This window comes from Bufo gargarizans, chromosome 3, assembly GCF_014858855.1.
Source record: "Bufo gargarizans isolate SCDJY-AF-19 chromosome 3, ASM1485885v1, whole genome shotgun sequence".
Lineage (NCBI taxonomy): Eukaryota > Metazoa > Chordata > Amphibia > Anura > Bufonidae > Bufo > Bufo gargarizans.
In genome coordinates this window covers 333,596,840-333,741,018 of record NC_058082.1, presented here as the reverse complement: position 1 = coordinate 333,741,018, position 144,179 = coordinate 333,596,840, and the positions used below count along the sequence as shown (strand labels likewise).

The 144,179-nt window shown below is 43.7% G+C and overlaps 1 protein-coding gene and 1 long non-coding RNA gene across 7 annotated transcripts; one reads left to right on the top strand and one right to left on the bottom strand.

Annotated features, from left to right (window-relative positions):
- Window positions 1-41,956: 41,956 nt before the first annotated feature.
- LOC122933280 lies at window positions 41,957-44,231 on the bottom strand. The gene is made up of 5 exons (XR_006388409.1): window positions 43,933-44,231; window positions 43,621-43,698; window positions 43,189-43,537; window positions 42,806-42,965; window positions 41,957-42,474 (listed from the first exon to the last, which is right to left on the bottom strand). It is a non-coding gene; the product is annotated as an uncharacterized LOC122933280 (long non-coding RNA).
- Window positions 44,232-46,626: 2,395 nt separating this feature from the next.
- On the top strand, window positions 46,627-132,317 carry KLHL12 (kelch like family member 12). Of its 6 annotated transcripts, none has more exons than XM_044287663.1 (13): window positions 46,627-46,724; window positions 50,572-50,685; window positions 54,041-54,246; window positions 76,926-77,079; window positions 78,555-78,772; window positions 78,873-79,022; window positions 79,125-79,239; window positions 88,560-88,666; window positions 113,189-113,384; window positions 113,545-113,703; window positions 117,226-117,324; window positions 117,409-117,595; window positions 130,644-132,317. In XM_044287663.1, the coding sequence occupies exons 3-13, from the start codon at window positions 54,049-54,051 to the stop codon at window positions 130,768-130,770; spliced, it is 1,710 nt and encodes a 569-aa protein (XP_044143598.1). In that variant the 5' UTR covers window positions 46,627-46,724; window positions 50,572-50,685; window positions 54,041-54,048; the 3' UTR covers window positions 130,771-132,317. The 6 variants fall into 6 exon arrangements, with proteins under 6 accessions (XP_044143598.1, XP_044143600.1, XP_044143602.1 ...); XM_044287665.1 differs by having other exon boundaries at window positions 53,998-54,246; XM_044287664.1 differs by having other exon boundaries at window positions 46,648-46,728.
- Window positions 132,318-144,179: the final 11,862 nt, after the last annotated feature.

The window sequence follows — 144,179 nt, the reverse complement described above, 5'->3', positions numbered from 1 at the left end:
TCCAGTTTCATACAGAATAAGGCTACTTTCACACTAGCGTTCAGAGCGGATCCGTTCTGAACGGATCCGCTCATATAATGCAGACGGTGGCTCCGTTCAGAACGGATCCGTCTGCATTATATTGTATAAAATTTTCTAAGTGTGAAAGTAGCCTGAGCGGATCCGTCCAGACTTTTACATTGAAAGTCAATGGTGGACGGATCCGTTTGAAGATTGAGCCACAGTGTGTCATCTTCAAACGGATCCGTCCCCATTGACTTACATTGTAAGTCTGGACGGATCCGCACGGCCAGGCGGACACCCGAACGCTGCAAGCAGCGTTCAGGTGTCCGCCTGCTGAACGGAGCGGAGGCTGAACGGCGCCAGACTGATGCATTCTGAGCAGATCCGCGTCCACTCAGAATGCATTAGGGCTGGACGGAAGCGTTCGGGTCCGCTTGTGAGCCCCTTCAAACGGAGCTCACAAGCGGACAGCCGAACGCTAGTGTGAAAGTAGCCTAACGGATCCCGTGTTTAAATTGTTAAACATCAAAAGAACCAATTTCACATGCAAATTGTACAGTGGCTATAAAAGACAAACGAAGGTCACATACCCCTCAGATGCTGCCTCAGAAGATAAAGATGATGCCGGCCCTCATTCGGTTTGGATTTCAGGGTCTAATTCTTGTTTCCCGCTGGAGAAGACGTCTTCGAGCCAGACGGCGCTGTCACTATTGGGTGCACCCGATTACTTCTGCCAGAATGAGAAGGAGAGCATTTGAAGTTCTGTTTCCCGAACTGCGGAATTATCCGGACAAGTTTCATAACTACTTATGGATGAGCGTCAACAGTTTTGATGATCTGCTACAAAGGGTGTCTCATCGCATCGTAAGACAGGACACCACTTTACGCCGAAATGTTTCTGTCACCGCCAGTTCTGTGAGAAGGTCTGACAGACGTTCTTCTCTACCTCTTGTATGACGTTCTTTGTTTTTGTTTCACTTTGTCATCTCCTTTCCTTCTGCCAGGTGTCACTTATTTAGACTAATTGTCTTCCTTAATATTCCCTCCCATACTGCCTCACTTTAAGGTTTATACTACTTCCTGGATGAAGTGTTTAGTGCTGGAGGCTGCTGCTGCTGTTGCTCAGATAAGTATTTTCCTTTATTGTGTTTCCTTGCTGGCTTGATTCTAGGTGACCCTGACTCCGTCCGTATTAAGTGCAGGGAGCCGGTGGTCGTGTCCCCTCACTATTATAGGGTTTTCAGGTGTCACACAGTCTTAGGTACGTGGGCATGCAATCGTCTACCATTGAGACCCTTGCATGTGCTTAGCAGTCAGGGAGAGCTCTTAGGGTTTTAAAGGGCTCACCTATATGCTCCTTAGTTTGGGATCAAGACAGTCGGTCGTTTATTTATAAGTTCCAGTTATCTGCAATTTCACCCGTAACAGTTTCACCTGCAGAACGCTTAATGCATACCATAAGGTAATTTATTTTTTATTTTTATATTTTGCTAATAACTGTTATTTTTGTAAAATTTTTAAACAAGCTGAAACCTGACATATTTCCCTACCCCATGGTACGAAAAATTTCTTTATTTGATACTGTACTCTACCTAGCGCAGCTCTTGATTGCGCAGGCCAAGGGCTTTGGAGGATCTGCATTAGTATTGTTCATTGTGACTTCACCAGCTCCTATGGTCAGGATTTACCCCTATCTCCACCATTAGAGACGTTGATAGCACTGTGAGCAATGCTAGCCAGAACCATACGGCTATCGCTGTCCATGGAGAGCCCGTTCCATCACTGGATTTACAAAAAATGTCCTTTGCCCTGTGAAAATGACCACAGAGCAAAGGAAAGCATGTGAGCATTTACCAGTGGTATGTCCAGTTTAAAGTCCCAAACAAGGGCATCCAAATAATATAGCTTTGTATTTTTTTTTGCATTGTTTTACATAATTGCTCATCTTTATTTCCACTCTTTTTTTTTTTTCTTCAGATAGAATTCTGGCAACAGGAGAAAGTTTGACGTCCCTCCATTATCAGTTTCGTCTTGGAATATCCACAGTTTCCTTGATTGTTAAGGATCCGTGCTGTGCTTTGTGGGAGCAGTTGCATGCAGAATTTATCTTACATCCAAATATTCAACAGTAAATAGAAATTTCAGAAAAATTTTGGGAGGTGTGCCAGTTTCCAAACTGTCTTAGGGCAGTCGACGGGAAACATATATACGTATTATCAAGCACCAAGGCACTGGTTCTGAGTACTTTAACTACAAAAAATATTTTTCAATTATATTAATGGCCATAGCTTATGCTGTGAGGGATGAGAATCCATTTTGTATAAAAATGTCCTCCATCTTGTGTATATGGGAAATTTAGGTCAGGTCCTAAAAGGAGCTTACAGGGTTAAATAGACAGATAATAAGAAAGCTAAAAATAAGGTAAAAAAGTCTAGTTTATGTGTGTTGGTCGCACCCACACACCCCTCCCCACAGTTTCCACTCTAGCAGATATTATAGTCTGAGCCTCAGGAAGTGCGGGGGGGGGGGGGGGGGAGGAGAGAGGGGAGAGAGGAATGAAAAGCTGCGTATGTTCTTATGATTTATATCTTGTAACCGCAAATGTCATGTGTTTCAAGCCTATATTATTGTGAACTTGTAGTGTTCACAATAATATAGTGCCGCATGTGCTCAAGCGCCATGCTCGAGTCTTCTACCCGCATGTTTCGCGGCTGCTAAGCAGCCAATAAACGTACAGGTAAGTACTGCCATCATTGTAAGGCCAGTAGCCATGTTGGCTACTGGCATTACAGTGATTGGTTGGCCGGAACGCGATCCTGATAATTTATCCATATTTTTCCTATAAATGGTTACTGCAGTGAATTGTCACATCTGTGCTGCAATAGAGTGTGTGTGTCAGGGCCAGATATTGGGAAAAATATTAGCGAAAACAATTATATTTTTTCCAAAATTTATCCTCATTTTTCCGATAAACAATCCCTGCAGTGAATTGTCACATCTGTGCTACAATAGCGTGTGTGAATCAGGGCCAGATATTGGGAAAAATATTAGCCAACCATGGCCAACCGAGAAGGGGAGACAAGGGTAACACACAGCAGTTCCAACAGAGGCAGGGCAACACTCTCCAAAGCCTGGGACAGTTTCATGACACCCTGCCAGCACCCTCACCCTAATGTGTGGCCTACTACCACAAGGAGAATTTTATTTTAGAAAATGATGGAGTACATAGCAGACCATGTCAGCGTCCTCAATGATCCCTCAGTGCCTTACAACTACTGGGTGTCCAAGCTGGACACGTGGCACGAACTGGCGCTTTACGCTTTGGAGGTGCTGGCCTGCCCTGTTGCCAGCGTTTTGTCTGAGCGTGTATTTAGTGCTGCTGGTGGCATTATAACAGACAAGCGTATCTGCATGTCAACTAAAAATGCTGACAGGTTGACTCATATAAAAATAAGGCCTGGATTGACCATGACATCTCGCCTCCACCAGAGGAATGCTGATGAACATAAAGGCACTTTACATGTGTTGTTTTTAAAGTTCAATATTTTTATTATTTTCATAAAAATAAAGCATGACAACTTACAGCACAACAAGAATCTTGTGGTGGACGCAGCCACCGAAGACAGATAATAATCATGATAAGACATTATCAATCATAATGTATACCGTTGGAACAAACACTTGTAGAGTAAGAGATAGAACACATAGGTAAAAACCTAAGACAATCATCCAAGATTTCTAGGAAGGAACTAAGGTTACGGACCTCATATATGTCACAAGACTACCATTTTCACTTGTGTGTAGTAATTTTTCCACAGGCAGGAACCCTTGGACCTGCTAGCCTATCAAGTGGGAGATTGAGAGTAAGCCATCCAGGGGCCCCACGTGCCCTTATATTTTACAAAGGAAATCATATAGGGAGTGATCAGTCTTTCGTAACTATGAGTGGTATTCAAGTTCGAAACCACTTCTGAGATGTCAGGGGGTAGTGGACTTTTCCAGTGTCGGGTTAGAATCAGCTTAGCATTCAGCAAGACATGTCCTACTATGGGTCTATAAGTTGGATGTATATAATGAATGCCCAAAAATAAGAGGGCGAGTTCAGGGGACGGAGGTATCGCAGACCCAGATAGATCTCTTAATGCAAACACCTGTCTCCAGAAATCAGTAATAATCGGGCATGACCAAAGGACATGGAGCAATGAACCTACTGTCCCACACCCCCTCCAACAAAGTGGAGAAGTAGAGGGGTACAGTATGTGAAGTCGTTGGGGGGTTAAATACCAATTCAAGAGTGTTTTTACACCCGCTTCATAATGGGTAACACACCTGAATGTAGAGGACAAGAATCTGATAGCCCTTGACCAGGAATCGTGTCAGGGAATGAACTACCCAGTTCCCGCTCCCATTTTGTGAGAGATTTAGTTTTAGCAAACTTGTTTTTATCTCCCATGAAATCATAAATGCAGCCAGTCGCTCCTTTCCTCATTAAGTCTGGGGAGAAGTACAGTTGTAGGATCCCCTTATGAGTGGCAGGGGGCGCCTTTAGGATTGTCATCAACAAATGCTTGATCCTGAGGTAATTGAATATCTCTCCTGTTGGGATTTGGTATTTTTGTTGTATAACATTAAACGGGAGAATCTCATCAGCAGAAATAAGCTTAGAAATTCTTTCAATCCCTTTCTCCCGCCATCCGGACAAAGAGATGTCTCGGATCGCTGATTCCAAGGTATATGTGTCAGAATGAAAAAATAATAGGTCATTGGAATCCGGAGATGTGGTGTGAATTTGCAACCAGAGATTTCCTACATGTCTCATAGTCATAAGGGAGAGGTTAGGGACCTTCCTATTCCAGATAACCCTTATTAATACATCTCTCAAGGATCCTCCAGAAAGTGAGTGGGATTCAATTTGATGCCAAGCCTTGGCGCTATCCTTTTTCCACCATTCCCTAGCTAATGACAATCCAATGGCTCTATGGTAGTCCCTGATAGAGGGAAGGCCTATTCCTCCTGCTTTTTTCCTTAGGAAAAGTTGCGTTTGGGCTATTCTAGGTTTGGATGATTTCCATATATATTTAGATACTATTGCCTGTGCCTTCTTAAAGAACATATCTGGGACTGGTATCGGAAGAGCTCTGAAAACATAGATCAGTTTGGGTAATGTCATCATCTGGAATGCCGCCACTCGTCCCACCCATGAAATCTCCTTCATGGAGAATTGAGAAAAATCCGAGGACAGGGTCGATAGAAGGGGTTCATAGTTGTGTCTATACAAGAGGGAGCAAGGGTAGGTGAGCTTAATTCCCAAATATGGAAGGTCAGAATCTTGCCAATCTAAGGGGTAAAGGGATTTTAGCTCCATAACATCCTTTTGAGGAATGTTGAGAGGCAAGTCCTGGGATTTTAAGTTATTAATTTTATAGTAAGATAGTAAACTAAATTGTTCTATGATGTCAAAGGTCGAACGTACTGATATCTTAGGGTTTGACAGTGTAAGAATGATGTCGTCCGCATATAACGAAATCCTGTGATCACGCCCACCAATTTTCACACCTTGAACATGAGGAGCATTCCTAATGTGTTGTGCCAGAGGTTCCAAAGCCAATATGAACAAGAGTGGTGACAATGGACAACCTTGGCGCGAACCATTGGAGATCTCGAAAGGATCAGATAGCACCCCATTCACCCATATCCTGGCCTTGGGGAAAGTGTATAAGCTGGAAAAGGCATTCACTATATCGCCTGTAAACCCCATCTTATTAAGAACCGAGAATGCGAACGACCAGTGTAGGTGGTCGAACGCCTTCTCGGCATCCAGGGTCACTGCCAACATAGGAAGGCCCTTTTGTTCAGCATAATTGAACAAGTCCACCAATCTTCTGGTATTGTCTGAAGATACGTGGCCTTTCACAAACCCAGTCTGATCATCTTTAATCAGGGAAGGAAGTATGGGAGCTAATCTACAGGCTATTAACTTGGCGAAAAGTTTTATATCCGAATTAAGTAGGGAAATAGGTCTGAAATTTTGAGGTACGTCAGGGGTTTTGCCTGGTTTAGGCAGCGTAACAATCAAGGCAGTGAGCATTTCAGAAGGAAACAGGGTCCCAGCAAGGGCTTAGGCAAAAACATCTAAAATATAAGGGGACAGAATTGGGAGCAAGTGTTTAAAATATTCATTAGACAGACCGTCTGGTCCCGGGGACTTGCCCATAGGGAGTATCTTTACAATCTTTTGAAGTTCTGTGAGTGTGAGTGGGGCATTTAAGGACTGCAACTGTGAAGTGGAAAGGGTGGGGAGATTGGCTTGTTTTAGAAAATCCTCCACTAGCCCCGCATAATTATTTGGTAAAGTTACAGTATCCCTAAGGTTATACAGGGTGTGATAATAGGCGCGAAACTGTTCTGCAATGTCCCTAGGATCCAGTAGTTTAGCCTTAGACATTGGGTGGGTGAGAAACGGAATTCTTGTTTTAGCTTGCTGCATTTTAACTTGATTGGCTAAAAGCTTACCAGCTCTATTTCCTTGAGCATAATATCTCGACTTCAATCTTAATAGGGATTTGGAGAATTGTGGGACAAAAGGCCTCTCAATTTATCTCTCTCCAGTCTTATCAAGGCAGAAGTACTGGATGTTGGGGTAGCCTTATTAATACACTCAAGATCTGCTATGGTCTTAAGTACCCGAGAAATTTCCTTTTATCTAACTTTCTTCAACTTGTGTTCCATTTTAATTAGAGACCCTCTAATAAAAGCTTTATGGGTCTGCCACAGAATAAACTTGTCTGATACCGAACCATCATTAAAAGTGAAAAACTCCCGCAATTCATTAGAGAGCTCTTTGACCAATTCAGGAATGGAAAATAAGGATACATCATTACGCCAGATGGGAGCTTTAGGGGATTGGTATAGATTTTCTAAGGTCAACGTTATTGGGGCGTGATCAGACCATTGTATAAGCCCAATTTCTGTGGATATCGTGTGTAATAGAGTGGCTTGATCAACCAGAAACATATCGATACGAGAGTATGATAAGTGGGGGGATGAGAAAAAAGTATAGTCTCTCTCCATGCTATGTTGGGCTCTCCAAACATCTACTAGGCCTTCGGAATGTATCATAGATGCCATTCCCTCTCCCAAGCGTCTTGTTGGGCAAGTGGAATCCAATGACCGATCCATCACTGTGTTAAAGTCCCCGCACAAAATGATTTTCCCTTGCTTTAAAGAATTTATTTGTTTCAATAGTTTGCGTACAAATATGACTTGGTGGTCATTGGGTGCGTAGACGTTAACTAAGGTATAGATAATATTATCAATAGAACATACCAGGATGATGTATCGGCCATTGGGATCCGTTCTGGACGAAATGATGCTGAAGGCAACTGTGTTCTTGACAGCTATAAACACCCCCCTAGACTTTTTGCTGAAATGAGAATGCAAGATATGAGGAAAGGAGCGATTATGAATACGTTTAGCGTCTTCCTGCAACAAGTGAGTTTCTTGAATACAGATGAGGTCCGCACCAGCTTTGGCTGCCTCCCGCCAAACATAAGATCTTTTTTTTTTGTCAACTATGTTTTTATTGACAACTAAAACAACAGTTACATCTTACAATTGACCGGCCAGTAAGAGGCCTGTAAAGGTACAATAAAGGAGTTCGCAGACTCCCCGTAAAAAGAAACATCAGTGTCAGGCATTTGCATAATATAACGTTTGCAAAAGGACAATCTCTTGTCACTCTGTCAACTGATACTCAAATTGATCAATGCGAGTAACAAATTACATGTGTAACAGCATAGTCAGTGGGGACCAAAAACTCTATGGGTCGTTATTGTGCAGTGTAGATGCTATAATGGTGAGATTTGGTATTGAAGAGCTTCCTAGTGTGGTAAGTAAACTAAGATTAAGATTAAAATGGAAAGCGTGATGACGTGAACACGTCACGTTTCGCTCTCCCCCTGCATGCCTCCTCCCCTCCAAGCTCCCGGCTCCGTCTGATCCAGGGCGCTGACTGAGCGCCGACTGCCCCCAGCGTGCTGCCATGCTCCAGTGCCGTTAGCGGTTCTGAGTGCAGGGGGCCCTGCGATCTACTTACCGATTCGGCTGCTGGTTGCTGGCTCCTGTTGCTCCTCTCTGGCCTCTGGTTCCGGTTCCTGACGCTGGTCTCCTCTTCTGTGTTCCTGCTGCTGGGTCTTCCCTTGTCCGGATCGTCCGTCTCCCTTCTCTGCTGCCTTCTCTCCTCCTGCGGTGTGGGTGTGTTCGGATCGGCGTTCTCTGCTCAGCTGTTCACCAGCCCCCTGGTTCGCTTGCTGCTGGCTCCCCCTGCTGGTGATCGGTGGGATTTTTTCATTTTTTCACCTGAAAACCGTTTGCCTGCAGTTTCCTCCTCCCTGAAGTGGCCATTTGTCATCTGGATCTTTTTTCATCCTGAGGATCCTCGTCTCCCTCGTCGGGCCACGTGAGAAACTAACTATCGTGGCTTTACTGCTACTTGATTAAGTTTTCCGGCTGCACAGAGCCGAAATCTGGTGTTCCCCTTCCCTGTGTGGTGGTGGAGAGGGAGGGTTAAAGGGGTGAATAGAGGGACAAGAGTATAAAGGAAAGGGCCAATAAAGAGAAGTAAAAAGGGAGGAATAGGAGCAGAGGGGAAAGAAGTAAAGGGGACATAAAGAAGAGTGTAAATTAAAGCAAAGGGGGAAAAAAAGAGTAAAAAGAGGCTAAAAAGGAGAGTCGGGAAGGGAAAGGAAAAAAAAAAAAAAAAAAGAGAAGGAAAAAAGAATGGCCCCAAAACGACGGTCGATTGACTCTACTGTAACAAAGCTGGGCTCCAAGACCCCAGAGAATAAAATTGATAAGTTCTTGAAGTCGCCCTTCCTAAATGAAAAGAACTTAGCCAAAACAAAGTCCTCTGCTAATCTGAAAAAATCTGCAAAAATTCCCCAAACTGACGAATTTTCTGAGGATGGTTTAGCGGAGGTAGATCAGGAAGCAGGGGGGGAGGACCTATCCGCTCAGATGCGAACTGAACATGACCCTTCTGTTCTGGATAAAATTCTCTTGGCCGTAGAGCACAATGGCACTCTAGTGCAGGAGATGTCTATCCAATTAGGGTCTGTACAGAGTGACATTTCTGTAATAAGAGAGAACCTGGTAAAGATCCGCGAGCGAGTCCTTAATGTGGAAAAAACAGTGGACTCTTTGCAAACCGATATTAACATGCTAAAATCCAAAACTCTGTCCCTTGCTTCAGAAAACCAAGCACTACATAATAAGCTAGAGGACTTTGAAAATAGGTCAAGGCGAAACAACGTCCGTATAATTGGTTTCCCAGAGGGAGCGGAAGGCCGACACTTAGAGGAACAACTTAAAGATGTGGTCTTGCATAACTTAGGCAGTGACTATTTTTCTTCCATGTTTCAGATAGAAAGAGTCCATCGTATCCCAGGAGGGAAACCTATTCCAGGGAGGCCGCCGCGAGCAATCTTAATGAAATTATTATCATCCATGGATAGAGATATGATATTGAAAAGAGCAAGAGAATGCACCCCTGTTGAGTACCAGGGCACTAGGTTGCTCTTTTTTCCTGATTTTGCCCGGCAGACTCAGGATAAAAGAAGAAATTTCATGGAGATAAAGAAACGCCTGGCATCAAAGGGGATTAAATATTCCCTACAGTATCCAGCGAAATTAAGAGTGATCCATAATGGGACTTCTCTTTTTTTTGAAACACCACAGCAAGCGCTGGACTGGATGGAGCAAAGGGATATTTGAAATCGTGCATTATTATGATTGAAATGTTGGAGGGGGGATGGAGCGGGGGGGGGGGGAGATTGGCTAGAGGTTAGAGGTTCGCTGATTGGGCGGATCAATAGAGAGGGGGGATGGGGGGGAAAGGGGAGGGGGGAAAGGGAACCCACCTTGCAGGTAGGGGCGTTTGTTTTTTTTTCTTTTTTCTTTGGTTTGTCCCGTGTCTGTTTCCGTAGTACTGAAGGATGGCCACTAGAATTGTAACTTGGAATGTTAGAGGGCTTGGGGAAAGGGTCAAAAGGCAAGCTATTATGGATGCATTAAAAAGATACCTTCCAGCAATTATTTGTTTAGTAGAAACTCATCTCACTAAAGAAACTGTGTCCCGCTTGACAACGGGATGGTATTCTCAATCTTACCATTCCACTTTTAGCAGCTCCTCTAGGGGCGTTTCAGTGCTGATTCATAATTCTGTGGACTTTATCCTTATAGAATCTTACATAGATGATCAGGGCAGATTTATCTTTCTGTATGGTAAGCTGCATGGGCATAGTTATATTCTTGCCTTTTTCTATATACCTCCGCCTTTTTCAATGTACCCACTGACCCAGTTGATGCTTTTTTCTGAAAGGAGGCCAGAATGCCGGCTAGTCCTGATGGGGGACTTCAATGCGGTTATGGACCCGAACAGAGACAGATTCACATTAGACGTAGATCGAGGGAGGAATTTATGTAATTCACCGTTGCCACAGTTTTGCTCGGAGGTTGGAGTGGTGGATATATGGGAACATCTTGGCGGAGGAAAGAGAGTATACTCTTGTGTTAGCCGGGGTGGTAGAGCAATGTCTAGGATTGATTTAGCATTTACTAATGAGAGCAACTTGTGTAATATCCGGAAGATACGATATGGGGTAAGAACAGTCTCGGACCACTCGCCCGTACTGATTGAGGTCTGCATTGGGGAGAATAAGGATAATAGGGGGCTAGGATTTAAGCTGAATCCATACTGGCTTACTATTATGGATAACCCTCAGCCTATTAAACTATTGATATCCTCCTTTTGGGAGATGAACTTCCCCTCTGCTGACATCAATATAGTATGGGACGCCCTGAAAGCATATCTGAGGGGGGTGTTTATAAGTGAGATTGCTGCAGCAAAGAGAACATTTAAGAAAAAAGAGGAGGAACTGGTCAAGGTTGCTGCAGACACAAGTGAACGATTTACCAGCCAACCTTCCGAGTATAACAGGGAAGAGATGCAGAAGGCCAGTTGTTCTTTGGAGAAATATATAATAGAGAAAGCAAACCATAGAGTATTCTTTAAGGGTTTAAAATATTTTTCGGAGTCCGGACGCCCTGGTAAGCTTCTAGCCAGGATAATTACACAACAAGATAAGAAAAATCAATCTATTGTCTCGATTCGTAACACAGTGGGGGAAATTATAACAGACCCAGAAGGAATTAGAGATGCCTTTTTAAAATATTTCTCTCATATATATAGCTCCTCTCCTGGCTTGTCATCTGATCTGGCGACGCAGTTCTTGAGGAAGATTCCACTTCCTACTTTAAGTGAAGCCCAAATAGAGTATCTGGAAGAGGAGTTGTCTCTTTCGGAGCTCCAGGAGGCCTTGGGGTCTATCTCGGGGAACTCGTCGCCAGGGATGGATGGCCTTCCATACGAGGTTTACCGCAAATACAGCGATGTGATTCTCCCTCAGCTACTAGAGGTTTTTTCCCAAGCAATACAGGGAGGGGGTTTACCCTGCTCTATGATGGAAGCTCTTATTGTTCTAATTCCCAAAAAGGATAAAGACCCTATAGAAATGAGTTCCTATAGACCAATTTCTTTACTAAATACTGACGCTAAGCTACTATCAAAAGTTTTGGCTAGGAGGCTTTCGCGGGTTATGTCCACTATTATCCACCCAGATCAAAACGGCTTTATGCCAAAGAGAGGCACCCATCATAATTTGCATAGGTTATTTATGAATATTCAATCACCGGGGTGCGGTTCCCGCTCCATCCTGTCGCTGGATGCTACTAAAGCCTTCGACAGGGTGGAGTGGATTTTTCTCTGGGAGGTGATGAAAAAAATGGGATTTGGTCCGAGATTTATGTCAATGGTGCAGTTACTATATGGCTCTCCAGTTGCCAGGATTAGGATCAATGATACGATCTCTGAGAGTTTTTCCCTAGGAAGAGGTACCCGTCAAGGATGTCCTCTTTCCCCCCTCTTGTTTAACATTTATATTGAACCCTTAGCAGTTAGCATTAGGCAAGACTTGCAGGTGTCCGGCTTTGGTGTAATGGGAAAGCATGATCGTGTATCCCTCTACGCAGATGACATCTTGGTTTTTGTCCATCAAACAGAAACCACTCTCCCTCGAATAATGGATTTGGTGGGTTCTTTTTCTGCTCCGTCTGGTTTGCAGATTAATTGGGAGAAGACTGTTCTCCTCCCTATAGATGAGCTGCGAGGCGACTGGGACAACCAGCTAACAATTTCCGATTCAATAAAATACCTGGGGATTTCAGTCTCTGCCGAACCTCAGGAATTCTTACAACTCAATTTGATTCCCCTTTTGAAAAAGCTGAGGCTAAAAATTAAGATATGGCAAAAAATTCTGCCCGCAAGAGCGGATAGAATCTCTCTAATAAAAATGGTAGTGCTGCCCCAGGTTCTTTATGTCCTGCGCAACTCGCCTGTATGGATCACGGACAAGTATTTTAGATTGATAGAGCGGATGATTAATGATCTATTATGGGGGAGGAAGCGCGTGAGACTGAAGGCACTCTATTTTTCTATGCCCTATAATCAGGGAGGTCTTAACCTCCCTTATTTTAAGGGCTATTTTGTGGCCTCTCAACTTTGTTTTTTTAATGATTGGGAAAGTAGCCATTTCTGCAACAGAGTGGTGAAAGACTCAGGATTTTCGGATTTTTTTACTGTATTGGAGTCCGATTATTTAGCAAACCCACAGACTGGGTATACACTTTTTTGCAGAATGGCTATAAAGACGTGGTTAGTTATAAGGAGCTGGTGTGGAGTCAAGGCATCACTTATTTGTACTCCACTGTGGCATAACTCAAAGCTCTTGGAGTTAGGGGACTTGCGTTGTTGCCAGTATTGGAGGACTAAGAATGTTCAGTACTTATATCAGGTGGTCAGCGGCGGACAAATCCTGTCTCTGACGGAGCTAAGGCAAAGATCAAACCTGGGCGAGGTGGCTTGGTATGCATACTTTCAATTGAGGTCAGCACTTTCTACTACTTTGAATAGCCACCTTCTTTCTATAGATACTCCGCAATTCTTACATGATTTATTCTGTAAAAAAACTGTCACGAGAATTAAAATATCACATTGTTATAGACACTTAATGAAAGAATTTTTTTTGGGTGTTCTTTCTCCAGGACAAAGATCCTGGTCTTCTGTACTTTTAGATATGGGTCCCCCAGATTGGGAGAATATAGGGGAAAGTTTAAAATCCGTTTCACACAACTTTAATCACACTGTTGTACAATTTAATATTTTGCACAAAATATATGTGACACCTAGGTGGTTATATAGGAGAGGACTTAGAGCCTCCTCTGACTGCCCACGCTGTGGCAATTCCGAGGCAGATCATTTACATTTGTTTTGGGATTGCCCAATGGTGAGCAGCTATTGGAGATCGGTCCAAATTAATTTGGCTCGTAAACTCAATATTGATGTCCCTTTGTCCCCCAGGATATGGGTCCTGGGAGATTTATCAGAGGTTAATTACCAGCCTATAAAACGCCAACTATTGATCAAGGTAATGTTTTTGGCCAGGCTTCTCATTTCCAGATTATGGTTTTGCTCTTCTGCTCCAGACTGCAACCACTGGTTAAGCTTGGTCGAGAAAGTGAAAAGTTACGAGAGGATTTTGTATAAACAAAGAGGATCCTATCTAAAGTGGGGCAAATTGTGGGCAGACTGGGACAAGCCTAAATAATTATTTTTTTTTTTTTTTTTTTTTTTTTTACCTGCAAGGTGGGGGGGGGGGGGGGTTTGGCGGGGTGGGCTGGGGATGATCCTATTAGTCCGGCCCCTTCTATATGAATCATAAATAGTTAAGGAGGTGAAGCTGCATTTGGGTACTGGAGTATCTCTAGGAATGCTGGGGGATGGCGGTACCTTCCGGCATTAAACTATGATTTTTAATCGAACCACACTACCGTGCCGGTTATGGGTGGGGACCCGGAGCCCGGGATATTGGGCAGCCCGGCGACTGGGTGTGCCCTGGGACGCGGCTCTCTCTGTCAGACATGCGGCTCGACTTCAGGCAGGGATATGACACACGTTGTATGGGCACCAAGAGGTGTTTTCTCAGCGGGACAGAGCCGGTTTTAGGTAGTGCTCATGTTTACATCTTCCCTAAATGCCGGTGATCACCGAGTGATACTCAAGTTGAGTCCCTTTATATGTGAGACACTAAGGTGGATATATGTGTGGTACGGTTAAGGCGGGCATTAAACTCCTAAACTAACTATATGGGGATGAGGCAGCAAAATATGTAAGAGTTTTCTTTTCCACTGCGAAAGAAGACTGCTGGACCCCCAAACTTGTTTCATGAAATGCTTGCGATCAAAGATTGCAGTAGGCCCGCTACGTACGGTTAATGTGAGTATCGGATGAATGGTGATATGGCTGTCAATCCTGTCAATTTCTTGCCCATGATCGGGGGAGAGAGCGCGGGGCACATGCTCGCTCCCCGGAGGCCGCCCGGGCTGCGGGCCCCTTACCTTTTTTTTTTTTTCCCCTGTATAGACAACAACATGTCAAGTGGGATGTTTTGTGTGTTTGTTTTGCCGTATTAGGCTGTGGATGACGGACGTATCCCGCATTTCCCCCAGCAAGTGAGATCTCCATTTGTATTCTTGATGTCTCCATAAGCATGGATACTTGTATGAAATTGTTCTTAATCATGTTGCAAATTACAAATTTCACGGACTGTAGGATTTTATAATATTATAATTGTAATATGGATATGAATTTTTGTATTATAAACTAATAAAATATATAAAAAAAAAAAAAAAAAAGATTAAAATGGAAAGTTATAGTGGAGAGTAAAAAAAGAAAAGAAAAGAGATAAAGAAAAAAAAATACGTGAGGGGGGGGGGGAGAAAGGGGGGGGGGGGAATGAGCACATCACTTATTTCTCATACCATGGTGGGATGATAGCCATGGAGCCCAGACTAAGAGAAATTTGTGGTGCGATCTGGATGCTCTGCTACACATCTCCTCAAATTTACATATTTGACCTATTTTCTCCAACCATTGGTCCAACGTGGGGGGTGAAGTATCTAGCCATCTCAGGGGGATCAAGGACCTGGCTGCCATCAACATATGAGTTATCAAGTTTGAGACAGAAGGTCTATAGTTTTCCGAGACACCATCCAGCAGAGCTATGATAGGTGTTAAAGCTAAGTATTTATCTCTGAATTAATTTATCACTCGCTCCACATCATTCCAAAAGGGTTTAATCTCGGAGCAAGACCACCATATGTGAGTGAGCGAGCCAATCTCTGTCTTACATCTCCAACATAAGTTTGTGGGCGACAAACCATGTGTAAAAAGGAATTCAGGGGTTTTATACCATCTTGAAATCACCTTATATTGAGTCTCTTGCAGCCGGACACACTGTGAGTGACCATGCGAATTTTGAAGTATATGTTTTTTATCTGTATCTGAGAACTTGACTCCTAATTCCTTTTCCCATGAAGCTAAGTATCCCGGGAAACCCGTGTCTGTTGCCTCTCTGTAGATAAGCAATAGTTTTGATAATTTCTTCACTCGCCCTTCAGGTCTGGATATTGATAACTCAAACTCTGTCTTATCCCGTAAGGGGAAGAAGCTGCCAATAAATTCTCTGCAGCACCTGTTGAAGTGGGCTACATGCAGGAATGTGAGTGAGAAGTTTGATAGGTATCCCTTCAAGGTCATCAGGTCAGGAACCACTCCGCCCGCAAGAAACTCCCCAACCGGTACATGACTAAAATGTTCCCACACTGATTCAAAGGACGGCGAGTCTCTCCCCACAGCCACAGGTATCAGGCTTGCCGGAAGTAGTGGTGAGGTGAGAGGGGCTAAATGTGGGGAAAGTGAGTGCCAGGTTTGTGAAGGCCCTCCCCTCAACAGGTCTATTTTTGATTTGTTGACTCGGCTGCCATGTTTGGGAGGAAGCCATAGATTCTTGAGAGAACTCCCCTTTAAAGTGTCTGACAACTCCATTTTGTTTGGACTATAATCCTGAGGAAAAGCTATAGTCAGCCAACGCCCCAGTTGTATTGCCTTATAGATGGTCTGGACGTCAGGCAGTCCAAGTCCACCTCTATCCTTAGTTTTGGTTAGGAGCGAGTGAGCTAAGCGCGGTTTCTTCTGCTTCCACAAGTACCCTGAGAAGGCAGTTTTTACAGCCTTCAAGAAGGCCTGCGGTAGGGCAATTGGAAGCATCTGTAGCTTATAGGTTATTTTGGGGATTACATACGTTTGTATAACATTTTTTCTCCCTATCCATGATATTAGAGGTATATCATACTCTGCCAAGGTGGATTTTATTTCCTCCAATAAGGGTTTAAAGTTGGTATCATACAACTGAGCTAGTTTGGATGGGATATGGACCCCCAGGTATTTAATTGTTGACTTGGCCCAAGCAAAGGGAGAACTATTTTTGAGCAACTCTACACTCCGTCTATCTAGTGTTATATTTAAGATCTCTGATTTTGACACATTCACCTTGAAGTTGGAAGCATCACTAAAGCTATCAAATATCCGTACTAGCTCCGGGAGGCCCTTTAAAGGATCTGTAAGGAGGAATAATAAATCATCTGCGAACGCTAACATCTTGAGTTCCCCCTTAAGTGTACGAATTCCACTAATGGTGGGGTTCTGTCTAATGCTTTGCAACAATGCTTCCATCGCTATTATGAAGAGTGAGGGAGACAATGGACACCCTTGGCGTGTGCCATTAGTGATTAAGAAGGGGGCAGAAATGTGTTCGTTCACAATTATAGAGGCTGATGGTTGGGAGTACAGGGTAAATATTGCATCTAGAAATATGGTTGGGAAGCCTACTTTAAGTAGAACAGATTTTAGGAATGCCCAACTCACCCTATCGAACGCCTTCTCGGCGTCTACACCGAGAAGGACCATCTGAATGTTTGAGGAGTGTACATGTTGTACTGCTGTAAGGAGTTTCGCGGTGTTGGCTCTACCTTCCCTGCCAGGAACAAACCCGGACTGTTCCTCACCAATCAGGTGCGGTAGAAGCACCTTGATCCTAGTCGAGAGAAGCTTTTCCCAAATTTTTATATCTAGGTTAAGGAGTGAGATAGGTCTATAGCTTCCGCAATCCACGGGGTCCTTACCCTCCTTGGCAATAAGTGTGATGTGGGCCTCTTGCGACTGTTTGGGTAGGGATTCCCCTCTCATTAGAGATTCACACAATTTTGTGAGCTGAGGGATCAATATTGCATTGAACTTTTTGTAGTAAAGCAAAGGCAGACCGTCAGGTCCGGGGCTCTTGCCCGGGGGGAAGGACGAGACAACCGCTCGTACCTCCTCCTCGGTTATAGGAACTATAAGCGAATTCGCCATTGCCTGATCCAGATCCGGCATATTTAAGTTCTTCAAAAAGCTATCAATGAGCTCTTGTTTTTGACTTGTTATGTTTTTGTTTTGTTTTGGTAGGGTTTCGTCTGGGGGAGATTCCTGTTCTAGGTTGTACAATGCTGAATAATATTGACGAAAGGCTTCCGCCATCTCCAGAGGGGATGAAGTCATCAACCCTGTTGTTTTCCGAATTCCATGTATGTGTTGCCTGGCTCTTTCCTTTTTTAGTAAGGAGGACATAAGCTTCCCCCCTTTATTTCCATGCGCATACAACCTGTGCCTATAGTGTAGATATGCTTTCGCTGATTTATCCTGCAAAGCCGAGATTAGTCTTTCCCTCAGGATTTTTAGTCCAGACTGTGTACTGAGTAATCTGGTACATTTATGTTCCTTTTCTAATTCTTCTATCTGGTTGAGTAAGTTGTCTATTTCTTTTTGTCTATCCTTTTTTAGTTTCGAGCCCCAGGAAATAAAAATACCTCTTATAAAAGCTTTGTGGGCTTCCCAAATGTACGGTACTGAAGGGCCTGAGTCATTGTTATATTTAAAATATTCTATTAGCTTGGACTCAACATCTGCCGAGGCCACCGCATTCTCCAGAATGCATTCATTAAGTCTCCAACGACACACTTTTTTCGGGAGATCTGCTAAACTGAGGGACAAGTGTACTGGTGCGTGATCAGAAATGGAGATGACCGAGATACCTGTGGCTGTGATACATGGAAGGAGTGACCTGTGTACCAGTAGATAGTCAAGTCGTTGATGAGAAATGTGAACCTGCGAGAAGAAGGAGTAGTCACGGGCGGAGGGGTTCCAGGTGCGCCATGCATCTACAAGGGAAAGATCAGACAGTTTAGAGCGTAACTTTGCTAGGGCAGTCATAGAGGTGGATGATCTTGTAGTAGATGAATCTAGTAAAGGATTAAGTAGCGTGTTGAGGTCTCCACCTAGTATGATTGGTCCTTCTGCAAATAGTTGAAGGGAATCTAACGCTTTCAACAGCCAGGGAACCTGGTCCTGGTTGGGAGCATAAATATTTGCTAGAGTGATTTTTGTTGTGTATATCTGAGCCCTTAAAAAAAGTAGTCGACCTTCGGAATCAGAGAATTGACCTGTCACTTTTAGTGGTAAAGATTTGTGTATGGCGATTGACACGCCTTTGGAGGCTGAGGTAGGGTGACATGAGTGGAACCAGCTATTGAAAAGTTTCGTTGGCAATTTGGGTATTTTAGTCTGCTTAAAATGTGTCTCCTGTAAGAAAACCACAGATGCCTTCAGTCTTTTGGCAATATCCATTACATGATACCGTTTGTTAGGGGTGTTCAAACCTCTGACATTAAAGGAAACTATTCCTATGCTACTCATGATTTCGCTACCTTCTATCCCCCCGAGATGGCAGATAATGGGAAGGTGACTTCTTAATGTGATGGGAGGAAAAAAGAGAGGAGAGAAAAGGACCAGCTATATATTGGTAAAGGTGTTCCGGAGTTTTTGTGTGGCTACCACTATTTGTGTTTTCCCTGTATACTGCTGAGACGCTCTCAACGTGATGCTGGGCAAGAGAGAAGGATAAGGGAGGAGGGAGGGGTTGCTAAGATAGTTGGAAAAGGAAAAGAAAGAAAGAAGAAGAAAAAGAAAAACTAACAATAAAAATAAAAAATAAATAAAATATTAACAGAAGGTATAAAAGAAAAATTCACTTGACCTGTAGAGGTCAGATAGGAGCTGGTTCTGTCTTGAACCTGTGTATTTGTTCAAAAAATGAAGTGTGAGATGGCGAGGGGGGATTGGCCAAAATTAGATTGTGCCTTGACCTGTGGCACACACTCATAGCAGCGCTACACCTAGGGGCTTAGCCCTAGGGTATGGGTTCAGTGTCATTTATGACATTATGAAGAATAAAAGGTATCTTATCTCGTTCGAGTTTTGGGTAGTTTTCTGATGAGAACCTTGCATGTTGCTCTAGCTCCTCCAATCCAGTTAATCGACTTTAATATGCGACTAAGCACAGTACCTCTGGATTCGTAATTATTTGTGGCTCAACCAACGTAGATAGGTTGGAGCGCTAAGTTAACTCACCAGAAAACCTCTAATTATTCATGTAATTATTCATGAAGGCTCTGGCTGAACATCTCTACACATTAAATATTCCAGTCAAATGTACATGTACTAGTGTCAAACCGTATAGACCCTATCTCGTATCGCTAATGCCCATCAGGACTCCAGCGAGAGTGCCTGGTGGGGACCAGCAAGCGGATAGTTCACACTGGGGATAATTAGGCAGGTTTTAAAGCTTCAATGAATAAAGCTAGGCTAAACCATGCACATATCCGTGGCATTAACTACTACTCAGTGGCTATCATGAGGAGTAATGAGTGAAGAATAAAACAGCGAATAATAACTAATCCATTATATAGCTATCAGATAACATCCACTGTGATGTATTCTCTCTGGTAGCACATTTCTGCACATTTAACATTGCAAACAGATGTACCTCAGTTGCAAGATACATAAAAATGAACCTCTCAATGAACAGTTCTGTAACATGAACTATCCCTCAGGTGCCAACTACCATCATGAGGGTAATATAAAAGAGCACAACAATTCGCAACTTGGCCAGCATTATGACCTATGCTGCAGCGCATTATCTGCCTATGAAATAGAACTGTACGTGTCACCCATACAATCTCTGGCAAGGTGGGGGGGGGGAAGGGGGGGGGAGAGAGAAGGGAGCGGGGGGGGGGGGGAGAGAGAGAGGGGAGCGGGGGGGGGGGGGGAAGAGAGGGTAGAAATGATCGCATCAGTATGGTGTTATGATACTATACGTGGTTCGGCGCTTTAAGGGTGAACAGTTCCGCTCCTTCTATAGGCGATCTGCAGAGTAAACGTCTTCTTGACGAAATGTAGGTCTCCTTCATTGGCAAACTTCTTGAGGGAAAAAAGTAGAAGGTACAACTCGTCCGAGCTCTCTTCAGCGATGTGGTGTAGCCGTAGCTCCTCTGTAAGGTCTGGATCTCTGCGGTTTAGGACGCGTCACAGTGGTCCACTCTTCTCTTGCAGGCAGGGAGGGTAAGGCCTCTACATCCATTTCCAGCGACCAGGAAGGTATGTCAATCGGAGTCATCTCCAGCTTCTGCCAGGCATCTTCAAGGTCTGCAGGAGTTTTTATTACTATGCGCTTATTTTCTTTAAGGATCGACAATCCAAAAGGGAATAGCCACGAGTATTGCAAGTCTCTTGCTCTTAGCTGATCCAACAGCGGTTTTAGTATTCTGCGTTTTCGCAGTGTGGACGGTGCTATGTCCTGGTAAAGGGCCACTTCTGCCTCTCCATAGTGTATTGGGGCTTGTTCCCTTGCACTTTGTAATATAAGAGCAGTGTCCACATAAGATAACAGTCCACAGATAACATCTCTGGGAGCTTCATTTTGTCTGGGCTTGGGCCGCAGGGATCTGTGAATGCGTTCAATGGTTACCTTTTCTGCGCGCTCTGGGCCTAACAGGCCAGCAAATATTTCCAGAGCCACTTTAGGGAGAGCGTCTTTTGCCCAGGATTCAGGTAAGCCTTTAAATCTTATATTCCGTCTACGACTCCTGTTCTCCTGATCTTCTATCAGGGTGAGGGCAGTATTCACATGTATCTCTAGTTGGTTCGATCTGGCCGCGAGGGTCTCGGCGTGAGAAGTCAAGCTGAGGCATGTGTTTTCCAGAACCTCCGTGCGGGTGCCTATGGCTTGTAGGTCTGCTTTTATGTCTGCTAGATCATCTCTAACCGGCTGTAGAGCTTGTCGCAGAGTCTCCTTCAGGACCGCTGCTGTGAGAGCCTGCTCTCCGGCCGTTTCCTCCTCGTCACTGGAGGTTTTCTCCTCTTCCCGCTCTGACGGCGCCATCTTGGAGGGAGACGCAGAGACCTGTTTGTGCCGCTTTTCAAAGAAATCGGTGACATCCCCCTGGTTCACAGGCGGTTTACCCGATGCTCTGCTTTCTCCTTGTGGAAAACGTCCAACTTTGCCCATCTTTAAGCTGAAAATAAGGTGTTCCAGGCTGTACGAGTGTGTGTGTGGCGGGAGAGCTCCAACTCACGCAGCCATTCCAGTCCGCGGTCAGGCTCCACCCCCCAAACATAAGATCTTTTTTGAGGGCAATTTAGCCCTTTAGCATTTAAAGATAAAATTTTAAGACCCATATGTATAGAAGGAGACTCCAATCGCTTCAGACAGATAAACAATCAACCGTCCGGTAACAATCAAACTTATAAGCAATAACCTACTGTCTAATAACAGGCAAATATATCAATCAGCCGTACTATAGTAGTTGGTGAGTGAATGAGGAAGGGACAGAGGGAAAATGTGGGAAATCAATGGGAAAAACGACTCCAGACGGCCAAACCCGCCTGTGCAAAACCGGTGACGTAAGTCCACTGGTGAAGCTGGGAGGAAACTCAACCGTTCGGAATAATCCAGTACACTATCTGCACCTGAGGATGGAAAATAACAAACAATTGGCCCCATTCAGCGGTCACAAAGACCTAATCTTATCACCTGAACCATACTTATTCAGCGGTAGAATATTATAGAGGGCACCCTCATTCAAGGCCATTAGTAATCTTGAAGTTGGTATTAGAAATCCCTCGTATTGGATGAGGGAGGTGGGTCATTCCGTCTGCGACTTCCACGCTTGTCCAGTGAAAAACGAATGTCCCAGGATTGCAGGAGATCTTGACCATCCGCAACAGACTTTACGACATGAGTCTTGCCATTCTTCCGGATCAGCAATTTTTGTGGATAGCCCCATTTATATTGGATATCATTTTCCCTAAGGGCAAGGGTAATCGGTTGGAGCTCTCTTCTCTGTCTTAAAGTCGCCATGGAAAGATCTGCAAATAACCTCACTGTTTGAAAAGGGGCTGGAAGTTGATCACAGTTCCTCGCTGCTAGCATTAAAGCCTCCTTAGTATGGAAAAAGTGGATAAGAGCAAGAGTGTCTCTAGGGATGTCTGCCCCTAGGTGTGAGGGTTTTGGTATCCTATGAGCTCTATCAATGATCATGTCAGGGACAGGAATTCTTGGCAGCAGTGTTTTTATGAGATTTTTAAGGTAAGTCTGCAGATCCCGGGGGGCCACATCTTCTGGGATACCTCGGAACTTCACATTGTTCCTCCTGGAACGATCCTCCATGTCAGCAATTTTACTCTTAATAGATTCAAGTTCATCAGCCAGATCATTGTGGGCATCTATTATGTTGTTCTGTGAGGCCGCAAACTCTGCCATTTTGCTTTCCACGTGAAGGATTTTACTCTCAGTCTCTTTAACCTTGGCAGCTAAAGGGTTAATCAGCCCCATCATGTCTGTGCGCAGGGACTGATGCAGCGCCAGGAGCATATTTTTAATGGAGTCTTCGCACAGTGGCTTATCCGACGTCTGGTACGCAATAATGGGGACCGTTATAAGGGTCTCCGGCTCTTGCGCCCATGTCACTGCACTGACCTCAGACGGGTTAGATGACTCCAACCGCGGCCTCTGTTTCTGAGGACTGGAAGAAGGCGAGGAGTCGGCAGGACTAGCGGCGGTGTGTCGTGGAGCCATACTCTCCGGCGCTCTGACGTCGTTTGGAGCGATGAAAATTCTGCCTCCGTTAGCGAGAAGTTATCGGGCTCCATCGGAGGTGACGGTGATCTGGAGCTACACCGCGGCGGTAAGCTGTCTTGAGGAGAAAGCTGGTGAGTCTCGGCGCGGGAGCCGGCGCCATCTTTGGCTGGGCCTCTTTCAAAGAATCCATCTAGATTCCCGCTCTGTAGCCTTGGAAGCTGCCTTTTAGACTTCCCCATATCATCCAGAAGGGTGTCCAGCGCAAATACCGACAGGGATATGGCGATGAGAGAATTAACTACTCAGGGGAGCTCGATTATAGTCGCTGTGGTGCAGGAGCTGCAAAATCAAGCGGCCATTCCTCTCAGCGGCCAAACCATGCCCCTACATGTGTTGTTTTTAATGTAGTTAATAGACTGTATTCCCATGCACCCCTTCCACCACAAACAAGGGTATATGGTTGAATCTTCCTTTTCTCATCCTCCTCTTCCGTCATATGAACATGCATTGCTTATTTGTCACATATAATGCCCTCGCATACAGTACAGACCAAAAGTTTAGACACACCTTCTCATTCAAAGAGTTTTCTTTATTTTCATGACTATAAAAATTGTAGAGTCACACTGAAGGCATCAGAACTATGAATTAACACATGTGAAATTATATACATAACAAAAAAGTGTGAAACAACTGAAAATATGTCATATTCTAGGTTTTTCAAAGTACCGACCTTTTCTTTGATTACTTCGCTTCAAGAGGTAGTCACCTGAAATGGTCTTCCAACAGTCTTGAAGGAGTTCCCAGAGATGCTTAGCACTTGTTGGCCCTTTTGCCTTCACTCTGCAGTCCAGCTCACCCCAAACCATCTTGATTGGGTTCAGGTCCGGTGACTGTGGAGGCCAGGTCATCTGGCGCAGCACCCCATCACTCTCCTTCATGGTAAAATAGCCCTTTCACAGCCTGGAGGTGTGTTTGGGGTCATTGTCCTGTTGAAAAATAAATGATGGTCCAACTAAACGCAAACCGGATGGAATAGCATGCCGCTGCAAGATGCTGTGGTAGCCATGCTGGTTCAGTATGCCTTCAATTTTGAATAAATCCCCAACAGTGTCATTAGCAAAGCACCCCCACACCATCACACCTCCTCCTCCATGCTTCACGGTGGGAACCAGGCATGTAGAGTCCATCCATTCACCTTTTCTGTGTCGCACAAAGACACGGTGGTTGGAACCAAAGATCTCAAATTTGGAATCATCAGACCAAAGCACAGATTTCCACTGGTCTAATATCCATTCCTTGTGTTCTTTAGCCCAAACAAGTCTCTTCTGCTTGTTGCCTGCCCTTAGCAGTGGTTTCCTAGCAGATATTCTACCATGAAGGCCTGATTCACATAGTCTCCGCTTAACAGTTGTTCTAGAGATGTGTCTGCTGCTAGAACTCTGTGTGGCATTGACCTGGTCTCTAATCTGAGCTGCTGTTAACCTGCGATTTCTGAGGCTGGTGACTCGGATGAACTTATCCTCTGCAGCAGAGGTGACTCTTGGTCTTCCTTTCCTGGGGCGGTCCGCATGTGAGCCAGTTTCTTTGTAGCGCTTGATGGTTTTTGTGACTGCACTTGGGGAGACTTTCAAAGTTTTCCCAATTTTTTTCGGACTGACTGACTTAAAGTAATGATAGCCACTCGTTTTTCTTTACTTAGCTGCTTTTTCTTGCCAGAATACAAATTCTAACAGTCTATTCAGTAGGACTATCAGCTGTGTATCCACCTGACTTCTCCACAACGCAACTGATGGTCCCAACCCCATTTATAAGGCAAGAAATCCCACTTATTAAACCTGACAGGGCACACCTGTGAAGTGAAAACCATTTCAGGTGACTACCTCTTGAAGCTCATCAAGAGAATGCCAAGAGTGTGCAAAGCAGTAATCAAAGCAAAAGGTGGCTACTTTGAAGAACCTAGAATATGACATATTTTCAGTTGTTTCACACTTTTCTGTTATGTATATAATTCCACATGTGTTAATTCATAGTTTTGATGCCTTCAGTGTGAATCTACAATTTTCATAGTCATGAAACTAAAGGAAACTCTTTGAATGAGAAGGTGTGTCCAAACTTTTGGTCTGTACTGTATATATATTTAAAATGCGCCAGAATATCCCCCATTTCGGGTGCCCCCCATCTCTGGAATGCGCCTGCAGGAAGGGAGGCCAACAACTGACAATTATGTTCAGTTTCGGCCACTTCAAAGGACAGAGGATCAATTTAGATCCTCTGTCCTTTGATAACATCTCCGACAAGGCCGGAGATGTTCTGCACTACAAGGGCAGGGGAACAAAGAGCTCCCCCGCCCCTGTAGGTGGCATACCGCCAATGTTATAATTACAGCACCAGGAGGTATGCGGGCGCTTCACAGGTGGGAGATTCGAATTATCCCCCGCCTGGAAGCATGCTGCGGGCTGGCGCGGTGACATCATATCACAGAGCTGGCCCACGTGGACTTGGCTTCAGGCGTGCATGTGCACGCCTGCAGCGCGGGAAGACAGTAGCGAGCGCGTCCGGGTTTAAATACCCCAGCTGTGCGGCGCTCATGAAGTGGAACCCCTACCCCCCCCCCCGCAGAAGAAGAGAGCGCAGGCAGTGATGCGCTGCGCTCAGAAGAGTGAGAACCGCAACCCCCATAACCAATAACCAGGAGAGCGCAGGCTGCGTGGCGCTAGAAAGGAAGAGCACAGGCAGCATTGCGCTGCTCAAGAAGAGAAGACCACAGACAGCGCGGGTAGCGCTGTGAAGTAACCTGCATCCCCCCAGGAGGAAAGAAGAGCGCAGGCAGCACTGGGCTGCGCCCCGCCTCCCAGGCAGAGGAGGAGTGCAGGAAGCGCTAAAGAAGGATTAACCCCTGCAGCCCCATTGAAGAGAGGGACAGGAGAGGAAGAAGGAAGATGGACATAGCCAGCTGGCTAAGTATCATTACTTGCCCTGCCTCCTATCTCTGTACCCCAGCATTAACCCTTGCTGCCCTGATCCCACTCTTGGGATTGTAGTTAACCCCTGCTATACCCCTAATCCTTCCCTGTATATCTCTGCAGCAGTCACTGTATTACACTAACCTGTAACCCACAGCCACATCCCTGGCCTGCAAGTATTAACCCTTGCAGTGCCACTATTGTGTTTCCCCCTTAGGGACAGAGTGTGTAGCCAGGTTGGGTGGGTTGCTGGTAATTATGTGTTGTAGAAAGGCGCAGGGGTCCGTCGTTGACGGAAGGTACGTGTCACCGAGGTTCCTGGCCTCGGTGAGATAAGAAGCGGTTAGTTTTACTTAGTGTGGCTGTAAAGCCAATCCGGGCCGGTTCTTATTGGGAGCAGCCAAAGAGTAGGGTGGGTGGCTGTTCCTCGCGTCCAGGCCAGGTTTTGGGGTTTAACCCAGCCAGCAGCTCAGCTGGGTGTGGAATGAACCTCCAGGTGATAGTGGAGCTCTGTGTTTTGGGAGCTGAGGAGTTCTACCATACTGCAAGGCTGAGAGCTGCCAGCTGGAAGCCAGGAGCCCTAAAGCCTGCTGTGGACTGCCACTAGAATGTTTCTTTGAGTTTTGTGGACTTTTGCTGTGTGAATTAACACGAGGATTCCTGCAGTGTGAATTAACACCAAGGCCCTGCCTAGTATTGTCTTTTTTCCCCTGCCTTTTTTGTGTGAATAACCACTGACTTTTGTTTTTCAACCGTGGTTTTGCCTCTGTATTGCGTCCGCTTACCCTGCCTACCAGAGCAAATCCCTACAATTGGTGGCTTGGAGCGGGCAAGTGCAATGAGGCTGGCGTGAACGCCAAAATATTTTTGGTTTGCACACGGTTGTATGTCATTTATCAAACTGGCTAGATTCAAACTGTTGTCATGTGACGAAATGGAGGCTGTTATGAAGGCCCTCGTGGAGGCTAACCTACAGCAACGCGAGGCTAATAAGCAGCAACAGGAGACCAACCAGTTGCTGCTACAACATGTAATGGCTTTGCAGACAGCAGGAGCAACCCCAAGCGTACACGATGCCCGGAAAGCAGTATGTGCAGCAATCCCGAAAATGACCCCCGCAGATAACGTCAAAGACCTACCTGCGATGTATGAGAAAGTGGCCACCAGAGAAAAGCTGCCCCAAGACCAGTGGGCTGAGGTCGTCGCTCCTTTTCTGACATCAGAGTCCCAGCAGGTGTTTTTCGACTTGCCGGACGATCAAGTGGCCGACTACCCAAAGGTAAAGGGGAAGATTTTGGCAAGACTGGGGGTGAATGTGCTGGTCCGGGCACAGCGGGTGCATCAGTGGGGGTTCAACCCGGCGGAGCCCATGAGAGCCCAGTATTATGACTTGCTTAACCTCTTGCAAGTGGCTACAACCTGACGTGCTGAGCCCCACTGCTATGTTGGACCAGTTGTTAGTAGACAGGTTCTGGAGGGCTCTGCCACCCCCTATCCAGCAATGGATTGGCCAGGTTTCTCCAGGTAATGCACTGGAGATGGTCGACCTGGTGGAGCGCTATGAGGCTACCCGGAACTTACAGGGGCGTTCTGTTGGGAGGGGGACAGTCAAATCCCGTAACTCTCCACCCTGGACCCAGCAACCGGTGCCCACCAAACCCACCCGGGATGTAACCCCTGTGGACCCCGCTCCAATAATCGGCTGGTGGTGTTGGGAGCCATGCCACGTTCGAGCGGACTGTCCACGTCAGGGGGAACCCATGGACACGAACAATTGGCTTCCGTCAATCATTATATGCCAGGAAACTGTGTGCAGTGGGTGCTCCAGAGTCTCTGAACCACCTGTGCCAGGTTGAGGTGGGAGACACTCCAGCGGAGGCTCTGTTGGACTCAGAAAGTCTGGTGACCCTGGTAAGGGCTTCCCTGGTATGCTCCACTGAGTACAGCAGCTGTAAGGTCGGAGTCATGTGTATACATAGACACTTAAAAGACTATCCTACTGCTATAGTGTCTCTGTCTACGGTTTCCTGCAGGTGGATACACGAGGTGGCTGTCGCAACCAACCTCCATTATGAACTTATAGTAGGGAGAGACTTCCCGGGTTTCACGCCTCTGTGGCCTGTTCTGAGAGTGATTGATACGCATGAGACAGATGTAACCCTAGCAGAATGGCTCAGCTCAGGAGGGAGACCCGAACCCTGGGAACCTGAGTCCAAAGGGCCAGCGGTATGTGTGACCGCCACTTCAGTGGAAGAGAAGGAGACAACCCAGCTGAGTGTAATGGTGGGAGACATGGAGGACTTGCCGCAGGAGCCTGAGCTGGCAGATCTCAATGTCTCCAGGGATAATTTTGGTACCGCGCAACACCGGGATCCAACCTTATCCTGAGCCTGGGAAAATGTACTAATAATAGAGGGTGAACCACAACAACCAGGGGCAGAATCGGTGTTCCCCCGTTTTTTGGTTCATCAGGATATGTTGTATAGGGTAAATCAGCTGCGAGGTGAATCCGTTGAACAGTTGGTGGTGCCCCAGGCTTATCACAAACTCGTGTTAGAGTTAGCCCACCAGCATGTCCTTGGGGGTCATCTGGGAATGCAGAAAACACAGGACCGGTTTTACTATCCCAATGTGTTTAAAGAGGTGGACGAGTTCTGTAAGTCTTGCCAGGCAACTAGCCCCCAGCACCTTTTTCGCAGTCCCTTGGTACCCCTCCCGATCTTTGAGGTACCGTTTGAGCGAATAGCTATGGACCTGGTAGGTCCTGTACCGAAGTCCGCTAGGGGACACCAACACATTTTGGTTGTCCTTGATTGCGCTACTCGGTACCCGGAGGCAGTGCCACTGCGACATACATCGGCAAAACTTATAGCTAAAGAGCTAATAGAGATGTTCTCCCGAGTGGGGCTACCTAAAGAGGTCCTGCATGACCAAGGGACCCCTTTTATGGCCAAGGTTATGAGGGAACTCTGCAAGTTGCTGCGTATTAAACAGTTACGGACGTCCGTGTACCATCCACAAACGGACGGACTGGTTGAAAGGTTTAACAAAACTTTAAAAACTATGTTAAAAAGGGTGTTGACCAAAGATGGAAAGGATTGGGACCTTCTTCTGCCCTATCTCATGTTCGCAGTGCAAGAGGTGCCCCAGGCCTCTACTGGGTTCTCGTCCTTCGAATTGCTATATGGCAGACATCCTCGTGGCTTGTTGGACGCAGCCAAAGAGGTGTGGGAACAACAACCCACTCCGCATAAAAGCATCCTTGAATATGTTACCAAGATGCAACAGCGGATAGAGACCATTTTGCCTCTTGTCAGGGAACATATGGAGGCCGCTCAGCGAGCCCAGAGTCGGATATACAGTCAGGTCCATAAATATTGGGACTTTGACACAATTCTAACATTTGTGGCTCTATACACCACCACAATGGATTTGAAATTAAACAAACAAGATGTGCATTAACTGCAGTCTGTCAGCTTTAATTTGAGGGTATTTGCATCCAAATCAGGTGAACGGTGTAGGAATTCCAACAGTTGCATATGTGCCTCCCACTTGTTAAGGGACCAAAAGTAATAGGACAATTGGTTTCTCAGCTGTTCCATGGCCAGGTGTGTGTTATTCCCTCATTACCCCATTATCCCAATTACAATGAGCAGATAAAAGGTCCAGAGTTCATTTCAAGTGTGCTATTTGCATTTGGAATCTGTTGCTGTCAACTCTCAAGATGAGATCCAAAGAGCTGTCACTATCAGTGAAGAAAGCCATCATTAGGCTGAAAAAACAAAACAAACCCATCAGAGAGATAGCAAAAACATTAGGCGTGGCCAAAACAACTGTTTGGAACATTCTTAAAAAGAAGCACTGGTGAGCTCTGCAACACCAAAAGACCCGGAAGACCACGGAAAACAACTGTGCTGGATGACCAAAGAATTCTTTCCCTGGTGAAGAAAACACCCTTCACAACAGTTGGCCCGATCAAGAACACTCTCCAGGAGGTAGCTGTATGTGTGTCAAAGTCAACAATCAAGAGAAAACTTCAAGAGTGTGAATACAGAGGGTTCACCACAAGATATAAACCATTGGTGAGCCTCAAAAACAGGAAGGCCAGATTAGAGTTTGCCAAATGACATCTAAAAAAGCCTTCACAGTTCTGGAACAAAATCCTATGGACAGATGAGACCAAGATCAACTTATACCAGAGTGATGGGAAGAGAAGAGTATGGAGAAGGAAAGGAAATGCTCATGATCCTAAGCATACCACCTCATCAGTGAAGCATGGTGGTGGTAGTATCATGGCGTGGGCATGTATGGCTGCCAATAAAACTGGTTCTCTTGTATTTATTGATGATGTTACTGCTGACAAAAGCAGCAGGAGGAATTCTGAAGTATTTTGTGCAATATTATCTGCTCATATTCAGCCAAATGCTTCAGAACTCATTGGGCGGCGCTTCACAGTGCAGATGGACAATGACCCAAAGCATACTGCAAAAGCAACCAAAGAGTTTTTTTTAAGGGAAAGAAGTGGAATGTTATGCAATTGCCAAGTCAATCACCAGACCTTAATCCGATTGAGCATGCATTTCACTTGCTGAAGACAAAACTGAAGGGAACATGCCCCAAGAACAAGCAGGAACTGAAGACAGTTGCAGTAGAGGGCTGGCAGAGCATCACCAGGGATGAAACCCAGTGTCTGGTGATGTCTATACATTCCAGACTTCAGGCTATAATTGACTGCAAAGGATTTGCAACCAAGTATTAAACAGCGAAAGTTTGATTTATGATTATTCTGTCCCATTACTTTTGGTCCCTTAACAAGTGGGAGGCACATATGCAAACTGTTATAATTCCTACACCGGTCACCTGATTTGGATGTAAATACCCTCAAATTGAAGCTGACAGTCTGCAGTTAAAGCACATCTTGTTTGTTTCATTTCAAATCTATTGTGGTGGTGTATTAGAGCCAAAAATGTTAGAATTGTGTCGCTGTCCCAATACTAATGGACCTGACTGTATAATCGGCAGGCTCGGGTCCGGAACTTTAACCTGGGTGCCGACCGTGGACAGTAAGTTCCTTGCCAGGTGGCAGGGGTCCTACGAGATACGTGAAAAAATTGGAGAGGTAAATTACAAGGTACACCAGCCGGGGAGGCGAAAGCCGGAGCAGTTTTACCATGTTAATTTACTAAAACCTTGGAAGGATAGGGAAACCTGCACTGAAGACAGCCTGCAGCCGGGCTTTCTTGGACAAGAAATTTTGGCTCCTATGTCTGATGCAAGGGAAGCGGTTGCCACAATAGAAATTGCTGACAGCATCTCCTCTAAACAGGCTCAGGATACCAGGGAGTTCGTTAGTCGGAACACGGATGTGTTCTCAGATCTCACTGGACGTACTTCTGTAATCCAACATGACATTGTCACTGAGCCTCAGGCAAAAATCCGGTTAAAGCCATACCGTGTACCCGAGGCTCAGCGAAAAGCCATCTCGGAGGAAGTGCAGCTCATGTTGCGGCTGGACTTCATTAAGGAGTCTAAAAGTGAGTGGGCCAGTCCTATAGTCTTAATTCCCAAGCCAGACGGGACGTTTTTTTCTTGAAAAAATTAGGTAATTTGAATACATTTTTGATGCAGTTTGATTGCGTGGTTATGTTGGTGGGTGGATAGTGTGTATTGATTTTTAAAACCTGTTTTGTAAAAAAAAAAAATGTTTTCATAAACTTTTTTTAAAACCATACATTTAGTCTTGTTGCATATACAGGGAGTGCAGAATTATTAGGCAAGTTGTATTTTTGAGGATTAATTTTATTATTGAACAACAACCATGTTCTCAATGAACCCAAAAAAACTCATTAATATCAAAGCTGAATATTTTTGGAAGTAGTTTTTAGTTTGTTTTTAGTTTTAGCTATTTTAGGGGGATATCTGTGTGTGCAGGTGACTATTACTGTGCATAATTATTAGGCAACTTAACAAAAAACAAATATATACCCATTTCAATTATTTATTTTTACCAGTGAAACCAATATAACATCTCAACATTCACAAATATACATTTCTGACATTCAAAAACAAAACAAAAACAAATCCGTGACCAATATAGCCACCTTTCTTTGCAAAGACACTCAAAAGCCTGCCATCCATGAATTCTGTCACTGTTTTGATCTGTTCACCATCAACATTGCGTGCAGCAGCAACCACAGCCTCCCAGACACTGTTCAGAGAGGTGTACTGTTTTCCCTCCTTGTAAATCTCACATTTGATGATGGACCACAGGTTCTCAATGGGGTTCAGATCAGGTGAACAAGGAGGCCATGTCATTAGATTTTCTTCTTTTATACCCTTTCTTGCCAGCCACGCTGTGGAGTACTTGGACGCGTGTGATGGAGCATTGTCCTGCATGAAAATCATGTTTTTCTTGAAGGATGCAGACTTCTTCCTGTACCACTGCTTGAAGAAGGTGTCTTCCAGAAACTGGCAGTAGGACTGGGAGTTGAGCTTGACTCCATCCTCAACCTGAAAAGGCCCCACAAGCTCATCTTTGATGATACCAGCCCAAACCAGTACTCCACCTCCACCTTGCTGGCGTCTGAGTCGGACTGGAGCTCTCTGCCCTTTACCAATCCAGCCACGGGCCCATCCATCTGGCCCATCAAGACTCACTCTCATTTCATCAGTCCATAAAACCTTAGAAAAATCAGTCTTGAGATATTTCTTGGCCCAGTCTTGACGTTTCAGCTTGTGTGTCTTGTTCAGTGGTGGTCGTCTTTCAGCCTTTCTTACCTTGGCCATGTCTCTGAGTATTGCACACCTTGTGCTTTTGGGCACTCCAGTGATGTTGCAGCTCTGAAATATGGCCAAACTGGTGGCAAGTGGCATCTTGGCAGCTGCACGCTTGACTTTTCTCAGTTCATGGGCAGTTATTTTGCACCTTGGTTTTTCCACACGCTTCTTGCGACCCTGTTGACTATTTTGAATGAAACGCTTGATTGTTCAATGATCACGCTTCAGAAGCTTTGCAATTTTAAGAGTGCTGCATCCCTCTGCAAGATATCTCACTATTTTTGACTTTTCTGAGCCTGTCAAGTCCTTCTTTTGACCCATTTTGCCAAAGGAAAGGAAGTTGCCTAATAATTATGCACACCTGATATAGGGTGTTGATGTCATTAGACCACACCCCTTCTCATTACAGAGATGCACATCACCTAATATGCTTAATTGGTAGTAGGCTTTCGAGCCTATACAGCTTGGAGTAAGACAACATGCATAAAGATGATGATGTGGTCAAAATACTTATTTGCCTAATAATTCTGCACTCCCTGTATTGATCTCCCCACGCTGGGAGATTATTTCAGGCCTCTATTCTACACACTACTACTTGTCAACATATTCTCCCCGTGCTGGAGAACAGACAAATACTTGTGTCGCTCTGCCAGCACTGGGAGATTATGTCAGGCCTCTCTTCTACACACTACTGCTTGTCAACATACTCTGCCTACGCTGGAGGAGCGACAAATACTTGTGTCGCTCTGCCAGCACTGGGAGATTATGTCAGGCCTCTATTCTACACACTACTCCTTGTCAACATACTCTCCCCATGCTGGCAGAGCGACAACTACTTGTTTCGCTCTGCAAGTGCCCGGAAATTTTAAGGGTTCCAAAAGAACCCATTTTGGATCCACAACTTTAAAAACCCTTAAAAAACTAAAACATTTTCAAATACAAATAAACTGTATTAAGAAAAAACAAGATTTTTGTAAAACGTACCAGTAAAATCTCTTTCTCGCTCTTCTTTGGGGGACACAGAAACCATGGGTATAGCTATGTCCTCTAGGAGGCGTTGACACTAGGCAGAAGTTGTTAGCCTCTCCCACTACAGCTATACCCCCTCCAGCCTGGAGAAGAGCTTCAGTTTGTGTACAAGCAGTAGGAAAAGCAAGTTAGCCAACTAAATAAACGTGGAACACCAACAATGCCAACGGACCCAACGGGGTTCTAACCAGCAACTGTGACCGAATAACAACACTGGGTGGGTGCTGTGTCCCCCAATGAAGAGCGAGAAAGATTTTACTGGTAAGTTTTACAAAAATCTCGTTTTCTCGCCCATATTCATTGGGGGACACAGAAACCGTGGGAGGTCCAAAAGCAGTCCATAGGGAGGGAAAAACCACAGACCCATGGACGCAAGCGTCCCTGCAGGCATCTAAGAAACTGCCGCCTGCAAGACCCTGCGGCCCAAGGCAGCGTCCGCCGATGCATAAGTATGCACCTGGTAAAATTTTGTGAATGTGTGCTAAAGGAGGACCAAGTAGCCGCCTTGCACAACTGCGCGGCCGAAGCACGATTCCTCTGAGCCAAAAATGCACACACCACTCTTCTGGTGGGGTGAGCCATGATACCTAAGGGCGGAACCCTGCCCCGGGCGTGGTATGCTTCAGCATTTGCAGACTGAATCAAATGTGCGATTGCCACCTTGGAGGCCGCCAATCCCTTGCAAGGACCCTCTGGGATGACAAAAAGGGAGTCCGCACGCCAGAAGGAACTGGAGGCTGCTAAATAAATCTTCAGAGCCCTGACAACATCCAAATGGTGTAACTCCCTTTCCTTAGGGTGAGAATGAGAGGGACACAGTGAGGGAAGGACAATTTCTTTGTTGATATGGAAGTCAGAGACCACCTTCGGGAGAAAGGAAGGAACGGGCCAGAGAACCGCTTTATCCTTATGAAGAACCAGGAAGGGTCTTCTACAAGAGAGGGCTGCCAACTTGGACACCCGTCTGATGGATGTAATAGCCACAAGAAAAACTACCTTCCAGGACAGGAGTCGGAGTGAAATCTCCCGCAAGGGCTCAAAGGAAGACGCCTGGAGCGCCGAGAGGACTATATTCAGATCCCAAAGCGGTAAAGGAGGATGGTATGGAGGAACTGTATGTGCCACTCCCTGAAGGAAGGTTTTTATGGGCCCCAGAGGGCGCTGAAAAAAGTTGAATTAGTCTTACCGGTAATTCCCTTTTCACAAATCCTCCATGACGGCACCTTACTTGGAGATTATCCTCCTCCTCCAGCCAGGCAAGGGCCCGCCTCCTCACTTATCTTCAGTGTCTTCTGGACTTGACAGGCCCTAAACTTACACACTCATTCGTGACCTTCACCAGTTACTTATCTATTCTCTGCTATACATATTAAACCTCATACATATAACTCTGGACTCATTATTTAATTTTCTAACTAGTCTTTATATATATATATGTTTTTTTTTTTGGGGGGGGGGGGGAATATAAGCGGTGCCGTCATGGAGGATTCGCGAAAAGGGAATTACCGGTAAGACTAATTAAACTTTTCCCCTCCCCTCCATGACGGCACCTTACTTGGAGAACTAACAGATTAGTCAATTAGGGAGGGACAACTGCTTGTAAAACTTTCCTACCGTAGGATAGGTCTCTTTTAGAATCAATATCTATCCTATAGTGTTTTACAAAGGTATGAGGATTCGACCAGGTTGCTGCCCTACAGATCTGATCCAAGGAAGCGGATGCTTCCTCCGCCCATGAAGTCGATACTGCCCTTGTTGAATGAGCCTTGATATTTACCGGGGGTCGTTCTCCTATTGCTATGTAGGCTTCTGAGATGGCCGATTTTAACCAGCGTGTAATAGAAGGTTTGGACGCCTTTAACCCTTTCCTACCCCCTAAGAATTGGACAAATAGGTTATTAGATTTTCTCCAGTCTTTAGTTTCTGATATATACTTCAGAACACACCTTCTGACATCCAAAGTGTGAAAATCCTCTTCTTTTTTAGATCTGGGATTTTCACAGAACGAAGGGAGAACCACCTCCTCCATTCTATAGAACTCCGAGACAACCTTAGGTAGAAAGGAATTGTCGAAACTTAGAATTATTCTGTCGTCCCTGATCGTCATGAAGGGTTTTTTAACCGAGAAGGCCTGTATCTCATTAACCCTACGTGCAGAAGTAATGGCCACTAGAAATACTGTTTTAAGGGTCATATATCTGATATTTGCTGACTCTAAGGGCTCAAAGGGGGGTTTAGTGAGACCGGAGAGGACAGAGTTTAAATCCCACGGAGCGACCAGAGGTCTACTCCGGGGTCTGAGTCTGACGGTTCCCTTCATGAAGCGAATGATCCACGGATTAAGAGCTATTTTTTCATCTAAATAGGCACTTAATGCTGAAATTTGAACTCTAAGAGTGCTAGGTTTTGACCCTTTATTAAAACCTTCTTGAAGAAAATCTAGAATAGACAGAATACTCCCCACGGAGTTAGAAGTATTTTCTGAACACCAGGAGACATATCTATTCCAGATTTTGCGGTAAATTTTATTAGTGACTTCTTTCTTGCTGGCTAGCATGGTATTAATTACTCTGTCCGATAAACCCTTAGATTTTAAGACTGCCCTTTCAGGATCCAAGCAGAGAGGTGCAGACTTTGCGTCTTTGGGTGGAAAACTGGCCCTTGACAGAGGAGGTCTTCCGACCAGGGTAGAATCCATGGATCCTCCCTGGACATCTTTGCCAGGAGAGGAAACCAGGATCTCCTCGGCCAGTTGGGAACAATTAGGATTACCTCGGCCCTCTCTTCTTTTATTTTCCTGTGAACCCTTGGAATCAGAGGCAGAGGTGGGAAACAGTATGCCAGTTGGAAATTCCAAGGAAGAGCTAGCGCATCTGTTCCTGCACTTCTCGGATCCCATGGATCCAGGGAAAAATAAGTTGGTAATTTTGCATTTATTTTGTTTGCAAAAAGGTCTATTTGGGGAAGACCCCACCTTTGTGTTAAGGTCTGGAAAATTTCCTCTTTTAAACTCCACTCCCCTGGATCTAATTTCCTGCGGCTGAGGAAATCCGCTTGGATGTTTTGCGTCCCTTTTAGAAAGACCGCTGATAGGGAGAGGAGATTCTCCTCCGCCCACAAGAAAATCGTGTTGGCTAGAGCTTGTAGTTGTTTGCTTTTTGTTCCTCCCTGGTGGTTTATATATGCTACCACTGTCTTGTTGTCGGATCTTATTTGTACGTTGGACCTCTTTAACTCCTCTGAGAAGTAACTCAGAGCCTTCCACACCCCCAGAAGTTCCCGGTGATTTGATGAGTACCTCTTCTGGGATTGTGACCACTCCCCTTGGGCTGACACTGTTTGGAGATGTGCTCCCCAGCCCCATAGGCTGGCATCCGTGGTGAGGATCACCTGATCTCTCACTATCCATGGAACTCCCCTCTGTAAATTTAAATTTAATTCCCACCATTTTAGTGAGGACCGAATGTGATCCGGAATTGTTATAAGACTGTCCAGGGAATCTTGTTTCTGGTTCCATATTTTTAACATAAACGTCTGAAGAGGACGGGAATGTATTTGCGCCCACTTCACTGCCGGGATACAAGCTGTAAAGGATCCTATCAGGGCCATCGTTTGTCTTATGGTGTGGGATCTTTGTTGCCTGAACTGTTTTACTTGGGATTGGATTTTCGAGATCTTTTCTGCTGGTAAAAAGCATTTTTGGCTCACCGAGTCTATAAGAATTCCCAGAAAAACAATTTTTTGCGTGGGAACTAAGTGGGACTTCTCCCGATTTAAAATCCAACCCAGTTCCACCAGTCTGTCTATCGTTTTGGATAGATTGGTCTCGAGGTCTTTCTGGGAGTCCCCCACTATCAAAAGGTCGTCCAGGTATGGAACTATCATTATATTTTCCTTTCTCAGAGGGGTTATTGCCTCTAGCATAATTTTTGTAAAAAGCCTGGGGGCAGTCGTTATCCCAAAGGGTAGAGCTTGAAACTGGAAATGTTTTAGATGCCCTTGGACCCATACCGCTATTCTCAAGAACGGTTGAGACCCTGGATGAATGGGTATGTGAAAATACGCATCTTTTAAATCTATGGATGCTAGAAACGCCCCTTCTTGTAGAACTTTGACCGTGGTTCTTATAGATTCCATCCTGAATTTTTCGTACTTTATGGACCTGTTCAGGGCTTTCATATTTATAATGAGACACATTTTCCCGTTTGTTTTTTTTACCAAGAACACCCTGGAATAACAGCCCAGACCGACTTGATCCGTAGGTACCGGAACTAAGACGTTCATCTGAACTAGCAGTTCGATTTCTTGCTCCATGCAAAGCTGGAGATGTTCCGAGCTCTGAACTGGAGTCTGAATAAAAAGAGAGGGGGGACTCTTGACAAAGGGAATACTGTACCCCTTGTGGAGGGTATTTAACCAGTGGCTGCATGAGTATTTTTCCCAGCAATCCACAAATTTTCCCAGTCTTCCCCCCACTGGGGCTCTGGCGTCATTTTTTGGAAAATTCTTCGGAACGGGGAGAGAACATAAAGCCCTTCCCTTTCTGTCTTCCTGATCTCCAGTTTTCCGTTTTAGGCTACTTTCACACTAGCGTTCGATCGGATCCGTTCTGAACGGATCCGATCATAATAATGCAGACGGAGGCTCCGTTCAGAACGGATCCGTCTGCATTATTTTGGCATATAAAAGCTAAGTGTGAAAATAGCCTCAGACGGATCCGTCCAGACTTTCAATGTAAAGTCAATGGGGGATGGATCCGCTTGAAGATTGAGCCATATTGTGGCATCTTCAAACGGATCCGTCCCCATTGACTTACATTGTAAGTCTGGACGGATCCGCATGCCTCCGCACGGCCAGGCGGACACCCGAACGCTGCAAGCAGCGTTCAGCTGTCCGCCTGTCCGTGCGGAGGCGAGCGGAGCGGAGGCTGAACGCCGCCAGACTGATGCAGTCTGAGCGGATCCGCATCCATTCAGACTGCATCAGGGCTGGACGGAAGCGTCCGGGTCCGCTCGTGAGCCCCTTCAAACGGAGCTCACGAGCGGACAGCCGAACGCTAGTGTGAAAGTAGTCTTACTCCTTTTATTTTGAAAACTAACCTTTTTTGGGGGACGAAAAAAGGGAGCTTTCCTCTTCTTTTTATCCTCTGGGAAGTTCTTTTTGGAATCAGAAGCTTTCTCTAGAATTTTATCTAAGTCCTGCCCAAAGAGAAGATTACCATAAAACTGAATATTACATAGTTTTGCTTTGGAACCTGTGTCCCCGGACCAAGCTTTTAGCCAAAGTGCCCTTCTAGAGTTATTGGCTAGAGCCGTAGCTCTTGCGGCCAGCCTGACAGAATCCGCTGTTGTGTCTGACAAAAAATCTACGGCTTTTAAAAAGAGAGGGAAGGAGTCTGCAAAGTTTTCGTATGGGGTATTGGATTTCAATAGTATATCTAGTTGTTCCAACCAACTTTTTAGGGATCTAGCAACGGACGTGGCCGCGATATTAGGTTTAAACAAAGCCGCGACCCAGGTTCTTTTAAGGTTAGCATCCACTTTTTTGTCCATAGGATCACGCAATGATCCTGTATCTTCGAATGGTAAAGAAGAACCTTTAGCTAGTTTGGAGAGTGAAACATCAATTTTAGGACAACTCAAGAACGGGGACAATTCTTCTTCGTCGAAAGGAAGCCTTTTCCTAATTGTTCGGGGTAGGAAAACCTTCCTGTCAGGATTTTTCCACTCCCTCAAGATAGGAGACTGCAGATTTTTGTGTACCGGAAATACCCTTTCCTTCTTGGGTTCTAATACTGAAAACATTCTATCCTGGGCGGACCTATGAACTTTTTCTTCCTTAATTTCCATGGTATCCCTGACCGCTTTTAATATTTCCTTTATATCGTCAGATGAAAATAGATAATTTTTAAAATCTCCATCAGAGTCAGAATTATTACTATCCTCATTGCTATCTGAAGAGACATCAGAGAAAGATGAAGAGGTTTTTAAGGGGGATTTTTTCCTGGGCCCCTGTTTGGAAGTTGATGGAACGTTAGCGGCTGCAGAAAAATCTGAGAAAGCCGTTTTTATTTCTTGCTTAATCAGGCACTGCAATTCCTGTTTCAGGGACGGGGCTTCTTCCCTAACAATGCTATCAATGCATTTTCCACAAAGTTTTTTAGCATAATTATCGGGGAGTTTGGCCGAACATACGCGACATCTAGGAATTTTAGATTTCTGCGATATTTTAGGCCTTACAGAACTATCTTTGTTACTAGCTACAGGTTGGTCCATAGCTTCCTCCTAATCCATATGTGTGGATGTCTGAGGCTGCAGGAAGCTTGCAAACTCTCTGGTCAGAGGCCGACATCCGACTTGACCAGGGCGCCAGTTTTTAAACACTTCGTATGGCCGGAAGCCTCCCCAGGACCTCCGACGTCATCCGGGCCGGCAACTCTCCGGCTACCATAATTAGGCCCCCAGATGACGTCACCCGCCGGAGCCGAGAATCTCGGGCAGCGGGCAGCCTAGAAACCGGAAGTACTCCTTTGAGTGTCCGGTTGCCGCGGCCTGCCACTACGCGCTGGCTCGCGCGAGTTTTAAATAAGGAGAGGACCGCGGCAGGCATCCAAGGAACGGACTTACTTGCCCAAGGTAAGACCGTGGCTGGCGCAATGCACCCGCCGTCCGCGATAACTCCCGGAGCACGAACGTATCCTATCTTCCGCCTGGCAGGGACAGGAAGACACTGAAGATAAGTGAGGAGGCGGGCCCTTTTGAACCTTCCTGTCCCTGCCTGGCTGGAGGAGGAGGATAATCTCCAAGTAAGGTGCCGTCATGGAGGGGAGGGGAAAAGATAGAAAGCACCTGACCCTTCGAAGAACTAAGGGCTAGACCGAGGTCCAACCCTGATTGTAGAAAGGATAGGACCATGGGGAGAGAAAAACGAAGTGGGAGGATGTTCCGGCTTTCACAGAAGCCCAGGAAGGACCTCCAGAAACATAGAATGTGTCGGCAGATAAGAACCATTTGGCCCATCTAGTCTGCCAAATATACTGAATACTATGAATAGTCCCTGGCCCTATCTTATATTAAGGATGGCCTTATGCCTATCCCATGCATGCTTAAACTCCTTCACTGTATTTGCAGCTACCACTTCTGCAGGAAGGCTATTCCATGCATCCACTACTGTCTTAGTAAAGTAATACTTACTGATATTACTTTTAAACCTCTGCCCCTCTCATTTAAAACTATGTCCTCTTGTAGCAGCTTTTCTTCTTTTAAATATTCTCTCCTCTTTTACCTTGTTGATTCCCTGTAATCCTGTAATTCCCAGGTCCTGTAATAGATCATGGACAATGCAGGCTTCCTGGCCTGAATCACAGTGCCGATGACATCGGCCAAAAACCCTCTTCGCGTCAGAATGGCGGTTTCAATAGACACACCGTCAAACGACAAGACCTTAAATGCTGATGGAAGACCGGACCCTACGAAACAAGGTCGTCTCTAAGTGGCAGTGACCAAGGAACGTCTCCTAAAAAAAGAACGAGGTCGGCGTACCACGCGCGACGGGGCCAATCCGGGGCGACTAGGATTGTCGGAATGCCCTCCATCTTGATCTTCCGTAGAACACGTAAAGGAGGGAGAACCCCTGCCAAGGGGAGATCAGGGCATCCACGCTGCAAGCTTCTGGATCTCTTGCTCAGGAGAGACAGTTGGGAAGCTTCCGATTGAGTCTCAAGGCCATCAAGTCCACGTCCGTGCGACCCCAACACAGACAGATCGCCTCGAACACCTTCGGCTGCAGGGACCACTCGCCCGGATCTAATGTCATCCTGCTGAGGAAGTCCACAGTCCAGTTCTCCACACCCGGGATGTAGATTGCTAAAATTGCCAGTACGTGGGCCATCCACAGATCCCCCATTACAGTGCCATCCACAGATCCCCATAACAGTGCCATCTACAGATCCCCCATAACAGTGCCATCCACAGACCCCACCATAACAGCGCCATCCACAGATCCCCCCATAACAGCGCCATTCACTGATCCCCCATAACAGCGCCATTCACAGATCCCCCATAATAGTGTCATCCACAGATCCCCCATAACAGCGCCATCCACAGATCCCCCATAATAGTGTAATCCACAGATCCCCCATAACAGTGCCATCCACAATTTGTTTTAATATGGGCTTTGAACATAATTTTTCAAGTAAAATCATATAAACCCCTTTTTTTTGTCATTTTGGTGTTTTTTCCCAATTAATCAATGAAATTATCGACAACTAATCGATTATTCAAATAATAGTTAGCTGCAGCCCTACACAAGACGCAGTCCACTTGTCTTCTGGCCTCAAACAGTTGGTCGGGCGTGAACAGTTCCATCACGGGGAGTACCAATATCAAATAGTGATGCACCAGACTCATTTGCGACGTCAACACCACCCCCTCCTGAAGACGCCACAAATTATCCTTTAAAGTGGCAACTCTATTTTTGAATCCCATCAAGGACTCACAAACGAGCCTTGTGAGATCCTCATAGTCCGCCTGACGGCTCCTACCTGTCCTCTGGCGATACATGAGGGCCGCAAATAGTGGGGCTAAGCGGGCCATCGTTGCGTCGCCAGAGGGCACGGGTAGGGGAACATTGAAGTCCTGACCAGTTGTTGAGTTGGATGAGAGGGACCCGCGGTGGCTGGCTCATCAGGGACCGCCTCCTGGGGAACTTCGGGCGCCCGAGTACTGATTGATGTTCTGTAAAGCAAAGAAAAAAAAACACAATTACCAATTATATTTCAGTGGAGAACCTCTGATAGAGGTGAGCAAAACGACGTCTGATGCTACATAGTGTACATAGATAGAACCCATACATTCTACTAGTGTACAGAGAAGTGTCTATGTACAGTATGAATTTTTTTTTTGTAAAAGCAAATTCAGATGTATAATCTGAAGCACGCTTCGCTCATCTCTACCACACAAAATACTATGTGGATGTCCAAGACAGAGGGCCAAATGACAGTCTGCCTGGGCCATACACATAGATTGGATAACATAATCCAGAATCTCTATAAACATAATATCTTACCTTCGCAGCTCTAGGGTTCTTCGTAGGAACCCCAAGGCAGCAGTATAGCAATATGCCCATCTTGAGGTTCCTCCTGAATCACTCGGACGCCGGAGTTCCTTAATAAAGTCTTTCTTGTAGCAGTCCCTTAAGGACCGCAAGCAAACCATGATTGTCGACCCTGGAACAAAAAATAATAAAAAATCAAGGTTAGTTTTTAAAATACATGATTTGTTGACATCAAAAATGGTTTACTATTTAATTGATCTAGCCACAACAACAATAAAAATAAATTTGTTGTTAAACTATTGGTGGCAGTGACCCACATCAACTAGACGGTAAGCTACTTCTGAGCAATAAAACATACGTGTATGCTATCTACTAATGAAATACTGTATACTTACGGCACTGATCCTGTTGTCTGTCTCCAAGGTCCTCCCAATTTGGCACAATTGCCTCACGTATTTTGAGCCAGAGGTGCCGGGTTGCTTGGTGGTCTGTGTGGTGGCGGTCAGTGTGGTCCCACAACGGTGGACGCTCCTCCAACTGGATGAGGAGGTCATTGTCGATAAAAAAACTGCCAATGTCCTCCTTATTGATTCTGGTGGAGACTCGGGAACCCTAAAAAAAAATATTAACATAATGTTTGAAACTTTTTAAATTACAAAGACTTTGATTAAAAATACTCACACGACCCTGACTTCCTCTGACAGAGGCTCGAAGACCTCTCTGAGAGGCAACGGGACGAGATGGCTGTAAAATACAAAAAAAATATATATAATTTAAGAACATACAATAACATGTATTTTTGAGAGAAAAAAAAATCTAACCCCTACCGTTTGCTGTCCTCCACCCCTGATTTCCTCTTCTGTAGACTTTTCTTGGCCAGGATGCATCTCCTCCACAGACGATGACTGAGAAAAAATAAAATAAATAATTAGAATAATGACACAATATTACAGTTGAATCAGATCTTTTATTATTAATATTATATGATCAGTGCAATTACACCACATAACAAGCGAAAATCCAATATACGGTTTTAAAATTGAAATAACATACAGGGGTAAACGGAGGTACAGAGTATATGTGCAACCATACATAAATAAACAATATTACAGTTGGGAATGCTATCCAACTTGACATACCATATCATGCCAGCGATGTTGTCGAGGAGGAGAGCTCCCGGCCTCACTTGAAGAAGATATGAATATAGAAAAAAATAAAAATTATATTTGAACTTTACACAAGATCACAGATCCACGTAAATATTACTTACTTGTCATTTTTGAGAATGGAATGAAGGCGGGCGGGCTGTCTGGCAGGCAGCCGGGCGGTCGTGCTGTGTGACCGGCTGGCGGGCTGTCTGCCAGGTCTGTTTTTTTTTTTTTTCTAATTTTTTTTTATAAAAGGAGTGGTAGTCATATTCTTGTATGTATGACTACTACTCCTGGCATCCACTATGTACTTATACTACCTGCAGTCCCTATGTACTTTTGCATAGGGACTGCAAGTAGTATAAGTACATACTGGATGCTAGGAGTAGTAATCCTCGGTACTGCTACTCCTAGTACCTAGGACTACAACTCTTAGCATCCACTATGTACTTATAGTACCTGCATTCCCTATGCAAAAGTACATAGGGACTGGAGGTAGTATAAGTACATAGTGGATGCTAGGGGTAGTAGTCCTAGGTACTACTGCTCCTAGCATCACCTATGTACTTATAACATACAGCTCCTATGTATAAGTACATAGGAGATGCTTACATTTCATTTTTCTTTTGTTGCACACAAAAAACAACAACTTTATACTCACCTTCAATTGCGTGCTGCCTTCTCCCTCGCAGGCTGCAGCAAAGAGGCAAACAGGAAGCTGCGCAACCAGGTCCTCCTTTATCCCGGAGCAGAACGGAAAACCAGATCCGTCAATGAAGCAATTTCCGGAACACTTGGTACCGGATCCGTCATTAATACATTTCAATGGGAATGAATGCCGGATCCGGCAAGTGTTCCAGAATTTTGGCTGGAGAAAAAAACGCAGCATGCTGCGGTATTTTCTCCTGGCAAATACCGCAAAGGGACGGAACAGAAGACATCCTGATGCAGACTGAACGGAATGCTTTCCATTACGAATGCATTAGGACAAACTGATGCATTTTTTTTTTTCTGGTATTGAGTGGTATTGAGCCCCTATAACGGAACTCAATACCGGAAAACTTTAAAGAGGACCTTTCATTGGTCCAAACATGAGCTAAGTATTATGACATATACAGCGGCGCCCAGGGATCTCACTGCACTTACTAGTATCCCTGGGCGCCGCTCCGTTCTCCCGTTATGTCCTCTCGTATGTTCGGGGACTTGGTTATAGTAGGAGGAGACTGCCCTTGTTCTCCTGGGCGTCTCCTTCTCCTAGGCTGTAGCGCTGGCCAATCGCAGCGCAGAGCTCACAGCCTGGGAGAGAAAAACCTGTGAGATAAGTAAGTGCAGTGAGATCCCTGGGTGCCGCTGTATATAATCATGATACTTGGTTCACGATGTTTGGACTGATGAAAGGTCCTCTCTAACGCAAGTGTGAAAGTACCCTAATAAAAACAATCTCAGAAATTGCGGACCCGAAAAACTTGTGCATGAGGCCTTCTTCTGATGGATCAGAAGAATGGAAAGCTAAACGGTGATGTGAGCTAAGTCTTATTCTGTTTCCGTGACCATTCCATATTTTTTGCAGCCTGTATGTGGAACCATTCATTTCAATGGGGCCGCAAAAAAAAATATAAATGAAAACTGTATGTCCTATTATTGTTTGCATTACGGAAAAGGATAGTACTGTTCTATTAGGGGCCAGCTGTTCCGTTCTGCAAAATACGGAATGCACACAGACGTCTTCCATATTTTTAGCGAATCCGTGTTTTGCGGACTTCAAAATACATATGGTCGTGTGCATGAGCCCTTAGGCTGGGGTTACACAGCTCTCTTGGGTCGACCAAGGATCACAGTGTAGCAGTGCATCCATAGAAATGAATGGGGTTGTAGCACGACTCACAGGTTGCCACAACCACTACCTCTGAATGACAAAAAATCCTGAAGGCTTTTTTTTTTTTTTTTATAGAATAGATTCTGGGGTTTCAGTCATGGCAACCCGCTTGTTCTCTTCTACTGTGTTCCTCTCTTTTTTATGGTAGAAGGGTTTGGAGCATGTGAGTGGGGCTAACTGTTCACCTATAGAGGCTGTCTCAAAGAGCTGGCTTGTTCATAACTGTATTGCAGCCACCAGCGGATAAAGAGATACGGCTTGCAATGTTTATTAAAGGGAACCTGTCAACTCAAAAACGCATATAAAACCGCCAGCATTACCTTATAGTAGCCCCCAGTCAGGTATTAATCATGTGTTTGATCCGGTAATTTAATGCTCCATACATGACAAAAGCAATGTTTTAAGCACCGTCAGCGCGATCTTGCCGGTCACCCTGAAGTCAAGGGGAAGCTGGCGGTTTTATATGCGTTTTTGAGGGGACAGGTACCCTTTAACACCAAAGTAAAAAATGGCATAGGATTGTGAACGTGGACTACAGCTGCCAGAAAGCTTGTGAGTGATCCAATACAAACTGGGTTTCCAGGTCCTTCCAATCTATACAGTTCAGTAGTCAGAGATTCCACCAGGAGCCACTCCAATCTAGTCAAATCATTGCTGAACAGTCTGGCACCATAATATTAAGGGATAGTTGTGTAGAACGCTCGTTATACTGTAAAGAGAGATTTGTCTCCGAGAAAATGGCGGGCAGCGTTCTACAGATACTTCCGGTAAGTCCCGCGATCTCTTGGCTAGTGAAGAGGTAGTGACGTCACAAGGTCCATACGGCGCATGGGGTGTAGACGCTAGTACTGATACCAAGATTTCCAAGGAAGCGCTGTTATGTCATCAGTAATCGCCGGGCAAAACAGTGAGTGAGTAAAAGAGGGGTGAATTGTGCAGGTTATTAGACTAGAGGGCTGGGCTAAGCCATGGGAATTGACAGAAGGGAACTGCTTTAGAAAACAAGGTATGATTGTGGGGTTAGTGCCTGTGTAGAGAACACACAGGCTACACCTATAGAGCCATTCCCTGTGGCAGCTTCCTTAGCTGACATGTGAAGCAGTCATTACTTTCTAGGTATAAGGACCCTCTCAGGATGGTGATAAACTGTATTCCCCCCTAGGGTGACCCACCTGCCCAACCGGTATTTCAGCTCCAAGGCCGGTGTCCATTATGCTAACATGCCACCACTGTGCCCACTAGAGACTACTGGTCTCCAGGCTGTATCCACTGTGTCAGTGCGCTGCTCCGCGTCCATTACACTGGCCCATCAGCTCTATTTACACTGGATCTACCTGGCAGAGTAACTCCTTATTGGGTTAATAGTGCTGATGGGCAGTGTAATATGTTGTAGATAACTCAGCCGCCTGCGCAGCCCAAACATTATGCTGACCTCACTGAGGGGAGCATAAATTAGTGACAGAAATGCTGATTTCAGCGGTGTCACTCATCACCTAAAAGTAAGTGGTTGCTGAGAACCAGCATCATAATCATTGCAGCTCAGGACTTGAAAAGAGTCAAATCTACCTGAGAAGAGTCCTGGTTATTCCTAATCTCCTGCCCATCTGCTGGTGATTGGCAGTTCTCTCTTAGAGAGAAAGGGAGAAAACTAGGTAGAAGACAGTCAATCATCAGCAGGTGGGCAGGGAGACAGGAATTCATGAATAACCAGGACTCTTCTCAGGTGGCCGTGACTCTTTTCCAGGCCTAGTCTGCAATGATTGAGATGTTGGTTCTCGGCAACCACTTACTTTTAACTTATAAATGACAGACCGCTGAAATCAACTCACTTGTCTGTATTTTATTCTGCCGTTAGTATGGACAGCATAAAGGGGATGACAGGTTCCCTTTAAGAAAAGCCGGTGAGTGTACTGTAACATTACAACATACCAGAGCTGGGACCTGCACCTCTCAGACATTGGGGGCATATCCTACCAATTTGCCCTCTGTGTCCAAGATGGGAATACCCCTTTAAATACGATTGTAGCAAATATTAACTTTACTTTTTCTTTTTTTGTCAAATAAAATATTTCTACATCTGTTCTTGTTCACACAGTGCCTTAGCAGCATCTTTGGCTGCACTTTGTTTTACAAATGATAGGGAAACCTCAAAGTAAGATCAAATTTGAATTCAAGCTACATGTGAAGTTGCGCCCCCAATACCCCATGTGAGACCACACCCCAAAATCAAACCCTGTTTTTAACCATATAAACTTGGCCAGTATTTTTAGTTTGAAAAGGTGGTAACCCTGCTCACTACCCCCAACCTCCCTCTGCCCCAATGTTACTGCTGCTCCATTTTCCCCGCCGCCCTTCTTGCAGTTGGAGGTCATTTTGATCATAGGCATTTAAGGGGGTTATCCCATGAATAATGTAAAAATTAGGGGTGCACCGAAATTTCGGCAGCCGAAAATATCGGCCGAGAATGCACCTAATCTGTTTCTGCCGATATTTTTACATATCGGCCGGAAATAGCGGGGAGGGACTGGGAGGAGGAGCTGGGGGCCGTTGCGTTCACTGTGCTCCGGCCCCCAGCTCCAGTAGTTATAAAATGTGTGCAATTAATAAGCATTCTATTCATGAGGCCCCCTCTGCAGTAGAACAGCCACATCCTACTCACAGGGCTGTGCTGGCCGGCCGGGCAGACGAGCGGCAGCGTCACGACTGACGTCACATGCCTGCGCCGCCTCCTTCATTCAGAAAGTAGGCCGGGCACATGACGTCAGTTGTGACGCTGCCGCTCCTCTGCCCGGCCGGCCAGCATTAAGATGACAGCCCTGTGAGTAGGATGTGGCTGTATTGAATGTTCTACTACAGAGGGGGCCTCATGAATAGAATGCTTATTAATTGTACAACATTTTATAACTACTGGAGCTGGGGGCCGGAGCACAGTGAACGCACCGGCCCCCAGCTCCTCCTCCCAGTCCCTCCCCGCTATTTTCTATTAATTGTACACATTTTATAATAACTAGTCTGTACTGGAGCAGCAATAGGGGGAGTTCTGTGGATGGCACTGTTATGGGGTGGGTGGGGGTCTGTGGATGGCACTGTTATGAGGTGGGGGGGTCTGTGGATGGCACTGTTATGGGGTGGGTGGGGGTCTGTGGATGACACTGTTATGGGGTCGGTGGGGGTCTGTGGATGGCACTGTTATGGGGTGGGTGGGGGTCTGTGGATGGCACTGTTATGGGGTCGGTGGGGGTCTGTGGATGGCACTGTTATGGGGTCGGTGGGGGTCTGTGGATGGCACTGTTATGGGGTCGGTGGGGGTCTGTGGATGGCACTGTTATGGGGTCGGTGGGGGTCTGTGGATGGCACTGTTATGGGGTCGGTGGGGGTCTGTGGATGGCACTGTTATGGGGTGGGTGGGGGTCTGTGGATGGCACTGTTATGGGGTGGGTGGGTAATATGATTTATTAAATTCATGAAAAAGAATTATTAATAAAATCATTTAAAAAAAAGTATTTTAAAAGTATTTGGGCAAAAAGGAAGTTTCGGTTTCGGTCAAGGGGTATCCTGAATTTCGGTTTCGGTTTCGGACCAGAATTTCATTTCGGTGCACCCCTAGTAAAAATGAAAATCCGACATATATAAGACGACTATCTCTTTCTAACAAAGCTAGAACCAGCCCTGTACCTTACATGGATCCAGAGATCTCCCCATTCATTGCTCTAGATTTATATCAAGCTGGCAGCTCAAGGGGAGTGTCTTTTCTGCTGCAGCTCAGGGGGCATGCCCATGCTCTCCCAATCACAGCTCAGGGGAGTGTCTTTTCTGCTGCAGCTTAGGGGGCGTGTCTCAGCTCACCCTATCACAGCTCAAGGGGAGTGTCTTTTCTGCTGCAGCTCAGGGGGCATGCCCATGCTCACCCAATCACAGCTCAGGGGAGTGTCTTTTCTGCTGCAGCTCAGGGGGCGTGTCTCAGCTCACCCTATCACAGCTCAAGGATAGTCTTTTCTGCTGTAATACACATATATATATATATATATATATATATTTTTTTTTTTTTTTTTACTGGACTCTGGATGGAAAAGACTGATGACAGACAATTATCATTTGAGAAGTCAACCGTGTTTAATATTTTCGTCTGATAGAAGAAAGATGTTTCGTCCATCCCCTAGTTTTATTGAAGATGCGTGGGCAGTTTTAACAACTATACCGGCCAATATGCTGGGTCTGTGAAAGGATTTTTCATCTGCTGTTGAACCACATACCAAGTTCTATCTAATGTGCTTGGCCACTGTAAAGCGGTTCTCCGCATTTTTTATATTGATGACCTATCCCCAGAATAGGTCAATACCAGATCATAGAATGTGTTGGCAGATGAGAACCATTTGCCCCATCTAGTCTGCCCAATATACTAAATACTATGGATAGCCCCATCTTATATGAAGGTTGGCCTTATGCCTATCCCATGCATGCTTAAACTCCTTCACTGTATTTGCAGGCCGACAACCCCGCTATTTAGATGTATGACGAGAATGCAGCGCTCATACGTTTGTTGTCTTCACATTGCTTCCTTCATCCCATTCGATTCAATGGGACGGCTGCACTTACTGGCTTAATATTTTTTCTTTGTATGGATTCTGGTTTTGTGTATGGTCAATGGTCACTAAGGGTAATGCAAAGGATAAAAAAATAAAAAATAAAATGTTGTAAATAATTAATAGACTGTTACAAATGAACAAACTTTCAGCAGTGTGTTTAATTCACAGGACCAAACTTCCCGGTTGGCCATGAAGCCTCTTGCCAGATAAAATGTGCTACCTAGATTCCTGTCCTTCCTTCTTGTGCCTTGAAGATCACTTTAAGTAACTAAGCCACTTAAGGTACTGGTATTTTCCGACTTTGCTTGAGTCTGTTTGTTATTCACATGGTATCGTGGGATGGGGAGGATTTCCATGATATTGCAGTATCCAGGTAGCAGGCAAAAGTAGTGTGGAACCTGTCACGAGTCCATTTAGGGGCCAGAACCAGCTGTCTCTAGTTTAACTCTTATTTTAGATGTTGCAGCTTAAAGGGGTTGTCTCATCACAGACAATGGGGGCATATCGCTAGCATATGCCCGCATTGTCTTGTAGGTGCGGTTCCCACCGCTCCCATTCACTTCTATGGGGAGTGTGCTTGGTGGTGGCTGGACCGGAGTCCTCCAGCCATCACTTTGCTGGTCTCCGTTCCCAATATCGGTGCGGGTCCCTAGCGATACACCCCTATTGTCTGTGATGAGACAACCCCTTTAAGGGATTGTCTTTTTTATAGGCCTCATGCACATGATCGAATTTTTTGTTCATGTGCTATCTGGATTTTTATTTATTTTTTGTGTGTGTGTGTGTGTGTGTTTAGACTACTGACCCATTCATTTCTATGAGGCCATGCACACATTTGTATTTTATGCGGATCCGTGTGGCTGTTCCTCATATTATAGAATCCAGGGGTCACGCTAAATATTTTTTTCCCGCAAGAGAAAAAAATACTCCTATTACCATTTCTGAGGAGTCGTATGAAAGCTGCAGTAATTCAAATAAATAATACATAAGCCTACGTAATGTAAAGGGCTCTGTTTGGGCCTCTATCGCAGATTCTATAAAAAGATTTGACAAAAAAGACACGCAAGACAGGATCCTGAACGGACTCAATCCTAGTCAGTGCAGGCTGTTCAGCTTCTTTTTGGTCAGTTATGTGCACTAGGACTCCCATTATTTTCATTCTGCTCCTCTAACAGAGCAGAAGAACAGGAATAAATAGCAGTGATGTGAACATGCCCTAAGGGGTGAGTATTATGCACCGGGAGCATTACTAGTCTAAATAACATATCCCCTCTCTACAGGCCCATCCAACATACAGGCCTATGTAAATAACCACCCCCTCCTGTCAGCTTCTCCAACATACAGTCCCATGTAAATAACATCACTGCCCTCCCACCAGACCCTCTAACATACAGTCCAATGTAAATAACATCACTGCCCTCCCTCCAGCCCCTCTAACATACAGTCCCATGTAAATAAAATTAGCCCCTCCAACATACAGTCCCATATAAATAACATTGCTCCCCTTCCTCCAGGATAGGGTTATCCAAAACGTTAGTACCCGGGTGTTGTCCACATATCTGAACCAGTGACAGTTCCCATACAGGTGTTTATGCCTTTACGTTTGACCTCTTCCATGTACAGGTTAGCTACAATGGGTGAAATTGGTGATCCTATGGCACAGCCATAAAAATAGGTGGTGGTCAGGCAAAAGGTTCAGCAAGGAACACACTTGATCTGAGGCAGAGCTCTGCCAAAAGGGGTGCTGGGCCGAAGATTCGCCGTTTTGTGCCACAATTCTGGCGTAAAATTCTGTATCAAAGTAAGCCAACCAATAGGTGGTATAAAGGTAGAAAAAAGTGTCTGCATTTGCACCAGATTTATAATCCAGCCTGAGCCCCTGTGTTTTTAATCTGGTGCGGGTCTAGACAGCCATCTGCAGGACTAGTAAATCTGGACCAGACTGTTCACTTGCTTCATAACATATCCCACCCCTCGATTAGTGCCATTGGCACAAGATAATCAGTGTTCTTCACTTGTCTATGGTTTGAAGGTGCCATACATCTGTGCAACAATGTTTTACTTCAAATTGGACTGGTTTTGCAATGGAGTTTTTTACACCACAATCTCCAGTTGGTAAGCTATGTTAAACGGGTACTCGGAGAAACAAAAAATAAAAACACAAAAACATGTTAATAGAAAAAACTTCTAAATCCTTCTAAATTTTTAGGGCCCTAATCGCAATCGCACAAAATTATCGTGCAGCCCTAGTTTTTATGTTAAAACTATTTTATAGAATTTACTTTATTTTTTTTCCCATATCTCATGCCACTGTCTACCGGTATATTTAAAACAAAATAACAAATCATGCCGTTTTTGCACTGATCAGTAGGCCTAATAATATGTTGAAACTTCTGGTTCTGTACAGATAATGCAATAGCTACTGAACACTGGTTATCACAGGCTGTACCGGTTCTCTATAGATAACACAGGGCCACCGTTCACAATATGTGACATCACAGGTCAGAGCATGCCTAGAAATCTCTCCCATAGAAGTCCATTGGTCCCCTTCCAGTCTGTACTGCCTATGGCCCATGTTGATGCTCTCAAAGAACAGGAAGTCTTGACGTATTTTAGGCCTAGTGGCCAGTGTGAACCTGCAGAATTTTAGGGTAATTTATTAAAATAGACATGGACATTTTAAAAAATTGCAAACAATTCTGAACAATGTGTTTAACATAAAATTTTAACTTAAACAGTAAATGATTTTCTGTTGAAGCATTCCCTTTAATAGTAAAGACATACCACTGCACTCTTTGGTATAATGAACGTAAAATATCTTTATTATAAGTCCTCCAAATAATCTAGTGCAATGACAGAATAGCGAGTTTAGTTCTGACAATTTGGTACTTGCATGGACCTTGAGCCACTTAATGTTTTGGCTTTCCGTTTCTGAGATCCGTCGTGGGCTCTCACAAGCGGCCCAAAACGGATCAGTTCCAATGCATTCTGAATGGATAAGGATCTGCTTCAGAATGCATCAGTTTGCCTCCGTTCAGTCTCCATTCCGCTCTGGAGGCGGACACCAAAACGCTGCCTGCAGTGTTTTGGTGTCCGTCTGACGAAACTGAGCCAAACGGATCAGTTTTTTATCACACAATCTAACTGATCCGTCCTCCATTGACTTTCAATGGTGTTCAAGACGGATCCGTCTGGGCTATGTTAAAGATAATACAAACTGATCCATTCTGAACGGATGCAGACGGTTGTATTATCTGAATGGATACCTCTGTGCAGATCCATGACGGATCCGCACCAAACGCGAGTGTGAAAGTAGCCTTAAAGAAAAAAAAGCAAGAGTGCAGTGGTATTTCATTACTATTGATGGTGGAACATATCTCTTCCACTTTGCACCTCACCGCTCAGGACATCGAGTGCAACCCAATATTCTACACTCCCTTTAACGTTCTGGCTGATCACTGTGTAGATAAATGAGATTATCTGCTTAAAACCTTCTCTTGAGGCATTTGGGCTTGCAAAGTAATAAACCCTTTAATTGCTGTAATATATGCTTTTCTGTTTTGTAATGTTAATTATCCTTTGTTTTTGTGCTAGAGTGGAGTTCTCTGTCTAGTGATCCAGTCTTGTTTACATTTAGATTTTACAATGCCTGCTGACACCATGGCACCCAAAGACATTATGACAAACTCGCATGCCAAGTCCATCTTAAATACTATGAACTCTCTGCGCAAGAGCCAGACATTATGCGATGTGACACTCCGTGTAAACATGAAGGATTTTCCTGCTCATCGTATAGTACTAGCTGCCTGCAGTGATTATTTTTGTGCCATGTTTACCAGTGAGGTAAGTAGTAGCTAAGGTTGAGAGCTAAAGAGTTGCCAAAAATTGCAGTTTTCATACTCTTAAAAAGACCATCAGATGGAATAAACCCCTTTAACACTATGTTTATAGGCATACAGTTGAGGTATTCCATAGAGCTCACCAATCCTGAAGCATATTAACGAAAATATGTAATGTATTTAATTATAGTGTCATGAACTGGATTTGAGACCGGAGAGGAAAAATTCTGGGGCATATTTATTATTTTTAACTTGCGTCTTGAAGATGAGTGCAGTGGCACGAGTTATACTAAAATTGTTAAAAAATAAATAAATAATAAGATTTAATTTCCTTCTAATGTGTAGGGGCAGTGATAGGACACTTTTTCCTAATATACTTTATCTAGAGAGAACGTGTACATTTATTTGAGAAATCTTGTCCCTTAGGCCCCTTTGTGCACGAACGTTGTATAGCGGCCAGGACGGATCGAGACCCATTCAACTTGAATGGGTCCGTGATCCGTCCGCACTGCAAAAAAATGGAACAAGTTCTATTTTTTACGCAGGCGCAGACAGAAACACTACGGAAGCACTCCGTAGTGCTTCCGTGGGGTTCCAATTTTTGCTTCCGTTCCACATCTCCGTGATTGCGGACCCATTCAAGGGAATGGGTCCACATTCGCGATGTGGAGTGCACACGGGCCAGTGCCCGTGTATTGCGCACCTGCTGTATGTTGGCTTCAATACGGCCATGGGCACACAATGTTCGTGTGCAAGAGGCCTTAGCAGCACTCTCTAAATGAGCATATCTTTCTACACAGTTCAAAACAGCGCTCGCTGTAAAGATAGCTGGGGTTAATTCTTTTTCCTTCCCTATATATTTCTAGAAATCTGTACTATGCATATACATTTGCTCTGCCCTCCTAGTATATTGACACTGATCAGCATGGCCAGTACTGACAGTGAATAATTCTTCTGTATCCCCGGTGCATTGAGTAACTAACCATCTGCCAGGTAATACAGGGTAGGCTGTGCAGTCAGCACTGGCTATTGAGAAGGAGAAACAGAGAGTAGCTGAATTAGTCTTATCTTTGAGAGCTTGGAGTTACTAAGAAATAGGTGGCAGGGAGAAGATCCTGTAATGAAAATAAATAAGAAATAGATGGAGAGGATCTACTGATTGGGCACACTCCAGCCCAAAGATGTGAACATCGTGTTTGATTTGAAACTGTATTTTTTTAAATCCCAGTCTTGACAAATGACAAGATACGATCTGGCACAACGAACAGCACATCACAGAATATCCCTTTCCTGATTGGACTAGGGGTTAAAGGTCTCTGTTTGAATTTGAATCCCTTTGGTGATGTTAGGGGCTGCCTTTATTGTGATTGGTTGCTTTTAGCATGTGATTTTTTCTGAATGGAAAACTGACGTTTAGGGGTTGTTTGCTTTAATTACATAAAGGGGATTTTATTTCTGATTGGCTTGGTGGTTTAAAAGTTTGAGATGAATGAAATAACAAGTATGGCGTACGGAAGAATCTTAATTATGATTGGATGGAAGTTTCTTGGGTATGTTAAAGAATGAAATGCATTTTTTTAAGAGGACTTTTTACACTATATGTATATTTGAAGAGATATGAATTGTTATGGGATGATTTATTTACTTTTGGTTTGCATTGAGAATGGAAAAGTTCGATTTTTAGGTGGTTAAAGAAAGTAACTGTTTGAGGGAAAAAACACACGCTCCTGATGAAGTGGTGGTGAAACCTTGGTTGGCCAACTATGGGAAACTGGACTTCTGTAAATTTTTATTTTTATAGAAGAAAATTGCAATTCAAACAATTGGAGTTAATACACTCCTAACAAAGTTAGGAAACTGGACTTCTAAGACATTTGATGTGCTTTGATATTAACTACTTTTGTGAGTATAATAAATCTTTTAGTTTTATCGTGATGTCTGCGGTACTTCACTATTTTACTCCCTAGTTTCTGATTAACTATAGAAAGTGAGGAGGCATACAGTGTTTGGAGGAAATACTGAAAAGGATATGAAAACACTTGACTTCAGACAGGCTCTACCTGAATCTGTTTGTTAAAAAGGAAAGAGCAGTTTTGTCTCATTATCTTTATATTTTACAACAGATGGGGGCAGTATATACTATAAATTGGCCGCTCCCTGTCTCTCTTCCTTAGGCCTCATGCACACGACAGTTTTTTTTCACGGTCCGCAAAAACGGGGTCCGTGGGTCCGTGATCCGTGACCGTTTTTTCGTCCGTGGGTCTTCCTTGATTTTTGGAGGATCCACGGACATGAAAAAAAAGTCGTTTTTGTGTCCGCCTGGCCGTGCGGAGCCAAACGGATCCGTCCTGAATTACAATGCAAGTCAATGGGGACGGATCCGTTTGATGTTGACACAATATGGTGCCATTTCAAACGGATCCGTCCCCATTGACTTTCAATGTAAAGTCTGGAGTTCTTTTATACCATCGGATTGGAGTTTTCTCCACTCCGATGGTATATTTTAACTTGAAGCGTCCCCATCACCATGGGAACGCCTCTATGTTAGAATATACTGTCGGATATGAGCTACTTCGTGAACCTCAGATCCGACAGTATATTCTAACACAGAGGCGTTCCCATGGTGATGGGGACGCTTCAGGTTAGAATACACTACAAACTTTGTACAAGACTGCCCCCTGCTGCCTGGCAGCACCCGATCTCTTACTGGGGGATATGATAGCACAATTAACCCCTTTAGGTGCGGCACCTAAAGGGGTTAATTGTACTATCATATTCCCCTGTAAGAGATCAGGGCTGCCAGGCAGCAGGGGGCAGCCCCCCCCCCTCCCCAGTTTGAATATCGTTGGTGGCACAGTGTGCCCCCACCATCGCCCCCCCCTCCCTCCCTCTATTGTATTAAATCGTTGGTGGCACAGTGTGCCAACCACCATCGGCCCCCCTCCCTCCCTCTATTGTATTAAATCGTTGGTGGCACAGTGTTCCAACCACCATCGGCCCCCCTCCCTCCCTCTATTGTATTAAATCGTTGGTGGCACAGTGTGCCAACCACCATCGCCCCCCCCCCCCCTCCCTCCCTCTATAGCAGTAACATTGGTGGCAGTGCGCGGTCTCAACAGTAGAAGATTCATACTTACCTGCTTCTTGCTGCTGCGACGTCTGTGTCCGGCCGGGAGCTCCTCCTACTGGTAAGTGAAAGGTCTGTGCGGCGCATTGCTAAAGAACTGTCACTTACCAGTAGGAGGAGCTCCCGGCCGGACACAGACATCGCAGCAGCAAGAAGCAGGTAAGTATGAATCTTCTACTGTTGAGACCGCGCACTGCCACCAATGTTACTGCTATAGAGGGAGGGGGGGGGGGCGATGGTGGTTGGCACACTGTGCCACCAACGATTTAATACAATAGAGGGAGGGAGGGGGGGCGATGGTGGGGGCACACTGTGCCACCAACGATATTCAAACTGGGGAGGGGGGGGGGGGGGGTCTGCCCCCTGCTGCCTGGCAGCCCTGATCTCTTACAGGGGAATATGATAGTACAATTAACCCCTTTAGGTGCCGCACCTGAAGGGGTTAATTGTGCTATCATATCCCCCTGTAAGAGATCGGGTGGTGCCAGGCAGCAGGGGGCAGTCTTGTACAAAGTTTGCAGTGTATTCTAACTAGAAGCGTCCCCATCACCATGGGAACGCTTCTGTGTTAGAATATACTGTCGGAAATGAGTTTTCACGAAGTGAAAACTTAGATCAGAAAAAGCTTTTATGCAGACGGATCTTCGGATCCGTCTGTATGAAAGCAACCTACGGCCACGGATCACGGACACGGATGCCAATCTTGTGTGCATCCGTGTTCTTTCACGGACCCATTGACTTGAATGGGTCCGTGAACCGTTGTCCGTCAAAAAAATAGGACAGGTCATATTTTTTTGACGGACAGGATACACTGATCACGGCCTCGGCTGCAAAACGGTGCATTTTCCGATTTTTCCACGGACCCATTGAAAGTCAATGGGTCCGCGAAAAAAACCGGAAAACGGCACAACGGCCACGGATGCACACAACGGTCGTGTGCATGAGGCCTTAAAGGGCTATTCCGGTTACCATCAATTTAATTTAGGTTTTAGACTAATTCATCGTCAATAATTACCTAATATAATGTAAATTTCACATATTTACCGTCCAGTAGTTATAAAAGTAGTTTTCTTCCTTTGCTACCCACTGTGTTTCCTCATAAATTCCCATGGCATCGACCTGTAGTTCTGAGCCTTTGTTAGGTCGAGCATGCTCAGTGTGTTGCTATCAGTTCTCTAGCTATATGTCTTGTGAAATAAAGGAAGTGTTAGGCCCCTTGCAGACGAGCGTTTGTCACGCTGCAAGTCCGCAGCGCAGCTCCTGGCCTGACCTCCCAGCACTGACGGGGTCACATAGCATTATAGTGATTTAACCCTTACAGTACTGGAATGTATTGGATAACGTAGATTGGCTGCCACTGGACTGTATATCAGGCAGCCAATCAATAAACATCAGCACAAACCCACAGAGGTAAAGCTAGAGATTGTGGGGATTGTAGTCTTTGAACGTTTTTTGAGGAAAGATCAGGAGCCATTATACTCTGTCTGTTGCAGGCTCACATAGGAGCTAGAAAATTGGATTACAAGGTAAATTGAAGCTCTGGTTATATGTATAGGTGTGAGTTCTATTTGGGTCACAGCTTGCAGCTTTAATGCAGTTTTTCAAAAATTAAGTTACTTTACCAAAATACCCCTTTAATTGCCAGTGCTGACTGCAAGATCTGCCATGCATCTACTGGCGGCTGGTTAGTTTATATCTAGTGTTGAGCGAACTTGTTTTTTTAAGTTCTGCGTCCAAAGTTCGGGTTATTGAAGAATCGGGTTATCGAAGAATCGCCTTATGGATTACAAATTCTGTTATGTAATCTTAAAACACCAAATGATGTAAATATTAAAGTCAACACTGTGGAAATTCTAATCTTCTTGGGGGCGTCGCAGACCAACCGTGTGATGTGGGTAATTTTCACAATGAATCTCAGTAAATTCAAAGGTAGTCGCGCTGCCAGGCACACTTCAAGGCGTCAGAGTGCAAAGTCAAGGAAAAACAGCAGCTCTTTTTGTGTAGCTATGACACAGACTTCCCCCAACAGGCAATCTCTATCGTGCGAGTTCCCCCTGTGGATTACAAATAGTGAAGTTCCACCAATCTTTATCTCTCAAATACTTTTTAATATACTCACAAGAGTCACTAAAATTCAGGCATTGAATAATAAAAGCTGTAGCGCCACCCTACCCAGGTTTCGCCAGAATAGCTTCGTCAGGGGCGAATGCCCCACCCTTGCTTTGGCGTTCCTTTATACCATGGAAGGAGCCGAAAAGCACACCTCTTTCTTTATTGTTCATTCATTAGAATTTTAAAAGCCTTCTCATAAAATTCTCTATAAATATTTCAATAATTTTTCATACATTAACTTATAATCATTTTTCTTACATAAAATTATAAACCAAAATACCCCCTTATTTTAACCTCTTTAGGACACATGACGTACCGGTACGTCATGTGTTTTTCCGATCACCGCCGCCCGGCCGGCGGTGATTGGAACAAGGTGCCTGCTCAAATCATTGAGCAGGCACCTCGGCTAAATGTGCGGGGGGGTCCCATGACCCCCCTTCATGTTGGCGATCGCAACAAACCGCAGGTCAATTCAGACCTGCGATTTGCTGCGCTTTCTGCAGTTTCTGATCCCCGCGGTCCCGGACATCAGAAACTTTATTATGCCTAAAATATATATGTTTTTGCCCCCCCCCCCCCGCACCCCTGAATGATTTTATGGGGGCGGGTTGCGGGCTCTACGGGAGGCGGGCGGTGCGGCAGGCGGGATCGCGATCCCCCGCCCGCTTCCCTTTAAATAATCCTTGGTGGCCAGTGGGTATATCAGGGCGTCAGCACTGACACCCTGGTATAAACGGCTGACATCTGTGATGCGATGTCAGCCGTTTAACCCTTTCCATACCGCGGTCCGTATGGACCGCGGTATGCAAAAGTTTAACAGTAAGAGGGGGCTCCCTCCCTCTCCCATCGGGGGGCTGCTGTGCCTTTGCAGCCCCCAGACAGGATGGGGTCACAGAGGTAGGGAGCCCCCCTCCTTACCCTTCCCCGTCTGCGAAGTTGTGACCACAACTGAGCGGACGGGGAAGGTTCCCATGGCAACAGGCATCCTGCTGTCCATGGTCCTGAACAGATCTGTGCTAATGGCATAGATCTGTTCAGACAAAGTGTAAGTAAAATACAGTACAAAACACTATATAGTGTACTGTATTATACAGACATCAGACCCACTGGATCTTCAAGAACCAAGTGAGTCTGGGTAAAAAAAAAAGTAAAAGAAAGGTAAAAATCAAAAAACACATTTATAACTGATTAAAAATGAAAAAAAATACAATTCCCTACACATGTTTGGTAACGACCTGATCTATAAAACGGTCATGTTACTTTACCCGAACGGTGAACGCCATGAAAATAAAAAACTATGATGAAATTGAAATTCTGCCCACCTTACTTCCCAAAAAAGGTAATAAAAGTGATAAAAAAAAGTCGCATGTACGCCAAAATTGTAAAAATCAAACCTTCATCTCGTCCCGCAAAAATCATACCCTACCCAAGATAATCGCCAAAAAACTTAAAAAACTATGGCTCTTAGACTATGGAAACACTAAAACATGATTATTATTTTTTGTTTCAAAAATGAAATCATTGTGTAAAACTTACATAAATAAAAAAATATATACATATTAGGTATTGCCGCGTCCGTATCGAAAATATCACATGACCTAACCCCTTAGATGACCACCGTAAAAAAAAAAAAAAAAAGTGAAAAAAAGAAGACTTTTTTTGTAATCTTACGTCACAAAAAGTGGTAATAGCAAGCGATCAAAAAGTCATATGCACCCCAAAACCTTGAGGGGTGTAGTTTCTCTAGATGGGGTCATTTGAAGTTTCTACACTAGGGGTGCATCAGGGCGGCTTCAAATGGGACATGGTGTAAATAAACCAGTCCAGCAAAATCTGCCTTCCAAAAACCATACGGCGCACCTTTCACTCCACGCCCCGCTGTGTGGCCGTACAGTAGTATAAGGCCACATATGGGGTGTTTTTGTAAACGGCAGAGTCAGGGCAATAGACATACAGTCTTGTTTGGCAGTTAACCCTTGCTTTGTTAGTAGAAAAAATGGGTTAAAATGGAAAATTAGGCAAATTTAAATGAAATTCTCAAATTTCATCCCCATTTGCCAATAACTCTTCTGCAACACCTAAAGGGTAAACGAAGTTTGTAAAATCAGTTTTGAATACCCTGAGGGGTGTAGTTTCTAGAATGGGGGTCATTTGTGGGTGGTTTCTATTATGTAAGCCTCGCAAAGTGACTTCAGACCTGTAGTGGTCCCTAAAAATTGGGTTTTTGTAAATTTCGTAAAAATTTCAAGATTTGCTTCTAAACTTCTAAGTCTTGTAACAGCCCCCAATAAAATATCATTCCCCAAATAATTCAAACATGAAGTACACATATGGGGACTGTAAAGTCATCACAATTTGTGGGGCTATTACAGAAGTAGAGAAACTGAAACTTTGAAATTTGCAAATTTTTCAAAATTTTTGGTAAATTAGGTATTTTTTTAATGCAAAAAATAAAAAAAATTTACTTTATTTTACCAGTGTCATGAAGTACAATATGTGACGAAAAAAACAATCTCAGAATGGCCTGGATAAGTCAAAGCGTTTTAAAGTTATCAGCACTTAAAGTGACACTGGTCAGATTTGCAAAAAATGGCCTGGTCCTTAAAGGGGTTGTCCGGGTTCAGAGCTGAACCCGGACATACCCTTATTTTCACCCCGGCAGTCCTCCTGAGCCTGGCATCGGAGCATCTCATGCTCCGATGCGCTCCCGTGCCCTGCGCTAGATCGCGCAGGGCACAGGTTCTTGTGTTTACAATAACACACTGCCGGGCGGTAACTTCCGCCCAGCAGTGTGTTCGGTGACGTCACCGGCTCTGAGGGGCGGGCTTTAGCTCTGCCCTAGCCGTTTTACTGGCTAGGGCAGAGCCAAATCCCGCCCATCAGTGCCGGTGACGTCACCGGGGTTCCTGTCAGCCCCATAGAGAGCCCCGGTACGTCACCGGAACTCAGAAAAATGCCTTTGCCCTGCGCGATTTAGCGCAGGGCAAAGGAGAGCATCGGAGCATGAACTGCTCCGATGCTCATGTCAGGGGGGCTGCCGGGGTGAAAATGGAGGGATGTCCAGGTTCAGCTCTGAACCTGGACAACCCCTTTAAGGTGAAATGAGGCTGTGTCCCTAAGGGGTTAACAACCAGATGTTGTATATCACACATCTTTTTTCCACGACTAACTCGATCCTATACACCACATAAACCTCCTTCCTTTCCTTACACTTATATCCCTATTCACACTGTGGCAGGAAACGACTATTCAGTCAAACATGGTTTCAAGTCAAAATCGACATTCAATCCGCTGGGTTGCAGTGAATCTAACCTGTAGATCCACTCAACCTCTCTGCGGTTAATGTTGATAACCGGATCTTCTCCTCTCCAGTTTTGAACCACCTTTTCCAAACCCACGAACCAAAGTCCTCTTGGATCCTTATTATGACATCTTTTAAAGTGCATCGAGACACTATGACTCTCCAGGCCTTTTTTTATGTTGTGTATATGTTCTTGGAGCCGTGTTTTTCAATTTCCGTAGTGTCCTCCCTACATACAAATGATTGCAGGGACACTTTAATAGATAAATCACCCCTGCATGTTCACAGCTTATCTCTCCTTTAATATTATATTCTGTACCATTTTCTGTCGTCATCTTTTGTAAATTCCGACATTTCTTGTCCTCTCTGGAGCGGTTTCTGCAAGCAATGCAGAAACCGCACCATGTGAACTGGTTTTTAGTTTCTTTTTTCTTTTCGATGGGAATATGGTTGTGCACCAGTGAGTTACGTATATTAGGGGCCCTACGATATAAAATACTGTGTTTTTCTGGAAAAAAAGCTGCTGTTTTTCCTTGACTTTGCACTCTGACGCCTTGAAGTGTGCCTGGCAGCACGACTACCTTTGAATTTACTGAGATTCATTGTGAAAATTACCCACATCACACGGTTGGTCTGCGACACCGAAGAAGATTTGAATTTCCACAGTGGTGACTTTAATATTTACATCATTCAGTGTTCTAAGATTATATTTTAGAAGTGGGTTGTTACACCTGTGGAAAAATGATTGATATCTTTGATTTTAGAGCTAATTTTAAGTGTGACATTCAATCTGTGCTCCCTTCAGTGTGTGAGAAACAGAAACCTGATAACCTAGAGGTTTTTTTCATTGAGCTAGAGAGAGATCTAATCCGGGAGGTGAAAACCACCTAGGTTATCATAGTTTTGGAAAAATACCTTGTGGAAGGAAAAATACCTGAGGGCTTGAGATGGCAACTGCCACTGAGCCCAGAGGAAAATAATGATTTAGAGGAATGGGAAACAGTAATGAATTAATGTAGCATGAAGGTGTTGAGATTTATCATAGAGAAAGGCCTCATGCACACGGCCATGTTCCACGGCCGAGAGCTGTCCGTGGTATGCCGGGCTGGATTCCTGTTGATAGCAGGAGCGCACAGCGTCATAGGTTGCTATAACGCCGTGCGCTTCATGCCGCCGCTGCACTACAGTAATACACTATACGAGTGTATTACTGTAGTGCAGCGGCGGCATGAAGCGCACGGCGTCATAGCAACCAATGCTCTCAACAGGATTCCAGGCCGTGTTACCACGGACCGCTCTTGGCTGCGGAACATGGCCGTGTGCATGAGGCCAAAAGGAAAATAAACTTGAGATGTATAAATGAAAAGATAGAACAACATAAATTGTCTTTGGAGCCTTATAAAGATCATAAGACATATGTTGAGCTATCGAAAAGATGTCAAGAAAATATGATAAAAACTGAAAAGGAAGTAAAGGATAAAAAGCACAAGAAATATATGAAGGTGTGTGAAGATTACAATATGAATAGAGTTTATAAATGGGGGAAAAAAAATGGCTGAAAGTAAAATGAGTGACATAGGAGAAATAACGGGGATATAGCTTTACCCAAACAGGGAGATTACACAGCAAATAAGGAAAATGGATTAACATCAGCTGCACAAGAGAGGAACCCTATGAATCGGATACCAAAATTACAGAGGAAATACACCACGTAGACCACCATATAATGGGAGGAATAGAGGAGGATACTATGGACAGGATCGATATTCAAATAGTTATCACCCTAGATATAGGAATGGACAGTAGAGATACTACAGGCAGAATTATTATGAGCAATCACAGAAAGACAAGGTTAAAACACAGGAACAAACGCCACGGGAAAAGGATCAGAAAAATGTTTACCCATCAGGTGATAAAGGGGATACAGAGAGAAGCAACAATAGAAACACCGCAGAAAATGACAACTCCGGTAAAAAGAAATGTAAGAGAGGAAGGAGAGGAAATGAAAAGAAACAGCCCGAAACCGAAGAGAAGTCAGGAGATATAATGGGGATATATAATCTTAGTTCCCATCAGCTTACAGAAATGGAGAAAGTGGTTTTAGGAAAAAGGGCTTAAATTTGCCCATACTAAGAGGCCACACAAATTTGGCATATTTTTGGACATTCATAAATATATTCGGAAACTCAATATGGCTAAGTATGCGATAAATAAACAAAAAACTTGTGGGGACACTATGAATCAACAAATGATAATATCATCCGACCCGGCAAAAATAATTAATAGTTATCTGAAAGAAAAAAAGCCATTTTTTTCCAGTAAACAAAGAAAATGACTGCGTAGAGGCCTTTAAGAGAGGTTTGCTAAAAGATTTAAAGAAGATGAATGACAAACCCCAAAAATATAATTTCTCGCCCATATTCATTGGGTGGACACGGGAACCGTGGGTATAGCTATGTCCTCTAGGAGGCGTTGACACTAGTAAAAGCTGTTAGCTCCTCCCCTGGCAGCTATACCTCCTCCAGCCTGGAGAGAGCGCTTGAGTTTTTTTCTAGTGTCAATAGGAGGCAAGACCGCCCTGCTGCAGGATAGCTCCAGAAGATTTTTTTATTTTAGTTTATTTTCCTTCTTTTCAGGTGGGAAACAGTGGTCGCCTAGCCTCCCTGTTGTCTTGGGGGAGCACGGCAAGGTTGGTCCGCCACGCTGCCTCCTCCCCCACAAGAAAACAAGGTGGACCAGGGCAGCCTCACTCCCCTGCATCCCGCCAGCAGAATGGTCACCTAGGTCCGCCAAAGAAAGACCCTCCCGCCATGCCAGACTCCTGCCACTCCGGTGCCAACTGCTGAGGAGGTGACCCTGCTGGAAAAAGGTGACCTTGTGGGTCCAGTTATGGAGGGTGAAGAGAAGGTGAGGTGAGTACATGGGACTAGGTAAGTATGGAACCCTCTTCCCCCTCCCTCCCTCTTTGGCATATCAAGAGTTAACAGGCACGGCTGCCAGGGGACTTTATTTATCCTAGAAACAAGACCCCTAATGCAGAAGGGGTTAATTCCACCACCAACGATATCGCGGACGCCCCCTCTCACTCCCCCTCTAGGCCGACGGCTATTCCGGCTCCTAGGGGGTTAATGAAAAGAGAGGAGCGACATGGCCTCTGGGGAATCACTGTTCTCCCAGCAGAAAAGAGAGGAGCGCAGGTGACTCCCGCTATTCGCCACCATATTCCGGCCCTTTCGGGAGCGGGCGCCAAGTGTGCCGCTCCGAAAGGGTTAATGCCGCCACCAACGATATCGCGGATGCCGCGGTGCATTCTTATAACAAGGGACTCTGGCTGCGGGGCAGGCTACCTCTGCCCTACTCCGGGGTCCAGCGGCAGGCGGCAGTTTGTGTTTTCCTCCGGGGACGGGCACCTCCGGCCAGTGGAAGGAATTCGCGCTCCGCTACCAGGTCTCTTTTTTTTTTTTTTTTTCCGGCCGTCCAGCAGTGTTCCTGGTGAGCTTTTCCCCTCCCCCAGAAGGTAGCTGAGTACCGCCCCTGGTCTTCTAGGCACTTAACCCTTCCTGGCCAGCCACTTCTTTTAGGCCGGCAGCCGGGTTAGAAGGCAGTGCAGTTGCTGATATTCAAATTAACCCTTCATACGTTATCTCAGTCGTATCAAAAACGGAGAGTCCTCAAATAAAGAGCATTTAATACAGGCCCCCTCAGCACACATCATAACCATTATTCCCTACCACTGGCTTGCGTACTTGCCGTATGTATTCCACCTTCCATAGTTAGGGTAATTGCAGATGGTCCCGACTGTCGCGATATCCCTCTCCATAGGCAGAGTGTTGCACTTCACCGTGCTTCCAGCTACATTACCCCCTTCCACAAGTGATCCACTAGCGGGGAATACCTAAACACCTCGGGATGCTGCAATTCAACTACGCCACAACTCTAAGCGCCTTGCTTCTTTTACAAGGGGGCGTGGCAACAGTCGGTACCCGCGGGTGCCCGATACTCAAGTGGTATATGGGTGCCGCCAGTGGATACGGTGGCTATTCCTTCTTTTCTTTTGCTACTGGTTTTCGACATGCTTATAACATCCTCTGTCTTCTCAGGGGGTTGCCAAGCATCACTTGTGTCCTAGAGACCCCCCATTTGCATGGGCCTTCACCGGTCCAGTCTGTCATGATATTGTCCGCATCAATGCGGAGTGCGTACACCATTGCACATATATGGTGAGTACGTTCCAGCGAGTCGAGTGTTCACTGACTCTGTATTCTCTATCCACCACTCCTCCTTCTCTGAGGAAGTGGTTATGCTGGCACTCTGGTTTAGCTACTACAGCGTGTTCCCCCACACAGGTGCAGCATTTTCATTAATGCTCGATTTTTGTAGTCGCTGCAGTGGGACATCCCCCCCCCCCCTCAGGTAGGGGTCCTACCCTGGCGCTAGAATGGCAGTTGCTCCTGTTCAGCTCCCTTCCAGGTAGAGTTTTTACGGTAGCTCTACTTCACTGGAGCAGTATAGTACGTGGCTTTTACGGATAGTCTCAGGCCCCCCTCACTTTGCGATGATGGGGCATGCGCTGGCTACTACTGTGGGAGTGGTATTTGCGTTACCACTACATACTTTGGTTTTTACTGCACAGCTCATTCGTCAGGTGGTGGACTCTTCTAGCACTGAATTCGGTGGCCTCTGCGGGTGGCCCCCTCCTCTGCTGCGGTATGGGGCTAGCAATACAGTGTGACTCCTCTCGCCTGGCTTTCTCAGGCAGAGTTTTTTTGCTCAGCCACTGAATCCTTGGCTATTCCTGTATAGTGCCGGTCTCAGATGGGGAATGGGCTTCAGTCCTAGCCTATTCCTCTCCTGTCTTTTCCTCCTCTGGCTCATGGTTCATAGCCATCCTGCAAGCCTTGGTAGCTCCTACGTTACTACCTTTCTCTCATCTGCTTTTGCACGGAGTATTCGTTTTGTGCCACTCCGGTCCCGACTGGTGGGTTGTGGCGCCCACCACATTCTCCTTCTCCAGGGAATCCTTCCATTGGTCCTGGGTGTGCTAACGGTATCTACACGACAGATTCCCACCTTTTCTCTCCCGAGCAAGAGATCCGGAAGCATGCCGCATGGACACCCTGATGTCTCCTTGACAGGAGTTCTCCCTCCTTACATGTTTTCCCCTCCCCCCTCCTACCCAGAGTTCTAAGGAAGTTAAGGATGGAGGGCATTCTAACAATCCAATTTGATCCGGATTGGCGCCGTCATGCATGGTACGCTGACCTGGTTCTCCTTCTAGGAGACGTTCCTTAGTCACTGCCACTCAGAGACTACCTTCTTTCTCAGGGACCGGTCTTCCATCAGCATTTAAGGTCTCTTCGTTTGACGATGTGGCCATTGAAACTGCCTTTCTAGCGCGCAGAGGGTTTTTGGCGGATGTCATCCGTTCTATGATTCAGGCCAGGAAGCCTGCGTCGTCCAGGATCTATTACAGGACCTGTAGGTCCTTCCTGGGTTCTGTAAAATCGTTTTTCTCTCCCCGCGGTCCTGTCCTTCTTTAATCAGGGTTGGACCTTAGTCTGGCCCTTAGTTCTTTGAAGGATCAGGTGTTGGCGCTTCTATTCTTTTCCAGCTCCTTCTGGCCTCCTTGGGGCCTGTAACTACTTTTTTTTTCAAGGAGTGGCACATATGGTTCCTCTGTACCGTCCTCCTTTACCGCATTGGGATCTGAATTTAGTCCTCTCAGCGCTCCAGGCTTCCCCCCTGGAGCCCTTGTGGGAGATTTCTCTCCGACTCCTGTCCTGGAAAGTTGTTTTTCTGGTCGCTATCACTTCCATCTGACGGGTGTCTGAGTTGGCGGCGCTCTCTTGCAGAGAACCCTTCCTGGTTATTCATAGTGACAAGGTGGTTCGCCGGCCCGTCCCTTCTTTTCTTCCGAAGGTGGTCTCTGACTTCCATATTAACGAGGAAATTGTCCTTCCTTCACGCCCTAAAAGTAGTTACACCATTTGGACATTGTGAGAGCTCTAAAGATCTATTTGGCAGCCTCCATTGCCTTCCGCAGTACGGATCCCCTTTTTGTCATTCCGGAGGGTCCTTGAAAGGGATTGGCGACTTCCAAGGTGGCAATCGCACGCTAAGTTCGGTCTACAATTGCTAAAGCATACCGTGCCTGAGGCAGGGTTCCGCCCTTAGGTGTCACAGCTCACTCCACCAGAACGGTGGGCGCATCTTGGGCTCGGAGGAATCGCGCTTCGGCTGCACAGTTGTGTAAGGCGGCTACTTGGTCCTCCTTACACACATTCACAACATTTTACCAGGTGCATACTTTGCATCGGCAGACGCTGCCTTAGGCCACATGGTCCTGCAGGCGGCAGTTTCTTAGATGCCTGCAGGGACAATTGCTTCCATGGGTCTGTGGTTTTTCCCTCCCTGTGGACTGCTTTTGGACGTCCCACGGTTCCTGTGTCCCCCAATGAATATGGGCGAGAAAAGGAGATTTTTGTATAACTTACCGGTAAAATCTTTCTCGCTCTTCATTGGGGGACACAGCACCCACCCAGTATTGTTGTTCGACCACAGTTGTGGCAGTTGCTGTTTTGAACCCCGTTCGGTCCTTGGCATGCATGGTGTTCCATGTTTTTTTCTTTGGTTGGCTTGCTTCTCCTACTGCTTGTACACAAACTGAAGCTCTCTCTCCAGGCTGGAGGGAATATAGCTGCCAGGGGAGGAGCTAACAGCTTTTACTAGCGTCAATGCCTCCTAAAAAACGTGGAAAAAAATGCTGCAATAATAATAAAACCAGTAGATAAAGGGGGAGGAGTGGTCATATTGGATCGGGATCAATACAACAAAGAAATGCTGAGATTATTAGCAGATAGGGAAACCTATAAAATATTGAAAAAAAGATCCATGTATTGAGCTAAAACATGAACTGGAAAAAATATTGCAGGAAGGTTTCAAAAAGGGTATTATCAATAAGAAAGAATTTTAAATACCTTAAAGTGAAATTTCTCAAGATACTTGTAATATAATGTAATGTAATCCGCTCGGGGGACGAATCGTATCGGGGATTGGATCCCTGACCAGCCAGGTGACTGGCGTACATAGACTTTTATTTACTAAAGTATGCACAGCTTTCCCCCTCTTATCTAAAGAACACTGGGAGTGTGCTGGAGATTGTCAAAACCTTTGGTCCGGTACAACATGAAACATGGCTGGCTGCAGCTGATGTTTCATCCCTATATACTATTATCCCCAAGGATTTAGGGATTCGAGCAGTTAACTAAAGATCCGGAGAAGACAGAGGAACAAGGGGTTTTCATCTGTGAATGTCTTGATTTTTGCCTGAGTAATAATTTATTTTTGGTTTGAGGGTGTTTTTTTATGGGCAGGGGATCGGAACGGCGATGGGGGTGAAATTCGCCCCTAGTTTCGCTAATGTTTTTATGTCTGCATGGGAGGAAGAAAGAATTAAACCTGAGTTGCAAAGGAAGCATATTGGATGGAGTCTTATTTTATGGAAGAGATTCATAGACGATTGCCTGATTATCTGGGAAGGGGAGGAGGAGGGGTTGAGGAATTTTATGAAAGATCTAAACAATAACACTTGGAACCTAGTATTTACTAGTGATATTAGTGCGGAGAGGGTTATACTTGGATCTAACGATATCTATTGAAGGGAACTCCCTGAAAACTAAAACCTATTTCAAGTCCACGAATGTCAATGGTTCCATTGACACAACCAGCAGTCATTTTGGACCTTGGCTAGAAAACATACCAAAAGGCTAACTGATGAGAATTTGTAGGAATTACACTGATAAAAAAGATTACAAGGAACAGGGCAAACTGATTAAAGAAAAAAAATAAATAAATAATTACTGTTTGAGGAAAAGGGGTATGATGAAAGAAAAATAGGGATCGACCGATATAGATTTTTTAAGACGGATACCGATAATTTGTGAACTTTCAGGCCGATAGCCGATCATTTATACCGATATTCTGGGAATTTTCATTAAAAAAAAAAAAATCCTACACAAATCTGCAGAAAATTAATGTTTATTGTTAATGTGTAGTTTAGTTTTTGTAAAAAATTTTTTTCATTTATACTATATATATATTTTTTTTAACTTTTTTTTTTTTTTTTCTTCTAACTTTTAGCCCCCTTAGGGACTAGAACCCTTGTCCTACTCACCCTGATAGAGATCTATCAGGGTGAATAGGAGATCACACTGTCCCTGCTGCTCTGTGCACACAGCAGCATGGAGCTTACTATGGCAGCCAGGGCTTCAATAGCGTCCTGGCTGCCATGGTAACCGATCGGACCCCCAGGATTACACTGCTGGGGCTCCGATCGGAGGAGGAGGGGAGAGGGGATCCTGTGGCCACTGCAACCAATGATTAATACTGGAGGGGGGGCTTGGGTGGGGGGGGGCGCACTGCGCCACCAATGTTTTTAATGTGGGGGGCGCACTGCGCCACCAATGATTAATACTGGGGGGCCTGGGGGGGCGCACTGCGCCACCAATGAAGTTAAATCTCTCATTTATTTATATACAGGAGGCAGGAGCTGCAGAATGACATAGCCGGCTCCCGACCTCCTATGAGCGGTAGCTGCGATCCGCGGCACCTGAGGGGTTAACCGAGGATTGCAGCTACAGCTCATAGAGGTCGGGAGCCGGCTATGTCATTCTGCAGCTCCCGCCTCCTGTTCAATTTGAATGAATGAGAGATTTCTCTTCATTGGTGGCGCAGTGGCCACAGCCCCGCCCCTTCTCTTGTCCCCTGTCCTCCCATTGGCTGCAGCAGCAGCACAGGGGGAGGGAGACACTGCTTCCTTCTCCCCTGTGCTGCTGAGGGAACACGGAAAGCGCTGACAGCAGCGCGATCTGTGTTCCCCATAAGTTATCTGAATATCTGCAAAATAAATGCAGATACCGATAACAGTCAAAATCCTCAATATCGGCCGATAATATTGGTAAAACCCTAAAGAAAAATACAAAAAATATATGAGGGAGTGGGAGCCAATCGAGGAAAGGAGAATAAGAAGGAGAGAGATGTAAAGAATAAAGAAAAAGATTTTAGGTTTGCTTTCTTCACTCAATTTTGTGCACTTGCTGGTCCAATGAAAAATATGTTAAGAAAAAATTGGAAGGTCCTAAAAAATTATCCTATTTTGGGGGAAGTAATTCCAGAAAAACACAGTATTTTATATCATAGGGCCCCTAATATACTTAACTCACTGGTGCACATAGTCCCATCGAAAAGCCATAGTCCCATCGAAAAGAAAAAATAAACTAAAAACTAGTTCACATGGTGTGGTTTCTGCAGAGAGGACAAGAAGTGTCGGAATTTACAAAAGATGACGACAGAAAATGGTACAGAATATAATATTAAAGGAGAGATAAGCTGTGAACATGCAGGGGTGATTTATCTATTAAAGTGTCCCTGCAATCATTTGTATGTAGGGAGGACACTACGGAAATTGAAAAACACGGCTCCAAGAACATATACACAACATAAAAAAAGGCCTGGAGAGTCATAGTGTCTCGATGCACTTTAAAAGATGTCATAATAAGGATCCAAGAGGACTTTGGTTCGTGGGTTTGGAAAAGGTGGTTCAAAACTGGAGAGGAGAAGATCCGGTTATCAACATTAACCGCAGAGAGGTTGAGTGGATCTACAGGTTAGATTCACTGCAACCCAGCGGATTGAATGTCGATTTTGACTTGAAACCATGTTTGACTGAATAGTCGTTTCCTGCCACAGTGTGAATAGGGATATAAGTGTAAGGAAAGGAAGGAGGTTTATGGGGTGTATAGGATCGAGTTAGTCGTGGAAAAAAGATGTGTGATATACAACATCTGGTTGTTAAAATAAGGGGGTATTTTTGTTTTATAATTTTATGTATGAAAAATGATTGAAATATTTATGGAGAATTTTATAAAAAAAAAAAAAAAAAAGGCTTTTAAAATTCTAATGAATGAACAATAAAGAAAGAGGTGTGCTATTCGGCCCCCTCCGTGGTATAAAGAAACGCCCAAGCAAGGGTGGGGCATTCGCCCCTGACGAAGCTATTCTGGCGAAACCTGGGTCGGGCGGCGCTACAGCTTTTATTGTTCAATGCCTGAATTTTAGTGACTCTTGTGAGTATATTAAAAAGTATTTGAGAGATAAAGATTCGTGGAACTTCACTATGTGCGGAGCAACTTTGTAATCCACAGGAGGAACTCGCACGATAGAGATTGCCTGTTGGTGGAGGTCTGTGTCGTAGCTACACAAAAAGAGCTGTTTTTCCTTGACTTTGCACTCTGACGCTTTTAAATTCCGTTATGGTCCGTGGAAGCGAAATCCATAACGGGATTCTTCGATAATCTGAACTTTGGACGTAGAACTTAAAAAACAAGTTCGCTTTTTAAGACACCGCTGCACTTTTTCCTGGGTCTTATGAATGTATTTGCTCATCACTAAAATTACACATATATATTATTGTGTGTGTATATCTCAAATCAAATCTTCTAGTTTTCAATCAACAGTAAAAAAAAAAAAAATATATATAAACTTCATTGGTATTGCTGTGTATGAAAGTGTTTTGAAATTGAATTATTGAAATATAAAAGTATCCCATACAATAAACGCCATAGTGGGAGAAAAAATCGAAATGGCCGAATTGCTGTTTTCTGTGCACTTTGCCTATCAAAAAGTCAAACGTACTCCAAAAATTGTATCAATAAAAACGATATACCTCTTATGCCTCCGTGGACAGATATATAAAATAGGTATTGGTGCTAGAAGACAACAATGTGAAGAAAATATATATTTTTTTTTTAAGTAGTTTTATCTTAAAGTATTCAAACATAAGAAGCTATATAAATGTGGTATTGCTGTAATTATACTTATTTACTGAATAAGATTTCATTCTTACTGCCCAGTAAACACTATAAAAACAAAACCCATAAAACAATAGTGGAGTTGCTTTTTTTTTTTTTTTATTCCCTTAATTCCTCACAGTTGGTAATTTTTTTCCAGCTTCCCATTAGATTGTATGGAATATTAAATGGTGCGATTAGAAAATACAACTTGCCCCTCAAAAAGCAAGCCCTTACGGCTATGTGATCGGAAAAAAAGTCATGGCTTTTAGGAGGTGTAGATTAAAAAAAATTATAATAATGGCTGCCTCAGGAATGGGTTACGTTTAAAAATTACAAAGCACTCCGGTATGTTTCACTGATATACGGTGTCCTCAAGTGTGACAGGCCTATTGCTAAGGGCTCATTCAGGCAGCCGTATGCTGCCCGCAAAAATGCGGATCAGTTTTTTTGCAGATTAGATGCTGTCCCATTCACTTCTTTGGGGCCCTTTTCTTCCATTGCACGGCTCAGCAAAAAAAATGAAACATGTCCTATACTTGTCAGTGAAAATCAGGACATGGCCCTATTGAAGTCTATGGATCAGCAAAAAAACTGAATGCAATCCATTTATTTGTGGACATGCTGAACTGTCCACAAAAAAACGGATCCGCATTTTTGCGGACCTCATACGACCGTCTGAATAAGCCTTATGTGACAAAGAACTATTTTCACAGGAGTAGTATTAAATTATGCTGACTAATGTGTAGCTTAATAATAAACCAAGGAATATGAGTTAGGCCTCTTGCACACGGCCATATGTATTTTGTGGTCCGCAAAAAATATGGATGACGTCCGTGTGCATTCCGTATTTTGCGGAACGGAACAGCTGGCCCCTAATAGAACAGTACTGTCCTTGTCCGTAATGTGGACAATAATAGGATATATTCTATTTTTTTTGCAGAATGGAGTAAGTTCCGTTTCTTTTTTGTATTTTTTTTTTTTTGCGGACCCATTGAAATGAATGGTTCCGTATACGATCCGCAAAAAACACGGAAAGAAAATACAATTTGTGTGCATGAGGCCTTAACTTGAACCAGATTTGTCAAATGTCACACAGTGGCCCACATTTACTGATCTCGTGCACCTAGACACGATGGCACATCTAATTCTTGAGAAATCATCTCACCTAGGGGTGTGGCTTAATATGCAACATTTGCTGCCAAAATTGAGCCACAGTTCTGGCATAAACTTCTGTCTCCCAGTAAGCCAACCAATAGTTGATATAGAGTCCGAGAAAAGTTTCTATCCCTGCACCAGATTTATCATCCAGCTTGAGACACTGTCCTAAATCTGATGCAGGGCTTGTCTGTCCAAGCTTACACCATCTATAGGACTGGTAAATCTTCCCCAATATGTGATAAATTTGGTGCATCTTTAAAGCAAATGTTTCATCAAAAAATCAACCTATTGTTAAAATATATTTTAAAGACGTTTTGGTGGTCTTATTTTTTTATTTTACATGTCATTATCTATATTACACATCCTGACGTTCAGAGCCTCTGATCCTAATAATATGCACCACTTCCTGTTCTGTATCATTTCCAGCAGTCCTCTCGTTATTATCACATGCAGGATTACAATGCCAGATATCACCTATATACTGTGTATAGACAACACATGATCCACAGTAGGTGATAGTCAAAGCCTATCTACTCCTTCCTTGTACGATGACCTCTGCAGAAGTCGTAAAGCATCCCTAGAAAATTCTTCCATAGAAATCAATGATTTTCTTCTAGACTATTGTGTCTATAGTCCATGGTAGCTGTTGCAAAATATATCTCTAAAGTCTGTTAACAAACCGCTCAAGCAAAATTGCCAACCCCATAATCATGTTCATGAAATAGAATTAAAAATCTAAAACCAGAAAATAAAATCAGATTAGCCTGCCCCTGAAATAGAAGATTCATACTTGGCTGCTCCGCGCTGCTCCGGTCCTCCTCACTGCCTCCACTTTCTCCATCATCTGGTCCCCGCACGGTTTACATTCGGCAATGCATGGGTGTGGTCGCATGCATTGCTCCAGCTAATGACTTGCTTCAGCGGTGATGTGGCCACAAGCAGCATGTTAATGCTTAAGCCAGTCATTGGCTGGAGTGATGCATGTGACCATGCACTGCCGGTTGTAAAAAGTATGAATCTTCTATTTCATGCGACAGGCTGCAGGAACTTGCTTAAAAATCAATATTACCGGAAAACCCCTTCTAAGACCTCTCTCTTGAGATATTACGCAACTTTGTATGACACCCCTTTGTTTTAGTAAGGCTACTTTCACACTAGCATTTTAGTTTTCCGGTATTGAGTTCGGTCACTGGGGCTCAATACCAGAAAAATGGGGATAAAACTGAATTGAACAGAACGGAGTGCTCTAAAATGCATTCCGTTCCGTTTAGTTGCGTTCCCAGACCAGAGAGCAAACCGCAACATGTTGTAGTTTGCTTTCTGTCCTGGGATGCAGAGCAAGACGGATCCGGCATGACTCCCAATGCAAGTCAATGGGGACGGATTCGTTTTCTCTGCCACAATAGAAAACGGATCCGTCCTCCATTGACTTTCAATGGAGTTCATGACTGATCCTTCTTGGCAATGTTAAAGATAATACAACCAGATCCGTTCGTAACGGATGCAGATGGTTGTATTAACAGTAACGGAAGTGTTTTTGCTGAACCCTGCCAGATCCAGTAAAAACACTAGTGTGCAAGTAGCCCTAAGATTGAGACAATCTTTGAGACTTTTTTTTTTTAAAAAGTCTCAGTTTATAAATTTGGCAGAATAATTAATAACCATACCCACGTTCCCATAACTTTTCAAAACCAGAGGAAAAAATATAAAAATATATCCGAACTTCTGGGTAAGCAAGCCGAAAAAGGTTTCAAAGTTCTGTTTTGAGACTTTTTGTAGCAGGGGTATAATTTTCCCAGAAATAGGACCAATCATATTTGCAATCGAGAGCAGTACCAGACATAAATACGTGGTCAGATCCTATTAGAATGAAAGGAAGAAACTCTTGCTTTTGGAAAGAAGGTTTCTTAAAAATGTCTTTTAGTTTTTTTAACCCAAGCTAGAATGACCTCATACAGAATACAAATAGGGCTGTGTGAACTCAGCCCAGCTTTTTATTTATTTTTTCCAGACGTTTTTACGTTTTTGTCAAGGGGATTTAAAATTGCTTTAGGATGTGGGTGGCTTTCCAGGTTATAATATGCCTTTATCTGCAGTATTGTTGCAGCGTCTTTATGATATTGCCATTTCCACAGTTATCAGAGAAAGGCAAGCCATATGTGGATATCCAGGGACTCACGTCATCCACCATGGAGATCCTGCTCGACTTTGTATACACAGAGACTGTTCACGTTACCGTAGAGAATGTCCAGGAACTCTTACCAGCTGCCTGTTTACTTCAGTTGAAAGGTAAGCAGATGTCACATTGATGTTTCTGCTAAATTAGTAATGACCTGCCATTGACATGATTATCTTCTTGTTATAGCAATGTTCTCATTTCATCATGTGTCATTTGAAGATTATAATTTTTTTTATGGCTCCAGGGAGGCAGGGAATGAAAAACTGAAAATCACCAGGTCAGGAAGGGGCAAAAAACTTTTCCTTGATTAATCTATGGAAAAAAGGGAGTTAAAAAAATCAAAACCCACTCCCACGGATTAATAAAGGAGAAGTTTTTAATATCAAATGCTAGACTCTATCATGCTTTGCTGGCTACACCAGGAGGTCTTTTCTATAACAGTCTGTTTTTATGACAATTTTAGAATTACACAAACTCCCAAAAAACCTGTAAATCCAGACAGTCATTCCACTATGTAAACCTACAAAACCTCTCGGTCTACCGCTGACAGCACAGCACTCCACCTGGGGCAACACACAATATCATAACAAAAAAGCCAGTGGAACTAATTATCAAAAATGGTATCAACTTTATTGTATTAATATATATAAAATATGGAAGAAAAAAAGGCAAGCTGGAAAAGGATAGGGCAACACCTCACTGGACAGCCATGTACCTCCGCAGGGCTATAATAGCACTTTCCGGATACAAGGCCATACGCTGTGTCTCACAATAACTGGTAGTACGTCTCTTAGTTAGAAGAGTATATGCACAACAACTATGGTGATAGCACGTATCGCCGACCCCTATAGGGGAGTATGTTGTATGGCACAATTTATTGACCTGATGATAATCACCAGGCAATGTGAGATCCACAGCATAAGCCCCCAGTAACCGTGAAAGACAGTGTGTATTAATAAAGTGAGAGTTAATAGACTCACAACCTAAGTATTTATCATAGGCCTAATATGAACACTGTGACATAGCAGTATCTTAATAGACTTATCTAACAAGGGACATAGCTGAAGACATGATCTGACCAATAGAGGTAAAGAAGCCCCAAGCGCAAGACCTCGGCGCGCGTTTTACCTCAGCGGCTTTGTCAGATTGGGTATCCCTTTGTGTTCATATTCTAGTTTAGTTATAGGGTCAGGTCTGAGTTGATTAATTGCATCCAGCCTTGTTTAGTGGGAATTTTGGGTGCCTTCCAATTGAGAAGAATAGTCTTCCTGGCATAATACATTAATAGACTGTATCATTTCCTGTCATACATTAACAAGTCCCAGCAAACTCGTCATGGGCAAGCGGCCCCTGCCAACACATTAGCTACAAGAACTGACCTCTTGATGTCTAATCTCTCCCACCCATTGACAGAAACCAGTGTTAATCACTTGACTTGTCAGGGCTTTTAGTGTTCTGGTTGATCAGTATGCTTGTGATATTTAGCCTCCCTTGCTTATACAGCCTCAGTGTATTACACAGGGCCTTTTACAGAATTGAGCTTTAGTCCCCTTCTCATGATGGAATAATGTGGTCCACTACACAGGTGTCAAGCAGGCATGCTGCGACTTTCTGGAGTCCCAACTTGATCCATCCAACTGTTTAGGGATCCGTGACTTTGCAGAGACTCACAATTGCTTGGACCTCATGCAGGCTGCGGAGGTGTACAGCCAGAAGCACTTCCCAGAGGTGGTCCAACATGAGGAGTTCATGCTGCTGCAGCAAGAGGAGGTTGAGAAGCTAATCCGATGTGATGAGATTCAGGTAGAATGCCTATGTTGCATGTACCAATCTATTCTGAGTTGCCAGTTTGATGCCCATTGCTTCAGTGGTGACTTTTTGTATTTTAATGTCTGTACTGCAGATTGACTCTGAAGAGCCTGTGTTTGAGGCAGTTATAAACTGGGTGAAACATAACAAACCGCATCGGGAAAAATCTCTCCCGCAGCTTCTCCAGTATGTGCGCATGCCGCTGCTCACGCCACGCTACATCACAGATGTAATAGACACAGAGGTATATGGACAGCTAGCCGTGTAAATGGATGTTATCTTTGCTTTGTCGGCCTAATTTTTAATACAGCAATGTTTCATATTTTTCATGTCTACCTTTTTACAGCCTCTAATCCGCTGCAGTTTACAGTGTAGAGACCTGGTGGATGAGGCTAAAAAATTTCACTTGCGCCCGGAATTGCGAAGTCAGATGCAGGGTCCAAGAACACGAGTGCGCCTGGGTAGGTTCAGAAATGGTTTTCCCTTTGATTAACAATAAGTCAGTAGTCAACTACTGTATGATCTGTATGTGCATTGATCGTTTCGTATCAGCTTGGGTATGAGCGGCACTTCTATGCGGTTTGTAAGATCACTACATCCCCCACAACAGTTTGTCTCTGGTGCCTTTTTCTTACCACTTGCATCTCATGTAGGGCAAAAACCGACAAATGCCAAAAAATAAATGGTGTACACTCATTGTATCAGGAAGAAGATTAATATTAAACAGACAAGGGATTGTGTACACCTGTCATAGCTTGCCCCATAGTGGTGTGTGATGCGCCACACTTACCAAGAGGGTAACGTTGGGCTGCCCGTGTGCCAGGTCTAACTCTACTCCAGCCAGGAGCTGGAGTACATTTCTGTTCACATGCTTCCTCCTTTTTAGCAAAGTGGCTACAGTGTTGGAACAAGCTAAAGTCGCACATTTTCTTGCGAATCTGCACTTGCCGCACAATTTGCAACTGTCTATGCTGTAGAGCAGGGATCAGCAACCTTAGGCACTCAAGCTGTTGTGAAACTACAATTCCCAGCATGCTCCATTTATTTCTGTGACAGTTCTGAGAAGAGCAGAGGAAGTATGCATGCTGGGAGTTGTAGTTTCACAACAGCTGGAGTGCCGGAGGTTGCCTACCTCTGCTGTAGAACTATAATAAATCTCCCCCAAAGAATACTACTTGTCAACTAGGTGAAGAGAGGAGACCCACCCCTCTTAACAAAGAAAGCCCTTATTAGGTATAAAACAAACCTCTAACAGCATTCTATAATAATAATAAGTAGAAGACGTGATATCAAACGTCTCATACTGAGGATGTCCCATTATTATTCTTATTGAATATATTATTATTCAGGTCTCTTTACACTGCAGCACTGTATGTCGATAGCTCCTCCCTTTAGCCCTTATATCAGTTTAATTGTGGTTTGTGCTGACAACTAATGTAAATATCTTTTATACCTGAGTATTATTTTGGTTAGATTTTTTTAAAAATATTTTTGGTCATCAATATCAGATCAGTGGGCTGACTCCCAGAACCCTTGCCGATCATCTGAATAAAACAAAGCCCTCTTATGAGCGCTGCCTTCACTGTTTACCTGCTCGCCATTGTAACTACAGCTGCAAGCAGTGTAATTACAACTCTGCCGTCCCATTCACTGGTCGCTTGAATATGAAGGAGCCATCCCATTGAAGTGAATGGGACAGCAGAGTTGTAATTACACTGCTTGTCACTGCACTTAGGACAGTGAACAGGTAAAAAGTGAATAGAACACCACACGTACGAGAAAAGGTCATCAATATAAAAAAATAAAGGTGTAGAACCCCTTTAAGGAGGGGTCGTCTCTCTTCATTAGACCTCCTTAGTATCTTTTCTGATTTTAATTGTTTTTAGCGTGCTCCATTTACAGAAGCTCATTTCATCATCTTTGTGTATATCTGTGTGTGCACCATTTTTTGGCATGTGTTTGCGTTTGCTGGAGATAGTATGCTCGTCACATGCAGTTTGCACCCTAACTGTTATCTCAAGGGTGGTGCCCATCTCTCTACACGTTTCCAGATGGTATTGCAGCTCAGACTCATTCACCCCAATGGAGCTGAACTGCCATTTCAGACACAACCTATGGTTCTCTGGGAGCAAGTTCCCACCGTGTATATTAGCAGTGTTCATTGTCTCATTGTGTGCCATTCATTCCACAGAGGCTAATTAAGTGTCTTTTTGGCCTCCATTGGGTCAGTATATGTTAGTATAGCTTTTTTCTGGATCGAATAGCATAGTTGACCATCTTTGGCAGTTCTACAGACTTTGAACTGAGCATCCGTGCACATGCTCGTGATTGGTGGGGGTTCCAGAGGTTAGACTCTCCCCAACTATCAGACATGTATCACCTATCCTGTGGATAGGTGATAATTTGTGATTCTGAACAACCGCTTTAACTCGTAATAAGGAAATTCTGGCAGAAATTTTAATCATTCATTAGGGATCTTAAAGGGATTATCCCATGATTGATGTAAAAAAAGAAAATCGGACATCATATAGCACACTACCATCTCTTTCTAACAAAGCTAGAACCAGCCCTGTACCTCTCATGGATCCAGAGATCTCCTCATTCATTACTCTAGATTTATATCAAGCTGACAGCTCAGGGGGAGTGTCTTTTCTGCTGCAGCTCAGGGGGCGTGTGTCAGCTCACCCTATCACAGCTCAGGAGACAGTTGAAGGATGAAACTGAGCATGTGCGGCCATCTTGGCGAGCAGGACAAAGAAATAAGAAACATGATTTTTTTTGTTTCAAAAATAATATTATTGTGTGAAACTTACATAAATAAAAAAAGTGTACATATTAGGTATCGCCGCATCCGTGACAACCTGGCCTATAAAAATATCACATGATCTAACCTCTCAGGTGAATGTTGTAAATAACAACAACAAAAAATAATGATGGAATCGCACTCACCAGATCTTGAGGTCATCCGGTATGCAACAGCCTACCTGGAGTCCAAGGTTCATCAGGGCTCCTACATGATAAGTCCAAGAAAAGAAGATGGAGGCAGCATGACCGGTATAAAAAGTCCCTTTAATGGGAACCGCCAAGTGAACAAGCGTGCAACAAGTTGTGACGTTTCGGCTGATCCACAGCCTTTATCAAACACAATGTGAAATCTAAAAGTACCTGTTTAAATACATTAAAACACACCCACTCACACAGGAGTGGCCAATGTCATAGTGAATAAGGTGCTGATGTCATCAAGGATGCGTCCTCTAGTGCTCCTACTACGTGTCTCAATCTACATCAATCATAGGTATCAGATCCATTGCCACACATACCTTCAGGGCACACATGTTCCTTGGCGTTCCCAGGCTGCCGGTGCGCATGTCAGGAAAGAAGGGGTTACGTCACTACCTGACTCACCTGAGATCAGCTGATCGCGAGCGACTCCGCCCAAACAATCTTGCGTCATCATACCTCTCCTGTCATGTGCGCCGTTGCCACGGACGCCTCTGAGCCGGCCCGCCCACCTCCGAGTGATGCAAGCGATCGCCTCACACTCCCACGTCCCCAGCGTTAGCGGTCAGATCCTGGATCGTGCTGTGCAGTAGTCAAAACTCACCGGCCTACTCTTCACATCCTCTGGCACAATCGGGGGACGTCCGCTGAGGTGCAGGCGGAGGCTCCCAACCTCCATGACTCCAGCCGAAACCCGGCCTAGGTGACGTCATAGCCCCGCCCCTCTAACGTTCGACCAACCCCATGTTGCCAGAGACGCAACCAGGATCTAGCACCGCCCCCCGCAGCCAGGGCCGTTTCTAGGGGCGGGCGGGACGGGCGGCCGCCCGGGGCGCTGCCAGAAGCAGGGGGCGCCCGTTGAGGTACAAAAAAAAATAAAAAATTCGTTAAAGGATCGGGCGGCCGGCCGGCGGCGCCCCTCATGCTGAGCCTCCTGAGCGGCCGGCTCAGTGCTGCGCAGCCTGCCTGCGCTGCAGACTGCTGAGTTGTTAGTGTAGCGTGGCCGAGCTCTGTTCGGTCCGGCCCGGGGTACAGGAGCTTTTGTTTCTTGTACCCGGCCGGACTGAAAGGAAGTGCACACTAAGTGAGCACTTCCTGTCAGCCGGGTACAGGAAACAAAAGCTCCTGTACCGCGGAGCGAACAGAGCTCGGCCACGCTACACTAGAGGTGACATTGACAAGGGGGAGGAAATGAGAGGAGGGGGGGGGGGGAGGAGAATGAGACTGAGAGTGACAAGGGAGGGGGGGGGAGTAGTAGAATGAGAGTGACAAGGGAGGGGGGGGAGAAGAGAGTGACAAGGGAGGGGGGGAGAAGAGAGTGACAAGGGAGGGGGGGAGAAGAGAGTGACAAGGGAGGGGGGGAGAAGAGAGTGACAAGGGAGGGGGGGAGAAGAGAGTGACAAGGGAGGGGGGGGAGAAGAGAGTGACAAGGGAGGGGGGGGAGAAGAGAGTGACAAGGGAGGGGGGGAGAAGAGAGTGACAAGGGAGGGGGGGGAGAAGAGAGTGACAAGGGAGGGGGGGGAGAAGAGAGTGACAAGGGAGGGGGGGGAGAAGAGAGTGACAAGGGAGGGGGGGGAGAAGAGAGTGACAAGGGAGTCCGCAGAGCCAGACTGCAGCCAGAGACCAGATCATCTAATTGTCCTGGTGGTAAGTAGACAATGCAATATGTGTATTATTTAATTGTTTAGTTATTAATACTACATTTTGCGGACCGCACATTGCCGGCACTAAGGGAATATGCCTATTCTTGTCCTTTATTGGGGACAAGAATAGGACATGTACTATTTTTTTTCAGGTTCGGAATTGCGGATCCGGGTCCGCAATTCCGGATCTGATAAGGGGGGGGGCGGGGGTGCCAATTTTTATCTTGCCTAGGGCGGCAAAAATCCTTGCACCGGCCCTGGTCAGACTTACTGACGTCACGCGCCTGATCCTCCCACTAGGCGGCGCAGGCGCGTGACATACAGTGACTGAGTGAGCGCCGCACTGCCTGCCTGTTACCGCCCGCCCTGAGCCCCTGAGCAGTGCTGATGCCTGCTGTGAGGCGAGTGATGGTCTGGGGGGGCATTAATTACAATGGGGGGATGGGGGTTATTACAATGGGGGGGGGGCATTAATTACAATGGGGGGGAATTAATTACAATGGGGGGGCCACTGTGGGAGACATGAAAATGGGGGCCACTGTCACTGTGGGGGACATTAAGTTTAATAAGGATCACTATGGACATTATTTAGAATGGAGGCTGCTGTTGGTGTCATTACTCATTATAACTGTATAATGTCTGATAGGCCTAGTCCTGAGCTGAGTTATATTACCCTGCCCATGCCCTGTATAATAATGTACCCATCCCTGATACCCCTTAGTTATATTACCCCGCTGGAGTAATATAACTAAGGGGTATCAGGGTACATTATTATACAGGGCAGGGTAATATAACTCAGGACTAGGCCTATCAGACATTATACAGTTATAATGACATCCACAGCAGCCTCCATTCTAAATAATGTCCATAGTGATCCTTATTAAAAATAATGTCCCCCCGCAGGCAGTGCGGGCGGCGGCGCTCACTCACTGTACCTCACGGGGGGGGGGGGAGTTTTTTTGACACTCGCCCTGAGAGAAATTTTACCTAGAAACTGCACTGCCCGCAGCGACGTACGGTGGGAGGCACCTACACTCACATCAGGGGTGCAAGCGGGACCAAGCCCTATAATCTATACTGTGCCGTGATCGAATGTGGGTTAGGAACAAGTGAGAATGTGCATTAATCAAAAATTAAAGTACAATTAAAAAACACTATACAGTGAACCAGTTCAAAGGTCACTCAGAATCATTACACATTTGTCACTGAGAAATCTACGTTCATTCCAAATGGTTGAAGGGCTCTCATCTCAAAGATCCACTTAAGCTCCTTTTTACGTAGAATCCGATCCTTATCCCCCCCACGTCTCAGAGGGCCGACAGAATCAATGATTCTAAACCGGAGTTGGTTGACCGAGTGTCCACGTTCCAGAAAATGTTTCGCCACCGGCTTATCAATCTGGGCCCTGCGAATATTGCTCTTGTGAGAGTTGATACGTTCCCTGGCTTCCATTGTGGTTTCCCCAATGTAAATGAGGCCACACGGGCACGTGATCATATATATCACGTCCCGTGATCTGCATGTAAAGAAGTTTTTAATCTTATAGGGCTTGCCACTATAGGGATGGGCAAAGGTATCTCCCTTTAACATGTTGCCGCAGTTGCAACAACCAAGGCAGGGAAAGCATCCCAACTTCCTTGGTGCCAGATACCTCTGCCCATCCCCATGTGGCTCACCAACCTCGGTTCTCACCAATTTATCACGCAGGTTGGCCCCTCTCTTATATGCCATCATGGGGAAATTCCTCTATCATGGGTAACCCTTTTTGCAAAATGTTGTAAATAACAAAACATTAAAACGGTGCCAAAACAGCTATTTCTTGTTATCTTGTCTCACAAAAAGTGTAATATAGAGCAACCAAAAATCATATATACCCTAAACTAGTACCAACAATACTGCCACCCTATCCCGTAATTTCTAAAATGGAGCCACCTTTTTGGAGTTTCTACTCTAGAGGTGCATCAGGGGGGCTTCAAATGGGACGTGGTGTAAAAAAAACTAGTCCAGCAAAATCTGCCTTCCAAAAACCGTATATGGCATTCCTTTCCTTCTGCGCCCTGCCGTGTGCCTGTACAGTAGTTTACGACCACATATGGGGTGTTTCTGTAAACTACAGAATCATCACCCTTGCTTTGTAACTGGAAAAAAATTATTAAAATGGAAAATCTGCCAAAAAAGTGAAATTTTGAAATTGTATCTCTATTTTCCATTAATTCTTGTGGAATACCTAAAGGGTTAGCAAAGTTTGTAAAATCAGTTTTGAATACCTTGAGGGGTGTAGTTTCTAGAATGGGGTAATTTATGGGTGTTTTCTATTATGTAAGCCTCGCAAAGTGACTTCAGACCTGAACTGGTCCCTAAAAATTGGGTTTTTGAAAATTTCGGAAAAATTTCAAGATTTGCTTCTAAGCCTTGTAACATCCCCCGAAAATAAAATATAATTCCCAAAATGATCCAAACATGAAGTAGACATATGGGAAATGTAAAGTAATAACTATTTTTGGAGGTATTAATATGTATTATAGAAATAGAGAAATTGAAACTTGAAATTGAAACTAAATAAAAAAGAAATTTTTTTACTTCATTTTACCAGTGTCATGAAGTACAATATGTGACGAAAAAACAAATCTCTGAATTGCTTGTGACACTGGTCAGATTTACAAAAAATGGCCAAGTCTGTAAGGTGAAATAGGGCCGAGTCCTTAAGGGGTTAATTGATACCAGTATGCGTGACTTTTTGATCACATTTTATACAATTTTTGGGGGTAAGTGAAGCAAAGAAAAAAATACAAATCGAACATTTTGACCCTTTTTTCCATTACACCATTAGCCGTATTGGATTTTTTTTTCTATTTCAATAGTATGGGCATTTTCGGTCGCGGTGATACCCATGATGTTTATATTTATTGTTATTTAGGTATTTATTTTTTAATTATACTGTGATTTAAACTTTTTATATAATTTTTTATATAATTTTTTCATTTTTTGATCATTATATGCCTCATATATAAGCTTATATATTTGTTTTATTTTGGTTTATCAGAAATGTATTATTAGCTTATTTTGCTTACTTTTGCTCATTTTTATCCTGGCCTGCCGTCTGGTGGCCAAAATAAGAACTGCAGTTTGAATACTGTTAGCCTCACCAGTAAGGCTTACAGTATTCAGCGCAACTACCTATGCCCAGATTGGACCCATGGGGCATGGGTAAGAAGCCCGGAAGCGCGAGTTTCCGAGTTTTTGTGTATTTAGGTCCCGTGATCTCACTTGATCACGGCATCTAAAGCATTTAATTACCGTGATCTGCATTATTGCCGGTCACGGTAATTAGCTGCAGGTCTCTGCTATTTGAAACAGAGATCTGCCAGCCATGACGCCCGCTGCACGTGCGAGCGGGCGTCATGTTTACACATAGCACCAGTGCTATACATGTACGGCGCTGGTAGCGAAAGGGTTAAATAATTTTTTTTTTTATATATATATATAAAGAAGCCAGCTTCTTTACCCTATGGCAGTTAGGTATTATCTATTACCAGGTAACCCATTGAGTGCTGGAGGAGAAATGTACTGTAGCATTGCATATGACTGTCTGTCTGTGCCATGCATGGGTGCCCTGGGACTGTTAGAGGCACATCTAAAGATTGGCTCTCCGTTCTCACACATAGTTAGGAATGGGTAGTCATGCTGAGACAACACATTTTAAAACAGTGGGTATTGAGAAATACCAAGGGGATTTTTTCTTCCTTGTCCCTATAATTCAATTTCCTGCCATGACACACTAATGCATAGATCATATTAAAGGGGTTGTCCACTTTCTGGCTACTTATGATGAATGTGTTTTGAAGAGGAGTATATGGAACTTACTTGTACATCCTTTAACATTCAGCAGTTTTCTTTTTTTCATAAGGTGTGTGCCCTTGTTGGGGAAGTCTTTTGTCCAGACTGCTGTCCTTTCCATAAAATGACTGCTGATGGAGGGTTTCCTCCATTCAAATACAACTTTTTGTACCTACCATCTGCTTTTGCAGTGCTAAGAGTTTAATGCAGGTGCAGAGTGTTTGAATGGAGGAGGCAGAATGATGTGTCTGTTTACATGACCCTCCATCGGTGGCCATCTTGTAGATTGTAAGCTCTCACTTGCAGGGTCCTCTCCCTCTCTGTACCAGTTCAATAATTTTGTGCTTATTATATTTGTATTTTTATATTATGTTTGTGTAACCCCCTCTTGATTTACAGTGCCATAGTATTAATGGCCCTTTCAAATAAATAATAATAAAGTGGCCAGTCTCTTTAATTGAAATAGAACCAGTGCACTAGACTCTGGGCATCTTGCAGTTGGCAACTTCATGTTTTTCATAAAAAGCCACTTAATAATATATCATTATTGGTAGTTTAATGTCGAACTTTAACGTTCTGCTAAATATATTTTTTTCTAGTTTGTTTTATGCTAGCTTGTTTGCTTTAGTCTGTTAGTTTTATTTTTGTATATTTGAATGTATTGTATATTTTTAGGGCTGGGCGATATGGCCTAAAATCCATAGCGCGATATGTGCGATAACGATATATATCGCAATATATTATTTTCTTCCATCATCCATGTCCCCCAGCCAGCGCCATTAGCCCCATGCCATTGCCATCATCATCCATGTCCCCCAGCCAGTACCATCAGCCCCATGCCATTGCTATTTGCAATCATCCATGTCCCCAAGCCAGCGCCATCAGCCCCATGCCATAGCCATCCTCCAACCCAGCCGCCGACCCCCTCATACCCCCCGGGTAGATATGGGCTGCTGCTAATATACTTAACTCTCCTGCAGGGTGTGCGGCTGGCTGATGGAGTCTGCAGGAGATGGACTGCGTCTTCTTCCCAGCATGCACTGGGAGGTACCAGACTTCACACACAGCGTCAGCCAGCGCGCTGACTGTGTGTGCACGCAAGGCCCTGGCCAGTGCAGCGCGGTGCCGAGTCGGGAGGCCACAGAGCGGTGAGAGAAGCTTCTTAAATTTCTTTACCGCTCCGTGGTCATCTATCGCAATAGGGCAGTATTGACCTAATCTATATCGTTGCCCAAATTTATATTGTTTATATCGTTTATATCTCCCACTCCTATAATTTTTTCTGTTATTTTATTTTTAAGGAGCTAATGAGGTGCTACTTGTCATTGGTGGATTTGGTAGCCAGCAGTCTCCAATAGATGTAGTGGAGAAATATGACCCCAAAACTCAAGAGTGGAGCTTCCTTCCGGTGAGTGTAATTATTCAACACGGAAAGTTCAAATTTTCAAAATTCTGTGTTCAGCACCAGGGACAACACATTGAACACATCAAATAGCTGTGCATCACAGTGAACAACTGTTGTTGTTGCAACTTTCTGTGTTCATAACTTTTGAACCACAAGAGATATTGAAATCTGATTGTGGCAATCGATTTATGAGAAAAGTCTTTGATATGCTACATGAGATCCTGAGAATTGTCAGGTTTCCTCCTGAAATTAAACAACCCCTTTAACATATAAAAAAAATGTTGTCCTGGATTATAATCACAGTAAGATTTGGATAGTGGATTTTAATCTGGCGTTGCCCATTTTTACTGGCTTGTGTAAAAAAACCTGATTGTAGAAAGCCATCCTTTCCTGTTTTTGGAAAATTTTAAGAAAAACCTATTCATTTTGGTGTTGGAGGCTTTTGACTGAACAAAAAAATCCTATTGAAAAAGTGATTTAACTGTACTTAAAAGCAATTCCTGTCAGAAGAAGGATAGGGATACACCCCCCCCCCCCCCAACTTGTTACCACCCCTTTGTACCCTTACTGCAGACTTCTAGCAATTCAGTCATAACTTCTAGTTGAAATAATAAAGTAATGGCACAACACAGAGCCATAAAAATAGATGTTCCAGATACATGGGGAATGCATGAAGCTAAGACAGGCATGTCTGGAGTGGTGGCAGGTCCTCTTTAATACCTCATAATGAGAAAGTGAAACCCTTTTTTTTTTTTTTTTACATATTAATAATGGAAAGCTTAAGTTTTGCATTGACATAAGTATTCAGACCCTTTGCTGTGACACTTGATATTTTGCTATAGGGGCCTCCCATTTCTCTTGATAATCTTTGAGATGTTTCTACACCTTGATTGTAGTCACCTGTGGTAATTCGATAGGATTTGGAAAGACACACCCCTGTCTATATAAGGTCTCACAGATGACAATGCATATCAGAGCAAAAACCAAGCCATGAGGAGGAAATAACTGCCTGTAGAGCTCAGGCACATAATTGCGTGAAGGCACAGATGGGGAGAACAGTACACAAAATGTCTGTACTTGAAGTTCTCAGGAAAACAGTGGCATCGCTAATTCTTAAAGGGATTCCGTCAGCAAGATTATGCATATAAACCACAACACATGTTCTTGTTGCAGTCAGCAGGCTGTCAGATGATAGGTGAACTGCTGCTTGAATCACTCTCTCCCTGGCAGACTGTTTTCTGTGTCGTGCGCTACACACACCTCAGTGCTCCAGACTAAAAAAAAAAAATCAAGGAGCCATTGGCTCCTAATCTGAAAAATGTAGGAGCCAAATTAATTTTTTAGTCGCCAAATGTAAAATACATATAATTATAATAATAAGACTTGTCTTACCTTGTGCAGTTGCCCATATGTTCTTTTGGATTCATTCTTCTTACAGTTAACAAAACGTTAAAACATTTTACAGTCCTTAATAGACAACTTATTGCTCTGATTCTGAGTCAGTGTCACTTGGCCATCCAGAATAATGAGGCCTCCTCTTCCTCTTGGCTCCAAACCAGCGTCCCACGCAGGGCTCGGGATCAGACAGCTCAAGTGAAGGGCCTTCTGAGCTAATTCAGATCCTCCAGTGTAGAAATAGGAAGTGAATTGCGTACTTGTCATTTTATTCTGTTTTGCGCAGAAAAGCCTCGTTCACACTGTGCAGCTGATATAGGAAGTATTAATGTTTAATCATATTTTATTCATCTTTTTCAGAAGGTCAAAGTATATAATAAGACAGTGAAACACTTTTAAATTAAGTGTTCTGAGCAAATATATAGAGACTACTAAATCAATGAAAATAAGGTACATTATGCCAAATTGAATAGCATAAAATAACATGCTTTATCAAATCTCAATGTAACCCAGTGAACCAATTTGACTTCAAACCATTAATATAGAAATCAAAGAATAAAAGGATAAGATGGCGAATGGAAAAAGAGAGAAGGGAGAATAAAAGGGGAAAGCAGAGCAAGAGGGGGAAAAGGGGGGGGGGGAGTAATTCTCGATTAAGTATTGTAAATTTTATTTAGAGGGGAATTATCGACAGTTTTTAGTGAGATTTTGTTAAAAGCTTTAAATACAGAGTCCCAAAAGGGTTTAATTAAGTCGCACCCCCGCCAAACATGAAGCATTGTACCTCTTTCCTTGTAGCAGCGCCAGCATAACTATGATACCAAAGGAAAGATTCTATGCAGTCTCACTGGGTATCTGTACCAATGGGATAAGATCTTATAGTTTTTTCTTAAGCGGCACAAGCCATAGAAAACTTATGTGAAAATAGAAATGCTTTTTGTAGATCCGCTTTTTCTATGGTATTTCCTAGTTCTAATTCCCAACCAGTTATAAAATTTGGTTTGTCTTTGTATGAACCAGTTAATAGAATCTGATACAACTGAGCGATGAGGTGAGTCTTTTCAATCTCAGTTAGTGTGGCCCCGAAGGAACACTGCGCTCCCCTGGACAAGACAAAGGATTTTATTTGTTCATATTCTAACCATGAAATCTGTGTATCAGCGAATCTAGCGGAGATTGAGGGAAGAGACGGGAATGTGTTACCTTACATAAGATGGTGAAAGCCAGGATCATCTGCGACCCTCATGCCTAGAAAAGAGTCTCTCCTCATGCCTGCAGGAAATGCTGGATTATGAAGAATGGGAGTCTTCTAATGCCTATTCCTTTGAGTCAACGAATCCCATAATTTAAGTGTTTGTCGTAGTAATGTGTGATGACTAGTTAGCAGTGGGCGTTCCTCTGATTAAATCCACGGGATGTGTTTTTTTTTTAACTCGCTTTATTGGAAAATGATAAGCAAGTTATGTAACAGTACATTCGAGGATTATTGCATTGAACAGAGTCGTACAGTGTTGCAAAGAGAATATTGCAGGATTATACAGTTCTCATCATTACAGAAAGTAATAAACAGCATCCAGTATCCATAGTACATCATTTTGACTGACGTCATTAGGCCAAGCATTACAGCACATACAGTGATTTAAGTCATTCAAGCAAATCGCTTCAATAGAACCTGATAGCGCTCAGTTGGACGGGTACACCCCTCAATCCATCGAATGCAGATGGGCCGTCGTAGCAGTCAGATGGGAAGCACACCATGGTCCCCATGAGAATAAATAATCCTCTCGAAGGGAATAATGTTATTGACTATGGTTTTCCATTGTCCAACCGTAGGAGGTCTGTCCGCCATCCATCTAATTGCAATGGCTTTCCTGGCCATAAATAGGGTTTCTCTAATGAGGGTGAGAGTGTAACGTGAGCGTGACTCATCTTCCACTATACCCAGAAGGCAAGATTTAGGACAAACTACCAGTGAGTCCGGGATCAGGGACGAGACTACATCCACCACCCCTTTCCAAAACGATTGTATGTGACTGCAATCCCATATTAGATGTCAGAAATCCGCATTCACCTGTGAGCACCTATGGCACTCCGTGTGTTGCCTCCTACCCATTTTAAAAAGCCTGGTTGGGGTCAAATAACATCTATTTAAAATGAAGAGCTGTGTCAATCTGTTATTGAGAGATGGAGATACAGCCACTGGAGCCTCCAGAGCTTCTCCCCACTCCTCATTCGTCAAAGTAGGTATATTCCCTCTCCATTTACGTTCCGCACCCAATGGAGAAGCTGAAATCTTAAGACCAAGTAAGTGTGTATAGATGGCGGATATCAATCCCTTTGGGCCTTGGGTCCTGAAGACCCCTATCGGAGGATAAACTGACACCGGCCTATTCAGATGCTTTAACTGGGCTTGGAGGGCATGTCTCAGTTGCAGATACCTGAAAAAGTGTGATCTCAAAACACCCACTTTGGACTGCAGCTGGGAGAAGGAGAACAGTATACCCTTTTCATATAGATCCCTCAAATAGCACACCCCATATCCTCTCCAAATCACCTCCCATTCACTCTGCATCAGATGCGGAAACATCGGGTTGTTCCACAATGGTATATACTCTGGTAGATCCTTGTATTGCTGCATCTTTGCAGCCCCCCACACCTGATGCGCCAATTTATGAATCGGAATGCGCCAATTTATGAATCGGAACCACGGGATGTGTTTGAATGGGAGAGAGCACAAGGTTTGCTCCAGGCCCACCCATTGTTTTGTATGCCAATCTAGTATTCTAGTAAGGGCCACTGCCGTATGATATAACTTTAGGTCTGGGAAGCCTACACCTCCTTGTGACTTTGGTCTAACCAATGTGGCAAAGCCTACCACTGGTCTACCCTGTCCCCAGATGAAACGGGAGAATGCCGTCTTCACTTTCTGAAAAAAGGAGGATGGTGGTGTAAAGGGGATTGCTTGAAAGATATATATGTATAAAATATATAGAAATTTAGGCAAAATTTTCAAAGCATTTAATCCGCCCAAACCAAGATAACTCTTGGTTATTGAAAGCTGCAAGGTCCTTCAATATCTTATCCAACAAGGGAGGATAATTCAGCTTGAATACCTGGTTTCCATTAGCTGGTATGTAAACACCTAAGTATTTAAGAGCAGTGGGTTGGTGTCTGAATTGGAATAAGGTCAAAAGTCTGGCAAAATCAAGTTGGGGGACATTTATATTAAGAATTTCAGATTTTGTGTAGTTAACGTTAAAGTTACTTAAATTACCAAACTGTTCAAATTCATTTAGTATTGAGGGGAGGGAATTATGTGCCTGAGTGATATAGAGCAGAAGATCGTCTGCGTATAATGCTGTTTTATACAGTTTATTTTTAATTTTAAGACCATGAATGGCCGGAAATTAGAAGAGATGGAATGATCCTTCCCAGGCTTGGGTAGCACACTGATATGAGCGTCTAGTGGTTGTTTAGTGAATGAGGATTCTGGACCAATGCTATTAAAAACCCTCACGAGGAAGGGGCCCAGGAGGTCATTGAATTGCATATAGAAAGCAGTTGTAAAGCTGGGCACTTCCCCAAAAGTGAATTCTTAATATTTTTAACATCCCCCTCAGTGATGTTGGAATCCAGTTGTTCCCTATCAGCTACAGCTATTGTGGACAAAGCTGTTTCAGAGGTGTATTCTTCAATACACTTCCCCAAATAGGTTGGTGACATGTCCGAGAATTGGCCTTTGAGGTTATATAATTTAGAATAATATTCTCTGAATACTTCTAATATTTCCGTTGGGTTGTGTGTATTAATGCCATTCCTATTTTTAATGTAAGGGATAAAAGTTTGTGGGCCTCTGGGGTGCAGTAATCGTGCTAAGGGCCTGCCACATTTATTTCAGAATCCATAAAAGATCCTTGTGCCACATTTGCGATATTTCCTGAATTGCTGATATATTAAGGTTTTTATGGAGTCCCTAACTTTGAGTAACTCAACATGCATAGTGGTGGAGATTGTCTGTTTATGCAGCGTTTCTAGGTCATGAGCTTGAGTCAGTAAATTAGTGAGTGTAATAGCTTTTTCTTTCTTCAGTCTGGAACCGTGTTTTATTTCACAGAAATCAAGTTGTGAATAACAGAAATAACATACAGTACAGGCCCCAGGAACATTAAAAAAGCTAACTGCCATCAATACATCACCAACCCAAATATCCCTAGGAAGGGGGAGGTGAACCACGGGAAATGCATTATCTCAAACTCGCTAGGTGTATTCTCAGGACTCGCTTAACCTACCTCTAACCCCACCCAGGGAAACCTGCTGAAGAAACGTACTTTTAAGACTACTAACTAATTTTCATAAACGTTAAGGGGAACTTCCCTACACTGCACACCATTGTGAGGAGCAATACTGATTCTGCGGTGCTCCGTCATCCAAGGGCCGAGCCCCAAAGGAGGTTCGCCTATGGAAGATGGATGTGATGGAACACACCTGCCGCTGGGCTGTCTAAAGGCGCCGCCCACTCACGCTCTGGCCAATAAATAGGAGTCAGGGGCTGTACAGGGTGTTCCACTAATGGAGTGCGCACCCTGTCAGCTCCATTTGCACAAGAGGACAGAATCGTTGATGCGGGTCTGGAACCCTGCAGCTCAGGGAGGACTCACCACCATCTGCTACGGACTTCCACACTGCTGCCTTCCTCTTGGAGGATTCACCACCATCTGCTACGGACTTCCACACTGCTGCCTTCCTCTTGGAGGACTCCTAAATCGTAAGTACATGCCTGCTAACAGGCTCCGCTGGTTATGTGGAAGTTACATACTAATCTAAAGAATTGCTGCCACACAGTGGTGAGAGTTGATATTGCAGTTACATACTAATCTGAAGAATTGCTGCCACACAGTGGTGAGAGTTGATATTGCAGTTACAAACTAATCTGAAGAATTGCTGCCACACAGTGGTGAGAGTTGATATTGCAGTTACATACTAATCTGAAGAATTGCTGCCACACAGTGGTGAGAGTTGATATTGCAGTTACATACTAATCTGAAGAGTTGTTGCCACCCGGTGGTGAGAGTTGATATTGCAGTTATATATATTCCTGAGGAATTGCTATAAAAATACCTCCTGACCTTTGCAACTAAGAGGAGATCTTCCTCCCCATTAATTAATCTGTTTATGTGTATTGCGGTACATGATTTTGGTAACCCCAACCTCTCCGCCTAAGACTGAGAGAGCCGCCTGGGGTTCAAATTGAGCAGCCGCAAAACACACAGCCAGCACTTAGGCAGTGTGGTAAATAGTTGATGTCCATTGACTCTGCAGTTGAGATCCTAACTAATCAACTTGGTGCGTTACAATGGATCAGCGCGGGATCTACGTATATATATAAACTGGAACAAGTGCTCCCTAATCAAAGAGTAATCAAATAATTAATACAGCCCGTGGTTTGACTGCTCCAGATTTTTAGAGGTGCAGTGTTAACCCAAAGTCCAGGTATGGAGGGAATACCCGAATTGCTACCCTACATGGACATCAGTGAGCCAAGGGCTCCGCACCATCAGGCAACAGCAGCTCCATCTTGAAAGTCTCTTGGACCCTGGCTTCTGAGGTTGCGGTGAGGGATGCGACGTGGCATTTTAGGTTCCCTCTGCGGTCTAGGTAGTAAGTCCATCTTGGCATTGTCTGACAGGGAAGGCCAGTCAGTGATTATTACTGAGGGAATACCCACTGCGGCAGAAAAAGATGACACATCTCTAGGGTGAGAAAGAGATATCATTCGTCCATTGAGTCGGACCTGTAGGCAAAAGGGGAGCCCCCATGTGTAATCTATTTTGTGTTGCTGTAAGACAGATAATAGAGGGTGCAGTGCCTTTCTTTTCAGTAATGTGCGGCGTGAGAGATCCAACAAGACCTGTATCGGGGTGCCATTGTATTGCACTTGGCCTGCCTCTCTTGCCTTTTGCTTGATGTCTGCCTTCTGTTTGTAGTGATGTACACGGCAGATAACATCTGACCCTCTCAGGGTCGGTAGGCCTGGGACCTAAGGCGCAGTGAGCTCTACCCCAGTATATCATTAAAGATGCTTTGAAGTGTATAGTCCAGGTCTTTAGGTGTCACCGTTTCAGGAGGACCCCTTATTCTAAAATGGCCTCCCGAGTGTCCTGCTTGGCATTAAAAGTTGCCACAGATTGCTCCACTTCTGTGACTCTCTCCCCCATTGAAAGCAGTTCATTCTTGATGGTGTTCATTTCTGCTCTATAGACCCTCTCCAGCCTAGTCATATAAGATTCCATGTCAGATTTGGTGGGCATGGATGATATTTGCTTGTGAAGGTCTCTATTCAGAGGTGGGAACTATCTCAGGTTGTGCAGAGACACTGCGCGGTGTCGCATCGGAGATGCCCACATCAAGGGTAGCTGGAGCTGACAGCGGTGTTGCAGTGGATGTCAACGGCACACTTGTAAGGCCCAATGGCGGAAACTCCCGCTTCCACTTACACCACTCTCCCGTGGTGATGGCGTTTCCCGCCCTTCTACTCTGGAGAAATACGGAGGTGGTAAGTATGTCTCTGGCTGAGTCTCACTCCCCATTACCTCATTCAAGGGATCCTCTGCATCGGCTCCTGCTGCATTGTCCGGCATGTCTGCTCCAGACTGCGAGGGGAACCCAAAGTCCTCTAGAATCTCCGTCGCCCATGCCGACCATTGTGGTGGCGCATGTGAGGAGCGTTGTTCTCCTGCGGAGAAGAATTTCTCGATGTTTTGGGAGGAGGAAGCGGATTCCCGCTGGCTGAGGGTAGCTTGTGATGTTTTCTTCTTTTTGATGACCATTTTGGGGATGAATTTGATAACTGTGAGTTTGATTAAGGTCTCCTAGAAGAGCGAAGGGTAGGAGCTGAAGTAAAGTACGTCTCACTCCTCCATCGCCAAGCCACGCCCCCGATATAGGAAGTATAAGCATAATGTTCACCAAATGTGAAAAAAAATTGTAGTCGGTGGAGTAAGGCTCTTTACTGGTATACCAGACAAAATGTACCTTAAGTACACAATCACATTTTCGCTTCCGGATACATCTGTTCCACAGTCTGTTATGACTGAAATGTAAGTTGCCTTGCTAGCTTTATTTACTGTTTGGGCTCTTAATTCACCTGCAATGCAACCAATGAACTTTGCGCTTGCAGTGTCGTTATCATACGTTTTGGATATATCCATTCCGGGTTTTTTCATAAGCAAGATTTGAGAGGCAAACTTTGTAAATGGTAGCTCTTCTTGTGCAATCATGTAGGCTGCATTAAATTTAAGATTCATTTCTTTGAAATCTTTCTCTGCCTTTTTTTCACAGGCTCTAGACACAGAACGGACTAAAGGTGTCTCTCTTGGGGCACACCTGGCTATGATATTGTCACGAGCATTTCTATCTATGCTTCTGACTCTCTCCATGTTTTTTTATAGTTTCTTTCTTGAAATGATGCGTTCCTTTGATAAAATCTGTTTTGCCAGCAATATCTTGGCCAGCCGTAGAACAAAACTCACAGTACATCATTTCTTTCTCTTTATTATATCTAAACCAAGCAAATTCCTCGTTTTGTAGGAGCCTTGAAAAATTTACTTAAAGCTGTTTTTAGCAGACTCTGGCACTTGGCGGGACTGTGCCAGACCGGAGACAGACTGCGAAGAGTAATGAGCGGAGCGATGCAATCTGCACCTGGGGTGGATGTAACTCAGGATCAGTACAGGATAAGTAATATATGTACACAGTGACTGCGGCAGCAGAATAGACTGTGAGTGCAGCTCTGGAGTATAATACAGGATGTAACTCAGGATCAGTACAGGATAAGTAATGTATGTACACAGTGACTGCACCAGCAGAATAGTGAGTGCAGCTCTGGAGTATAATACAGGATTAGTGCAGGTTATACATGTACTTCTAGGACAGGTCTGATGTAGCAGTTGTGGATGCAGGGTTGACCACTTAGGGACACTCTACCACCAGTTCTTAAAGGGATTCTGTCACCTCGTTTTAGCTTATAGAGATGCGGACAGGCATAATGCGCAAGCTCACGCATGAGCAGTTCCCTCCCCGAAGCTGATGCCAGCACAGGGAAGGAACACTATACCGGCACTGCGCATGCGCGAGCTCGCGCATCGCGAGATTGCGGCAATTTAACTGTGAAGAAAGGAGGAGATTCAGAGGACGCAGGCGCTGCTGGGCTCCTTCACAGGGGGGCGTGGCTGGGCACCAAGAAGGTTAGTACAGCCCCTTGGGCACCTTACCAGGCTCATTTACATATCTCAAAAATTATTTTTTTAAACACATTCCCGCATCTTTATAAGCTAAAACGAGGTGACAGAATCCCTTTATGGGAGTGCTCACGTTCTTTGTATTGGGGACAGGTGATGACCAGAAAGCAGACTAGGGTGACAATACGCAGTCTGGCATGCTGCCCAGGTGTGGCACGGCACAGTAGGGGCCATCCCTTGCGGTTCTTCAGCGTACGGGGCCCCAGTGAACACTACCCCTACTTCTTTGGTGTAAGAGCGGCTCAGTCAGGCCCCTTATATCAGCCTGTTATAGCAGGCTCGTTACTTCAAGCCTTAACACCTTCACTGCCAGCCACACCTGAGCCTCCCTACCGTGGTGGCATCGTAGGCTGTACAAATGGCGGAGTGCTCCCTCATACCGCCGCTCGTGCGCCAACCGATGGAACTGGTCACAATCGCACTTATCGGGCTCACACCAGAAAAGCCCCCCCCTTCCTCCCCACACTTCAGCAAAAAATAGGAGACGCGCAGAGAGAGTTAGGTAGGTGGGGGGGGGGGGATACTGGGCAGCGGCAGCCAGTAGCAAGTGGCGAGGTGATCATCAGTCATCCTGCCACTTGCTAATGTTAAAGAGGACCTTTCACCTTGAAAAACATTGTGAACTAAGTATCCTGACCTATAGAGAGGCGCCCAGGGATCTTACTGCACTTACTATTATCCCTGGGCGCCGCTCCGTTCTCCCTTTATGTCCTCCGGTATCTTCGCTCAGTAAGTTATAGTAGGCGGAGACTGCCCTTGTTCTGCTGGGCGTCTCCTCCTCCTAGGCTGTAGCACGGGCTAATCGCAGCGCACAGCTCACAGCCTGGGAGAAAAAAAACTTTTTTATGCTGCAATTTGGTTCTGCTGGGGCACTATACTGTGCTGCACACTATACTGTCCCTCTGTGGTATTGCTGTTTTTGCCTACTTGTGTTGGCCCCACTTTCTGTAAATCTGTACCCACCAACAACATAAGGCCATTTTTAGTCTTTTCCAGGGCCACTTTAAATTTTAAGTGTGCGCCTGGTTTACTGTACTCTATATAGTGTGTGTGTGTATAGGGTTAGTATAGTCTATATAATGTGTGTGTATGTATAGAGTAAGGCTACTTTCACACTAGCGTTTTAGTTTTCCGGTATTGAGATCCATCATAGGGTCTCAATACCGGAAAAAATGCTTCAGTTTTGTCCCCATTTGTTGTCAATGGGGACAAAATTGAACAGAACGGAATGCTCCAAAATGCATTCAGTTCCGTTTAGTTGCGTTCCCATACCGGAGAGCAAACCGCAATATGCTGCGGTTTGCGTTCCGTCCTGTGATGTGGAGCAAGAGTGATCCAGCATGACCCCCAATGCAAGTCAATGGGGACGGATCCGTTTTCTGACACAATCTGCCACAATAGAAAATGGATCCATTGACTTTTAATGGAGTTCATGAGTGATCCGTCTTGGCAATGTTAAAGATAATACAACCTGATCCGTTCATAATGGATGCAGATGGTTGTATTATCAGTAACGGAAGCGTTTTTGCTGAACCCTGATGGTGTGAAAGTAGTCTATAGTGTGTTTGTGTAGGGTAAATGTAGTTTATGCCATGTGTTTATTAGGTAATTATAATCTACATAGTATGTGTATAGTGTAAGTGTAATCTTTATAATGTGTATATGGGGTAAGTGTGCACTATATAGGGTGTATATGGGGTAAGTGTAGTCTGTACAGGGTGTATATGAGGTAAGTAGTTTACATAGTGTGTATAGGGTTAGTATAGTCTGTATAGCGTGTATACGTAAAGTGTAGTCTACATAGTATGCATATTTTCAGGGACATAAAGCTTTATATAAAAGAAAGCATCAAAGGAAAAATTTCAAAGGTAATTGATCCTAGAGGTGGACACATAAAACACCTTAAATAGAGATCGTTGTTAATTGAATTATATTGTGCAATCGGTAAAACATATTACAAGCGTCTGTGCAAAAATATAAATGATTTATTATACAATAACTTAAAATGCAATTAAAGCTTAATCCTTATAAAACTCAATGGTATGCAATAATATACAGTTATATGCAGTGCCCTAAATTCGCCACTAGCTGGCTCTAACATGACTACCAGCGTTCCATATTACCTCTCAAACATAAAAATGTAATACAATCGTCTCAACGACAATTATGAGATATACACTCAATAGTGATAAGGACAGATACGAAACATTGCTGTGCTCAAACTATGACCAATCGCAGATATCTGGTAGTATTGCTATACAACTTATAAATTATCAGGCCAGATATTGGCTATGGAATTGAATATTCCAATCAGAGATTTTCTCTGAAATCAATATTAGATAATTTATTCAGTAATATGCATCTTTACTGAATAGTGATAATATTGATGTAGCAATTAAGATTATACAACCGCACTAAAGCGGGGATTTTCCTAAATATCAAGCCAATTAATTAAATCAGTATTACACATACTATAGTTATACGTTACTCGAGAGTGCAGTTTATATGCAGAGTCTAAGGGAAGTCAGCTCTGAAGTACGTTCTGATAATTGGGATTTTTTTCCTGGGATCTCTCTCCTCTTTCTCTGCTTTTCATTTTTATTTTTATTTTCTCTGGTTTTCTCCCCCCTTCATATGTGTGTGTGTTTTATGATTACAAAATTATCAGTTAGACACACCTTCCTAACTTCCAATAATTGTTGGTTAGGTGTGTACATATGATGGTGACTATGATGTCACTATATCACCCAAAATGCATTTTAACTGTTGGTGCAATGTTAACTATTCATACCTAGGTGGCACTATTGCATAAGCTATTAGCATCATACTAATAAGGGTTACATGTCCAGGTCTCATTTTGTCTTACATTCCATACACATAATATAAGGAATCCTAAATCAAAGCTAAGGGATTATCTTTGACACGTGGACCAATTAAAACACAGATGTTCGGGTACCATTTGAAACATTTCCCAAGCTACTAAATTTATGGTACCGATAAGAATATAATGGACTTTGTACTATCAAAGACATGTGTCTCCTCTGTTACTCCAACAGTTGATTGATTGTTAGTTAAAATAACACTTTCTTACTAACAAAGATTACACTTAAAATTCTTCTCATCATGCTTTAGAAGTATATGCGTTCCTAGTGAGAAATATATAAGATAATAGATGCATTGACGACCTTCATAATATTTAACAACATAGTACGATACATGTGTCCTATTGATTATCTTATACTAAAACTTAATGTTCATTATAGATACACATATACAGTTGCAAGAAAAAGTATGTGAACCCTTTGGAATGATATGGATTTCTGCACAAATTGGTCATAAAATGTGATCTGATCTTCATCTAAGTCACAACAATAGACAATCACAGTCTGCTTAAACTAATAACACACAAAGAATTAAATGTTACCATGTTTTTATTGAACACACCATGTAAACATTCACAGTGCGGGTGGAAAAAGTTTGTGAACCCTTGGATTTAATAACTGGCTGAACCTCCTTTGGCAGCAATAACTTCAACCAAACGTTTCCTGTAGTTGCAGATCAGACGTGCACAACGGTCAGGAGTAATTCTTGACCATTCCTCTTTACAGAACTGTTTCAGTTCAGAAATATTCTTGGGATGTCTGGTGTGAATCGCTTTCTTGAGGTCATGCCACAGCATCTCAATCGGTTTGAGGTCAGGACTCTGACTGGGCCACTCCAGAAGGCATATTTTCTTCTGTTTAAGCCATTCTGTTGTTGATTTACTTATATGCTTTGGGTCGTTGTCCTGTTGCAACACCCATCTTCTGTTGAGCTTCAGCTGGTGGACAGATGGCCTTAAGTTCTAGTGCAAAATGTCTTGATAAACTTGGGAATTTATTTTTCCTTCGAGAGCAATCCGTCCAGGCCCTGACGCAGCAAAGCAGCCCCAAACCATGATACCCCCACCACCAAACTTCATAGTTGGGATGAGGTTTTGATGTTGGTGTGCTGTGCCTCTTTTTCTCCACACATAGTGTTGTGTGTTTCTTCCAAACAACTCAACTTTGGTTTCATCTGTCCACAGAATATTTTGCCAGTACTGCTGTGGAACATCCAGGTGCTCTTTTGCAAACTGTAAACGTGCAGCAATGTTTTGTTTGGACAGCAGTGGCTTCCTCTGTGGATTCCTCCCATGAAATTCATTCTTGTTTAGTGTTTTACGTATCGTAGATTGGCTAACAGGGATGTTAGCATATGCCAGAGACTTTTGTAAGTCTTTAGCTGACACTCTAGGATTCTTCTTCACTTCATTGAGCAGTCTGCGCTGTGCTCTTGCAGTCATCTTAACAGGACGGCCACTCCTAGGGAGAGTAGCAGCAATGCTGAACTTTCTCCATTTATAGACAATTTATTTTACCGTGGACTGATGAACAACAAGGCTTTTAGAGATACTTTTATAATCCTTTCCAGCTTTATGCAAGTCAACAATTCTTAATCGTAGGTCTTCTGAGAGCTCTTTTGTGCGAGGCATCATTCACATCAGGCAATGCTTCTTGTAAAAAGCAAACCCAGAACTGGTGTGTGTTTTTTATAGGGCAGGGCAGCTGTAACAAACACCTCCAATCTCATCTCATTGATTGGACTCCAGTTGGCTGACACCATACTCCAATTAGCTCTTGGAGATGTCATTAGTCTAGGGGTTCACATACTTTTTCCACCAGCACTGTGAATGTTTACATGGTGTGTTCAATAAAAACATGGTAACATTTAATTCTTTGTGTGTTATTAGTTTAAGCAGACTGTGATTGTCTATTACTGTGACTTAGATGAAGATAAGATCACATTTTATGACCAATTTGTGCAGAAATCCATATCATTCCAAATGGTTCACATACTTTTTCTTGCAACTGTACATCACAGATTTTTTGCTTCATCAGTAGACATTAAACAGTAGGGGTAATTAGCACCAGATGCGTCTAGAAAATATCCTTATCTCAGTCATAAATCTATAAGGAGACAAGACTGACTCTTCTCAGACTGTTATATGTACACAGAAGAAATTATATGAACTGTGTCCTTCCATGAACCTATATCCGGCCTACTTAAAATACATACACAATGGTGAATATAACACAATATGGCCTATTATATATCAAATACACTATAATTAGGATATTTTTATATAAATGTTATACACCTATGGAAAGGCACAACAGTATATATAGGGTTATTATAGTCTATTTAGTTTGTTTGTGTGTGTGGGCTAAGTGCAGTCTATACACTGATAGCTAGGAGGGGACTTGAGGATGAGGGTAGGTGCTGGGCTCACTCGGAATGGACGCGCTTTGGACTCTTTTCACAGGTGACTTGCATATAAATATATAAAATAATTTTTTCAGCAATCATAAGTTACATACTGGTATTTTTCTGACATGCTATTGGAGACCTCCAATAACATGTAATCAGGTCTACAGTCGTGGCCAAAAGTTTTGAGAATGACACAAATATTAGTTTTTGCAAAGTTTGCTGCTAAACTGCTTTTAGATCTTAGTTTCAGTTGTTTCTGTGATGTAGTGAAATATAATTACACACACTTCATACGTTTCAAAGGCTTTTATCGACAATTACATGACATTTATGCAAAGAGTCAGTATTTGCAGTGTTGGCCCTTCTTTTTCAGGACCTCTGCAATTCGACTGGGCATGTTCTCAATCAACTTCTGGGTCAATTCCTGACTGATAGCAACCCATTCTTTCATAATCACTTCTTGGAGTTTGTCAGAATTAGTGGGTTTTTGTTTGTCCACCCGCCTCTTGAGGATTGACCACAAGTTCTCAATGGGATTAAGATCTGGGGAGTTTCCAGGCCATGGACCCAAAATGTCAACGTTTTTAGTCCCCGAGCCACTTAGTTATCACTTTTGCCTTATGGCACGGTGCTCCATCGTGCTGAAAAATGCATTGTTCTTCACCAAACTGTTGTTGGATTGTTGGAAGAAGTTGCTGTTGGAGGGTGTTTTGGTACCATTCTTTTTTCATGGCTGTGTTTTTGGGCAAAATTGTGAGTGAGCCCACTCCCTTGGATGAGAAGCAACCCCACACATGAATGGTCTCAGGATGCTTTACTGTTGGCATGACACAGGACTGATGGGTAGCGCTCACCTTTTCTTCTCCGGACAAGCCTTTTTCCTGATGCCCCAAACAGTCGCAAAGAGGCTTCATCTGAGAATATTACTTTCCCCAGTCCTCAGCAGTCCATTCACCATATTTTCTGCAGAAGATCAATCTGTCCCTGATGGTTTTTTTTGGAGAGAAGTGGCTTCTTTGCTGCCCTTCTTGACACCGGGCCATCTTCCAAAAGTCTTCGCCTCACTGTGCATGCAGATGCGCTCACACCTGCCTGCTGCCATTCCTGAGCAAGCTCTGCACTGGTGGCACTCCGATCCCGCAGCTGAATCCTCTTTAGGAGACGATCCTGGCGCTTGCTGGACTTTCTTGGACGCCCTGAAGCCTTCTTAACAAGAATTGAACCTCTTTCCTTGAAGTTCTTGATGATCCTATAAATTGTTGATTGAGGCGCAATCTTAGTAGCCACAATATCCTTGCCTGTGAAGCCATTTTTATGCAACGCAACGTTTCTTTGCTGGTCACCATAGTTAAAGGGGTTCTGCACTTTCAATTAACTGATGATCTATCCTCTGGATAGATCATCAGCTTCTGATCGGCAGGAGTCCGACACCCGGGACCCCCGCCGATCAGCTGTTTGAGAAGGCAGCGGCGCTCCAGCAGCGCCGCGGCCTTCTCACTGTTTACCGCCAGGCCGCCCGCCCACTGACTTCACGACTTGTATCAACTACAGTGGGCGCGGCTAAGCTCTGTTCACTTGAATGGAGCTTAGCCGCGCCCACTGTAGTTGATACAAGTCGTGACGTCAGTGGGCGGGCGGCCTGGCGGTAAACAGTGAGAAGGCTGCGGCGCTGCTGGAGCGCCGCTGCCTTCTCAAACAGCTGATCGGCGGGGGTCCCGGGTGTCGGACTCCTGCCTGATCAGAAGCTGATGATCTATCCAGAGGATAGATCATCAGTTAATTGAACGTGCAGAACTCCTTTAACAATGGAAGAACAATGATTTCAAGCATCACCCTCCTTTTTAACAGGTCAAGTTTGCCATTTTAACCCAATCAGCCTAGCATAATGATCTCCAGCCTTGTGCTCGTCAACATTCTCACCTGAGTTAAGACTATTACTGAAATGATCTCAGCAGGTCCTTTAATGACAGCAATGAAATGCAGTGGAAAGGTTTTTTGGGGATTAAGTTAATTTTCATGGCAAAGAAGGACTATGCAATTCATCTGATCACTCTTCATAACATTCTGGAGTATATGCAAATTGCTATTATAAAAACTTAAGCAGCAACTTTTCCAATTTCCAATATTTATGTAATTCTCAAAACTTTTGGCCACGACTGTATATGCATAATCTTGCTGACAGAATCCCTTTAAATGGAAGAAGTTTTGAACAACCAGGACACTTACTAGAGCTGTCCGCCCTACCAAACTAAGTAATCAGGGGAGAAGGGCTTGGTAAGAGAGGTGACCAAGAACCCAATGATCACTCTGGCTGAGCTCCAAAGATCCTGTGTTCAGATGAAAGAAACTTTCAGAAAGTCAATCATCACTGCAGCACTCCACCAATCTTGGCTTTATGGCAGACTGTCCAGAAAGCAGCCTGAAAGCCCGCTTCGTTTGCAAAAATAAAAATCACTTTCTGACTGTGAGAAACAGGATTCTCTGGTCTGACAAAACCAAGATTGAACTTTTTGGCCTTAATTTGAAGCGTCATCTCTGGAGGAAACCAGACACAGTTTATCACCTGGCCAATATCATCACTACGGTGACGCATGGTGGTGGCAGAAGCATGCTGTGCAGGTGTTTTTTAAGCCGACTGGTTAGGGTTGAGGGATCATTCCATTTAGCGAAGTACAGAGAGATTCTTAATTAAACACCTGATCCAGAGTGCTCTGGACCTCAGACAAGACAACACAGGAGGAGTTTAAGGACATCTCTTAGAATGGTTTGAGTTACCTAGCTAGAGCCCTGGCGTGAACCCAATCAAACATCTGTGAAGAGATCTAAAAATGGCTGTCCACTGACCGTCCCCATCCAACCTGACAGCGCTTTAAGAAGAATGGCAGAAAATCCCCAAATCCAGGTGTGCAAAACTTGTGGCATCATACCCAAGAAGACTGTATGCTGTAATTGCTGTCAAAGGTCCTTTAAATACTGAGTAAAGGTTCTCAATAATTATGTCAATACAATATTTTAGTTTTCAAAATGGTGGGGAAAAACTAAAAAAAAAATTATTTATTTTTTTAGCAAATTTTTTATTGGCATGACAAAATACAAAATCATAGTAAATCAGTATTGTAGACAATGTACTCAACAAAGCAAATACTTGTTAAATTCACAATTTGCATTGGGTTCATTCCAGTCATAGCCAAACATACAATTTTTCATTTTACTCCACTTCTTACCCTGTCCCCCTCCCCTCCGTACTCCGCTCCCTCCCCTCTTTTGTCCTCCCTGAATGTCTTGGCCACTCATTATATCAGAACTATCTCTTTCTCTGGGAATATCCCAGTCAACTCTTCTTCCCTTGTAAGACCCATTATTCAAACTTTTAGGTCCCCAACTGGCCCTTCAAATCTTCTTGTAGGTACCATGCTGTGAGTTTAAAGGGATCCATCAATGTGGAATATTCTGATTTAGGAACATAATGCAACATAAATACCCTCCACGTTTTGTATCGTTTTTTTCCCCAGTATTTATTTTCTGGTGGTAGCATCACGCCATTCTAAATGAAATAAATGTTTGATTCGACCTAGCAACATTTCAGCACTGGGGATGTCTGCTGACAACCACAGTGTCAATATGCATCTTTTTGCTTCCAACAATATCTTATGTTCAAGCATAGACAAACCATTCTTCTCTCTACCCCCCTCAATTTCCGTTGCCTCTTTTCCTTCTGCCTGAAATATAACTAATAGTGGCAATAGTTCAGACCGGCTATTACCGAGCCGTTTCAATATTGAAAACACTTGAGGCCAAAATCTGCCCAATCTGGGGCATGCCCAAAGACCGTGATATAAATCTGTCCCTGGAGTATCACATTTAGGACAAGCAGTAATTCTATCCGGTCTAGCTAACGAAGACTGTAAGTCAAACCCATATATTGCCCTATGAAGTATCTTGAACTGGGTTTCTCTCATCTGCTCATTAGGGACTGCTTTATATACTGCCTGAATACCTGACCGAGCAATTGCCTCTATCTCCGTCACCCCCAGTTGAGTTTCCCATTTTTTGTATAGATTCACAGCTAAAGAATCCTCCCAGGTAGCTCTAAGTACGTTATATATCCCTGAGATAGACAACTTATTCTTATGCCCCAGAAATGAGTCAAACTTGTTCCGCTGCCCTTCAGTAGATAAGTCCCTTTATTAAGCCCTTTACATACAGTTGTGTTCAAAATTATTCAACTCCCACTGAAATTGAGTGTTTTGGCCAGTTTGACATTGATTTTGATCATTTCAGTCATCTTGTTTACAATTAAATCAAAGAGGCACTTGTAAGTCAGACAAATATAACATAACATTTATAATGAAATAACCACAAATGTCTTTTCTGTGCTCACATCATTGTCAGTTTTATTCAACCCCCAAGTGACATTCAAACTTAGTACAACATCCTTTTCCAGTTATAACAGCTTTTAAACGTGAAGCATAGCTTGACACAAGTGTCTTGCAGCGATCTACGGGTATCTTCGCCCATTCTTCATGGGCAAAAGCCTCCAGTTCAGTCACATTCTTAGGCTTGCGTGCTGCAACAGCTTTCTTTAAGTCCCACCAGAGGTTCTCAATCGGATTTAAGTTGGGTGACTGCGATGGCCACTTCAAAATGTTCCAGCCTTTAATCTGCAGCCATGCTCTAGTGGACTTGGAGGTATGCTTGGGATCATTGTCCTGTTGAAAGGTCCAACGTCTCCCAAGCCTCAGGTTTGTGACGGACTGCATCACATTTTCATCCAATATCTCCTGGTACTTAAGAGAATTCATGGTACCTTGCACACACTAAAGCTTCCCTCTACCTGTAGAAGCAAAACAGCCCCAAAACATGATTGACCCCCCGCCATGCTTCACAGTAGGCAAGTTGTTCTTTTCTTCATTGGCCTTGTTCTTCCTCCTCCAAATATAGCGTTGATCCATCGGCCCAAACAGTTCTAATTTTGTTTCATCAGTCCACAGAACACTATTCCAAAACTTTTGTGGTTTGTCCACATGACTTTTGGCATACTGCAGTTGACTCTTCTTATTCTTTGGAGACAGCAAGGGGGTGCGCCTGGGAGTTCTGGCATGGAGGCCTTCATTACGCAGTGTGCACCTTATTGTCTGAGCTGAAACTTCAGTACCCACATCTGACAAATCTTTTTTCAGTTCCTCAGCAGTCACACGGGAACTTTTCTCCACTTTGCGCTTCAGGTAGCGCACAGCAGTCAAAGTCAGCATCTTCCTTCTGCCACGACCAGGTAGCGTTTCAACAGTGCCCTGTGCCTTGAATTTGCGAATGAAGCTTCCTATGGTGTCTCTTGGTATGTTTAACATTTTTGCAATCTTCTTATAGCCATTGCCCTTCCTGTGAAGAGAAATCGCCTCTTCTCTTGTCTTCCTGGACCATTCTCTTGACTTCACCATGTTTGTAAACACACCAGTAAATGTCTAGAAGGAGCTGAGTATCACAGTCCTTTTAAATCTGCCTAATTGGTGCTTATTATGCTTGATTGCTGCTCCTTGACATCCACAGGTGTTTTCAATACCTGATCGAAAACACTTGAATGAACCTCTGTTCTTAAGAGTGGTAGTCTATAAGGGCTGTTTCACACGAGCGGATGCCGTGCGTAACATCCGCTCCGTGAATGACAGCCAAGACCCGATGCGAACTGCAGAAGCACGGAGCATTAGCATGACTGATAATGCTCCGTGCCTCTCTGTGATCTCTTTACTACAATATCACGGTGAGATAAAGTTGTCATTGTGATTTCGTAGTAAAGAGGTCACAGAGAGGCACGGAGCATTATCAATCATGTTAATGCTCCGTGCTTCTGCAGTTCGCAACGGGTCTTGGCTGTCATTCACGGAGCGGATGTCGCGCACGGCATCCGCTCGTGTGAAACAGCCCTAAGGGGTTGAATAATTGTGTCAATGAAGAAATCACAAAAAAAAAACATTTAATACTGTATTACCCAAAAAATTGATGTCATTTTAGTTGCATTTGGTTCTTTAAAAAGTCGTTGTAAGATTTCATTCTGAACACAATTACAAATGTACACTAAATTCCCTAAAACCCTTTACAGCATTGGGGGTTGAATAATTTTGAACACAACTGTAGCTTTGTATCTGTAAGTAATGAAACTGAGTTGGTCCCTGTAGATTCCATTTCTCCTCCAATTCACCCAGCGATGCCCATCTAGCTTCTCTTTCATGTATCAAATCACCGATCCTAGTCACGCCCCTGGTCGCCCAGGATTGAAAAGATTTTTCACTGTGTCCAGGAGGGAATTTGGGATTACCCTGTAATGAAAGGTGTTTTGAAAACGGATAAGGGAGGCAAAAAAGCTTTCTCACATTTTTCCATGTAATGATTGTGTCTCGGAGTATCAGGGCCGCTTTGCTATATGTGGGAGTTTTGACACCTTAGTGTGCAGGAGGGCCATCAAGTTCCACGGTGACGCCAGCTGGCTCTCAATATGTAAATTAGAATAAAACAATGCCAGATTAGCCCAATCTAATATATGTCTGCTAAGGCACGCTAAATTGTATCCCCTTAGATCTGGGAAATTGAGTCCTCCCTGTTCCTTCTTAAGTTTCAGCTTTTTTAATGCAATTCTCGCCTTCTTCCCTCCCCAGAGAAAATGTATAAACCTTTTCTCTAGGTCTGCAATATCTGCCTGTCGTAGAAGCACAGGTGTAGTTTGTTTGAAGGGGGTACATCTGCTTCGCCGACCCCATCATTTTGATCAGTTGGCAACGTCCCATCAGGGAGAGGGGTAGATTTTTCCATCTGTCAAGGTCTCTTTTAATTTTAGAGAACAGTGGTGGGTAATTCAGTCTATATATGGAATGCAGTGATTTCCCTATTTTAATCCCCAAGTATGTAAATTGTGTCGACGGTTTAGCAATACCGAATCCCAAAGCGCTGATATAGACCCCATCATCGCCCTGCGCCAAAGGAAGCAATTCACATTTAGACCTGTTTACTGTGTATCCAGAATATTTTCCAAAATCACTCAATAGTTCCATCTTGAATTTGTTTTATTTTAGCACAAGGCCACAGCATAACAAAATGTGAAAAAGTGAAAGGGAATGCTTTGAATAATAAAGATAGTAGGAAGGTACCGTATTTTTCGCCCTAGGTTCGTCTTAGGGGAAAAAAAAAATTTGAACAAAAGGTGTGTTAAGGGGCAACATGGGGTTAAAGCATGAGGTACATGAACAGTCACTTGCTATTAATGTTATCGGCACAGTCTTATGAATTTTGACTTCCATCATTCTATGTGCCTCACATTAATAAGTGGCCTGTATTCTGTAACTCACATTAATCCCATGTTGCCCATTATTTGAGACGGTACGGTCACTTATTAATGTGAGGCACATGGGGCCCACTCCAAAAGCATGTGCCCAGCCTGACATTAAAAATAAGTGACCCCCATTCATGTTTAAAACATGGCAGTGGCAAGATTGGGTTTAATGAGTCACATTAACCCCAATCTTGCTGGCTGCCTAATACATACCATATGTTTTTTCCTGCCTTTATTTTCAGGCAGGCTAATCACTTTTGTACTGGGGGGATACCTGCTGAGTGCACACAATATAGAATATAAGAGCCCTGCATCACAGAAAGAGGATTGTGTTTGTGCTATCGCAAAAACTCATATCCGACACTACATACTAGCAATAGTGCTTTCCCATAGAGATGGGTGCAGTCTGGTGTGCATGTACATGGCTCCGGGAGGCTGGGCCAGGTCCTAGGAGGATTGAAGTTGTTGATGTCCCGCCATAGAAGTGCCAGGCTCTTCCCTCTTCCTCAGTAGGTACTGTAAATGCCAGGATCAATGTCTGGTACATTGCTGGCTGATGTCCTTATGCAGTACAGCCTGCGATGTAAAAGCACCGGCCATTCAAACGCGCCCCCCCCCACCCCCCGATTCGCCCTATAATACGCAATGTAATTTTCACCCCACTTTAGGGGGAAAAATACAGTAATATTTTGAATACTATTCTTCCCTCAGTAGCTAATAGAAGTACCAGAAAGTGGCCAAAGGTCTGTATAACTCATAATGTAGCACTTCAATTTTTTTTATTTACATCTTTGTATGCGTCTATGTAGACACACAAAAGGACATTATGGGGTCACAGACTTCTAGCAGCCAGGAAACCTAATCGGCTTAGTACGCTTATTAAGCCCTGCTAGAGGCGCAGTGCCTAATAGGATGCAAGTGATTGCATGTTCAAGTTGGCTAGTTGGCCATAAACAAAGGAAAAAAACAAAATCCCCTTTCCTGCTTTATTATGTTAATAATAATAATAATAAACCTGCTTATAATGACTTTTGCCATGTCAGTAATAACATGAGTTATAAAGTTATGTTATTTAACCAATGGAGAAAAAGAATGCAGCTACATAAAAAGGGCAAAACTGGCTGCAGTAATAAGGGTTCAAGCAGTTAACTACTAGCAGAGGACAGTTCCAGTGTATTCTTGCCCTGTCAGTTAAAGCCCTCCGCCCCTTATAGTGCTGAGGACGAAACAATTTTTTCCCATTAGTGGTAAATGAATTTCCCCTTGTTGTTTTATAGGATACTGACTTTGGATATACTGATACAGAGGAAGTTTTCTAAGGATGTTGAATGTGGCTTTCTTCACTACACTACGCTTTTCTCAAAAAGTTGTACTTTTTTTTTTTTTTTCTTGTTCTGACTGGTAAACACTATTAGTATGTCAATTGCAGTGGCCTGGCATTTATGGCAATACCGTGTCCTGCAGATGTGCCAGAAATGCCTAAAACAGGAATTGCCCTTCAAAGCAGTTTTTGTAAAATTCTAACCGAGGGAACTATTTAAACTTTCTAGTGCCTAGGTTTCAATTTCTATTAGGGAACAAATGTCCATTTTGTGCTAAACTAATGGTACCTATTACAGATATAGGCTACTTTCACACTAGCGTTCTGCTGTCCGCTCGTGAGCTCCGTTTGAAGGAGCTCACGAGCGGAGCAGAACGCTTCCGTCCAGCCCTGATGCAGTCTGAATGGATGCGGATCCGCTCAGACTGCATCAGTCTCGCGGCGTTCAGTCCTCCGCTCCGCTCGCCTCCGCACGGCCAGGCGGACAGCTGAACGCTGCTTGCAGCGTTCGGGTGTCCGCCTGGCCGTGCGGATCCGTCCAGACTTACAATGTAAGTCAATGGGAACGGATCCGCTTGAAGATGACACCATATGGCTCAATCTTCAAGCGGATCCGTCCCCCATTGACTTTACATTGAAAGTCTGAACGGATCCGCTCAGGCTACTCTCGCACTTAGAAATTTTTCTAAGTTATTAATGCAGACGGATCCGTACTGAACGGAGCCTCCGTCTGCATTAATATGATCGGATCCGTTCAGAACGGATCCGATCAAGCGCAAGTGTGAAAGTAGCCTTAAATAATAATGTGTTTAATATTTACAGTTATGAAAACCTCTGAAAGGTTAAGTGACTAACAATGTAATACTGTATTTACCCTTTATTTTTTTATTCCTGTTCTGTAGAGTATTACTCGCAAGCGCCGCTATGTAGCCACAGTATCACTCGGAGACCGTGTCTATGTAATTGGAGGATATGATGGGCGCTCCCGACTCAGCTCAGTGGAGTGCTTGGATTACACCTCAGAAGAGGATGGTGTGTGGTACTCTGTGGCTCCCATGAATGTAAGGCGAGGCCTTGCTGGAGCCACTACATTAGGAGGTACTGGACTCATAATCTGATGTGTGATAGTGTATTGTTTTGTTTGAAAAACATAAGATATAATGGATACATGAGATTAGACATTGCCATAATTTATCTAAGTTTTCAAAATTTGCTTTCAATGCTCTATAAATATAACCTTAATTTAATTTTCTTATAGATATGATATATGTCTCAGGTGGATTTGATGGAAGTCGGCGGCACACAAGTATGGAACGCTATGACCCTAACATTGATCAGTGGAGCATGTTGGGTGATATGCAGACAGCACGTGAAGGAGCAGGACTTGTTGTGGCCAATGGAGTTATTTATTGTCTGGGTAAGAGTGGGAATGGGAGCAATAATAACACTGTTAAAGGGGTTGTCTCCCTTCAGCAAGTATTGTTATTTTCTATATTGCTTCCTTTGCTGGTTTAACCCCTTCCCGACCAGTAATAGTATGGCGCAGCTTGACATGACTTGCTGCCCAGCGCAGTACTATTACGGTGCCGTGATCAGCGGTAGGGGTCCGGCAGTCGCTGATGGCCGGACCCCTGCTGTATGCGCTGGCATTGGTGAAAACCCATGATGGCTTAGCCGTGGACATTTTTAGTGGCAGCAGGGATAGCTGAACGTTTTGATATAAGATTTGTGTATGTGGGCTTGAAAATGAGGGAGTGGTGGCAGTTTAGAAATCATGTCTTTATTTTTTAGCTCACACTCTAGCTTTTGTCAGCTCCCGCTCTAGTTTTGAACATTCAGCCATTCATTCCTATGGGACCAATTTCTACACAAAAACGCCGCTATTTCGTGAACCATTTGTCGAAACAATCCACAAAGTAATAGCACACCAATCGGGAACAATCCGCACGTTTCAGTAAATTACTGTTGTATGTAGTGTAAAAACTGTGGGAGGAGTTAGGGTGGTAAATTTGGCTATAATAAGAATATATATGTGAGATAACAGTAAGTGGTCTTGCCATGCAAGAACACTTAAAACGGTGACAAAACAGCAGGGTTTTTTTGTTACCTTGCCTCACAAAAAGTGTAATATAGAGCAACCAGAAATAATATGTACCCTAAAATAGTACCAACAAAATTGCCACCTTATCCCATAGTTTCCATAGTCATTTCTTGGGAGTTTCTACTTTAGGGGTGCATCTAGGGGGTCTTCAAATGTGACATGGCAGCTTAAAATTATACCAGTGAAATCTGCCTTCCAAAAACCATATCTATATCAAAAATTCCTAGTTGCCTTACTTGCCTTCCTCAGCTATATGTGTCGAAACATGTCCCGTTAGAGGACTACTTTTTGATAAAAAAGATATAAGATTCAAGCAAGTAGGGCAGCTGGGAATTTTTGATTTGGATTTTGTGGTGGGGATTCCTCCCCTTTCCCGTGCAGCCAAGACAGGACCGTGAGCTGTTGATTTGGATTACTTCCAAAAACCATATGGCGTTCCTTTCTTTCTGCGCCCTGCCGTGTGTCCGTACAGCAGTCTACATATAGGGTGTTTCTGTAAACTACAGAATCAGGGTAATAAATGTTGAGTTTTGTTTGGTTGTTAACCCTTGCTTTGTTAGCGGAAAAAAATCTGCCAAAAAAGTGACATTCTGAAATGTCATCTCCATTAATTCTTGTGTAACACCTAAAAGGTTAACAAAGTTTGTAAAATCTGTTTTGATGACCTTGACAAGTCATTTTTTGGTGGTTTCTATTATGTAAGCCTCACAAAGTGACTTCAGACCTGAACTGGTCCTTAAAAAGTGGGCTTTGGAAATTTTCTGAAAAATTTTAAGCTTGGATTCTAAGCCTTCTGATGTCCCCAAAAAATAAAATGGCATTCACAAAATGGTCCAAACATGAAGTAGACGTATGTGGGAATGTAAAGTAATAACTATTTTTGGAGTTATTACTATTATAAAAGTAGAGAAATTTAAATTTGCTAATTTTTCCAAATTCTTTTATAAATAAAAATGAAAATTTTTTACTCCATTTTACCACTGTCATGAAGTACAATATGTGACGCGAAAACAATCTCAGATTGGCCTGGATAAGTAAAAGTGTTTTAAAGTTATTACCACATCATTTTTCCATCCCCTTATTTATTGCTCATTTTCATGGTTACGACCACACTACAATCCAGCATCGGTGGCAGTGAATGCACACTATAGGACAAGCATGTCAAACTCAAAGGCTAACATGGGCCAAAAAAACTAAATTTAAGTTTATGTGGGCCGCATAAAAAAAAAATGCCTGGCCGTGCGGAGGCAAGCGGATCCGTCCAGACTTACAATGGAAGTCAATGGGGACGGATCCGTTTGAAGATGACACAATATGGCTCAATCTTCAAACTGATCCGTCCCCCATTGACTTTCAATGTAAAAGTCTGGACGGATCCGTTCAGGCTACTTTCACAGTTAGAATTTTTTTTACAATATAATGCAGACGGATCCGTTCTGAACGGATCCACCGTCTGCATTATATGAGCGGATCCGTCTCAGACGGATCCGCTCTGAACGCAAGTGTGAAAGTAGCCTTAGGGGCGAGAACCTGGGATCTTTCATCCCTTGTCCTATTCAGCTCTATCAGGGTGAATAGGACTTCACACTGTCCCTGCTGCTCTGTGCCTTGTGCACACAGCATCAGGGATGTTACCATGGCAACCAGGGCTTCTGTAGCGTCCTGGCTGCCATGGTAACTGATCGGAGCCCCAGGCTTACACAGCTGGGGCTCCGATCAGAAGCTGCCACTGCACCACCAATGAGGGGGAGGGGAGAGGTCCCTGTGGCCACTGCCACCAATGATTTCAATACTGGGGGGGTTGAGAGGGGCTGGCGCACTGTGCCACCAATGATTTTAATGGGATGGGGGGGTTGAGGGGGGGGGGCACACTGCACCACCAATGATAAATTACCCCTTTATACAGGAGGCGGGTACTGGCAGATCAGCAGTTAACCCCTCAGGTGCGGCACCTAAGGGGTTAACTGCCTCTGATCGCAGCTCCCTGTCAGGGGCAGGGTGCCGGCAATGCGATTCTGCTGCCGGCACCCGCCTCCTGTATTGTGTTAAACTTCTTTCACTATCAGGCCACACAGAGCGGCGCCCAGCGATGTCTCAGCACTCACCATTATTCCTGGGCGCCGCTCGTTCGACTGCAGTGCTCCATTACTGTCTCCTGCTCCACATGCTGCTGATTACTATCGGAGCGATGGGAGGAGACATCAGCTTCACTAGTGGGCGTTCCTTCTTCCTGGCTGTAGCGCTGTCCAATCGCAGCGCAGGGAGAAGGAACGCCCACTAGTGAAGCTGATGTCTCCTCCCATCGCTCCGATAGTAAGCAGCATGTGGAGCAGGAGAGGAGACAGTAATGGGGCACTGAGAATGGTGAGTGCTGGGCGCCGCTCTGTGTGGAAATAGTCCAATCATTGGTGGCGCAGTGCGCCCGCCCCTCCTCCCCCCCCCCCCTCTCTTCTCATTGGTGGCAGCGGCAGCAGCACAGGGGGAGGGAGGACAGCTTCCTTCTCCCCGTGCTGCTGAGAGAACATGAGCGCGCCGATAGCAGCGCGCTCATGTTCAGAAATACTTGCCGGGCCGCAAAGATATTCATTGCGGGCCGCATGCGGCCCGCGGGCCGCATGTTTGACACCCATGCTATAGGACAACAGGGTTGCTGTAACCATGGAAACGAGCAGTGTATAATGTAATGGAAAAATAAATCCATCCAGCAAAGGAAGCAATATGGACAAACATTAGTAAGTGCCTTGTATTAACTTTCTCTACATGATAAATGCCATTTGCTGAAGTGAGACAACCCCTTTAAGCGCTAGTTTTTACATGACCATTGAATGTGCATTGCAGGTGGTTACGATGGTTTAAACATTCTGAGTTCTGTTGAAAGATATGATCCTCATACTGGGCATTGGAGCCACGTGACACCCATGGCCACTAAACGTTCAGGTAATAAAAAAAAAATGTTATTGTGTTTTCTATTCAGTTATATGTAGCTCCTCAAGGATGTGTGTCTTTGTTTTGTAACTGCAGGTGCTGGAGTGGCACTCCTTAATGATCACATATATGTGGTAGGAGGTTTTGATGGCACTGCTCATCTGTCATCTGTAGAAGCCTACAATATTCGTACAGACTCTTGGACAACAATGACCAGCATGACTTCACCACGCTGCTATGTTGGAGCCACGGTTTTACGTGGTAGACTCTATGCCATAGCTGGGTATGTACTTTGAGTTGTACAAAACAACCCCCAAAAATTAGCTAATTTTTCCTGAACTCTTTTACTGCCATTTCTTCGTCTTTCTTCCTTTGTAGAATGTAGAAAGGGATCTAACCATTTTGTCTGCAGTGCTCTTTAAAATTTAGTCTAGCAGAAAAAGAATGAGAAGACATGACACATGGTGGTATTTGAGCCTTTCTCCACCTCTTCCAATTCCAAATGGCAGAAGGCCCTCTTTATTAGCAAAGCCTTCTGTGTCACCCTTACAACCCAAAAATACAAATGAGCCAATAGGATTGTGCTATATGTTTTAACAAAGATTGATGTATAGAAAACCAAAATAAAGGATTTCCTTTGTCTAGATACATGACAATCCCTCTGTAGCCATCTAGCTTTTATACCAAATATTACTACCTAGTTACGTCCAAAATGTAATTATGTTTTAAATAATCCTACTATCTTCTTTCTTTTTCCTTTTTGCATCTCTGCTACCCAGTTTTGACATGTGGAAATAAAAATAAAATTACTAATAAATCATACTAACCAACTACTAACAGCATACTAAATGTTCATAATCTGAAATGTAAACACTCCGCAATCTATTAGGGTTGCACTAGGTATCGAAGTTTTGATACTTTGATACCAGATATGCTACTAGGATTGGCATTTTTCGGATACTAAGCTGCGCCAGTACGTAGCTTTGTATGAGTCACTATCGGAAAACATAGCGCTCACACATCGCAGCACGTCCAGTGTTCTCATAAGTGGCCGCACAGTGGAGACGGAGGGAGACCTTTCCTTCTTTCTCACTGGGACGCAGCCGTCCACTGCCACCAATAAATACTCTTCGCTCAATAAGGAAGTCTCAGGGAGGGAGGGAAGGAGGGGGAAGAATAGGATAGCAGGGGAGAGAAAAACTCACCTCGTCCTCGCTGTGCTGTATGCTTATAAGGTAAAGGACCTTTGATGTCATCGCCATGTGACCAATAACGTCCACTTGTTACTGATCACATGGCAATGACATCATCAAAGGTTCACTAAAGGGAATCTGTCACTAGCATATTAGCAACGTTTTTTTTCATGAATCCATGTGTGATAAAGTACAATCGCCGGCACTGCACCTGCGCGGGATTTCGGATGCGGGCGAGAGGAGGATCGGGGGTGTTTGCCGCAGAGCACGGTGCTGGGGGGGGGGGGAGCACTTAGCCTCGCCTCTGGGAGGCGATTTATGCGATCTTGGAGGAGTTCTTCGTTTTCAAATTTAGGCGGGCACGGCACCGTGGACAAAGAATAACACCTCTCTGGGCTCCTTACAGCTTCATTTGAATATCATAAAAAGCATTTTTTTTTTTTAAGAAATGACAAGACACAGAATAAAAAGAACAAGACATAAGGTACTATATTACACATGGATTCATGAAAAAAAAATTGGGCTAATATGCTAGTGACAGATTCCCTTTTATAGGTATGTCGCTCATGCTGTGTGTCTGTATTAATGTGAGGCACATGGTCTTATTACATTAGTACATCCATGTGCCTCATATTAATAGCAAGTGACCCCATCATGTCCTCAGATAATGGGCAAATGATGGTGTAATTTACTATTAATATGAGGCACATGGAAGTTTAAAATTTAATAACACCATGTGCTTTCCATTAACACTTTAACGTATAATGCCACACACGGTACAGTACAGTACAGTGCGGTATTGCGCGCAGGAAATATTTTATGGAGCAGCCTGCCGAGCTGAGCCCACTCTATACGCGGTGGCTGCCGGCTGTATAATGTACCAGACACCCGGTCACAATGACGGGGAATGACGATCACACTAAAACCGGTCAATTAACCCTCAGATGCCGCATTCAATAGAGATTGGGGCATCTATGAGATCAGAGCCCCCGCAATGAAATTGCGGACCTTCGATCAATTACCATGGCAGCCTGGGTGCTGCTGAGGGTTCCCAGGCCTGCCATGGTAAGCTTCCTGCTAAGCTGTGAACGAGGCACAGATCAGCAGGGAGCGCATCTGAATGTCATTCGCCCTAATAGATCTGTATTAGGGTGAATGGCACAAGGATTCAAAAGATTAATTTTTTTTTTAACACTAAAAATAAGTATAAATCACCAGGACGGTGATATTTGACATATAAAAAAATATGAACAATAACAAAATAAACATAACACGTATCACCACGTCTCAAAATGTCTGAACTGCTATAATATATGGAAATGTTCCTGCACAGTGTACGCCATAACAGGGGAAAAAAATATATAAAAACACACAGTTAGAAATTTTTTTGTCACCTTGTCCCCCCAAAAAAGTTGAGTAACAGTGATCAAAAAGTTGTTTTTACCCCAGAAATGGTACCAATAAAGCCTACAGTTTGTCCCGCACAAAACTAGCCCTCATACAGCTCTAGAGACCATAAATACGTAAGGTTTATAAGTAATAAAACTAAATAAAAACTATACAAGTTTGCTATTGCTGTAATCGTATTGAGCCGGCAACATGAGGTTAATCTATGGGTATTTTTTTTTAATAATTTTTTTCAAAAACATTTTTATTGGTTCACAAGACAAGCAAGTGTCCATTCAGAGCGGATAAAAGTCTGACATAGCATCTAGTGACCATTTCCAATATAAGTATACAGAAAAGCCATTGAAATAGAACAATTCAATAAAACACAACCGAAACAAACGGTCTCCATGGGATACGTCGCCATCAGAAGCCCCAGGTTTTAAAACCCTATCCGTCGATAAGGGTACGTTTTACATAATACTCCAAATATGTCATATGGCTCCCGCTAAAGACAAGAAAACTCTTTAGGGTCCCTGTTGTAATCTGCCTAAGGAAACTTTTAGTTGCTCTGTTAGATACCATTTCGTCAAAGTAAAAGGCCTCATTATGTTTTCTATTTCCGCATCAGAGAGAATATGTGTTAAAAAGCCACGCCATTTTTTAACAAATTTCCCCACATTCTCTGACTAAGGCGAAAGAGTTTCCCGATAGCCTTCCATGCGGCACAAGTGTGCTTGAAGAGAATAGAATTTTTCACGTGCATCGGCAGGCCCTTCATACTCTTATGTAACGGGGTACAAGGAGCAAAAGGCGCTTTCTCCAGGTCAAAGTTAGATTAATGACTGGTCTCCCTTACCCAATCTATTATATGTCTAAATAAGCAAGATAGGTTGTATAACCGAACATCCGGCAAATTCATGCCACCTTTGATTTTAAGTGCCATGAGCTTTCTGATTCCTATCCGAGGGCGTCTACCTTTCCACAAGAAGAGAGCCATTTCGCTGTGAAACTTGGTGATAGCCATATGTTTAATAGAGGCAGCGTTTGCATCGGATATAAAAGTCTGGAAAAATTGATAATTTTTATTTAAATGCACTCTCCCTAAAAGGGATAAAGGGAGACCCTGCCACCTTTGTAGTTCCTGCGAGATTTTATGGAACAAAGGGGTATAATTTAGTCTATACAATGAATCTGCCGTGTGTCCTAGTCTGATTCCTAAATACTTGATAGTGTGTCTAGCTACTGGTATACCACATAATTGCGACCCTCGATCTTCGGAGTTGTTTTCCCGGCCGAGGTACATGAATGTGCGTTTTGCCACATTCTTTTTTTTAACCCGAAAAATTGCCCAAATTGTTTCCAAATTTTCGATTTTGTCTAATATCATCTGAAGTTCCTCAGCGGGTTTCCCTGCGAAAAGTAGGATATCATCCTCAAAAAATATTGCCTTCAGCACTTTATGTCCCACTCGGATACCAGTAAACTGCCCTTGTCTATTAAGGTAACGTACCAGGGGTTCCACCGCTATATTGAACAGGAGGGGGCATAGGGGACACCCCTGTGGGCTCTATGGACCTCAAAGGGGGCAGACAGATACACCGGTGTACCAATTCGAGCTTGAGGTTTGTCATATCATTTCTCGAGATATGTTCGAAAGGGTCCCCGGAAACCCATTCTGTCTAGCACCCGCTCCAGCCATTCCCAACGAATATTATCGAATGCTTTTTCAGCATCTAGAGTGACTAGAGCGGGAGCCGGACCCGCCCAACCGGCCGCTCCATCCATGGCCGCCAACACCTTTCGCATGTTTGCAATCGCCGATCTCCCTATTGCAAATCCCAACTGGTTTAGGCTTGACAGTCTGAGTAGTATTTGCGCCAGCCTGTTGACAATAAGCTTAGACAGTATTTTAACATCTTTATTTATCAGGGAAATCGGACGATACGAAGATGGGTCCCAAGTGGGCCTGTCAGGTTTGGGTAACAGTTTGACCTCAGCCATGGTCATCTAAGTGGTGAAACTCCCATCCTGCAGAGTCTTATTTCCCATTTAACTGTCGGGTCCTGGCGCTTTATTCCCCAGTAGTGTAGCGATAGTGACCTGTATCTCCTCCTCCGTTATCGGTCTATTCAGATTGTCTAATTGTTCCGGTAAGAGGGCCGGTAATGTCACCCCATCAAGAAAATCCGTCCTGTCTCCCAACCTCTCATCAGGCTCGCTGTAGAGTCTAGAGTAGTAATTTCTAAAGACCTTTAATACCTCGGCTGGATCAGACCTGACCATTCCGGTGTGGTTCCGAATCCTATGTAAATGGTGTACTGGGCGACGCTCTTTTGCTAAATTTGCCAGCAGTCTACCCGAATTTGTGGAGTTCAAGTTTCCACTGGGCCTTATAGAAGTTCTCCCTTCTGTCAGCCCATAGGTCAAAATCTCTGCGCGCCTCAAGCCAGATCTGTTTATGTTGGGGGGAGTGGGACTGTATAAAATCCCCATACGCTCTTTTAACCTTATAGCTAGATTCTAGATATTTCTCTTTAGTGGCTTTCTTCAAGCCTGACATATAAGCTATCAATCGACCCCTCAGGACCGCCTTACCTGCCTCCCAGAAAAGCAGGGGATCTGAGGCATGTTCCTGGTTCAAAGAGCTGTATTCTAGCCACCAACCTTTTACCAGATCCACAAAGGAGTCATCTTTTGCCATGAAAGACGGGAATTTCCACAAAAAATCCGTACCATGTGGGATGGAGTCGGCCATAGTCAGCGCCACTGGGGAGTGGTCGGATATCATCAAGTCACCTATAGAAACATCTTGTACCCTGTGTAATAGATGGGGGCTCAATAACCAGTAGTCAATACGTGACCATGAGTCATGTACATGCGAGTAATGGGTAAAATGTCGTTCGTCAGGATAAAGGACCCTCCAGGAAGCTAACATGCTGGAGTCTGAGAGAAATAGACTCACCATTTCTGCGTCCGGTCTATCCGTCTGCCCTATTCGTGTAGCCCTCTGTTGGTCTTCTAACCTGCTCACCACCGCATTTATTTCTCCACCCAGAAGTTTGTCCCCTATGGGGTCTTGCAGTATCCTAGCGCTCAGCTGAGGGTAGAAGGGGCCCTGGGATACATTAGGGGCATAAATGTTATATATAGCCATATCTCCCCCTGGACACGATAATGTAAAAGCAGATATTCTTCCTGCATCATCATTAAAGAGGGCCTGAGTCCTCTGTGATAGGTTCTTATGTATCAAGGTAAGGACTCCCGCCTTCCCCTGAACAGCAGAGGACCCATACACCTCACCTACCCACAAGTTCGCCATTCTATGAAAATCTGTCTCTTCTAGATGGGTTTCCTGCAGAAGCGCTATATCGGCGCCTAAGCGCTTCAGATGACATAGAATCATCATGCACTTCTGCAGGGAACGTGGGCCTTTAACATTCCAAGTTATTAAATTAAGCATGATATGATATCCATATACAATGAACCCTTGGTTGCGTCTCTCACGTAGACAGCAATAAAATATAATAACAATATAACTTGTATCAGGGGACTACAAAACAAGTACCCTGCAAAACTGGTGTTATAAATTGGGTTAACTCAACCAAAATTCAGCATTTTATGCATTATGAACTCCACTTTTTTTCTGGTACCTAACGGCACTCCGCCGCCTCCCCTAAATTGGTACAAAAAGACCTAGGAGAGAGAAAACCAGAAAGAAAACGATGATGGTCCTCTGAGGGTGGAACCGCTAAACATATTACCCTTCAGGTAGAAGTTCCAGGACATATAAGACATGAGTCCTCAGCGACGCGGTCTCCGTTGTTCTTTCGCCGGCGTCTTGGTGGTGTCTTTGTCCCGCTGCCCTTGGGGATGATGTAGTAACATTTTGGGGTCTTTGTGACGGTCTGGATCCTCCAGTGGTCGTCGCTGCAGCTTCCGCACTGTGCCGGATATAGGGGCCTTTAGCAAAGAAGGTTCCAGCCTCCTTAGGAGAGTTGAAAGTTTTATAAGATCCATCAGCACGTCGGGCCCAAAGTAGTCCGGGATAGAGCAGCTGGAAACGGATATTGCGACGAAAGAGAGAAGTGCATCACTAAACGCCCTTGTTTTCTTCAATACCGCTGCTGAGTTATCATTGAACAGTATAACCGTGGAGCCCTGAAAGGTGAGCGTTTCTTTCCGAACCCGGAATGCCCGCATAATTTCTTCCTTATCTATGAAGTCTAAGAACTTCATAATTACTTGTCTCGCCTTAGGCATATGGTCTGGTTGGCCCTCCTCTCCCCCTTTGAGCGGCCCCAATCTGTGTACTCGTTCCACTCTGCATGGGAAAGATAAACCCAGAGCTCTGGGCACCTCTGATTCACAAATACGTCGCAGTTCAGGGCCCTTTATTCCTCTGGCAGCCCCACCTTGCGCACATTGCTGCGCCTGGAGCGGTTCTCCAGATCATCAATTTTTTTCTGTGAGTTCTCCAATTGTGCGTTTCAGCGCAGAAATAGATGATTTGGTGCTGTCAATATCATCTTCTGCACATGTGTGCTGCTGTAGCTCATCTAGCCTGTGTTCCTGCAAGTTGAAGGCTTCCTGCAGGTCGTTTAGTGCAGTCTGCACCGTGGCTGATAGCGAGGCTTTAAGGTCAGCGGCCAAATGACTTGCCACTTCCAGGGCTAGTTTTTTAAGGTCTTGGGGTGAGAGGGCATTTGTATTAAATAAGTCCTCCTGGGAGGAAAGTAGCATTCTCTTTGATGATCTCACCGGCTGCAACTCTGACGCTATAAGTGCTTCTGTCGCCATCTTCTTAGGTGCACTGGGCTCGGGGGTCTGCGTCCGTCCCCCCCTTCCCCCCTAATCTTAAGTTCATTCAAAGTTTAGTCCGCATAGGTGCTGTCATGGGTAAGGGGAAAACAAACATAAATTGCTTACCGGTAATTTTTTTTCTTGAAACCCATGACATCACCCCAAAATGTTCACAACCCTTTTTTTTTTCTTTAATGGGGCTTATTATTAAAGTTGTTATATCCCAGTTTAGTTAGGGAAAGAATTTACCATATTTGTTCCCTGGCTGGGCACTATCTAATTTTTTTCTTTTGTTGTGTTATCACGCCCCCGGAGGGTCTTTTCCTTGCAAATAACTGAGGGGTGGTGGGGGTGTGAACTTTTTATATCCTCAGATTTCCTGTCCTGGATGGGAGGTCCATCACACTTAGGTGCTGTCCTGGGTTTCAAGAAAAACCACTGAACACTCAAAATTGGATGCAAGTAAAATATTTTTTTATTTTCAATATCCTCCAAATTAATTGGCAACCAGATGCCTAAGGTATATGTGACATGCGTCCAACATTTCGGTCAATTTCAAGACCTCGGTTACAGAGTCACATGGGAGGAGAAGGATAGAAGATGGAGGAAATCTCATGGCTCGGTGTGCAGGCACTGCAGGGAGAGGCGCATGGCGCTTGTGCTGGATTTTTTCAATTCACTTCAATGGCGAGCGTAAAATCCGCACCAATTGATGCGGATTGTTCGCACGGATTTTGGCACCTAAATCCTGAACATGTGCATTTACCCTAAGTGTTCATTCATTTTTCCAGCAATGCCACCACGGGGAAAATCAAGCATTGCACTTTGCCCATGCAAATCAATGTTTTGTCTGTGTAATGCAGGACAAGATTGGTTCTCCAGAGCGAGGGATGCTGTCTGTGGCTACTTTCCAATTTAGTCCAAGATATTAGGATCCCCTGACCATTAATTTACAATTCTCTAGACCAGGGATCAGCAACCTCCGGCACTCCAGATGTTCTGAAACTAAAACTCCCAGAATGCTCCATTCACTGCTATGGGGGTTGTGAGAACAGCCAAGCATGTTTGCATGCTAGGAGTTATATTTTTACAGCAGTTGGAGTGATAAAGATTGGTGACCCCTGCCCTAGAGTATGTGAAAATAGGTAAACCTGCCATAGAGACATATCTCTATCAGAATTTGAACATCTAGAAGATATTTGAGCAGCCATACAGAAAAACAATGTGAGTTCTTAAAGTAACCTTATCCTCTTCAATATATTTATTAATCTTGCACAGTAAAATACTAAACTGTGTAAAATAATTAAAGGGAGTCTGTCACCTACTTTACACATACTGTATTAAACTGTCATTGCCCTGTAGCCGATATAAACATTTAACAGATCGTATCTTTCTTTCTGTTTTCTGTGTATCTGTTTGATGATATATGCTACTGACTTGCAAGTGCCCCAGGGCCTTCCTCACTGAGGCACGTACCCATGCCCTCTGGAGGCTGCCATTGATATCTCCTCCCATGTTTCACTGGAAGATGGCCACTGTCCTTATGTCACTGGCATAATCCCATGCCAGCTCGCTTCACCGCCGTGCCCAGGCATACGCGGTCAGTTCACTGATGCAGCTTCCCACAGGGGGCAGTGTACAACTCATGTCTGGGTCCGGCAGTGAAGTGAGCAGAGTCAGTGACCTAAAGACCTTGGGAGAAGAGATCAGCTGCACTCTCTGGAGGGCATAGGCAGTTGCATCAGTGAAAAACACCCTGGGCACTTGAAAGTCATTGGCATATATCATCAGTTTGTTTTTTCAACATCAGATACACAGAACACAAAGAAAGGTAGGATCTCTTAACTGTTTATATCAGCTACAGGGCAATGATGACAGTTTAATATGTACAAAATAGGTGGCAGACTCCCTTTAACCCTTTCAGGACCAAGCCATTTTTCGCCTTTCTGCCATTTTTAGCAAATCTGACAGATGGCACTTTATGTGGTAATCGGCGATGGCCAGTTCGCATTGTTCGCCCGCGAACACATGCGGGCTGCCATCTTTTTTTTTTTTTTAAATCAATTCTTTATTATTTTATCAACAAGACGGACACATACATCCAGAGTGTACATCTCTGAACACAAAACAGCACTACAAGTGCAATGAGCAATTCAATAGCATATATAGGGGCATTATGCAGTTATGAATAAAGCACAGTCAGTACAAGCAATCAAAATATGATGACATAATTAAGCAATTCTCCCATGGGCTGCCATCTTTTTTTCACAAGTCCGGCAATGCACAGGTAAGCCCTTACCTGTGCCTGTGCGCGAGCCGGTATGAAATCAAATGCGGTCAACGAGAGCAGGCAGTTCCGAGAACAGCCGCCGGGGGCCTTCATCGGGCTGTTCTCGGATCTGCCTGCTCCCGGTGACCGCATTGGATTTCAGACTGGCTCGCACACAGGCACAGGTAAGGGCTTACCTGTGCATCGCCGGACTTGTGAAAAAAAGATGGCAGCCCGCATATGTTCGCGGGCTAACAATGCGAACTGGCCATCCCTGGTGGTAATAACTTTAAAACACTTCTGAGATTTTCTAGTCACATATTGTATCTTTTATGACAGTGGTAAAATTGAGTAAAAAAAAAATGTATTTATAACAAAAATACAAAATTTACCTAAAATTTGGAAACCTTTGCAAATTTCAATTTCTCTACTTTTAAAATAGATAGTAATAACTCCAAAAATAGTTACTTATTTACATTCCGCATATCTCTACTTCATGTTTGGATCATTTTGTGAATGCCATTCTATTTTTTGAGGATGTTAGAAGGCTTAGAAGTTTAGAAGCAAATCTTGAAATGTTTCAGAAAATTTCCAAAACCCACTTTTTGAGGACCAGTTCAGGTCTGAAGTCACTTTGTGAGGCTTACATAATAGAAACACCCCAAAAATGACCCCATTTTAGAAACTACATCCCTCAAGGTATTCAAAACTGATTTTACAAATTTTTTAGGTGTTCCACAAGAATTAATGGAAAATGGAGATGAAATTTCAGAATTTCACTTTTTTGGCAGATTTACCATTTTAATCCATTATTTTTTTTTCCACTAACAAAGCAAGCGTTAACAGACAAACAAAACTCAATATTGATTGCCCTGATTCTGTAGTTTACAGAAACACCCCATATGTAGTTGTAAACTGCTGTACGGGCACACGGCAGGGCGCAGAAGGAAAGGAACGCCATATGGTTTTTGGAAGGCAGATTTCACTGGAATAATTTTAAGCTGCCATGTCAAACTTGAAGACCCCCTGATGCACCCCTAGAGTAGAAACTCAAAAAAATTACCCAATTTTGGAAACTGGATAAGGTGGCAGTTTTGTTGGTACTATTTTAGGGTACATATGATTTTTGGTTGCTCTATATTACACTTTAGTGAGGCAAGATAACACCGTTTTTTTATTTTTTGTTATTTACAATATTCATCTGACAGGTTAGATCATGTGGTATTTTTATAGAGCAGGTTGTTACGGACACGGCGATACCTAATATGTATACTTTTGTATTTATCTTTTACACAATAACAGCATTTTTTTATTTTAAAAAGTCTGAGAGCCATATTTTTTTCAGTTTTTGGGCGATTGTCTTAGGTAGGGTATCATTTTTGCGGGATGAGATGACTGTTTGGCACTATTTTGGGGTGCATATGACTTTTTGATCGCTTTCTATTACACTTTTTGTTATGTAAAGTGACAAAAAATAGATTTTTTTTTTATAGAGCAGGTTGTTACGAACTCGGCGATACCTGATATGTCAACTTTTTTTTATTTATAATGTTTAACACAATAAAAGCATTTTTGAAACAAAAAAAAATCATGTTTTAGTGTCACCATAGTCTGAGAGCCATATTTTTTTTGGGGGGGGGGGGGGGCGATTGTCTTAGGTAGGGTATCAATTTTTGCAGGATGAGGTGACTATTAGATTGGTACTATTTGAGGGGGCTTGTGCCTTTTTGATCTCTTAGTGTTGCACTTTTAGTGATGTAAGGTGACCCCAAAAATTTTCTTAGCACAGTTTTTATTTTATTTTCACCTGAGGTGTTAGGTCATGTGATATTTTTATAGAGTCGGTTAATACAGACATGGCGATACCTAATATGTCTACTTTTCTTTTTTTTTCCCCTATTTTTTTTCTTTATTTTGGGAAAAGACTTGAAACTTTAACTTTTTTCCCACTCTGGGACTTCAACTTTTCGGGGTCTGATCCCTTTTACAATGCATGACAATACGTCTGTATTTTTATGCATTGGCTGTAAGTGTATTACAGACTGTAATACACTTACAGCCTGCTTGCCTGTAAGATCCAGGGGGCTGGATCTCACAGGCTCTCCCGGAAGGCAGCCACGATGCCTAAGGAAGGCATCGGGCTGCCATCGGGTCCCCGTCACAGCAGCGCGGGGACCCGATGGCTGCTTCCTCCCTGCACGGACATCACACGTGCCATGGTCAGCTCTGACCGCAGCCATGCTGGGGTTAATGCGCCGGCATCGGTGATTTCACCAAAGCCGGCGCATACAGCAGGGGTCCGGCTATCAGTGACTGCCGGACACCTGCCGCGGATCGGGCGGGCGCAGCTCCTGCACCCGTACGATCAGTGTGTCGTACATGTGCAGCGCTGGGCGTTGAGGGGTTAACATAACACTGCTTAAGATGGCTCTGGATAGATTGGAGGATTGGGCAGAAAAGTGGCAGATGAAGTTTAACACTCACAAATATAAGGTTATGCACATGGGAAGGAAAAATACATGTCATGCATGCACATGGCAATACTGACTTTACAAAAAGGACTTTAGTGGACAATAAACTTAAAGGGTTTATCCAGTTGAACAGCGGATCGGCAGGGGTGCCAGGACTCGGACCCCCGCCGATCTAATAATGATGACCTATCTTGAGGATAGCTCATCATTATCCATTATTGGATAACCCCTTTAACTGTAGAAACCAGTCAGGCAGTCGCTGTCAAGGCCAGTAAGATTATTGGGTGCATCCAAAGGATCATAGATGCCCGTGATGAGAACATAGTCCTACCACTTTACAAATCACTAGTCAGACAACACATGGAGTACTGTGCACAGTTCTGGGCTCCAGTGAACAAGGCAGACATGGCAGAGCTGGAGAGGGTCCAGAGGAGGGCAACTAAAGTAATAACTGGAATAGGTGGGCTACAGTACCCTGAAAGATTATCAAAATTGTTGTTGTTTAGTTCCCTGGATCAACTTTGCAGAATAACAAGTTGAACTAGATGGACACATATCTTTTTATTTTTTCAGCCTTACTATGTTACCTCGCTCTTGACTGAGTAATCTGGTGACCAATTTCTGAGTCACCAGAAAAGAGTGAGTTGCATCCAACGGCTTGCTTTTATGGCCTAAGCAACAGGTCTCTCTCCATGGCTGATCCGTTTAGGCTACATGCAAATGTTTACATTGCAGAATATTTACATGCATAAACTGACCTGTGGCACAGATATCTAGATCTACAAGCATGTCAATTTATGTTCGGTTTGATGCACAGATTCTCTGTAGACTATCATGGTGAGGACACTTTCTGTGCTAAATCCAGATGTGGATATTTTAGACATAAAAAATGAGACTTTTAAACAAAGTTCTTCCTTTGTTTTAAAGTCTTCCTTGGCCCCATGCCAGCCTCATGCGTGTGACCACTCCCGCCAATCAAAGGGCTGCAGTGGTCACATTAAAAGAGACACCATTGCAGGAGGCCAGGTTGGACACGAACCAGCAGAAGGAGGCAGGAAATCATCACAGGAGTGTTTTTTTCCCCGATTGTGTGAATGGGGCCTAACGGTGTACATTTTCTGCATTAGTTATATGCGTTTAGCCTTATGCAGGTCTCCAATGTATTCTGAAACATATGTGATGCATATTAATAATTATTTTTTGTTTTAGGTATGATGGTAATTCACTCTTGAACAGTGTTGAATGCTATGATCCTCTTATTGACAGTTGGGATATAGTTACTTCCATGGCAACACAGCGCTGCGATGCTGGAGTCTGTGTCCTTCGGGAAAAGTGAAAGCAAAGACTGTTATACTGGAACTGGATTGTCCTACTGGTCTGTAGTTGGAAAAATGTGAATATTGACCTTCAGTTAAATATAAAACATGCCTGCCAACCACTGGAGCTTATTGAAGCTGGCAAAGACTAAGGTCCTGCTAAACTGTTAAACAAAAGGTGCCTCATCATTGTGCCACAGACAGCCATTCGGTTGTAAAACTTTTGATATCAAACTACATTTCATTAACAGAAAGAACAACCATTTTTACTGCAAAACGTTCCGTGGATGGTGCATTGCAAGAGACAAGTGTGGTTGTGTTGGATTTCGCAAGTCCCCTGGTGCCAGTCGACACATACATGCACGAATATGCACTTAAATTAATCATATATTGTAAATAGAAAATAAAGACTTGTTTAAGGCAGTTTTCATACTTGAGTATCTTGATCAGTATTTCACCTTAATATTAATAAGTCAAAACCGGATATGGGTTCATAACACGGAATGCATTTCTAACTTTCTCTGTTTTATGCTTCATTCTTGGTTTTGGTTTACAAATACTGACCATAATAAGCAAGTGCAAAAGTGGCCTAGAATTCTGTAAGGTAGGCCTCTTTCACATCAGCGTCTATTATTTCTATGATCCTGCTCCGTTATAGGAGCAGAGCATCAAAGATAATGGAATTGCACATAACTGAAGCAAATGCAGAAGAACAGACCCCATTTACTATAATGGGGTCCATTCCGGAGAACACCTTTTAGCAGAGAAAAAAACTCCTGCATGCAGGACTTTTTTTCTCCTCTATTTTTAACAAATTCTATGACTGAGGCCCCAAATGGCGCCTCCAAAGCAGATGTGAACGTAGCCTTAACTGCAACATGTTAATGTAAGTTCCCTTATTCTTATTTACAGTATAGTGAAATCCACAAACTTTCAGGAATATTATACCTGGTTGTTGGCGAGTAATGGAACATTTTTGAAGATTTACAATTGTTGACAAATGGTTGTCATTAAACATCTTACAAAACACCTAATGTAGTATTTCTCTACATTTGGCATACTGACAATGATGCATACTTGCACTATAATGAGATAAAAATTGCCTTTGTTTTCTCCAGTACAACACATGTTCCTGTTTTTGGTAGGACAGGCTAACAATCTAAAGTGTATGGTGAGCTCCTGACTACTTCTCCTCTTCACCCCCACCCCCAATCTCCCTGATGATTTAGATGAGAGGAGGATCGGGCTAATTCATTTTTTTTTTTTTTTTTCAAAAGGTTTGATCTTCATAGCTGTTGATTATGTAATGGGAGTTTTTTGGATGCGCATTTGAGGCAGATCTGACTGCTGGAAGTATTCTTTCTTTCCTTTATATTTCCAATTCTTTTCAAATCCACTTCTGGCTTTGCAGATCTTCTTCAAAACATTGTCTAAAAAAGTCTGTGTGGCTGTTCCCTAAGGGTACCTTAACCCCTTAAGGACCAGGCCATTTTTTGCAAATCTGACCAGTGTCACTTTATGTGGTGATAACTTTAAACGCTTTTACTTATCCAGGCCATTCTGAGAATGTTTTCTCGTCACATGACAGTGGTAAATTTGAGTCAAAATATTTCATTTTTATTTATTAAAAAAAGTACCTAATTTACCAAACATTTGGGAAAATTAAAAATGTTCAAAATGTCAATTTCTCTGCTTTTAAAACAGATAGTGATACCTCCTAAAATAGTTATTACTTTGGCATATGTCTTCTTCATGTTCGGATCATTTTGTTAATTACTTTTCTTTTTTTGGGGATGTTAGAAGGCTTAGAAGCAAATCTTGAAATTTTACGGAAAATTTTCAAAACCCACTTTTTAAGGGACAGTTCAGGTCTGAAGTCACTTTGTGAGGCTTATATAATAGAAACCCCCCATGAATGGCCCCATTTTAGAAACTACACCCCTTAAAACTGATTTTTCAAACTGTCTTAACCCTTTAGGTGTTCCACAAGAATTAATAGAAAATGGAGATGGATTTTCTTTTTTAATAGTGAACGCGCGTTTGACGCGCGTTTGGGTGATTGACAGCAGTGTTGTCCAAAGAGTCTATGGGTCAAACGCGCCAAAAAAAGCTCCTGTACTTGTTTGAGCGTCGGGCGTTTTACAGCGCGATCGTACGCGCTGTAAAACGCCCAGGTGTGAACCCTTCCCATAGGGAATCATTGGTTCTTGTCTGTTGTGCGTTTTACAGCGCGTAGGAACGCGCTGTAAAACGCTCAGGTGTGAACCCAGCGTAAAGGAGAGTCCACACACTGCTGATTACTCAGAGAGGTTTGCTGTGGATTCACATCCATTTACAGCATAAAGGGTGTGGATGAGGTTTTCAAAAGAAAAAAATATATATGGGAAATCTAGGGCATGTAAAAATCCTGCTATACTGATTCAGGGAACAAATGCTCCATCAATTTCCATCTTCATTTTAAAAAGGGTTTGGGCTCCACAGAAAATATGCATGTAGCATTTTTATTTTGTTACAGAATTGCCACAGCTATTACCATAAAAAATAATTGCATAAACTAGCAAAAAAAAAGTGATTTTACAATGCAGTTTCAAGCACTGTCACACACTACAGATGCAAACAATCTGCATTAATACAAAATATCATTATATGGAAGAGCCATTTGGGGAGTTTTATAAAAAGTGACGTAAAGGTAAAGTGGCTATTGCCTTTAGCAACCAATCAGATTCCACCTTTTATTTTTCAAAGGAGCTCTGAAAAATGTAAGATAGACTCTGCTTGTGTAGGATGTTTATTGTACTTGTGGTCTTCTGCGGGCATCCTCCACTGTATGCATTTTTGCAACAGGCCACAAGTGCAGGATTTGCTCCCCTGTATGTATATGTGTGTATGTATTTATGTACATATAAATATATATATATATCTGCACAACTGCATATGGGTTTGAGCACTTCCTGCCTGTGTAACACCACACAATTTTTTTCAGTTTGTTTGTATATATAGAGATTCCTGGAGGTGTATAAACTCCAATTTAAATGTGCCTGTTTTCCATCTACAGGCCACATTTAGGTGCACCTGTGAGGCCTCGGCCATTTCTGCCAGTCTTGAGTGGGACTCGCAGACTCCTCCCTCCTCCCATTGCTAGCATGGTTACATGCTGGAGGTAACTGGTGAGTTGTCTGTGAGTCGGACCTCACGCTCCTGTAATTCGCCTACTGACCCCTGGTATTGCCCATATGGCTCAGGTAGGTGAGTGTTAGGACCCGAGCTACTTGAGAAACCTTGCGCGCTGTGCTCGGGCTCAGATATGTCCTACACAGTAAGTCATGTTGGCTAATCTCTAAATTTTAGCATCAGTTTGAGGGTTTAGTAAGACCGCAGTATGCACCTGCCATTGCTATTATTATATTGTAGAATCTGCTATAGCCAACTGAGCCACCTTTGCTTTACAACAGTTTCACCCTTTGCATCTGTGTAAACAAAGAACAGGTTGCATGACTTGCAGGTACATATAGAGCTCTTTTCACAGCGATGATTGATGGGAGGAACTGGACTTCAAACTCCCATGATCATTATTGATTATCTACAACAGAGATCAGCAACCTCCGGCACTGAAAGCTGAGCTCTGCTTGGTTGTTATGGGCAACTAAGACTGATTTATTCAGTTTGATAAAAGTTGCCTATTGTGTCACAAATATGGTGTTCTCCCTGGAACAGCGAATAATGATTGTGGAAGGCTATGTGCGAAGCAGATCACTTAAGGAAACGTAAGAGACCTTTGCGAACAAGTACCCAGGAACACAACCACCATCTCAATGTTGTATTCTGGTTTAGAAATGGCATCAAACTGGCTCTGTTACAAACATGAATAAACCGAGGCCTCCATGATCAAGACGATTGAAGTCGTGCATTAAATTCAGCAGGGGTGCCCCTAAAATTGCAAGTGGCCCCTAAAAATTCACTTGAAGACTGTCTCAGCAAGTTGGTGTATCACGAATGACATGTCAGCGAGTAGGGAGATCTCTGAACCTGAAACCGTACTGAAAAAATGTGTGTGCAGGAACTTGGTTGCTAACTATGATTGCTGACAGACATTTGGACCCATTTGGTCCGCATCTGTGCTCAAATCTGTGAAAAGGCGTGACAAAAGCAAGAGAAAGCAGTATGGCAATATAAGTGAGCACACCCACCAAATAATACACAATAACACTGTATTGAATCACAAAAGACAAACCATGTCCCTAAATATAAAATCATTTAAAAACATGCTAGACACGTAAAGCACCCATCCAAACACCATCCCCCTAAAAAAAATATTAGCACCACCACAGTACAATAACAAGAAATAAATAAGATAAGCGTACCAAACAAATAACTCACAACCGGCAAATCATAATGGTGATATTGCAATACAAAACCTCTGTGGCATCCAACGCATATCACCAGTTATCCTGGCTTCAACACGGGTGTGTGTGTCAATACAAGAATGAAAATCTTTTATACATGATCATCGAATTAACAAACTTAGAAACAATACTTGATTAATAATACCTGAAAACGGCGGCCGTCGACCATGTGTTAGACGTCGCTGTGAGTATAGACGCCAAACTGCCGGAAATTTTTTGCAGATGGCAGTACGTTATGTGAAGACTGCCACATTTCCATACGAAAATGAAATAAAAAAATACAGCACAACTATAGCACTTCATATGAGTCAACTCAAGTTGCAGCACATGCGCATATCCTGAGTAAGGAGCCAGTATGGCCAAAGCCAAATAGCCACATGCGCGTGCGTGCACAAATGGTCGAGCTTATGCCGCATGCGCAAATCAGTAAGTCCAGATCAATAAACATTATTGATGACAAGTGAAATATGATATTATGTGACAGACGAAAGTGTCTAGGTACATTTAATGATCAGCAATCTACATTAAAGAAAGTGCTATTTAGATAATAATATGAAGTAAGCCCTAATATATCCTCAACATTACATATATATATATATATATATATATATATATATATAAAATAGAACGTGATGGCGCCACTGGACAGTAAAAGCTGGCGGGTGCTAGGTCCAGGGATATAGCTGCTTACCCCGTAATGATAATGAAGAAAACCGGACAGCACTCCAGGTAAAAAGCTATTGGTGTTTATTCACCCATGTGGAAGGCAACGTTTCACCTCATACAAAGAGCCTTTTTCAAGCAATGAACACAAGTACAACATGGGGTATATATAGTCCAACCCCTATCATATCACAATAAACATCAATTAACAAATTATACAAAAATAGAGTGCAAAAAATGACAAAATAAAATCCATAAATTCATATAAGGTGCATACGGCCAAATTCATAAATAATACATTATATGTATGACAGTAAACACACAAAATACACAGTAAAGTGCCAAAAATTAAATACATCTGTGCATCATAATAAATGTGGGAGGAGTGATGCAATGCTGAAATACAATGAGGGAGTGATGACATACCCCATACGATCACCTGAGTCTCACACGCCAGCTGCCACCGCCGCGTGCCGCCATATTGGCAGCTATTCTTCAATAGGTAAAAGCCTCTTATCATATGCGCATGCCCATATATATTATGGACAGGGCAGCGCCCATTATGTCCACATAGGTAGAGGGTCTGTGCCTCTGATGAGATGCAGCCTCCCTATTTTCTCCAGTATATCCATGTCCCAGGACGAGGAATATATGCCGCGATGGCGCTGCCCTGTCCATAATATGGGCATGCGCATATGATATAAGAGGCTTTTACCTATTGAAAAATGGCCGCCAATATGGCGGAGTACTAGTGCACATACTCCCGAAACGGCAAGTGGTGACGTCATCCTGTGGGCCTTTGACACAAATTGGCGCCTGCGCAGTGACAACTTCCGAACGCCGGATTCGGCGGCAGCTGGCGTGTGAGACTCAGGTGATCGTAAAGGGTATGTCATCACTCCCTCATTGTATTTCAGCATTGCATCACTCCTCCCATATTTATTATTATGCACAGATGTATTTAATTATTGGCACTTTACTGTGTATTGTGTGTGTTTACTGTCATATACATATATTATTTATGAATTTATGGATTTTTTTGTCATTTTTTGCACTCTATTTTTGTATAATTTGTTAATTGATGTTTATTGTGATATGAGGGGTTGGACTATATATACCCCATGTTGTACTTGTGTTCATTGCTTGAAAAAGGATCTTTGTATGAGCTGAAACGTTGCCTTCCACATGGGTGAATAAACACCAATTGCTTTTTACCTGGAGTGCTGTCCGTTTTTCTTCATATTTTTATATATATATATATATATATATATATATATATATATATACACGCTGCCTGTCCAAAAAAAGAAAAGTTGCCACCTGGATTTAACTAAGCAAATAGTTATGAGCCTCCTATTCCATAATTACTGCATGGGCGATTATATTTCAGCTGGCAACAAGTTATTTAACCCCAACTGGAGCAATGAGTTCCTTCCCATTTCTTAAACACATCTCGTGGTCGTGGAAAAGATGGCATGCATCAAGCAGAGAAAACATCTAAGGAGATTGCAGAAATTACTAAAATTGGGTTAAGAACTGTCCAATGCATTATTAAAAACTGGAAGGATAGTGGGGACCCATCGTATTCCAGAATGATCGTGATTGGCAATCACGTAAACGTTTGGTGAAATCAAATCGAAGAAAAACAACAGTAGAACTCAGGGCTATGTTTAATAGTGAAAGTAAGAGCATTTCCACGTGCACAATGCGAAGGAAACTCAAGGGATTGGGACTGAACAGCTGTGTAGCCAGAAGAAAAACACTAAGCAGTGAGACAAACCAGAAAAAAAAGGCTTCAATTTGCTAGGGAGCATAAAGATTGGACTTTGCAGCGATGGAAGAAGGTCATGTGGTCTGATGAGTCCAGATTTACCCTGTTCCAGAGTGATGGGCGCATCAGAGTAAGAAGAGAGGCAGGTGAAGTGATGCACCCATCATGCCTAGTGCCTACCTTACAAGCCTGTGGGGGCAGTGCTATGATCTGAAGTTGCTGAAGTTGGTCAGTTCTAGGTTCAGCAACAGTATGTGCTCCAAGAAGGAGGTCAGCTGAATACCTGAACATACTGAATGACCAGGTTATTCCATCAATGGATTTTTTATTTCCCTAGTGTCACAGGCATATTCCAAGATGACAATACCAGGATTCATCTGGCTCAAATGGTGAAAGAGTGGTTCAGGGAGCATGAGACATCATTTTCACACATTGATTGGCCACCACAGACCTTAACCAGACCTTAACCCCATTGAGAATCTTTGGGATGTGCTGGAGAAGGCTTTGTGCAGCAGTCAGACTCTACCATCATCAATGCAAGATCTTGGTGAACAATTACTGCAACACTGGATGGAAATAAATCTTGTGACATTGCAGAAGCTTATCGAAACAATGCCACAGCGAATGTGTGCCGTAATCAAAGCTAAAGGTGGTCCAACGAAATATTAGAGTGTGTGGCTTTTTTTTTGGTGGCGACTTTTTTTTTTGGACAGGCAGTGTATTTATACACTGAACAAAAATATAAACGCAACACTTTCGTTTTTGCTCCAATTTTGCATGATCAAAGATCTGAAGCATTTTCTACATACACAAAAGACCCATTGCTCTCAAATATTGTTCACAAATCTGTCTAAATCTGTGTTAGTGAGCACGTCTCCTTTGCAGAGATAATCCATCCCACCTCACAGGTGTGGCATATCAAGGTGCTGATTAGACAGCATGAATATTGCACAGGTGTGCCTTAGACTGCCCACAATAAAAGGCCACTCTGAAATGTGCACAATTTTGCCTTAATGGGGTGGGGGTTAGAAAACCAGTCAGTGTCTGGTGGGGCCACCATTTGCATCACACAGTGCAACACATCTCCGTCGCATAGAGTTGATCAGGTTGTTGATTGTGGCCTGTGGAATGTTGGTCCACTCCTCTTCAATAGCTGTGTGAAGTTGCAGAATATTGGCAGGAACTTAAACACGCTGTCGTATACGCCGATCCAGAACATCCCAAACATGTTCAATGGGTGACATGTCTGGTGGGTATGCTGGCCATGCAAGAACTGGGATGTTTTCAGCTTCCAGGAATTGTGTACAGATCCTTGCAATATGAGGCCGTGCATATCATGCTGCAACATGAGGAGATGGTTGTGGATGAAAGGCACAACAATGGGCCTCAGGATCTCGTCACGGCATCTCTGTGCATTTAAAATGTCATCAATAAAATGCACCTGTATTCGTTGTCCTGATAGAAGAAGAAAAAAGCACCGCGGCACTCACCACTGGTCACAAAGTTGCTGTTTGCAGTTTTATTTTTCAAATACACATCGTGGACGCAGACAGGACACAGGTGAATGGACAGGCTACAGCTGTTTCGCGCTGTGTTGCGCTTTGTCAAGGCTTGACAAAGCGCAACACAGCGCGAAACAGCTGTAGCCTGTCCATTCACCTGTGTCCTGTCTGCGTCCACGATGTGTATTTGAAAAATAAAACTGCAAACAGCAACTTTGTGACCAGTGGTGAGTGCCGCGGTGCTTTTTTCTTCTGCTATCATCATAACTACTATACCACCGACAGAGCACCACCGTGAAGGTTCGGGATCCAAGTGTTTTATGTGCTCCAGTGACTGCATGGGTGCATGTAGCAGTGCCGGTTGCGTTCTTTTCTCTCACTCCCTGTGTATTCGTTGTCCATAACATACGCCTGCCCATACCATAACCCCACCGCCACCATGGGCCACTCGATCCACAACGTTGATGCCAGCAAACCGCTCACCCACATGATGCTACGCACGCTGTCTGCCATCTGCCCTAAACAATGAAAACCGAGACTCATCCGTGAACAGAACGCCTTTCCAACGTGCCAGACGCTATTGAATGTGACCATTTGCCCACACAAGTCGGTTACGACGACAAAGTGCAGTCAGGTCCAGACCCCGATGAGGACGACGAGCATGCAGATGAGCTTCCCTGAGACGGTTTGTGCAGAAATTCTTTGGTTATGCAAACCGATTGTTGATGCAGCTGTCCATGGAGGTGAACATCCTGGATGTGGAGGTCCTGGACTGGTGTGGTTACATGTGGTCTGTGGTTGTGAGGCTAGTTGGATGTACTGCCAAATTCTCTGAAACGCCTTTGGAGACGGCTTATGGTAGAGAAATAAACATTCATTGCACAGCTCTGGTAGACATTCCTGCAATCAGCACAGATCTCCAGGCTTATCCATATGTGATTTATTTTTTTCTGTGGGGAAATTTAAAACATAAAGTGTACACTAACAATCCACTGACGCTGGATGAACTCAAGGAGAACATCACAAACACCATCCGCAGCATCACTGTTGAAGAGCTGCAAGCAGTATCAGCCAACATAATCCAACATGCTCACAGATGCATAGACATGAACTGTGAGCATCTTTTGTGGTTTGTGGGTAATTATAAAAACAATCTTCTTGCTCGTTCATCTCATCATACTATCACTGGAGGTGGGCTACTTTTTCTTAGGCCACCCTGTATTTCTGATTCCTTTCTAAGGCCTCATGCACATGACCGTTGTTTTGGTCCGCATCCGAAGCGCATTATTTGCGGCTCGGATGTGAACCCATTCACTTCAATGGAGCCGCAAAAGATGCGGACAGGACTCCATGTGCTTTCTGCATCCGTTTCTCCGTTCCATGGTCCGCAAAAAAAATATAACCTGTCCTATTCTTGTCCGTTAATTGCTGTCAGCGCCGTTCCGCAAATTTCGTTTGCAGAAGAAGAAATAGAATGAACCTTTTTGATGGCGCTGTCAGCAGGAGTCAGAAACAGGTAGGTATTGTTAACACAATACTTTTTTATTTTCAGTCAACGTGTTTCAGGGGCGGAGAGCCCCCTTCATCAGGACAATATACAGCATAAAACGGCATTCACATGTGGCAGTTATTTAAACTGAAAAAAGGCGCGTGGGGCCAAACGAGGGTGGAGCAGGGGGAGGAGAAGAAGGCGGGGGATGAGTCTGTGTCTTAGAGTTGTGGAAAGCTATCATCTAGTATTCAGTCACTTATTCAGTCCCTTATTGGTCCCTTTAAAATTATATATAGTGTGGACCTGATTCATTTTAGAAGGAGGGAAGTAGATAGGATAAAATGATTATATATGGATATAGCTGCAATGGTTGGATTTAGCCATATCTTGGAAAGGTTGTAGTTGAATTGATCTAAAAAAAAAAAAAAAAGGAAGTGTAAAGCATGGTGGTGATTTAGTGGGTTGATAAGAGATAAAAATTTGTAAAATGATAGATAATACATGGGACTGTAAATTAATAGTAGAAGGTGTAGGGAATGGTATAAAATTTGGTAGTTGTATTGGTTAGGGATAAAAGATTTTTTGAAAAATTATATTAAAAATATAAAATACACATATATATATATATGCAGACAAATAGAATGATAAAATATATATATATATATATATATATATACATACATACACATACACATACATATACATACATACACACACATGTGCACATATATATACACAACATCTAGATGCATGTACACCCATATGTCTCTTCCTACACGTGCAATTGTACCGTAATTCATATGAATGGATGAATTTTCATGGGGGAGAATAGGAGAAAGCAACCACAAAAAGTAAACATATTTGAGATACAAGGTTAGTGGCTGTTGATACAATGATATAGCTGTTTTGCAAAGCTGTATCAACTGTGAATCATGGACACCGCCCTGCAAAACAGCTAGCAGAGTGTTCTGAAACAATAGTGTGGGAATACAGAGGTTTGTTACATGAAGATGGTATTGGGACTATAACGGCGGGGACACCCTATTTTGTTGCAAGGGCCCCTTGGGGAAAGAAAAAAAAAACAAAAAAAAAAACGAATAAACCAAAAACAAAAAGGTCATTACAAATTCTGGAATGTCAGGCGACACAGATGTTGGGTGTCCTTTCGAGAGGTTTACATTAGAAAATGGTCTCATTAATTTCATTTAGCCCATGGGGCGCAAGAGTATCCAATTGGTACATCCAGTAAACTTCTCGTCGCTGCAAAGTACCGAACCGGTTGTATGGGTTTTCTGGTATAAAATCAATTGGTGTAATCCTGATTGGATGTTTTTGTTTCTCTGGTGTGGAGGCACAATGTCTGGAAAGGCTATGTTTTTGGTAATGTTTTTGGATGTTGTGCCTATGTTGGTTTAGCCTACAGTGTAACTCCTGGGTGGTACGCCCTACGTATTGAAGCCCACAGCTACACTCTATTAAGTAGATTACATAACTGGATTGACATGTCAAATGATGCTTTATCATGAATGTGGACCCGTTTTTGTTGGACGAAAAATGTGTGCATTTATTAGTTATAGTCTTGCAGCATAAACACCGGCTCTTTCCACATTTGTAGCTGCCTAGTTTTTTGGATGGTAAAAATGGGCCAACAAGGCTGGTTTTCTTATTATGTTGTTTCGGCTTGCTAGGGGCAAGAAGATTCTTAAATGTTGGGGCTCTCCTATAAATCATTCTGGGCTTGAGCGGTAGGAGTTTTGCAAGGTATGGATCTTGGAGTAAAATATACCAGTATTTTGAAAGAATTGTACGTATACTGTTGTTAGATGTATTGAACTGTGTAATGAAGTTCATATTCATTTCTATGTTGGTCCCTTGTCTGTTTTTGGGCTGTAGGCAGGTTTCCTGTGTATCAGCGATGGTTCTACTATAAGCGTTTTTTATAAGTTTCCTCGGATAGCCTTTCTCGATGAATCGTTTTTTGAGGATTTTTGCCTGATTTTTAAAGTCACTATCAAGGGTACAGTTTCGTCGGATCCGTTTGTATTGGCTATATGGAATATTTTCTAGCCATTTTTTGTTATGGAAGCTTGAGAAATTAATGTAACTATTTGTGTCAATGGATTTAAAGTATGTTTGGGTAACCAGTTGATTGTTTTTGATAGAGATAATGATATCTAGAAATTCGATCTCACTTTTACTGTATTTAGGGGTAAATTTTATTCCCCAACTTGTGTTTTATTGCAAAATTGTAAAGCGGTGTTTTCGTCCCCGTCCCATATAATAAAGATATCATCGATGTATCTTTTGTAGTACACTAGTTGTTGGGTCGGGGGTATAGTGTTTTGGATGTGTAGTTTTTCAAACTCACCCATAAAAAGATTTGCAAAGGATGGCGCCACTTTTGTCCCCATAGCGGACATAAATTTCGGAACGCACACGGATGCCGTGTGATTGAAGCCTAAGGTTGTGTTCACACTTCAGTTATTTGGTCAGTTATTTCCATCAGTGATTGTGAGCCAAAACCAGTAGTAAAGGGAAAGATCTGCACCATCAAATAACTGAAGTGTCAACTCCGCCTAATCCACTTCTGGAGGAAAACTGCCTTAAAACCTCCTCCAAAATACTCAGTGTGAACCTACCCTTAGGGTCCATTCACATTTTGCGGAACGGAATTGTGGACCCATTCATTTCTATGGGGCCCCACAATTTGCGGCCCGGATCCGGAAATGCGGACTCGCACTTCTGGGTCCGCAATTGCGATCCCCCAAAAAATAGAACATGTCCTATTCTTGTCCTCAATTGCGGACAAGAATAGGCATTTTCTATTAAGTGCCAGTCTCCGTTTTTTGTGTTCTGTAAAGGGAACCATTTATTTCAATGGATCCGCAAAAAAAAAAAGGTACTCTGTATGCCTTCCATTTCCGTATTTCCGTTCCGTTCAACGAGAGAACATGTCCTATTATTGTCCGCAAAACGGACAAGGATAGTACTGTTCTATCAGGGGCCAGCTGTTCCGTTCCGCAAAAATCGGAATGCACACGGAAGTCATCCGTATTTGATACTTGAATGGGTCTGTGATCCGTCTGTTCCGCAGAAATATAGAGCAAGTTCTATCTTTTTGCGGTGCGGAGGCACTAAATGGAACCCCAGCGAGCACTCCGGAACGGCGCCCATGATTTGCGGATCCGCAAATGCGGTCTTCAATACGACAATGGGTGGCACACGTTTGTGTGAATGAGCCCTTAACATGCATATTTCTTCCGTCCTTCGTTATTCATGCATGGCACAGACTGTAATGTGTGTATTTGGAAACAAATCCGCACAATACTCGGGCATGTTGCGGATTTCAAATACTGACGGAAATTAAACGCCCATGTGAATAGTTATATTCATTAACATTAGCAGCGGATTCCGGGATATAAAATCTGGATCATATATGGACTGCAAATATGCTTGTGCGAAAGCAGCCCTAGGGCTCATGCACACAAACGTATTTTCTTTCCGTGTCCGTTCTGTTTCTTTTGCGGGCCAGATGTGGAAACATTCATTTCAATGGGTCTGCAAAAATATGGAAGTTACTCCGTGTGCATTCCGCTTC

Excerpts from the sequence above, each read along its gene's own strand:
- KLHL12 (XM_044287663.1), top strand. The coding sequence starts at position 54,049 with ATGCCTGCTGACACCATGGCACCCAAAGACATTATGACAAACTCGCAT. Across the intron at positions 88,667-113,188 it reads AAGAGTGGAGCTTCCTTCCG|AGTATTACTCGCAAGCGCCG; the intron begins GTGAGTGTAATT and ends CCTGTTCTGTAG. Across the intron at positions 117,325-117,408 it reads CATGGCCACTAAACGTTCAG|GTGCTGGAGTGGCACTCCTT; the intron begins GTAATAAAAAAA and ends TTGTAACTGCAG.